The sequence below is a fragment of the Chiloscyllium plagiosum genome, unplaced genomic scaffold (genome assembly GCF_037043375.1).
Source record: "Chiloscyllium plagiosum isolate Xiang-an unplaced genomic scaffold, Cpla_swu_hap1 HiC_scaffold_12, whole genome shotgun sequence".
Classification (NCBI taxonomy): Eukaryota; Metazoa; Chordata; class Chondrichthyes; order Orectolobiformes; family Hemiscylliidae; genus Chiloscyllium; species Chiloscyllium plagiosum.
Window position 1 is genome coordinate 88,434,707 of NW_028270150.1, and position 144,179 is coordinate 88,578,885.

Sequence of the window (144,179 nt, forward strand, 5' to 3'; positions counted from 1 at the left end):
TGACCACAGGGTGGTGGGGTTGTTGGGTGCGTGTGTCCCAGAGATGTTCTCTGAACCATTCCGTGAGCTGGCGTCCTGTCTCCCCAATGTAGAAGAGACCGCATTGAAAGCAATGGAGATGAGGTGTTTTGAGGTGCAGGAAATCTCTGCTGGGCGTGAAAGGATCCATTGGGCCCTAGCTATGCCTGTCTCTTTGTCAGGTGCGTGGAACAGTCCATCTTCCACAGCTGCACCGGCACCATCCCCCACCTTTTCCTCTGGTACATCGATGATTGAATCAGCACCACCTTGTGCTCCAATGAGGAAGCTGAACAGTTCATCAACTTCACTAACACCTTCCACCCTGACCCCAAGTTCACCTGACCATCTTGAATACCTCCTTCCCCTTCCTCGACCTCTCCATCTCCTTTTCCGGCGACCGCCTCAACGTGTACATCTATTTCAAACCCACTGACTCCCACAGCTACACCTCTTTCCAACCTGCCTCCTGTAAAAAGGCCACCCCTTATTCCCAATTCCTCCGCCTCTGTCGCATCTGCTCCCAGGATGACCAATTCCTCCACACAACACATCAGATGACCTCCTTTCAAGGAATGCAACTTCCCCTTCCACGTGGTCGACAATTCCCTCTGGTGCATCTCCTGCACTTCCTGCACCTCCGCCCTGGAACCCCACCTCTCCCAAAGCAACAAGGACAGAACCCAACCCTGGTCCTCGCCTTCCACCCCACCAACCTCCGGATACATCACGTCATCCTCTGCCATTTCTGCCACCTACAAACACATCCCACCATTAGAAATATATTTCCCTGCCCACCCTTTTTAGCATTCCACAGAGACCATTCCCTCTGCGACACCCTCATTAGGTCCATGACCCCCATCAATCACCCTCCACTCCCAGCACCTTCCCTTGCAAGAGGTATAAAACCTGTGCCCACACCTCCCCCCACACCTTCCCCCACACCTCCCCCCACACCTCCCCCCACACCTCCCCCCACACCTCCCCCCATACCTCCCCCCACACCTCCCCCCACACCTCCCCCCACACCTCCCCCCATACCTCCCCCTACACCTCCCCCCACACCTCCCCCCACACCTCCCCCCTTCACTTCTATCCAAGGCCCCAAAGGTTCCTTCCACATCTGGCAGAGATTTTCCTGCACTTCCAAACAGTTCATCCACTGCATCCGTTGCTCTCAATATGGTCTCCTCTACATTGGGGAGACAAGACGCCAACTCGCGGAACGTTTCAGGGAACATCACTGTGACACACGTAGCAAACAACCCCACTGCCCTGTGGCTGGCCACTTCAATTCCCCCTTCCACTCTGCCAAGGACATTCAAGTCATGGGCCTCCTTCACCACCAAATCCTAGCCACCTGACTCCTGGAGGAAGAACGCCTTGTCTTCCACCTTGGGACCCTCCAACCACATGGGATCAATGTCAATTTTACCAGTTTCCTCATCTCTGCTCCCCCCACCTCATCCCAGATCCGACCCTTCAATTTGCAACACCCTCTTGAACTGTCCTACCTATCCATCTTCCTTCCCATCTGCCCTCCTCTCTGACCTATCACCATCACCTCCTACCTCTATCAACCTATCACATTCCTAGCTACCTTGACCCCAGACCCAGCCCCCTCCCATTTATCTCTCAACCCCATGCCCCCCACCCACCCACTTTCTTTGATGAAGACTTATGCCCGAAACATCAACTCTCCTGCTCCTCGGATACTGCTTGACCGGCTGTGCTTTTCCAGCGCTACACTTTTTGACTCACGCAGTGTTGCAGGTCACTATCAGTGCAGCCTATATTGGCATTCTTCATTGACGTCAATGCCAAGAGCTGCAGGGCCTGCACACGGTGGCTTTCAGGACAAGGTTGAAGGCAAAATAGACAATGTACTGAAAGCAGCAACTGATGATGATGTCAGCAGCACAGAGTGCTATTGACTCTGTGGTATTGATCCTAATGTTTCCAGGTACCGTTGCCTTCAGGATGCTGAGGGGATGAATCTGTGCTTGTCCCCTGTAAGAGAGAAGGCTAAATGGTAGTGACACTGTCTGCCAAAGCTGAATCATTGGAGATATGAAGAGGCTTGTGTGTGGTTGGCATGATTAGAAGAGGAACTCTGGAATTAAGATAGTATAGGTGATAGGTGTGGGAGTGTGTGTGTGTGCACACGTGTGTGTGTGTGCGCATGAGCGTATGTGTACCTGAGTGTTTGTGTACATGAGTGTGAGTACACAAGTGTGTGCGTGCGCGAGTGTGTGCATGTGCAACTGTGGTGTGTGTGTGTGGTGTGCTAGCTATCAGATGTGATGCACAGATATGTTCACCTTGACCACCTCGAAGAGGTTAAAATGAATTTTGTGGGTTGTTGCCAGGCTCCTGGTCACACTCTACCCATTATTAACAAGCAGGACAGCATGGTATTTTGATTTTGGCTTTTGCAAGAGACTACTTTTAGAGTGAATAACTTGCATAAAACCTGCAGCCCTGCCTCAGGCCATTCAACCAATTGCTCTATGCCAGTGTTTGTACTCCACATTAACTTGCCAACTCTGAAATATGTTTTCCCACTGGCTGACGCATCTATTCCTACCTTCATCATGCATGTATCAAACCTCCCCTTAATTGCTTTGGTGCTGTTTACTTTGTCCATTTCACGTTGCAGCACGTTCCACTTTCTTATCACTCTGAGTGAAGCAATTCCTCTTAAATTCAGTATTTGTCCAGTTAGGGGGTCTCCACTTTTTGTGCCCTTGTGAGTGGACTTCTCATGAATGGAAACAATTTCTCCACATCCATCGGATTAAACCCTTCCACACTCTACTCAATCAGGCCTGTTTGTTTTCCAGGGAAAACATGTCGCGGCCTAGTCAGTACTTTAACAAATACATTGACTTGGATCCCATTTACCCTGCCCTGAGAAAAAGAACAGGAAATGACATCAGCACAGGAAATGGCATCACCATAGGAAATGACATCACCAACCCAAGGAAACCTAAACATATAAATAGAAAGCGGGCTATACCACCAGTACTTCATCTGGAGGCTCACTGAAGATGTTACCTAGTATGGTGATGAAACATCTGAAAATGAACCTTCCAGCTCAGCGAGCTAACTTACATCCACCACTTCCTGACTGTTGCAATCTCGGAATCCTGGTAGAAGCTATGCAGATGTTGCCTGCATTTTCTCCAGTTCTTCACCATCCCCAGTAAATTCCTTTCACAATTGTCTGAGCTTCACTCCAAAAGGGTAGCGGCTGAGAGAGCCACAAGTGATGTCCATGCTTGCATACTGTCAGTCATCCAAACCCTGAGTTCAAAAGCCATGCCCAAACCTACTGTACCATCATGGCAATATTTGCAGAGATCAATTTTTAAAATCGTTGTCAGAAAGTGTTGATACTTCCTCAACAGCAAAGAGAGTTTGTTTAAAATTAAAACTATCAACTCATGAGAAGTTTGTAAATTGTATTAAGATGTGGGGTGGGGATATTCAATGCTAACTTTAATGTGCAGAGTTCTCCAGGCATTGGTTCCAGCCACTTGCAGTTTGAAACTTGATTTAGCTTGACAAAAGTTATTTTCAACAATATGTCTAACTTCCCAGGAGGCTATTTGAAGAACTACCATCCATTCCAAAATGATCAACTCTTGGCACCGTGACAGGTGATTGACAAATTGAGTTTAGCATGGCAAACAGTAAGGTTATGGTCTGTGCTGAAAATAGCTGATACTGATGGATGGATCATTCTCATTATTTAAAGTGCAACAGGAAGCTAAAATGTGGATGTATTTGATAAGTAAATGTTGAGCGTGTCATTGTACGCCATGTCAGCATCTGCCAACGTCAGCATGATGTTAGGGAACATATAAAGATCCATAAATATAAGGAGATGACACCAACACTCTATAAGACTTTGGTAAAATCATGTTGGAGGCATAGTGTCAATGTTTTATTACCGTAATTATTACAAACAGGGCTGAGTCATCTTGTATGTGCTCATAAAACAGTTTTTGGCAGCAGCTATTCATGAATAAATCTAGTCTCAGCACAGCTGTAAGTTGTGAATTTTCCTTATTCTCAGTATATAGAACAATTTCCCTCATTGTTCAACTAAGTCAAAGAACCAGCTTAGCTGCTAAATACTTTGATTTTTGATCGATAGTTTTAATTATTCTGCACAGGAGGTTGCTTGACTAAAATGGCTTGGACTCTCAATCTTAGCTGAGCCATTGTGTTTGATGAGTTGGACCATTGTGGGATGAAGACCCCCCTCCACCCCCCACCCCCACACAGCCCGCCTTGATTGACTTGAAGTCACCATCACGGCAGCAGTACTGTGAGAATGCTGCACTCTAAGGGATGCTGTCTTATGAGGAGACCTCAAATTGAGCCCCTATCTACCATCTCAGGCAGACATAAAGGATCCATGACTGTGTTAGATGAAGAGCAAAGGAACTTCCCCTGGAATATTGGCCACTTGTTTACCCCTCAACTAACATTGCAATGCCACAGTGATTAGCCATTGTCATATGGGAACCAATTGCTTGCCAGGTATCCTACTCCCCATCTTCAAAGGGATTTAATTGGCTGGAAAATGCTTCAAGGCATCCAATGTTCAGGAAATGTGCCGTATGAATGGAAGGGCACAAGTGATTGAAATAAAGGATCCTTCTCAGAAACTGATTGGTGCCTCTGGGCAGCAGATAAAATCTCTCAGCGCTGCTGCAGTGGCTAGCAGCTCAGCATAGTTCTTATCAGTAGTTGCCCATCCTGAGGCAATCAAGGCCACTTGTAAATTGAGATTCACCCCATGCCTCTGCCCCTACCTCCTTTAGGGTATGTTTAGCTGTGTTGCCACAAGGTAGAAATGGCAATTGTGAAGCAAGGTACTACAAGATGTGGCCATTTATCCAGACACACATTTTACCACCATTTCATTCCTGATGAAGGGCTTACACCCGAAACGTCGACTCCCCTGGTCCTCGGATGCTGCCTGACCGGCTGTGCTTTTCCAGCGCCACACTCTTCAACTTTGATCTCTAGCATCTGCGGGCCCCTATCTGTCCTTGAGAAAGCCAGGCAATGTTATGTCAAAAAGATTAATTGAGTTATTCAGCTTTTAGCACTATCTAATCTACCTACAATTTTGTGATCGTACTCCAGATGATTGTGTGCCCATGTGACTAGGCACAACAAGGTTACTTCAGCCATCTCGACAGGATACCTGTCATGATTTAAAAAAAAACAAAAGTGGCAAACATTCTACACAGAGGGTAGTTCACATGTGGAGTGAACTTCCTGGGGAAGTGATGGATGTGGGCACAATTACAACGTTTAAAAGACGTTTAGGTAAGTACATGAATAGGAAAGGTTTGAGGGGATATGGGCCAAGCGCAGGCAAGTGGGACTGGTTTAGTTTGGGATCATGTTGGGCATGGACTGGTTGGACCCAAGGGTCTGTTTCCTGCTGCATGACTCTGTGGCTCTATGGTTCTGTGAACGAGGGAGGAGTTTGGATCCTCACTTCCCTATATGCAGAACAACCTCGGTTATCCGAACATCAATTATCCGAATTTCAGATTATTCTAACTAGATCTCAACGTAAAAACGTCACATCAAAGAGGTGTTACCGAGACTGGTGCGATGATAGTGTCTTTTGTTTACAATGATTAAAAGTATATTGTGATTACCTGTCCTGAAGAACGTGTGAAAATGCTGTCAAAAACAAGGAAACACAAGCACCTCAAGCAACAGCGACTGGGTATTTTTAATGTAAGTGTTAGTTACACTGCCCTTTGCAAAAGTAATGGGTCGTTTATGAAAAAAAAGGCAGAGAAAGTAAATGCATGAGAGAGGCAGTGCTTCTGTCTTTCTATCACGACACTGAGTTCAGATGAAACTGACAAATGCTCTTGTGATTTTAGAAGCTGTTTGGAACCTTGCTGAATGCTGTGATTTCCATATTTTTGTGATGGTGAGGATTTAGTCCTTCTCAGTTTAACCGGACTTGTGCAATTTGCTCCTCGCAACCTGGAATATTGCTCTAGTATTACTTCCTGCTCTTAAGATAATTCTGAACAAAACATTTAAAACGCAAAGAATAGTTCGTTTAAATAGCAGACTCATCAAAATGATAGATTTAAACAACCTCTCTGGTAGAGCACAGTGTTTGATCCTCTAATCTCTTCCAGAAATATGTAGTGTTTAAGGAATATTTGAGGATTTGGCCTTCACCTCAATGAATTTTATTTACACACGAATGATTTTATTGGTAAAGTATCATGAATGTTTAAGCAATATCCAGTGTTTGTACACATTTTATCGATTGAATGAATAAAAACGCTGCAAACATGTTTTTTTACATTTTATGTTCAGCATGGCTTCCTTTGTTTATGATCAGATCAGTTATCAGAACAATCAGTTTTCCAAAAAATCAGTTAACCGAACAGTCAGTTATCCAAACAAAATATTCACTGCCTATCTTGTACGGATAATCATGGTTGTTCTGTATTTTACTATCCAGTGCCCTTGAAAGGACTGACCCATTTCAAATTGTCACCAACACAGTTCAGCTTTCATGAACTCTTCTCCAGTCTTTCCCTCCACATTAGAAAGTAGCATTGAGCTATACAGCCATAAAAAGCTTTGACAGTAGCATTTGCTGTAAAGGTCCAAGATCATGTGATATATTACAAACTGAATGTGGCATCATTCTGTTAGATTGACTTGTGAGGTTTTATCATGTGAAAACTCTTGAACAATTGCTTTTCTCTATAGATTCATATTTGCAAGTGTTTTATTACACCACTTGCAATCCTATTCATGTTAAGCTGGTTTTGCACTTATTAACACATTGCTGAGTGTGGAGCACTTAAATATTACAGGATTTCCTTTCTTCTATGCCTATCTGTGATATATTTTTACTATGCCACCCATATGATTTTCCTCGATGGACAAATGTTTTAATAACATCAGAAAGCAAAATTCATAGAATAGATTTGCCCTTGTTCCCTAAACATAATGACTTCAGTGAGCTAAGAGGCCGTTTTTTGTCCTAAGTTTAATTATCTTCTAAATGAGCGCGAATAATTTAGTCCTTTATAAGCCACTCTATATTACAATACCTTTTTTCCCATAAAACTGCAGGATGAGTTGATTTGTGATGTGTCATATTACATGAGAGTAGTTATAGAATTCTGACCATGTGGAAACTGGCCCTTCGGCCCAACAAGTCCACACTGACCCATTCCCCTACATTTACCCCTAACTGATGACCTGACCTACACACACCAAACACTATGGGGTAATTTAGCATGGCCAATTCACCTAACCTGCACATCTTTGGAATGTGGGAGGAAACCCACACAGGCACAGGGAAAGGGAGAACATGTAAACTGCCTGAGGCTGGAATCAAACCCAGGTCTCTGGTACTATGAGATAGCAGTGCTAACCATTGTGCCACTCCAACGTAATGAGTCACTACTGATGAGTAGTGCAAATGAGTAGATTTGTTTTATTGTTCAAAATATATCAACTGACTTAATGGGCTGAGGAGTGGCCGATGGAGTTTAATTTGGGTAGATACAAGGTATTGCATTTTGATAAAACAAACCAGGGCAGGACTTATACAATTAATGGTGGTGTTGTAGAACAAGAGACCTAGGGATCCAGATACATAATTCCTTGAAGGTTATCATTACATGTAGACAGGATGGTTAAGAAAACATTGAGCACGCTTGCCTTCATTGCTCACACCTTTGTTATAGCAGTTTGAGATTTTACAGTACATTGGTGATATCTCTTCTGGAGCACTGTGTGCAGTTCTAGTCGCCCAGTTATAGGAAGGATATTATCAAACTGGAGAGGGTTCAGAAAAGATTTACCAGGATGTTGAAAAGCCTCAGTTCCCTTTACAAATCCAGCACTGCCTTCATAAGCCCACCCTTTCTGACCTCGTTGAGGACACTTCACAACTTGCGTGCTTTCCACCTCCATTTCATTCCAACATTGCTGGTACAGCCATAGTGGTCAACTATACTAAACAAGTCACCTCTGGCTCCACTTCTAAAAACCCCTTCAGAACTTATCGCTTCAAGCTCATAAGAAATTGGGGCAGGAGTAGATCATTCGACTGATCAACATCTGATAACATCATAGCTAATCTGATTATGGCCTTAACTCCACTTTCTTGCCTATCCCCCCGATAGCCCTTCAGTCCCATGTCCATCAAAACATGTCTAACTTAGCCTTGAGTTTATTCAATGATTCAGCCTCCACTGCTCCATGGGGAAGAGAATTCCACGGCCCAGTGGCCCTCTGACAGAAGAAATTCCTGCTCCTCAGCCAGAGGATGGTGAATGTGTGGAACACATTGCCACAGACAGCTGTGGAGGCCAAGTCATTGAGTGTCAATAAGACAGAGGAGGATAGGTTCTTGATCAGTAAGAGGATCAAAGGCCATGGGGAAGAGACAGGAGAGTGGGGTTGAGAAATATATCGGCCATGACCGAATGGTGGAACAGATTCAATGGGCTGAATTCTGCTCCCATATCTTATGGTCTTATTGTAGTGTTATGGCCTTGTCCCTGTCTTAAATGGAAGACCTCTTATTTTTGAAACACTGCTGCCTCGTTCTATGAGGAAAGCAACAACCTTTCAGCATTTACCCCGTCAAGAGCTTTCAGAATCTTACACTTTAATAAAATCATTTCTTGTTCTTCTAAAAAAAGACCTGACCATGCATGGGGTCTCCAATAACCTTGCTTCAAATTCTGACCTGTTGTTCAATTAAACTTGTTTGTTTCGCATCTGGGGATGCTGGGGTCACAAATGTTGGTTTGTTGTTAAGGAGTGTGTCTTGCTGTTGTCCTGATCCCCTCAGAATAACTCAGTGACAGCGTGTCCCAGTCAGTGTGTAATAGGGTAATAGGGTTGGTAATGGTGCTGTGGAAGTATCACTGGACTAGTAATCCTTCATCCCTCATTAATGATCTGGGGACATGGCAAAGAATATCATTTGAATTCAATTTTTAAAAAGTTTGGAAGGAAAAATGAGCCTGTAACCCCCGTCATAAAGATCCATCTGGTTCATGAATGTCCTTTCGGAGAGGAACTCTGCCATCCCTAGCTGATCTGGACTACATGTCAGTCAAGACTCTCATCAGTATGATTGACCCATAACTGCCCTCTGGGCAATTAATGGTCAGCAATGCTCACATCCCACAAACAAACAAAGTATAAACTATTAATCAATCGCATGCTGAATAATGCACCTTGTTGAATCTTTAAATTATTGTTTGATGCACGTGCTCCTGAACAAGGGCCTAAGGTTCCAATGGGTCGACTAAGAATGAATCAAACAGTGTGGTGCTGGAAAAGCACAGCCAGTCAGGCAGCATTCGTGCAGCAGGAGAGTCAACATTTCGGGCACAAGCCCTTCATCAGGAATGTGGCTTAGGCCTGAAACGTCAATCCTCCTGCTCCTCGGATGTTGCCTGACCGACTGTGCTTTTCCAGCACCACACTCTTCAACACTGATCTCCAGCATCTGCAGCCCTCACTCTCTGCTAGTTGATTATAACCTTACTGCGAAAGCTCTTCCAAAGATGCCTCCCTTGAAGAAGTTCTCCTCCTCCCTCTACAAGGTTCTCAGTGAGTCTCTCTCTCTCTCTCTCACTGCACCTCCCCAGGTCACCTCCTCGGGCCTGAAGCTCTTCAGCCACGTCCTGAAGTAGACTCGCTATCACAGCCACATCTCCTTCCTCAGCGCCTGCTGAGTCTCATTCCTGATGAAGGGCTTATGCCCAAAACAGCGATTCTCCTGCTCCTCGGATGCTACCTGACCTGCTGTGTTTTTCCAGCACCACACTCTCGACTCTGATCTCCAGCATCTGCAGTCCTCACTTTCTCCTGACCAATAATAAGTGTGCTGCTGTACAAATTAAAGTATTACATGGCCTTAAAAAGAAACCAAAAGCCAGTCAGTGGCTGGACTGCAGTTACAACATCAGCGGTGAAAGAAGGAAAGGACAAGTTCATCACTCAAAAGGCAAAGCTTCATTCAGAAGTGGGTAAGGAGCGCTGCAAAGGCAGCCATCTTTAGAAAATATGCAAAGGCCTTCCCCAAAGAGGCTCAGTAGGAAGCAAGAGAAACCTCCAGGAAATAAAGTTAGATATCCCTAAAGGAACATGGAATAGCTTTATGCAAACTGACATGAAGGAAGGGGAAGGAAATGGAAAAGAGAGGTCACATCTCCCACAATGATCATTGCCATTACCAACACTAGGCTTCATGAGGTACAGCTACAGAGAAAGTGAAAGAGCCAGAAAAGAAATTTACCCCTGGATTGCAGAATTGGGAAGGCCTCAGGATTTATTCAAGCAGAAAATGAGCAAATTAAAAGAAACTGAGTGAGAAGGTCTAGCAGGACAAGAAAGCACAGGAAACAGTGAAGATTTAAAATGACCAGAATTCAGATTTATAAAGGTTGTAAGTTTGATCGCTGAGTTTTTTTCTCAGACATTTCGTCACCGTGCTGGGTAACATCATCAGTGAGCCTCTGTTCAAGAGCCGGTGTACTGTCCTGCTTTCTACTTATGTGCCTTGGTCTGTCGAGGTGGGTGTTATCACTTCTAGTGTGGCTAGAGTCTCTGGGCGCGTTGTGTTTTCTTGTTTGTGTCAGTGAGATCACCAATATCAGGATTCTTGGCAGAAGCAGTTATGCAGAGGTTGGATCGAGCAGTCCTCCCCACAATCCAGCCCAAGCTTTGGGTCAGGAATGGGGACGACACCTTTGTCATCACGAAACGCAACAAATTAGAAAACACCCGCAAACACATAAACAACATCCTTACCGGTATAAAGTTCACCAAAGAGGAAGAGAACAATAACAGACGTCACAGTAGAACAAACAGCCAATGGAGAGCTACAGACCAGTGTCTACAGAAAAACCGTACACACAGAGCAGATACTCAATTACAGGAGCAATCATCCCGACACCCACAAACGGAGCTACATCAGGACATTATTTAAATGAGCCAACAACACACTACAGTACCAGAGACTACGAGATGCCAAAGAAAAGCATCCATACAACATATTCAAGAACAATGGGTACCTGATAAGCACAGTCTGCCAATTCTTACACACCAAACCTAAACAGGAAGACACAACACGCCCAGCGACTCTAGCCACACTGCCATACATCAAAGACATCTCAGAGATGACGACCAGACTACTCCGGCCCCTAGCCATCATGGTAGCGCACAAACCTAACAACACACTGAAACAACTCTTGATGAATCTAAAGGACCCCGTACCAACAACTAATAGAACAAACCTCATAAGCAAAATACTTTGCAAGGACTGCAACAAACATTACATTGGACAGCCTGGCAGAAAACTAGCTACTAGGTTCATAAGCACCAACTAGCCACCAAAAGGCGTGACCAACTATCACAGACAAAGAAGGACACCAATTCGACTGGGACAATGCATCTATCCTGGGACAGGCTAAACAAAGACATGCAGGGAATCCTAGAGGTCTGGCATGCAAACCAGAACTCCATCAATAAATACATCGATTTGAACCCCATTTACCAACCTCTGAGAAAAAGTACTGGAAATGATATCACCCACCTTAACAGACCAAGCCACATAAGTAGAAAGTGGGACAGAACACTAGCACCTCACCGGAGGCTCACTGATGGCATTAAAACGTCTGAGAACAAATCATCCAGGTCAGTGAGCAAACTTACAATCTCAACCACAACCTGAGGTACAAATCTTCACAGAAAATCGCAAACAGATTTATAAAGGCCACAGCCAAAGAACTTTATTTAAAAGTGTAAGTAGCAGGAAGTGCTTGGTATTTTAGACTATAAGGGGTGGAAAAATATCTACTTTATCCTGGAACTATGAGGCAAAACTGCATCGTGACTGCAGAAGGCAGGGAAATCTGGGAAAAGCTGGAAATGCAGTAGGCAGAGCAAGGAGATACAGGATTACAAACATGCAGATTGTAAAAACCTGGAGAGCAGTAAATTGCTACAGAACTGCCAGTATTACTATTTAACGCTTTGTTGAAGAAGTATTATTGAAATACAAAGTTGGCAAGACTGGCGAATAAAGAAACTATTGCAATATTGCTGTAGTATGGAGCCCAGTAAACCTGACAGGCGTTCAGTATAAACGCATTGGTGAACATCAGCTGATTTACAGTAATATTAAAATTAAATTAAAGACACAACCCACTCACACTAGTTTCTATACACACAGACAAAGAAGGACACCACTTTGACTGGGACAAGACACACATCCTAGGACAGGCGAAACAAAGACACACATGAGAATTCTTAGAGGCATGGCATTCTAACCAGAACTCCATCAATAAACACTTCGATTTAGGCCCTATCTACCTTCCCTTGAAAAAAAACCCGGAAATGACATCACCTACTTTAAGAAACCAAGACCTATAAACAGAGAGGTGGGGCATACCACCAGCGCTTCACTGGAGACTCTCACTGATGATGTCATCCAGTCATGGTGACGAAACATCTGAAAACAAACCTTCCAGCTCAGCAAGCTAACTTATATTCATAACATTTAAATTATTCTGACTTGAAATACCTTTAAAGTAGTAAGATTAATTAGCACTGTAAGAATAAATAGAAAATGATACAATACTTCCTAGCAGATTCAAGGTCAGAGATGGACAACACAGACTATGAGATTGAACTTCATGGATGTGACAATTCATAGGATGCAGCATTGCTTCAAAATGTAAATGGAATGACTGTCAAGTGTATAGATGTGCTGAGGTGTGCATAAATTAACTAATAATCGATACCCCTCACTGTTGAGCCAGTCTGCATATTTGGACCTTACCTTCATTAAGACATCAGAAGGAACCCTCTTATTCTTAAAAGAACAGCTGGTCCAGAAACAAACTCTGGTCATCCAACCAGTAGATGATGTCATTGGGTTTCCTGGACTCACAAAGAAGAAAGGTTCTGTTGAGTTTAACAGACAATGGCATAACGGAAGAGGTTTCTTACGGCCAGGAAGAAACAATGGCCAGCAAGGCAAAAAAAAAGCTCAACCAATTTGACAAAAACCAAAGAGAGACCAAGCCTGTGCTACCATTCACCAGAGTTACGTTGAAGGACAGTCAGATCAAAATCCAGCAAATTGGTTGAGAACTCGTACTTTGGGCACTGGTAGCATTTTATAATCAGGGCAGTTTACAAATGTTTCCCTTTGGAAGATGTATTAGAAAGAATGCACCAGGGGCACTTAAGTATTACCCGGTGTATAGTCAGGGTTCTGTCTGGTGACTAGAGATTGCAGATCTCCTGTTTATTTGTGAAATCTGTGATAATACTGAATTGGCAGTAGCTAAAACATTGCTGTTGTGCCATCTGTAATCAATCAATTATCTGGAAAGTTCTCCTCAGAGAAGAGAAGATTAAGCAGAGATTTAATAGAGGTGAGCCAAATTATGAAGGACCATGATGGAATAAATAATACTCCTTATAGCTAATGTCACAGGTCCAATGTTTTAGAGGTACAGCTTTTTAGTTTTAGAAATTGAATTTTAAATGTAAGTTACAGAAAACTCCTGGTAAACACATAAAGGTTGCTAAACTCTACAGACTTAAGACAATTAAAATTCAAAAGCTAATTTCTGTTTACTGGATAGAGCGCTACCAAAAAAAGTGGAAGTTATAACTGGAGGCATGATATTTTCTGTTATTTCAGTAAAAGCAGTAAGTTGTCATGTGGGGCTTCCAGAACTGGGGAAAATTGTGGAATTAGGGGGATTATGTATTTGCATTTCTATCTGGGAAGAGGCCACATCTGTTACTTGCTGTGGAGATGGATGGAACACAGTGAGATTCTTTCTATTGGAATTTATTTTTGTGAATTCATTGAGGCAAGACTGGTAATGTTTAGAAAAGCAGCAAAGAGATGGTCAGTTTTGAATCTCGCCCAGCTTGTAACTCCTTGGAAGTCGAGAGATAGAGCCAGACCTCCATCTGAAGTCGAATAAATGCTTGACCCATCATCCATCTTGCAGCCTGTGATTTGGAGCTGGTCTTCAGTATAAGGCAAAGTTGGACAGGGGCAAAAGCAGGTGGAAGCTCCTGTAATACTTAGTGAAAGGCCGAAAGATAATTGACCTGCAGTTGGACTTTTGCTATTAATTAACTTGGTTGCCCTTTGAAACCAAAGGGTGTTTTTGATGTCTTGAGCCATTGCCCAGGAGTCCCAGGGAAGCGGTGGCTGAAGCTGTGGAATCTAAGGTTAGGAGAAATTGGGGGCTTCTTAGCTGAAAGCCAATTGAAATCCCCCCATGAAATCCTGTACCGTGGCAGATAGATAGAACACTGAAGAGGAATTGGGATGAATTTCACCCATCCTAGGAAGAGTGAACCAACCTTAAAGATCTTGTCAGATAAGGGAACTCTCAAGAGGAATTGAAAAATAGAACTGAGTTTATGGCGTGTCTTTCTAAGTTAACTGTGTTTAGAGTCATAGTGCCATACAGCATGGAAATAGACCCTTCACTCAAACTCATCCATGCTGACCAAGCGTCCCAAACTGAAGCAGTCCCACATGCTTGTGTTAGGCCCATATTACTCCAAACATTTCCTCCAAATCTCTTTTCAATGTTGTAACTGTACTTGCACCTCCCATTTCCTCTGGCAGTTCAATCCACATTCGCACCACTCTCTGTGTGAAAACACTGCCCCTCAGCTCCCTTTTCAATCTTTCTCCTCTCATCTTAAAGACATGTCCCCAAGTTTGGAACGCTCCCACCCTAGGGAAAAGACCTTTGCTGGATGTATAATAAAAAGTATTTTTGCTAACGAAAATATGAAATCTTGTGGTATAAACCTGATGGTTAATTACGAGATATTCAGATTTGTTCTTTAAACCACTTAAAGCACCCTAACAGCATGTAAAATTAGAGTGGAACTGTTTCCAGGCAGTAGAAGCATTGTTGTGGTTCTGTTCGCCGAGCTGGAAGTTTTTGTTGCAAACGTTTCGTCCCCTGGCTAGGCGACATCATCAGTGCTTGGGAGCCTCCTGTGAAGCGCTTCTTTGATGTTTCCTCCGGTGTTTATAGTGGTCTGTCCCTGCCGCTTCCGGTTGTCAGTTTCAGCTGTCCGCTGTAGTGGTTGGTATATTGGGTCCAGGTCGATACACCAGAACTGCAAAAAGAAGAAGAGGAACACCTATACAAGGTATTTGCCAAAAACGGATACCCGCGCAAGTTCATCAACAGATGCCTAAGAGAAAGACCACGGAACCAGGACATACCACAACCAAAAGGACTAGCCACACTACCATACATCAGGAGCATCTCGGAACTGACAGCCAGACTACTGCGACCCCTAGGACTCATAACGGCACACAAACCAACAGCCACGCTCAGACAACAACTCACCAGAACGAAGGACCCGATACCCAACATGAGCAAAACTAATGTAGTGTACAAAATACCATGCAAGGACTGCACAATACACTATATAGGACAAACAGGAAGACAGCTAACGATCCGCATCCATGAACATCAACTAGCCATGAAACGACACGACCAGCTATCCTTAGTAGCCACACACACAGACAACAAGCAACATGAATTCGACTGGGACAACACTACTATCATAGGGCAAGCCAGACAGAGAACAGCCAGGGAATTCCTAGAGGCATGGCATTCATCCACAAACTCCATCAACAAACACATCGACCTGGACCCAATATACCAACCACTACAGCGGACAGCTGAAACTGACAACCGGAAGCGGCAGGGACAGACCACTATAAACACCGGAGGAAACATCAAAGAAGCGCTTCGCAGGAGGCTCCCAAGCACTGATGATGTCGCCCAGCCAGGGGACGAAACGTTTGCAACAAAAACTTCCAGCTCGGCGAACAGAACCACAACAACGAGCACCCGAGCTACAAATCTTCTCACAAACTTTGAGTAGAAGCATTGATAGCCATAGATCAATGATTGAAAGAAATTGGTAGGAGAATTGAGAGTAGATGGGAAAAAAAACATATCCGGGCGGTGAATTCTTGTGATCTAGAATGCACCATCTGCAAGGAAGGGGGAAGCCACGTCAGTAATAATTTTCAAAAATTATTGATAAATAATTGAAATGCGAACATTGTCAGAGCGGGGTGGGGGGAACGTGGCACCAATTGGAAAGTGCTTTCAAAGAATCAGCAGATGTGATGGGCTAAATGGTGTTCTGTGCTGATTCATTTTATGATCAAATGCATTATGCAAACGCTCGCTGAATTCATTAATGTTCCAGCCAGACAGACTGAAGTGGGAAGGACACAAAACAATTGTCTGTTTCAAAGCTGGGACAGCATTGCAGTGATATTGTGGATTATTTGTGTTTTACATTTGGTGCTGCTTTTAAAGTCTGAAATGTTTCGGAATGTGGCTGTACAGCTTTGGTGGTTTGGAAGTTAGCGTGCTGCAGCACAGTGGCTCAGTGGTTAGCGCTGCTGCATCACCAAGGACCCAGGATCGGTCCCAGTCTCGGGCGACTGTCTCTGTGGGGTGTGCACATTCTCCCTGTGTCTGTGTGCATTTCCTCTGGGTGGTCCAGTTTCCTCCCACAATCCAAAGTTGTGTAGGTTAGTTGAATTGGCCCATAGTGTTCAGGGATGTGTAGGTAAGGGGCATTAGTCAGGAGTAAATGTAGGGGAGTAGGTCTGGGTGGGTTACTCTTCGGAGGGTTGGTGTAGACTTGTTGGGCCGAAGGGCCTGTTTCCACACTGTAGGGAATCTATAAAAAATAAATTACTCTGAAATGGGGGTGAAATAATCATGCACTGTGATTCCTGTTACAGTTACTAGGCCTTGTTGAAATTTTAACACCAAATCCTTTTATTTGCTATGACAGCTGACAGTGCTATCGACCAACTTTGTGTATCTCATAAAATCTGGCACATTGCTTCAGAATCTCGTTCGCTATTATTTAAGTTACTTGACAGTGCCCTTGTAGCCATTGGGAGGAGGCCAGCCAGGTGTACCCCCCAGAATATGAGTTCCCTGATTCGGGCTGTTAATCTGGGTCCAATCAGGGAGGAAAAGTGAGGGCTGCAGATGCTGGAGATCAGAGCTGAAAATGTGTTGCTGGAAAAGCGCAGCAGGTCAGGCAGCATCCAGGGAACAGGAGAATCGACGTTTCGGGCTCCTTAAGTTTGTGTAAGACCTTAGCTCGACTGAGAACCTATATTGGGTAGCTTTTACAAATTAAGAGTATAACTTTGGTTCTGGTCTCTTATAAGAAGCAGCTGGTTCAGTTACCACTGATTGTAGTAAAAGGTTCAGGCCCAAGCATGGTTGAGAAAGACTCACCTAGATTGGCTCATCATATTTCGATAAGGAAATGGCTGCCTGAGGGAAGTCCTAATTAAATACCCAGAAGATTCTCAGGAAGGTCTAGAGACTATCAGAGGAGCCAAGGCCACCTTGCATCTTGACCAGGAGACAATTCCACGATTCTGCAAGGCCCGCCCAGTGCCGTTTACCTTGCGGGTAAAAGCAGAGGCAGAAATCAGGAGGGCGCAAGGCGAAGCCATCACCAAACCAGTCCAGTTTGCAGAAGGGGCAGTATCAGTCGTATTGGTTGTGAAGCCCAATGGGTCGTTATACCTTTGTGGGGATTTTAAACAAACTGTAAGCCGTTTTCTGCAGCTGGGTAAGTACTCAATCTTTCACATAGAGGATTTATACACAAAGCTGGTGGTGGTGGTGGTGGTGGTGGTGGTGGGGGTGGTGGGGTGGGGGGGGGCGGGGGGAAGCGGGGATGGGGATGGGTGTGTCCTTCATGAAGTTAGAAGCAATTCACACCTCCCTGCAATTGTGGTTAGATGAGGATGCCCAGAAGTATGCCACAATTAATACCCATAAAGCTTTGTACCAATATATGAGACTGCCATTTGGAGTATCGTCAGCCTATGCCATTATTTAGCGGATGATGGAGAACGTTTTACAAGGTTTACCCCAGGTCACCATTTATCTGGATGGCGCGCTAGTGACAGGGAAGACCTATAAAGAGCACTTAGAGAACTTGGACATACTCCTTAGGGATTTCTCCAAGATGCATTTACACCTTAGAAGGGAAAAATGTGTGTTCCAGGCACCCCAAGTGAACGGCGACAAGACCCATTGGAAGATAAAGTGAGAGCGGTCAAAGGTGACTCAGCTCCCATGTCAGTACCAGAGTTGAGTCTTTCCTTGGATTGGTGAATTATTATGGAAAGTTCAGATGTAACCTGGCCTCCATTCAGCACCCTTACATCTACTATTGAAAAGGGGTCAGCTTTGAGCGATGTCTCGTAGCCATGACGTCGCTTTTACAAAAATGAAGAAGAAGAAGCTATCATTGTCTAAGGTGTTGTCACGAAATAATCCCAAGCGAGATCTGGTGCTGCCATGCGATGCCTCCCTGTACAGTCTCAGGGCAGTGTTGGCACACTGATTGCCCAGTGGAGAAGGATGCCCGATATCTTGTGCTTCCTGAACTTTGGCTGATGCAGAGCGCACATACACGCACATACACGCAGATGGAGAAGGAAGGTTTGGCAGTCATCTCTGGCGTGAGAAAGTTCCACCATTACCTTTACAGATGTAGATTTGTAATAACAGACCACAAACCCCTGATGGTGGGCTCTAATACTGAATCCGTATAATTACAAGTCGGAACACCTTCCAGGAGGCCAAGTAGCAAATGCGGATGCATTGAGTTGCCACCTGCTGGCAGATACACCATGTAGTACTGCCACCAGAAGAATCTGGAATGGTTTTAAACTTTTTGGATACACGTCTCCAGTCACAGCTGACAATATCAGACATTGGACACAGAAAGATCCAGTCCTGGCAAAACTGAAACAGCTGGTGGTGATGGGGGAAACCAAGGGGCAGTCACAACCAGAATTGAAACTGTTTTGGGCCCAGAGAGACCAAATCATTGTAGAGGGTGACATTCTGTTGTAGGGAGCAAGAGTGATTTAGGTCGTTGCCTGATATTGGCTGAACCCGACTAGGGGCATCCAGGGGTATCCAACATGAAGGTGTTGGCGCAACGTTATGTCCGGTGGCCAGGATTGGATGCAGACAGAGCCATGTTGGTCGGGCAGTGCCAATAAGGACAAAGATTACCACCAGCGGCTGCCTCACGTTCGTGGGAGTGGCAGGGTAAACCGTGGACTCGGTTACACATCGACAATACAGGTCCTTTGATGGGCTCAATGTCCATCTTGGACACCGACTCAAAGTGGCTGGACATGCATTGAGTTCATTTGTCAAATGCAGGGATGATGAGAGAAAGCTGCACACATCTTTTACAATACATGGACTCCGGGAAGTGTGGTCACAGTTAATGGGCCATCGTTTACCAGCAGGGAATTTGAGTAATTCGCTGAAGTCAAATAGGATTTGACATTTAAGGACAGCTCCATACCATCCACCATCCAATGGTCTGGTGGAAAAAGCTGTCCAAACTTTGAAGGCAGGCCTAAAGAAACAGCCACAGCTTCACCAGAAACCAAACTGTCCCGGTTCCTATTCAATTGTAGGACCAGCCCTCATGCAGCTACAGGGACAGCTCCAGCAGAGTTGCTGACGGGAAGAAATCTCTACACCAGGTTAAATCTGATCTTCCCGGACTTGGGTGGGAAGGGTGAAACAGCATCTGGAATGCCAATGCTGGACACAGGACTCCTTTAAGGGAGAGAGGCAGTCCACTTCAGGGGATAAGGTTTGGTGTCGAAACGACAGGAATGGCCCTGCGCGGGTAAGAGGCATGGTCGCTGTGAGGTCAGGTCCCATGATGTGCAAAGTGTTGGTAAGTGAGGTGATCCTGACCAAGCACATGGACCACCAATGGGGCAGGAGCAGGACATACCCAGCCCCTCAGAACAGCCGTGGGGTCTACCCTTCCGTCTAACGTCGAAGAAACCTCGGAATCTGGGACGGACACGGTGGATGTTGCAGCCGTGCTGCCATTACTATAAGGAGAAGAGGATGAATGTCTTCCCAGATGCTCCGGGTACAAGAGGTGGGCTATAATCCGGTACACGCCGCCTGTATCGGAGGCTGAGTTGGAGGAACTGGACACGATGCAAAAATGCACCAGGAAAGGTGACAAGAGAAAGGACGGGTCCACATCCTTGGACTTAGAAGGAGAGGGATGTAGTGATTGTAACGAGGTGAGCCAAGTGATCCTCACAGAGTATGAGTTCCCTGATTGGGGCTGTGAACCTGGTCCAGTCAGCGAGCCCTGACTGGAGGTTCAGAGGTTCTGAGTAACTGACAGGTTTTCTGCATGGAAATTTGCAGCTTAAGTTCCGGACAGGTGAGGGCACAGCCCCCAGCAGTCTGGCAATTAAAATCTGGGAGGAGCAATATGCTGGAATTGCAGGGACACAGGCATCCTGAAAGCTGCTGGGAATCATTGCAGAGATCAGGAAAGGCAAGGTCACAATGGGATGTGAAAACAAGGGTGGAGGGATTTTGAACTGGGAGCATTGCCAGTCGTTGGAGCTGATGCATGAGGTTTGGATAAGCACAAGTTTACAAAGGTGGAATATGGAAGACCAGACCTGGATGAGTTGGAATGGCCAAGTCTGAAGACAGCAAAGGCATCAATTTGGAGTTAGTGGCAGCTGAACTGAAGCAGGCTTAGATTTGGGCGATGCTGCTGAGGTGAAAAGGTCGGGTCTTGATGATGGAGCAGATAGGTGGTCTGAAACACATCATGATTTAGACAACGCTGAGGTTGCTAATAGTTTGGATCCAGCATCGGACAATTGCCAGGAAGATGGATAGAAATAGTGGACAGGTATTCATGGCAGGGAAACAGGCACCAGCTTTAATTGTTCAATGTTCAGTTGAAGGGAATCGCTGCTCACCCAATACTGGGCAACGAATCTAACAGTATGGAGACAGTGGTGAATGCTGGGGATTGTCTCAGATTGAAGTAATTCAAATCTGTGTGGTAATAACACTAATAAAGCTCAATTTTAATGCTGGGCACATTCTAAATGTATTAAAATCATATCCTAAGGAAGGCTTTTTATTCCCATTTTCTCTGTAATGTTATATCTCACAGCACATGTGGGATATACCTTTAAGAGGCATGCTCATGACATTGTTGGTGTTGACCTCTCAGGAGAGCTGTTGTGGTGCAGCGGTAATGCTTTGGGTTAGAAGGTCTGTGTTTGATTCCCACTTGCCCTGGATATGTGTGATGTGGTTGTTTAAAGCTGTTTGTAATGCTCTCAGTTTCTGTCTTACTCTGTGCTCTTTTAATGTGAAGCATGCTACAATACATCAGTGTTGCATAGCCTGAAACCCATATACACAAACGCCTGTGAGTGCGGTGTATGTGTGTGAATGTCAGGAACTGTACAAGATTTCATTGAAAGCTTCAGTGACCTCTGGGCTGAATCTTATTTTTTTTGGCTAAGTTTGAGTTGAGTCGATTTTTTTGAAGACACAAGGATTACCAAGCTTTCTCACTGTAGCCTTCCAAATGTACTGCATTAGCTGCCTGCCCCAGCTCTAAGGTGTCGATTCCAGCCCCATCGTCCCACGCAGCATACCCAGAACAAATCAGCCCACAGCAGATGTTTGCCGGAAGACTGGAATCTCTTGTATCTGCTCTGCCTTTAGATGCTGGATCTGCACATTGAAGGCCAGAATCGTAACATGTCAGCGAAGGGGAGCCATGATTCCCCAGCAGGGACCTGCTCCAAGATCTGGTGCCAAGAAGACAACTCCTCTTCCCAAAGGAGAGGCAGAGGAAGCAACGTCACTGGCCCTGGGCAGCCTGGTTACCATCTAGGTCTGTGCCATCTTTATGGACGTGAGGAATGGCCAACAGTGCCTTCAAAAGTTGAATGGCCTTCTCTGTTGCGCCAATGTGAATGTCACATTTTGCTACTTCACACTCTGTCTTTTGCTACTGCACCCACTCTCACCATGCCACTTCCAGTATTACCTGTAACGTCTTCTCTCACCCACTCCAAACCCCTACACCACAAACACTGCATGCCATCTGCGCTGTCTAATCACTGACCCGGGACATGAGTCCGTCCTTCTGCCAACTGCACTAACAGCAGTGCCACCCACTTGCAGCTCATTCGGGGCAGGGAGAGCCCATAGGGGTGCCTGACGTTATCTCAACAGGCCCTGTTCAGATGGGCTTCTCTTCAATCTCATGCAAATTGCAATCCTCATTATCTCACTCTGTTCTGCAACTAATGCAGAAAATCACCTATAATGTCTGCAAAAAGGGGTCAGTGAACTCTTTCTCTATACCTCTTCCCAACTGGCAGTCTTTCAGAGAGCTAAATATCTGAATAATTAGCTTAATTAATATATGAATAGTGGCCATTATGAAAAGATTTCCTTTTGGAGAGCCTAGCTATCTCTGAAACTCTCTTTGCGAAAGCTCCTCTTCAACATTGCATTGTACATCTCATCTGTCTCGCTGTAATGAAATGGATTTCTAAAAGGGTGAGTCTGACTCCTCCCCGAGAAGTGGACTTTCATAAATGTAACTCACTGCACACTGTGACCCAATGTGCTGGAGGTGGATTGCGCAGTTTGTAAATTAAATTCTTTGGTAAAATACTGTGCAATCGTGCAGGCTTTGCTGTCTGAAAAGCCTCTTGCAAATATAGGTTTGCTCCAGGAATAGCAGAGAGTAGCTAACATAAACTCTAATCATCATTAAATCCATAATTTTAATTACTGTACAGAAGCCAAAATAATATGCTTTAAATTATCATCACTAACTTGCACTTATATTGTGCAGCTAAGAGTAAATAAAAACCACAAAGTGCTTATCTTTGATTCGATCTACTGCGTAATCCGGCAATCTATGAATATTGTAAACTCAGTTTTGGTCTCCGTGCCTGAGAAACGGTGCTTAGGCTACGGAGGTTGTGTAATGATGGTTTACCAGAGCGATTCCTGAGAGGGCAGGACTAATGTATGAGGAGAGGTCTGTTAGAAATTTTGAAAAATGAGGGGGATTGAATAGAAACCTATAAAATTCGCATAGGACTGGACAGGATAAATACAGGAAGGATGTTCCTCAGGACTGGGAAATCTCAAACCAAGGGTCATAGTGTAAGGATACTGGGCAGACTATTTAGGACTTAGATGAGGAGCAGTTTATTTTCCCAGACAGTGGCGAGCCTATAGAACTTCCTGCCACAGAAAGTAGTTGAGGCCAAAGCATTGAACGCTTTCATGAAGAAATTAGATTTAGCTCAGAGGACTAAACGGATCAAAGGGCACAGGGAGAAAGCAGGGACAGAGGATTGAGTTGGTTGCTCAGCCACGATCATATTGAATAGGTGCGAAGGGCCGAATGGCTTACTGCTGTTCCTGTTTTACATGTTTCCAGCCAGGAAACATGACCATCTGATACCACCTACATTAAAGTTCCATTGCTCATTCTACGCTTGGTTCCACACAGCAATAGAGGTTGGGCTTGTTATGAGGTTTTCAATTAGTCACTCCAAGCAGTTCAACGGTTAAGCAATTCAATTCAATTAATTGGGGGGAAAGAGAGAGAGCGGAGTCCATACTCCCTTTAGTATGAGGGTGCTGGCTCTGCAGCTGAGAAGGTGTTTGAAGGCCAATGGTTCTCTGTCATTGAGACTCAGGAAGAAGTCCCAGGGAATCTTTATAGTTTGTTGCAGTTAGGACTCAGTAGACATTACAGGAGTCAGTAGATGCAGCTAAACATTGGAATTGGAAGTCTTCAGACGTTCTGAGAGCTGGAGGGCTCATAATAAGCCTGTAAATAACTAACAGCTCAGTGTAGCAGTGAGTGAGTTTAAAGAAGCCCACAAGATGTATTTGCTTAGTGCAGCTGAGAAATCTTGGAGCTCGGGGAAATCCAGGGTCAGTATTACTGTGCTGAAATTAACTGTCCACCAACAAGCTGGAGTTGTGTTTGTAGGTGCTGGAATGCAATTTTAAGAAACAAGGGGAGAGTATTGCCAGGAAAGGGGGATGAGGTAACAGATGTCAGTATGGCTGTCTGTTGCAGAGTGACTTTTGAGGGGATTCTGAAGCTGGCTAGAAGAATTGTTATCTCTCGTAATGTCTTCATAAGATTCGATGACTCACACTATTATTAATGTCTGGCAACTGGGTCGGCCTTGTCGGTGAGCTTGCTGAAAAACCTGTGAGTGCGCATTTGCCATTTTTGTGCTCTGCTGCAGGACGGATCATAGTTTGTCTGATGCCCATATGTACCTCAGTTAGTTTTGGATGTTATAATATAAATTGCATACATTTGGTGGGCGGCACAGTGGCACAGTGGTTAGCACTGCTGCCTCACAGCGCCAGAGACCCGGGTTCAATTCCCGCCTCAGGCGACTGACTGTGTGGATTTTGCACGTTCTCCCCGTGTCTGCGTGGGTTACCTCCGGGTGCTCCGGTTTCCTCCCACAGTCACAAAGATGTGCAGGGTCAGGTGAATTGGCCATGCTAAATTGCCCGTAGTGTTTGGTAAGGGGTAAATGTAGGGGTATGGGTGGGTTACGCTTCGGCGGGTCGGTGTGGACTTGTTGGGCCGAAGGGCCTGTTTCCACACTGTAATCTAATCTAAATCTAAATCTAATCTAATCTAATCTTTGGTAGATTGTTTTACTATTCAAATTATGTAAAGTTTTGTTCTGTTTGTTCCAAGTTGTAGAATCTTTATTCCTTTAATAGGTACCTGGACCTCACCTTTTGTCTACTTAAAGAAACATTTCCTGATCTCTCGCCAGATCGTAATTGAATTTGGTAGTCTGGCCCACAACAACAGAAGAGAATTAAAAAGGACAGCAAACCAAAGAAAGGGATAGTAAAAAAAAATAGAGTTTTACAAAAAAGGACAAGGTTTAAGGGTGATTTTCAATGAGAAGAAAACATTAAGAAAGATTTGCATTTCTTTCATGACTACAGGTCTTCGCAAAGTGCTTTACAACCAACCTTTGTACAATAGTCAGACTTGTAATGTGCTAAATGTCCATACAAAGGTCCCACATGGCTGAATATTTAGTGACCAGATAATTTCTTTTAGTTTTGTGATGTTGAGTGAGCGAGGGAGATCACTTAATGGTAAGTCCTGGGGAATGTTGCTGAACAAAGAGACCTCAGAGTGCAGGTTCATAGCTCCTTGAAAGTGGAGTCGCAGGTAGATAGGATAGTGAAGAAGGCGTTTGGTATGCTTTCCTTTATTGGTCATTAAATATAGGAGTTGGGAGGTCATGTTGCGGCTGTACAGGACATTGGTTAGGCCGCTTTTGGAATATTGCGTGCAATCCTGGTCTTCCTATCGGAAGGATGTTGTGAAACTTAAAAGGTTTTAGAAAAGATTTACAAGGATGTTGCCAGGGTTGGAACTATAGGGAGAGGCTGAACAGGCTGGGGCTGTTTTCCCTGGAGCATCGGAGGCTGAAGGGTGACCTTATAGAGGTTTATAAAATCATGAGGGGCATGGATAGAATAAATAGACAAGGTCTTTTCCCTGGGGTGGGAGAGTTCAAACCTAGAGAGCATAGGTTTAGGGTGGGAGGGTAAAGATTTAAAAGGGGCAACTTTTTCACAGGTGGAGCATGTATGGAATGAGCTGCCAGAGGAAGTGGCTGGGGCTGGTACAATTGCAACACTTGAAAGGCATCTGATTGGATATATAAATAGGAAGGGTTTGGAGGGATATGGGCCAAGTGCTGTCTAATGGGACTAGATTAACTTATGATATCTGATCGGCATGGATGAGTTGGATCAAAGGATCTGTTTCCTCTCTTTGGCTCTAAATATAAGCCACCGGGGAGAATTTCCCTGCTCGTTGAAGTATTGCCATGGGATCTCTCATGCCCATTCAAAAAGGCGAATGGAGCGTCAGTTTGATATCTCATCCAAAAGACCAAGTTTCCAACAATGTATCATTCTGTCAGTGTTGTACCTAGAGTATCAGCTTGTTACTTATTCTCAACTTCTGGAGTGGGATTTCAACAGAAAGTCTTCTGACTTGGAAGTGAGTGTTCTACCAACTGAGCCACAGATGATGGTACAGAAAGAGGGATATACATCCCAAAATACAGGGGTTAAAGAGCTGAAGGCAGGTGGTGATGGGCCTGGCCAATGCTTCCCACATCTTGGGAAAGCATAATGATACACAATCGCCACAGAGGCTGGTCAAGGACTTAGACCTCTACAGGTTCCCCTTGATGGAGGGACAGAAGGATGTCAGAAGAGAGTTTGGAGGAGGTTGCAGAGATAGTGAGAGCTGAGGCCATGCACAAGAACAAGTTTCCAACGTAGGTCAATGAGCACAGGAAGAATGGAAATTGAGACGTGGTGTGGGGTAGAAGGGAAACAAGGGCAGAAATTATTTCCAGCACTTGTTTTATTTCAGGTTTCCAGTAACCCCAGTGTTTTGATTTTGTGTTAGTGGTTACATGGCTGCGACTTATCTTTCAGCAGTGCTCACCTTGAAGACCACCTCCAGCAATGAGAGCGGGGACCCGGGGGCTGCCGGGAAGGTAAATTAATCCTTTAATAACTTATCTCATGAATAGGTGGAGCACATGCTGAGCAGGAGCAGACACAGGAGTGCTGTGCCAGTGAGGTAATATATTTGGGCAGTTGCTTAACCCGAAACATTACTTAGGTCTCCCAACCATCCACCTCCTCGAACCAAAAAAACGTTTCTGTGCACTGATTCAGTAGGGTTACTAGTTTTTTAAAAAAATAGTCTCTTGGGAATTCAGAACAGTGGGAATGGATGTTAGGATAGTTGCATGTTCCTCCTGTAGGGTGTGGGAGGTAAGTTGAAACTTTATTGCTGGAACAGCACAGCAGGTCAGGCAGCATCCAGGGAACAGGAGATTCGACGTTTCGGGCACAGGCCCTTCTTCAGGTGGGAGGTAAGGGTCACCATCAGTGTCCCTGCTGACTTCATCTGCGGGAAGTGCACCCAAATCCAGCTCCTTGGAAACCGTGTTAGGGAACCGCAGCTGGAGCTGGATGAACTTTGGATCATTCGTGAGGCGGAGGGGGTAATTAAGAGGAGTTACAGGGAGGTAGTCACAGGGACGAACAGGAAAAAGGTAGATGAGTTACCGTCAGGGGACGGAAAGGGAACAGGCAGACAGTGCAGGGATCCCTGTGGCTGTTCCCATCAATAATGAGTTTGCAGTTTTGGATACTGTAATGGGTGACGACTTACCAGGGGTAAGCCATAGGATACAGGTCTCTGTGGCTCAGAAGGGAAGGGGGGAGAATAGAAAAGCGCTAGAGGTAGAAGACTGAATAGTTAGAGGAACGGACAGGAGATTCCAAGTGCCTGGTTCAGGGATGTCTCTGATCAAGTCTACAAGATTCTGAAGGGGGAGGGTGAGCAGAAGTTGTGGTGATTATAAGCATCAATGACATAGCGAGGAAAAGGGATAAGGATCGATATAGTGATTTCAGGGAGTTAGATTGGAAGCTAAAAAACAGGACGAGCAGAGTAGTAATCTCAGGATTACTACCGATGCCACTTGCCAGTGAGGCGAGGAACAGGGAGCAAGTGCAGCTCAACACGTAACTACATAGCTGGTTGTTGTGGTTCTGTTTGCCGAGCTGGAAGTTTTTGTTGCAAACTACATGTTAGTGTACAAAATCCCAAGCAAGGACTGCACAAAACACTATATAGGACAAACAGGAAGACAGCTAACGATCCGCATCCATGAACATCAACTAGCCACGAAACGACACGACCAGCTATCCTTAGTAACCACACACGCAGACAACAAGCAACATGAATTCGACTGGGACAACACTACTATCATAGGGCAAGCCAGACAGAGAACAGCCAGGGAATTCCTAGAGGCATGGCATTCATCCACAAGCTCCATCAACAAACACATCGACCTGGACCCAATATACCAACCACTACAGCGGACAGCTGAAACTGACAACCGGAAGCGGCAGGGACAGACCACTATAAACACCGGAGGAAACATCAAAGAAGCGCTTCGCAGGAGGATCCCAAGCACTGATGATGTCGCCTAGCCAGGGGACGAAACGTTTGCAACAAAAACTTCCAGCTCGGCGAACAGAACCACAACAACGAGCACCCGAGCTACAAATCTTCTCACAAACTTTGTACATAGCTGGTGCAAGAGGGAGGGCTTCAGATACATGGATCATTGGAGTACCTTCTGGGGAACTGTACATGAAGGATGGGTTGCACTTAAACTGGAGGGGCACCAATGTCTTGGGTGGGGGATTTGAGCACTTCAGGAGGGTTCAAACTAGTTCGGTAGGGGAATGGGAATTAGAGGGCAGGGTAGCTCTCGAATAGGCAGAAATAGAATGCAGACAGCCTGTCAGGAAGGATACACAGTTGATAGGGCAAAGGGATGGGTTAAAATGTGTCTGTTTCAACGCAAGGAGTGTCAGGAATAAGAGTGATAAGCTTGGAGCATGGATCAGTACTTGGAACTACGATGGTGTGGCCATAACGGAGACAATGATTTCACAGGGTTTAGATCTTTTAAAAAGAACAGGGGTAGGGGGTAAGAGAGGTCGGGGAGTAGCATTATTAATCAGAGAGTACATCACAGCTGCAGAAAAGAAGTTTGTTGAGGAGGGTTTGTCTACTGAGTCAGTATTGGGGGGGAGGTCACTAACAGGAAAGGAGCCATCACTTTATTGGGTGTTTTCTATTGACCCCCCAATTGCAGCAGAGAGATGGAAGAACAGATTGAACAGCAGATCTTGGACTGGTGCAGATGTAACAGAATTGTTGTTATGGGTGACTTCAACTTCCCCAATATTGATTGGAACCTCCTTAGTGCAGATGGTCTGGATGGAACCAATTTTGTTAGGTGTATCCAGGAAGGATTCCTGACACAATATATAATAGGCCGACTAGGAAGGAGGCCATATTGGCTTTGTTACCAGGCAACGAGCCAGGCCAGGTGTCAGATCTCTTGGCAGGAGTGTATTTCGGTGACAGTGACCACAACTGCCTCACCGTTACCATAGCCATGGAGAGGGATAGGAACAGAGCGTATGGGAAGGTATTTAACTGGGGGAGGGGAAATTATACTGCTGTTAGCCAGGAGCTGGAGAGTATAAACTGGGAACAATTTTCTACGGGAAATGCACAACAGATATGTGGAGGCTGTTTAAGGAGTACTTGTTGCGAGTGTTGGATAACTTTGTCCCACTGAGACAGGCAAGGAATGGTAAGGTGAAGGAGCCTTGGATGACTAGAGCAGAGGAGCTTCTCATCAAAAGGAAGAAAGAAGCTGACCTATGGTTGAGGAAGCAAGGATCCGGCACAGCTTTAAAGGATTACAGGGTAGCTAGGAAAGAACTCAATAATGGACCGAGGAGAGCTAGGAGGGGGCATGAAAAACCCTCCGACTCCTGACTGAACACATTTCCACATTGAGCAACTTCAATGTTAACCCCGTTCACTTTCTCCAAATAAAATATGTTGCTAAGGGAACCGGTAGAGGTTTTGGTTCTGCATTCCCTGTCTTTTTGTGGTATATATGGAATATTTCTTGTTCCAGTCCTCCTGAAGTCCCCTTCTACTGGCACACTGATAACTGTATCAGTGCTGTCTCCTGTTCTCCTTGAATTGGAACACTTCATTAACTCTGATTCCATTTTAAGATCCATCTTTCCATCTTTCCCTCCTCAACATGTCTCTCTAAACATCCAGGGATAAGCGATTGAGTTATATTCACTCTAAATTTAAACAACTCCCACAGCTACCTGTACTGCACTTCCTTACTTCCTGTTTTCAGCTAAGGCTATATTCTGCCCAGGTTCCCTGTTTCTAATGCTTCTGATGATATTACCTTCAATGCCTTCCAATACATTCCTCATTCTTCAACAAAGATCTGAGGACCACACCATCGAAAGGGCCCTTCACTACCCTCGTTCCATTGACACATTTTAATTGTCATGCTTCCCCCACCCCTCTCAGAACCATGATGGGGTTTCCCTTGTCTTTGCATTCCACTCCTCTATGTTATTGGATTGTCCTCCACCATTTCAGATCCCACTATCATGTAGTCACTACTAAACACACCTTCCCCTAACTTCTCCTCTCTCAGCATTTCAAAAAGATCTTTCCCTCCATGACACCCTGGTCCAATCCCACCCAATATCCCTCTCCTTTTCATGGCACCATTCGACATCAGTGTATGCAATACAACACCTGGTCTTTTACCTTCCCCTTTGTCACCTTACAAGATCCCCAATACTTCTTCCTGGTTGAAGCAACAATTTACATGGACTCCCTTTCATCTGATTGACCTGATTTGCTGGTCTTGATATGGTCTTCCCTACAGTACAGGGGGAAAACAGGTTGGGTGATTCTTTGCAGAACACCTCCATTTAGTCCACAAGTGTGACCCCAGTTATTGTTTGCCTGCAATTTTAACCTTCCTGTCCACTCCCTCTCTGACCTGTCTGTAGTTGACTTGCTGCATTTTTACAATGAAATTTCCACCCTTCTGTTGAACATTCCCAGACCAAACATTGAGTTCAATGGTTTTGATTATAACTGTACCTCCAGTGTTTGTTGGTTTTACTTTCAAACAGCAGCATTGGCATGCGATGCCGCATTTTCCAATGTACACCACATAGAGCTGCATTTCTTGTTCATCTCCATTCCCCATTCACCATATGTCACTTTGCACCATTCTCTTCTTTTTGTCATTTGATCTGTCCTTTCTTCCTCTCTCTGTCAACGAACATCCGTTTTGTTATAAATAAAAACCGAAAGAACCGCAGATGCTGTAAATCAGGAACAAGAACAGAAGTTGCTGGAAAAGCTCAGCAGGTCTGGGAACATCTGTGAAGTTAACTGGTGGAGGTCCATCAGTTCTGAGGAAGGGTCACCCAACCTGAACCGTTAACTTTGATTTCTCTTCACAGATGCTGCCAGATCTGCCGAGCTTTTCCAGCAACTTCTGTTGTTGGTCCTTTTTGTTCTATCCTCTTGTCCCACCCCTCTATCATTTCTCAGTCTCTGTTCACTTAAAATCTCTCAAACCTCAAGTTTGTGTGTTCCAATTCCGGTGAAAGGTCATTGACCCTAAACATTACCTCTCTGTTGGCTGCTGAGTATTTCCAGTATTTTTATGAGGCCATACCCTGTGTGTTATAGCAATCCTTAGCTCGTTTTGTAAGTCCCATCATTTCAAATGCACAGGAACACAAGCACAAATTATTGGTCAAGAAAAGCAGTGTGATCTACATCTAACTGACCACTGGAAATGACAAATGCTGGAGATGACAGCAGGTCAGGCAGCATCCTCGGAGAGAGAGCAAGCTAATGTTTCGAGTCTAGATGACTCTTCATCAGAGCTGGCGTGAAGGGTGGGGAGGACTGCGTTTATGCTATAGTTCGGGGGGGTGGGGTGACGGTGGTGGGGGTAGTGGGTACAGGGCGCTGATGGAGAAAAGATGTTAATCGTTTACATGAAGTGATCGGAATGTGGGAATGGTAGAACAGTGATTGTTGCCTGACTTGAAAGGAGAGTAAGTGGGATGGGGAGAGAAGGCCATGATAACATGATAACTATCTGTACAGATTCCAGCATCTGCAGTAATTTGTTCCTACTCTAACTGTGAGCAGCTTTATTGCCCCAGTTTCTGAGGATTACAGTATCATTGTGCAACAGTAAAGGTCACTGAACCGATCAAATGCAATGTGTCCTCATTTATAACACTTCAGAAGTGCTTTAGTAACTACAGAGTGCTTTGGGTGGTTGGAGGTTGTTAAAAATGGTTAATAAGAACAAGTTCCTCTTTGTTTGCTGCTTGTATGCCTGTAAAATTATTATTGACTAAAGTCTCATAATATGGAAAAGATTGAAATAAATGAGGTTGTACAGAGGTAGTGCCTCCCACCCGCCCTCCTCCTCTAACCTAATAATAAGACCCGTTGTGGTAAGTAGGTAAGTGCTGCATTTTGCTTGTTCTATTTTTTAGACCTAGTTTTTTTTTAAAAGGTTACTTTTAGAGGGATGGCAGTGAAGGCAATGCAATGTTCCTCTTGCAATATGTTTGAGGTGAGGGATGCCATGGTCGTCCCTGCTGATTACACTTGCAGGAAGTGCACCCAACTCCAGCTCCTCCAAGACCATGTTAGGGAACTGGAGCTGGAGTTGGATGAACTTAGGATCATTCGGGAGGCAGAGGGGGTCATAGATCGGAGCTTTAGGGAAGTAGTAACTCCAAAGATTGCAGACAGATGGGTGACAGTGAGGGGGACTGGGAGGAAGCAGCCAGTGCAGGGACCCCCTGCAGCCATTCCCCTCAAGAACAAGTATACCGTTTTGGATACTTGTGGGGGGGGGGGCGACTTACCAGGGGTAAGCAATGGGGTTCAGGCCTCTGGCACGGAGTCTGTCCCCGTTGCTCAGAAGGGAAGGGTGGAGAAGAGCAGAGCAATAGTTATTGGGGACTCGATAGTTTGGGGCAAAAATAGGCGGTTTTGTGGGGGCGAGAGAGACTCAGGTTTGGTATGTTGCCTCCCAGGCGCAAGGGTACGTGACGTCCCTGATCATGTTTTCCGGGTCCTTAAGGGGGAGGGGGAGCAGCCCGAAGTCGTGGTCCACATTGGCACCAACGACATAGGTAGGAAGAGGGCTGAGGATGTTAGGCAGGCTTTCAGGGAGCTAGGTTGGAGGCTCAGAGTTAGAACAAACAGAGTTGTTGTCTCTGGTTTGTTACCCATGCCACATGATAGAGAGTCGAGGAATAGGGAGAGAGAACAGTTAAATGCGTGGCTACAGGGATGGTGCAGGAGGGAGGGATTCCAGTATCTGGATAACTGGGGTTCTTTCTGGGGAAGGTGGGACCTCTATAAACAGGATGGTCTACACTTGAACCTGAGGGGTACCAGTATCCTTGGGGGGAGGTTTGCTAGTGCTCTTGGGGGGGGGGTTTAAATTAACTCTGCAGGGGCATGGGAAGCTAGATGTAGCTTTAGGGTGCAGAACCTGGAGTGTGGGGAGGTTAGGAACATGGCATCAATCTCATAGGAGGGTGCCTGTAAACAGGAAAGTGGCTTGAAGTGTGTATACTTCAATGCAAGAAGTATACGAAATAAGGTAGGTGAACTTGCAGCGTGGGTTGGTACCTGGGATTTCAATGTTGTGGCTATTACGGAGACATGGGTAGAACAGGGACAGGATTGGCTGTTGCAGGTTCCAGGGTTTAAATGTTTTAGTAGGGTCAGAGGTGGGGGTAAAAGAGGGGGAGGTGTGGCATTGCTTGTCAAAATAGTATTACAGCGGTGGAAAGGACGATGGATGAAGACTCGCCATCTGAGGTAGTTTGGACTGAGGTTAGGAATAGGAAAGGTGAGGTCACCCTGTTAGGAGTTTTTTACAGGCCTCCTAATAGTCCTAGAAACGTAGAAGAAAGGATAGGGAAGGTGATTCAAGAGAAGAGTGAAAGTAATAGGGTGGTTGTTATGGGGGACTTTAACTTTCCAGATATTGACTGGGAAAGCTATAGCTCGAGTTCTTTAGATGGGTCAGTGTTTGTTCAATGTGTGCAGGAGAGTTTCCTGACACAATATGTAGACAGGCCAACAAGAGGTGAGGCCATACTGGATTTGGTTCTGGGTAACGAACCAGGCCAGGTGTTAGAATTAGAGGTAGGTGAGCACTTTGGGGATAGTGACCACAATTCGGTGACTTTTACTCTAGTGATGGAGAGGGATAAGTGTGCACTGCAGGGCAAGAGTTATAGCTGGGGGCAGGGAAATTATGATGCGGTGAGGCACGACTTAGGATTCGTGGCTTGGAAAAGTAGGCTTCAAGGGAAGGGCGCAATTGATATGTGGAGCTTGTTCAAGGAGCAACTATTGAGTGTCCTTGATAAGTATGTACCTGTCAGGCAGGGAGGAAAGGGTCGTGTGAGGGAGCCGTGGTTTAATAAGGAATTGGAATCACTTGTTAAAGGGAAGAGGGCGGCCTGTGTAAAGATGAGGCGTGATGGTTCAATTGGGGCGATTGAGAGTTATAAGGTAGCCAGGAAGGATCTGAAGAGAGAGCTAAGAGCAGCAAGGAGGGGACATGAAAAGTCCTTAGTTGGTAGGATTAGGGAAAACCCAAAGGCTTTCTATAGGTATGTCAGGAATAAAAGAATGACTAGGGTAGGAATAGGTCCAGTCAAGGATAGTAGTGGGAAGTTGCGTGTGGAGGCTGAAGAGATTGGGGAGACACTGAATGAATACTTTTCGTCAGTATTCACTCAGGAACAGGACATTGTTGCCGATGTGAATACTGAGTCACAATTAATTAGAATGGATGGCTTTGAGGTATGTAGGGAAGACGTGTTGGAAATTCTGGAAAGGGTGAAAATAGATAAGTCCCCTGGGACTGATGGCATTTATCCTAGGATTCTCTGGGAAGCAAAGGAGGAGATTTCAGAGCCTTTGGCCTTGATTTTTATGTCCTCGTTGTCTACAGGAATAGTGCCAGAAGACTGAGGCGAGCAAATGTGGTTCCCTTGTTCAAGAAGGGGAGTAGGGATAACCCTAGTAACTATAGGCCGGTGAGTCTCACTTCTGTTGTGGACAAAGTCTTAGAGAGAATTGTAAGGGATAGGATTTATGAACATCTGGATAGGAATAATGTGATCAAGGATAGTCAGCATGGTTTTGTGAAGGGCAGGTCATGCCTGACAAACCTTATTGAATTCTTTGAGAAGGTGACTAAGGAGGTAGACGAGGGTAAAGCGGTAGATGTGGTGTATATGGATTTTAGTAAGGCGTTTGATAAGGTTCCCCATGGTAGGCTACTGCAAAAAATACAGAGATATGGCATTGAGGGTGAGTTGGAGGTTTGGATTAGGAATTGGCTGGCTGGAAGAAGACAGAGGGTAGTAGTTGATGGTAAAGGTTCATCTCAGAGTGCCGTTACTAGCGGTGTTCCGCAAGGATCTGTTTTGGGACCATTGCTGTTTGTCATTTTTATAAATGACCTGGAGGAGGGGTTAGAAGGTTGGGTGAGCAAGTTTGCGGTTGATACGAAAGTTGGTGGAGTTGTTGACAGTGAGGAAGGATGTGTCAGGTTACAGCGGGATATAGATAAGCTGCAGAGCTGGGCAGAAAGGTGGCAAATGGAGTTCAATGTAGGTAAGTGTGAGGTGATTCACTTTGGTAAGAGTAACAAAAAGATGGGGCACTGGGCTAATGGTCGGATACTTGGTAGTGTGGATGTGCAGAGGGATCTTGGTGTCCATGTACACAGATCTCTGAAAGTTGCCACCCAGGTAAATAGTGCGGTGAAGAAGGCATATGGTGTACTGGCTTTTATTGGTAGAGGAATTGAGTTCCGGAGTCCTGAGGTCATGTTGCAGTTGTATAAGACTCTGGTGCGGCCGCATTTGGAGTATTGTGTGCAGTTTTGGTCGCCATACTATAGGAAGGATGTGGAGGCACTGGAACGGGTGCAGAGGAGGTTTACCAGGATGTTGCCTGGTATGGTAGGAAGATTGTATGAGGAAAGGCTGAGGCACTTGGGGCTGTTTTCATTGGAGAAAAGAAGGTTTAGGGGTGACTTGATAGAGGTGTACAAGATGATTAGGGGTTTAGATAGGGTTGACCATGAGAACCTTTTTCCATGTATGGAGTCAGCTATTACGATATTATGAGGGGGCATAGCTTTAAATTAAGGGGTGGTAGGTACTGGACAGATGTTAGGGGTAGATTCTTTACTCAGCGAGTTGTGAGTTCATGGAATGCCCTGCCAGTAGCAGTGGTGGACTCTCCCTCTTTATGGGCATTTAAACGGGCATTGGATAGGCACATGGAGGATAGTGGGCTAGTGTAGGTTAGGTGGGCTTGGATCGGCGCAACATCGAGGGCCAAAGGGCATGTACTGCGCTGTATTTTTCTATGTTCTATGTAAGTATTGTACACAAAGCCAGCCAGTTTGTTAGTGATCAAGATGGAGAGATAGAACAGGTTCCATGTCATGCATATAAAACCCACTGTTAAAAACATAATGTCTTAAGTACTTGGAACATGGTCTATCTCTGTAAAGCTGTAACTATTGTCATAAAAGAACACTGGAGATCTCTCACTTTTTCATGGAGATGTCAATAGCTTTGTTGTTTTCTGGACTTATATAAAAGATTGAATAGTTTACATTAAGTTCCATTGCTTTTCTGTGGAAAATTTTCAATCTTTTGTAATAACAGCTCTTGTACAACCCAAGGTTCAAGCCATGGATAAGGTCATGACAAGGCCTTTGAGCTGAGCTTAAGAGCTAGATCTCTGATCTCTGTCATGCTGACCCCGGAGTGGGGTCAGCTTTTGAGACCGTCAAGAGAAGGGTGGAAATGGATTGGGGGGATGGCAGGTCTGGGAGATCTTGGTGGCCTTGTAGTGAGAGATAAAGAGGAGCAAGACGTCATGTAGGGAAGGTTACAAGAGTGATGTAGAAAGGTGGGGAAGTGTCCAGGTACCTAGAGGTATCTGATCAGGAGGGATTGCCTTGGTAAAAACATTACATCTAACTGGTAAGTGAAAAAGCACTCACCTCCTGGATCTGGCAGTGGCCTGGTTTAGCTGCTAGGTTTCGCTAGACGTCTAAAGTCAACTTTATAATCTTAAAATAATGAAGAGGTTCACATAGAAACATCAAAAATAGGTGCAGGAGTAGGCCATTCAGCCCTTCGAGCCTGCACCACCATTCAGCACAATGCTGGCCGATCATGCAATCTCAGTATGCCTCTCCCATTTTCTCTCCATACCCTTTGATCCCTTTAGCCGCACAAGCCACATCCAGTTCCCTCCCTCTTGAATATACCTAATGGCCTGGCCCCCAAGCTTCCTGTGGGAGAGAATTCCACAGATCTACACTCCCATTATAAGTATAAAGTGCCAACCCAGCTCCTGGAATCGGTTTAGTTACCCAGCCTCTGTTCGGTCTTAGTTAGCACCAACCGTAAATGGACTCAAGGCAGCTTTGGATGGGATTCAGAATTTCAATGCTTTAGTTTCCTACCCGACCCAAACCTTTCTGTTACCCGAAGTTAAATCTCGCACCTGTATTAGGCTCCATGTGTGGCTACTTAGCCTGAAAAGCACACACCAGTTTAATATTTCATTTCTCCCAATAGGCTTGCTCACTGCACCCGGTAAGAGCTGTATAGGAACAGAAGTACACCATGCAGATCTTAAACCTGTTCCAGTTTCCATCAGTCTATGACCGAACTGCACCTTAACTCACTCACGCAGTTCATACATATGCCTTAGTACCCTTTTTTACTGAAAGAGCTATTGACCTCAGTCTTGCAAAAAAAACATTCAAATGATCCCCAGCACCACAGGGCTTTGGACAAGATCATCACAGCACTAGCTTTTGTAAAGAAAACTGTTCCTGGTTTACCTCCGGAATGGTTTAGCTGTTATTTTCAAATTGTAACCCCCTTTGATTTCTCCATCAAGGGAAATAGTTTCCCAATATCTACTCTATTAATGCCCTTTCGCCATTTTAAACACCAATTAGTTCACCACCAACTTTCTAAACTCAGGAGAATACAAATCAAATTCATGTTACCCATCCTTTGATTCCTGGTGTCGTTCTGGTGAATCCGCAACGTCGTCTCTGTGTGGCCAGGACTGTATAACCTTCCTTACTTACAATGTCCAATAGACAATATCTTTCTGCAGGTTACTGAGGAACGCTTCTCTACAACTGCAGCTTCATTCCTACCTTTTGTATTCTGGCCACCCTTGAGATAAAGACCAACACATATCAGTTCTGAGGAAGGGTCACTGGACCCGAAATGTTAACTTTGATTTCTCTCTACAGATGCTGCCAGACCTGCTGAGCTTTTCCAACAATTTCCGATTCTGCCAACAAATATCAGACCTTTCCTTTTCACTGATGTCCCAGCATGTACTTGGGCACCCCATGTTTCTTTGCTCTTCCACACTATCTTGTTTCTCTTCATTTACTTAGAAACTACTCCAGTTTGTGCTAGGAGAAAGTGAGGACTGCAGATGCTGGAGACCAGAGTTGAAAAATGTGGTGCTGGAAAAACACAGCAGGACACGCAGCAGCTGAGGAGCAGGAGAATCGAAACGTTGATTCTCCTGCTCCTCAGCTGCTGCGTGGCCTGCTGTGTTTTTCCAGCACCACATTTTTCTACTCCAGTTTGTGCGTCTCAGATCCATTTGCTATGGTTTTACCCACTCATTGAATCTACATTTCTTTGCAACCACAATACGTATTGCGACTGCTAACATGTCATCATCTGGAAACTTACAGAGTAAGGCTCTCTAAACTATAATCCATGTCAGTAATGTATCTGGTGAAAAGCTGTAGCTACAGTATTGATGGCTGTGGACCAGCACCTTTATCTCTGCTCACTGTCTTCTACCTGTCAGCCAATTACCAAAATGTCTCAGTCAATAGCTATGTAGCTGGAAGAGCACAACAAGTCAGATAGCATCAGAGGAGCAGGAAAGTCAACATTTCAGGTCAAACCCTTCCTCAGGCATGGTAGGGGGTTGTTGTGATTGGTCAGTGGAAAGGGGATAGGTGAATAGTAAGATGGACAGGTCAGGTCAGGGAGATGAGGAAGAGGGGTGGGGCTAGATGTGGGATAAGGCTGGGGGAGGAGAGAGTTTAAAGTTGGTGAAGTCAATGTTGAGGCCATTGGGCTGTGATCTTCCCAGGCGAAATATAAGGTGATGTTCCTCCAGTTTCCATTTGGCCTCACTGTGACAGTGGAGGGGGAAAGGATGGAGCTGTCACCAGGGGAGTGGGAGGGGGAATTAAAATGGATGGCAACTGAAAGATCGGGTTGGTTGATGGGTGCAGAGCTATGGACACCAAAATGTCTCTGGTTTGATCTACATTTAATTTGGTCTCTACTGGATGAATTTTAACATAATATGATAAAAACAGTGCAATTTTCACACCTATTTATTTTCATAGCCTCAGCTTAGTCGAATGGAATGTGTGCCTGTAATTTGTGGGGGGTCGTGGACCCAGTCCTAGACAGCTGCATTTACAATCAATGTTCCCAGCTGCAGAAACGTGAATTCTGAGTTTCAGAGCTCGAGAAAGGGCTGGAGAACCAGTGATGTATCTGCGAGGCTGAGGGTTAACGTGGAGAGCACATTTACAGAGGTGTTCATGTTGCAGCATAAGGGGTTGGAGGAACAGAGGGAATGGGTGACCACCAGGAGACACAGGCAGGTGGTGCATAAATCCCCTTCGGTCCTACTTACAACTCAGTTTTCCATTTTGGAAGTCAATGAGGACATTGATTCCCCATAGGAGTGAACTCACAGCCAAACTGCTGACACTGTGGGTACAGGAGGACTTGGAGGAGTGGTACTCACCATCTTGGAATGCACCATCTCTCCTTTTTTTTAAGGTTAGGCAAGCTGAGCCTTTGTTTAGTTCTAGTGGCCCCTTCTGTGGAGAAGGCTGGTGGGCTACCTCCAGCTCTCTGACTCTCCCTGGTACTCTGTGTTCCCTGCTTCAGGCAGGGAGGGAAAGACAAGGTGTATGAATGAGATAACTGGCACATGCTGAGTGCATTAATGATCAGCATTCATTGAGGGCTACTGTGTAGGACAGGTATGAGATTACACTAAGCTGAGGTTGACAGCAAGGGCTGGGAGGGTCAAATGAAGATGTGTGAGGAGGTGCCTAGAGACTGTCACTCTCACCTCACCTCTGGAATTCAGCTTGTTTGTCCATGTTTGAACCAAGGTTGTAATGAGGTCAGGAGCTGAGTGGTCCTGGCGGAACCCCACTGGGCGTCACTGAGCAGGTTATTGCTGAGCAGGTGCTGCTTGATAGCACTGTTGATGGAACTGTCCATCAGTTTAGTGACGATCAAGAGTAGATGGATGGGGCAGTAACTGACCACTTAATTGTAATGGACAACTTCCAATGGGAGAATCCAAAACTAGAGGGAATAGGTTCAGGGTGAAAGGGGAAAGATTTAAAAGGGACCTACAGGGCAACCTTTTCATGCAGAGGGTGGTGTGTGTATGGAATGAGCTGTTAGAGGAAGTGGTGGAGGCTGGTACAACTGCAACATTTAAAAGGCATCTGGTTCAGTATGTAAATAGGGAAGGTTAGAGGGATATGGACCAAGTGCTGGCAAATGGGACTAGATTAGGTTAGGATAATGGTCGGCACGGATGAGTTGGACCGAAGGGTCTATTTCCATGTCCTACGACTCCTGACTCCCCAGAGCCTGTCCACCATCTACAAGGCACAAGTCAGGAGTGTGATGGAATACTCCCCACTTGCCTGGATGGGTACAGCTCCAACAATACTCAATAAGCTTGACACCATCCAGGACAAAATAGCCCATTGGATTGGCACCACACCCACAAACTTCCACTCCCTCCACCATCAATGCTCAGTAGCAGCAATGCAATTCACCAAGGGTCCTTCGGATAACCCATCTCGAAGGACAAGGGTAGCAGGTACATGGGTTCACCATCATTTGCTGCTCCCCTCTGGACTTTCAAACATAAGGTCATTCCTTCACTATCACTGGATTAAAGTCCTGGAACGTTCCCCTAATAGCACCGTCAGTGTACCTACACCACATGGACTGCAGTAGTTCAAGAAGTCAGCTCACTATCTCCATCTTGAGGGTAACACGTTGACTGAATGAAAGAATAACCAAAGCAAGTTGCTGGACTACACCTGGGAATGCAGTATCATGAGGGTTGGGGTAAAACACATGTGCATACATATTCGAAAGCACTGTTGTATTTACCTTAACTGCCTGATTCAGTTTTAATATTTCCCACGTGTTATCTGAGAATGTGGCACTTGTACTGCTCACCTCCTCTGCGATGTTCCGAGTTCTGCTTTGTTCCCTATGGCTGGTTTCTTCCTCCTTGTGTTAATGAACTGAATCTGCCTGCAGGCTCTCACAGCTCACAGCATCCCCTGTGAAATGAGCTGCTGTCTGGTAATGTTGTGAAGCCTTTGCTCTGGTTTCTATCAAAGTTTAGACACTTGCACGATGCTTCAAGCTTCATCCTGCTGAAATCCCTTTGAACTGTTGAGCTGAAATACTCTGACGCAGGTCAGGAATCACTTCAGATTGAAAGCCATCGACCACCTGTCTGCTCCTTTCACTAACCTGTCTTCAGCCTTTTGATGTTGTACAGCATCCTCCTTCTAATTTGCATTGCTTCCAAGTTCTTGCATATGATCCACAAAGATGAAACTGTATTCTTTGCAAATATTCCCCCACATACCATGGAAGTTCATGTAACTGCTTGAGGTCTTCTTCTCACAGTCAATATGAACAATGCTAGTTTGTTGTATAACCACACTGCTTTTACCACATACTTCTGTGTTATCCACATTGTACACTCTCCCAGCCTACCCTACATCACGGCCATCAGGAGGTCTGAATGTAACTCCCATGTGAATCCATCCAAAGCTGTTGTTTAGTTCTCCCCAAACTGTTCTCATTGACTGATCAGCTTGATGGAGATAATTTCTGTGTGTTTTTACTGATGTTGCTCCCCTATTCCTTGTGTCTCTATCCTTTACCCTATCCTCCAGTTCAGGAGTTTGAACAATAGCCTTGGATTATTTCAGCTCCCGTTCCTGCCCAATTTGTGGCAAGGTCTCTGTGATGTCTGCTACAACATGCCATTTAAGCTGAGTTGCCCTTTTCACCTGTTTTGCTTTATCTCTTACGCTGGTGGCTCTCAATAATTACTCAAATGAGGTGACCGTTAAATTTGGAGCCACTATGTTGCTGCTAAATATGCTCAACTAAGTTGGCAATCTCCCCACTAAAATCTTCCAGCTGCCTCACAAAGATGATCTTTCATGCTATTGAACAATTCCTTGCTTTTCTATTAAGCAGCTCATTCAACCGTTAATTTTCTGTTGACTATCAGAGCCCCTAACCCCTCTCTATTTTTCTGAACTCCACTTAAATATTGGCTCTCTTACACGTTGAGTTCTGATAAAGGTTTTTACCCAAAACATTGGCCTGCTCTTTATACAATCCAGATTGTCCTCCTACTGCACATCTGACATTAAAAAAAACACCGCCCTGATTGCCAGCATTTTAAGATTTTTTTTCCCTTTTATTGAAATCTTTAATTGAATTTCAGAAAATTACAATTCAGGATGTTGAGCAACTGAATAGGAAACAATGCACAAACTCATTAACAGAGTCTGAATAGCTATTAATTGCAGTGTGCAGAATAAAAAAGTTGTCCATGGGATTTAGACCTATTGAAACAATGTCTTAACGTTATGCTTAAATTCTCCCAATTCAGTTTATAAAGAGCTATTTAACAATTCATACGTACATTTGAGGAAAGTGCACCTCATTGTCCTGCGACAGGAGCACTGCTTCCACAGTGTGATTGTCGTGCAGTCTTTGGATGTCACTGATAACGGCAATAGGCTTTAATGAAATGCACGGTACAGTTGAGACCTAATCAATATTTCACTGGTTTCCTAAGAAGTCTTTAGCTGAGAACACGGTTTTGCATAGTGCCATCTTATAATTCACTGTAGGGCAAATGCTTTTAATCATCCTTTCAGCAGCTGAGATTAAACAAGCAAGATAATGCTAAATGGAAATGTATACTTTATGCTTCATTCAGGCAACAGACTAGATGAGGGTACAAAGTGTTTTCTGAACAAGTTCAGTTGCTTTGACAATTGCATGGAACTTTATTCCCATTGGTGAAAGTTGGCAGTGCTGAGGAGTTGTTTATATTTTCTGCCTTCAGCTGTGTTGCTTGCTGAGCTGGCGATGTTTTGATTTCAAAGTTCTCACTCATCCCTCATCCTTCTCTGAGTTTGTAAATTCCTACAGCCCTTCAGGATCAGTGTGCTGCGTTGTGATATGAGGTACATGTACCTTTAAGGGCATGTACTGTCAGCTATTACAGAAATAGCTCTTATGCTTCTGGAAAAGGGTCACTGGGCGCGAAACACTGATTCTGCTTTCTCTCCTCAGACACTGTCAGATCTGTTGAGTTTCTCCAGCTATTTCTGTTTTTGTTTCAGATTTTCCGCATTCACAGGTCTTCGGTTTTTGTTTAGTGGCAATCATTACCTGCTGCCATTATCCTGTGACTTGTGCTCAGCCTACAGTAGTGGTGATGGAGGTCAGATGTGTACATAATCCCACAGGACATATTGCGTGTATATAGAAACCTAACAAACTGTGCATGCTGGAAATCAGAGACAAAAATAGAAATTGTTGGAAAAGCTCAACAGGTCTGCCAGCATCTGTGGTGAGAAATCAGAGTTAACATTTTGGGTTAAGTGACCCTGTCTCAGAACTTGTTGTTGTTGCATGTATATAGTCTTAGCTGCAAACAATACACATTATTGTTTTACCAATTCTGCTCATGTGATTGGGATGTTTGTGACAAATTGAAGGAAGTGATGTGCTCTTCCAATTCTGGCTTCTTGTCATAGAGTCGTAGAGAATGTATGACATGGAAACAGACCCTTCGGTCCAACCCATCCATGTCAACCAGATATCCCAACCCAATCTAGTCTCACCTGCCAGCACTTGGCCCATATCCCTCTAAACCCTTCCTATTCATATACCCACCCAGATGCCTCTTAAATGTTGCAATTTTACCAGCCTCCACCACATCCTTTGGCAGCTCATTCCATACACGTACCACCCGCTGTGGTGAAAAGGTTGCCCCTTAGGTCCCTTGTAAATCTTGCCCCTCTCACCGTAAACCTATGCCCTCTAGTTCTGGACTCACTGACCCCAGGGAAAAGACCTTGTCTATTTATCCTATCCATGCCCCTCATGATTTTATAAACCTCTCTAAAGCCACCCCTCAGCCTCCGACACTCCAGGGAAAACAGCCCCAGCCTGTTCAGCCTCTCCCTACAGCTCAGATCCTCCAACCCTGGCAACATCCATGTAAATCTTTTCTGAACCCTTTTAAGCTTCACAACATTCTTCCTATTGCTGGGAGACCAGAATTGCACACAATATTCCAAAAGTGGTCTAACCAATGTCGTGTACAGCGACAACATGACCTCCCAACTCCTGTACTCGATGCTCTGACCAATAAAGGAAAGCATACCAAACGTCGTCTTCACTATCCTGTCTTGTGCTCCACAATTTCCTCTGTTCCCATCATTGAAGTATTTGTCAAATAATTACGCTCATAAAACTGAAGACAGTAACATGTTTGGTGATTAATTTCATGCATTATTTACAACACTTTAATTTTAAACACTGAATATAGCCATTCAGAAAAAAACATGAATTAACCATTCATCCAACGTTCATTTGCGTAGCTATTAATACTGTCCTTGTTGGGTAGCATTCGGAGTATTGTGCGCAGTTATGATCACCACGCTACCAGAAGGATATGGAAGCTTTGGAGAGAATGCAGTGAAGGTTCACCAGGGTGTTGCCTGGTCTTGAAGACACTGGCTGTAAGGAAAGTTTAAAAAGGCTAGGATTGTTTTAACTGGAAAGATAGTGGCTGCGAGGAGACCTGATAGAGGCCTGAAAAATTATCAGAGGCAGAGATAGGGTGGATAGTCAGAGGCTTTTCCCCAGGGTTGAAGTTTCAGTTACAAAGGGGCACAGTTCAAAGTGAGAGGGGGAAAGTTTAAGGGGGATGTGCAAGGGAATGTGAATGGTAGGAGCCTGGAACACACTGTCTGAGGAGGTGGTGGGAGGAGGCACATTGGTGACATTTAAGAGGCATCTGGATGGTTATACGAATATGGAGGGAATAGAGGAATACAGACCGAATAAGGGCAGAAGGTCTGCTTTATAGTTTTGTTAGGGCATGGTGATCGGCACAGGTGGGGCCGAAGGGCCTGTTCTTCTGCTGTACTTCTCTTTTGTTCTTTGCTATAAAGATGTCTTACAACCGCCCAGTTTCATAAGCCTGTTATAATGAAAGCAATGATGTGGGCATGCTGGCGTTGGACTGGGGTGGACAAAGTCAGGGGTCACACAGCACCAGGTTAGAGTCCAACAGGTTTCTTCCAAATCACAAGATTGCGGAGCCTGTCCTTCCGTTAGGTAAGGTGGACTTCAGGTCACCTGTTGAACGAGCAGCGCTCCGAAAGCTTGTGATTTTGAATAAAGCTGTTGGACTCTAACTTGGCGTTGTGTGACCTTCTGACTTTATGAAATCAAAATACCGTGGATGCTGGAAATGTGAAACAGACACAGAGAATGCTGGAGAAACTCAGCAGATCGGGCAACATCTATGGAGAGAGAAGCAGAGTCAATATTTCAAGTTCGGTTCAACTCTTCTGGCTGAGTTTCTCCCACAATTTCTGTCTTCATTTGGTAAAACTATTACCTGCCAGAAATTCGAGGTCCATTGCCAACATAATGAGATTTGCAATTAAGCTTGACTCTGTGTTTACTGAAAGCAAACTTTGATGTGGACTCTCATCACAACAGATTGCCTGTTATTTTATAACAACCTCCTGCCCTGTCACTGCTCCCTGCTAGGAAAACCTATTCAGGTTAATGGGCTATTTTGTTTCTCCTGTTTTCTTGTGTGAAGGACACGATTTGCGATGTGTCTGTATCCAGTCTTGGTATGTCATACAGCAGCAAGCTTTGTTCTGGCTCCTCATTAGAAAGATTGCAGCGTTCTTTCGAGTGTGGTACACAACAGACCCAGCAGGATGTGTCAGTGTGTGTGTGTCTGTGTCTGTGTGTGTGTGTGTGTCTGTGTTTTGCTTGTGTGTGTGTGTGTGTTTGTATGTCTGTGTGTGTTTGTGTGTGTGTGTTTTGTGTGTTTGTGTGTGTGTGTTTTGTGTGTGTGTTTGTGTGTTTTGTTTGTCTGTGTGTGTTTGAGCGTGTGTGTGTGTTTCTGTGTGTGTGTGTTTGTGTCTGTGTGTGTGTATTTGTGTGTCTGTGTGTGTGCATGTGTGTATCCCTGTGTGTGTGTGGCCTTCTCTGTGTGTGTGTGTGTGTGTGTGTGTATGTGAGGGGAGGGTGTCCCTGTGTGTGTGTCTGAATGTGTGACTGTATGTGTGTGTGTGTGTGTGTGTCTCTCTCTGTGTGTTTGTGGGGTCTGTGTGTGTGTGAGTGTGCCCCTGTGTGCGTGTGTTTTGTGTCTGTGTGTGGGGTGGTTGTCCCTGTGTGCATGTGTGTGTGTTTGTGTGTGTCTGTCTATTGGTATGTATGTGTGTGTGTGGGGGGGGGGGGGAGGGGGCGGGTCAACATGTGATCCAGCGACCTTGCACCTCTGTAAAACAATCTGACTTCTGACAACAAGGGCTACACTCAATCTGCTGACTGCTGTGGTGCAATTGGCTGCAGCAGAATGCTGAGGGCCAAGCACTCTGAGATGCTGGGTGCATTGTTGGGGCCTGTCAGACTCGCAAAGAGCTCAGCTGCACACTAGTACAGGGTATCGCTCGCGCTTGGGCAGGACTTGGAGCACAGCCTTTCCACCCTGGAACACGATGGCTGATTCCATGACAGGACTGGTATGCCCAGCCATGATGCAGGGTTATTTGGTTGTGGTCCCCCCTCCCATTGCAGGCACAGGCGAAAGCCGCACAGTGTCTCATTGGCTCCAACTGATTTGGTACAGCCCAAAGCTGAGCCCTCAGTGTTCCTGTCTGCAATCTCTCCCATTGAATGTTAGCAGCTTTTCACCAGTTTCATCAGCGGCATGGTGGCTCAGTGGTTTAGCACTGCTGCCTCACAGTGCCAGGGATCTGGGTTCGATTCCAGCCTCGGGAAACTGTCTGTGTGGAGTTTGCACATTCTCCCCATGTCTGTGTGGGTTTCCTCTGGGTGCTCTGGTTTCCTCCCACATTCCAAAGATGTGAAGGTCAGGTGTTTGGTCATGTTAAGTTGCCCATAGTGTTCATGCCCATAGGTTAAGTGCATTAGTTAGGGGAATGGGTCTGTGTGGGTTACTCTTTGGAGGGTTGGTGTCGACTTGTTGGGCCGAATGGCCTGTTACCACTCCGTAGGGGTTCTATGAAATGAGGACAGGAAAGGCACAGCAAGTGTTATTGTGGTTCTTACTGCAACATCTTAGTCAAGGGACATCCGGATGGAGATAGCAGATTGATGGGAAGGACGGGGGTGAATAGTAGAGCCATGCTGTCCCACGTGTGTCCAATCAGCTGGGATGGCTGAGGGATGTTGGGGGCCACTTGGATGCTCTGACATGCCTGAGCCAGCGTAACAATACTATGGCTTTAAGAGGTCTACTTTGTCCTGATTTATTTTAAAAGAAAGGTTTGAAGATAGCGATACTGAGGTACCTCTGAAAAACTCTTAAAGTAAGCAGCTTGTGAGGTCTTGGGGTTTCTTTTTAAAGTTGCAACAATAGAAGCAGCCTGAATAGGGTGTTGTCAGGCTCCCACAAAACCTGGACTTTTAGTTTTAGCTTTAAACAATGGCTGCTGGAGTCTTGAAGATGTGCAAACTCGTTTTCCCCCTCTCTCAGTTACAGCTAAAAGCTGGGGGTTCCCTTCCTGAGCTGCTGGAGTTGCATGTGTGACCATCAGTTTTCTGAATTTGCCATTTGCGAAGGATGGGCTTATGGAACGTTACTGCATTGGAACAGTTAATTAGTAATAGTTACTGTATCTATTATTCTGTTAAAAATTTCGATAGAATTATAGCTAATTCTTTCTTTTGCTGTGTTTTAACGAGAGTGTACGAATAAATTGTGCTTTGCTTAACATCAAGTAGTTTGATCAATCGAACTGCATCTGGAATGCAACACCTTACATTTACCTTTAAAATAAGAAGATGTTTGGGTCGAGGCCACCTTCTTCATATATTTTGGAACAGCACAATACAGGAACGGGCCTTTCGGCCTACAGTTTTGAGGGGGTTCAGTCTGGTCCTCAACAGCCAGTTCCCTTCACAGTGTGGGCCACAGCACGGATCGCACTGCAGGTGAGCAGAAGCACGGCTCATATCATTTGTTGAGCTCAGGGTTTTCATGGCATTGCCCCGATGATCCCAAACTCATAGCCAGCTCATTTCAGACCTTAATACTTCTCTGGGCATAATATCTCATCAGCTTTATTTGCTTATTTAAATATGCCTGCAGATACGGTAAATAACCCTGATCAGAAAACTCATTTGCCTTGAAAGGAAATATCAAGCTTGTCTAGAGCACAACAAATTCTCTCTCTATGTTTCTGTCTTGCCTTTATTTGAAATAATTATCATGGAAGCATATGGAATCATAGGCTCCTCAGGCTCCAAACTCTGCTGCTTTCTCTCCGTACCTCACCGCTGTTCTGTTTCTCTTTCCCCTTTTACGATTCTCCTTAAATCCAGATTCAGTGACAAAACCTTTTCTTTTGCTTGGTGATAATATTTGTCCTTAATGCTCCTGTAAAGCAGTTTGAGTCATTTTCCTACGCTAAAGTCACTTTATAAATGGAAAGTGTTGGTAATGTTCCCCCAAGCTTATTGATATTGTTAATGTGATAGTAATAACTCTGCTTGTAATTTATTAAATTTGAACCATCTAATATATAATAGTAAAAGTGATCTCTGGAAAATGGCAATAGAAATGCCGATGTAATACTAATTTTAACCAGACAAAAGGAGAACCTAACTCTCCCAAATGAACAATGGCTCAAAGATTGCTGTCATTAAGTGCAAAAGGCAGCTTCCAATAAGGACAGCTAAGTAATTAAACCTGGAAGTTAAGATGTTACTGTCAGAGATGTGTCCCTCTGCTGTTAGCTTCATGAAAGCAATATTTTATTGTTTGACCCCCCTTCAAATCCATCAAGTAATGCAGCATCCCTATATTTAGACTGTACTTATGAAATACACTCACCACATTGTTAACTCAAGTAATTTTAGGTGTTGAATACCTTTTTATAATGTAATATTAAATTCTGCCTGGTAACATTTCTGCCACTGAAAACTAACTTACAATTGTGAAAGTTTATTTATTTGGATTTTAATTCTGAAAGATTTTTTTTAAAATTTAAGATTCATGTTTTAAACACTTCCCCACTACTTTACTGTTCTCTTAATTGTCTTTCTTGCCCTTGCCCTTGCCCCTGAACCTGCCATTGCCCCTGCCCCTGCCCCTGCCCCTGCTCTTGCCCCTGCCCCTTGCCCCTGCCCCTGCTCTTGCCCCTGCCCCTTGCCCCTGCCTCTGCCTCTGCCCCTGCCCTTGCCCCTGCCCCTGCCCTTGCCCTTGCCCCTGCCTCTGCCCCTGCCCCTTCCCTTGCGCCTGCCTCTGCCCCTGCCCCTTCCCTTGCGCCTGCCCCTGACCCTGCCCCTGCACTTGCCCCGGCCGTGCCCTTGCCCCTGCCCTTGCCCTTGCCCCTGTCCCTGCCTCTGCCTCTGCCCCTGCCTCTGCCCTTGCCCCTGCCCCTGCCCCTTGCCCCTGCCCCTTGCCCCTGACCCTGCCCCTTGCCCTTGCCCCTGCCCCTGACCTTGCCCTTGCCCCTGCCCCTTCTCCTGCCCTTGCCCCTGCCCCTGACCCTGCCCATTGCCCCTGCCCCTTGCCCCTGCCACTGCCCTTACCCCTGCCCCTGCCCTTGCCCCTTGCCCCGCCTCTGCCCCTTGCCCTTGCCCCTGCCGCTGCACTTGCCCCTGCCCCTTGCTCCTGACCCTTGCCCCTGCCCTTGCCCTGCCCCTTGCCTCTGCCCCTGCCCCTGCCCTTGCCCCTGCCCCTGCCACTTCTCCTGCCCTTGCCCTTGCCCCTGCCCCTGACCCTGCCCCTTGCCCCTGCCCTTGCCCCCGCCTCTGCCCCTGCCCTTCCCTGCCCCTTTTCCTGCCCTTTTCCTGCCTTTGCCCCTGCCCCTGCCTCTGCCCGTGCCCCTGCCCGTGCCCTTCCCCTGCCCCTGCCCTTGCCTCTGCCCCTTGCCCCTGCCCCTGCCCCTGCCCTTGCCCCTGCCCCTGCCCGTGCCCTTGCCCCGCCCCTGCATGTGCCCTTGCCCCTGCCTCTGCACCTGCCCTTCCCCTGCCCCTTTTCTTGCCCTTTTCCTGCCTTTGCCCCTGCCCCTGCCTCTGCCCTTGCCCCTACCCCTGCCCTTGCCCATGCCTCTGCCCCTTGCCCCTTGCCCCTGCCCCTGCCCTTGCACCTGCCCCTGCCCTTACCCTTGCCCCGCCTCTGTCCCTGCCGTTGCCCCTGCCCCTGCCCCTGCCTCTGCCCTTACCCTTGCCCCGCCTCTGTCTCTGCCGTTGCCCCTGCCCCTGCCCTTGCCCCTGCCTCTGCCCTTGCCCTTGCCCCTGCCTCTGCCCCTGCCCCTTCCCTTGCGCCTGCCCCTGCCCTTGCCCTTGCCCGTGCCCTGCCCCTGCCCCTTCCCCTGCCCCTGCCCTTGCCCCTGCCCCTGCCCTTGCCTCTGCCCCTGCCCCTTCCCTTGCGCCTGCCCCTGCCCCTGCCCTTGCCCCTGCCCTTGCCCTTGCCCCTGCCCCTGCCCCTTCCCCTTCCCTTGCCCCTGTCCTTCCCCTGCCCCAGCCCCTGCCCCTTCCCCTGCCCTTGCCCTTGCCCTTGCCCCTGCCCCTGCCCTTGCCCCTGCCCTTGCCCTTGCCCCACCCCTGCCCTTGCCCTACACCTGCCCTTGCCCTTGCCCCTGCCCCTTGCCCCTGCCCTTGCCTCTGCACCTGCCCTTGCGCCTGCCCCTGACCCTGCCCTTGCCCCTGCCCTTGCCCTTGCCCCTGTCCCTGCCTCTGCCTCTGCCCCTGCCTCTGCCCTTGCCGCTGCCCCTGCACTTGCCCCTGCCCCTTGCCCCTTGCCCCTGCCCTTGCCCCTGCCCGTTGCCCTTGCCCCTGCCCCTGCCCTTGCCCCTACCCCTTCTCCTGCCCTTGCCTCTGCCCCTGACCCTGCCCCTTGCCCCTGGCCCTTGCCCCTGCCCCTGCCCTTGCCCCTTGCCCCGCCTCTGCCCCTGCCCCTTGCCCTTGCCCCTGCCGCTGCACTTGCCGCTGACCCTTGCCCCTGAACCTTGCCCCTGCCCTTGCCCCTGCCCCTTGCCTCTGCCCGTGCCCTTGCCCCTGCCCCTGCCCCTTCTCCTGCCTTTGCCCTTGCCCCTGCCCCTTGCCCCGCCTCTGCCCTTACCCCTGCCCCATGCCCTTGCCCCTGCCCTTGCCCTTGCCCCACCTCTGCCCCTGCCCTTGCCCTTGCGCCTGCCCCTGCCCCTGCCCTTACCCTGCCCCTGCCCCCGCCTCTGCCCCTGCCCTTCCCCTGCCCCTTTTCCTGCCCTTTTCCTGCCTTTGCCCATGCCCCTGCCTCTGCCCTTGCCCCGCCCCTGCCCTTGCCCTGCCCCTGCCCCTGCCCTTGTCTCTGCCCCTTGCCCCTGCCCCTGTCCCTGCCCTTGCCCCTGCCCCTGCCCGTGCCCTTGCCCCACCCCTGCCTGTGCCCTTGCCCCTGCCTCTGCCCCTGCCCTTCCCCTGCCCCTTTTCCTGCCCTTTTCCTGCCTTTGCCCCTGCCCCTGCCTCTGCCCTTGCCCCTACCCCTGCCCTTGCCCATGCCTCTGCCCCTTGCCCCTGCCCCTGCCCTTGCCCCTGCCCCTGCCCCTGCCCTTACCCTTGCCCCGCCTCTGTCCCTGCCGTTGCCCCTGCCCCTCCCCTTGCCCCTGCCCCTGCCTCTGCCCTTGCCCCTGCCCTTGCCCTTGCCCCTGCCTCTGCCCCTGCCTCTTCCCTTGCGCCTGCCCCTGCCCCTGCCCTTGCCCTTGCCCTGCCCCTTCCCCTGCCCCTGCCCTTGCCCCTGCCCCTTGCCCCTGCCCTTGCCCTTGCCCCTGCCCTTGCCCCTGCCTCTGCCCCTGCCCCTTCCCTTGCGCCTGCCCCTGACCCTGCCCCTGCCCTTGCCCCTGCCCTTGCCCCTGTCCGTGCCTCTGCCTCTGCCCCTGCCTCTGCCCTTGCCCCTGCCCCTGCCTCTTGCCCCTGCCCCTGCCTCTGCCCTTGCCCCTGCCCCTTCCCTTGCCCCTGCCCTTGCCCTTGCCCCTGCCCTTGCCCTTGCCCCTGTCCCTGACTCTGCCTCTGCCCTTGCCCCTGCCCCTGTCCCTGCCTCTGCCTCTGCCCCTGCCTCTGCCCTTGCCCCTGCCCCTGTCCCTGCCGTTGCCCCTGCCCTTGCCCCTGCCCCTGCCTCTGCCCTTGCCCCTGCCCTTGCCCCTGCCTCTGCCCCTGCCCCTTCCCTTGCGCCTGCCACTGCCCCTGCCCTTGCCCTTGCCCTGCCCCTGCCCCTGCCCCTTCCCCTGCCCCAGCCCTTGTCCCTGCCCCTGCCCTTGCCCCTGCCCCTGCCCTTGCCTCTGCCCCTGCCCCTTCCCTTGCACCTGCCCCTGCCCTTGCCCTTGCCCCTGCCCTTGCCCCTGTCCTTCCCCTGCCCCTGCCCCTTCCCCTGCCCTTGCCCCTGCCCTTGCCCCTGCCCCTGCCCCTTGCCTTTGCCCCTGCCCCTGCCCTTGCCTCTGCCCCTGCCCCTGCCCTTGCCCTTGTCCTTGCTCCTGCCCCTGCCCCTGCCCTTGCCCCTGCCCCTTGCCCCTGCCCCTGCCCCTGCCCCTTGCCCCTGCCCCTGCCCTTGCCCCTGCCCCTGCCTCTTGCCCCTGCCCTTGCCCCTTGCCCTTGCCCCTGCCCCACCCCTTGCCCTTGCCCTTGCCCCTGCCTCTGCCCCCCCTTTCTGTAAATGATTTAACAGGGTATTTATGATTCAGGTTTGCCCCTTGGAGTGATTGGAACCAGGTGGACCTCCTCATTAATTACAAGTTGTTATCCTGGGTCAATCAGGAAGGCTTTGGCTGACCAATATAACCAGAGATAGGCACTTTGTGTCTTCCACTGTGTCTCACACCTGCACACACACACCATGGGTGCTGGGGATAAAATAAGCACTACCGCACTTAGGTGGTAGTGTGGGGGTTAAAAAAGAAAAAAAAAAGAAAAAGAAAAAACGGAAAGAAAAGAAAAAAAAAATATAACCAGAGATAGGCACTTTGTGTCTTCCACTGTGTCTCACACCTGCACACACACACCATGGGTGCTGGGGATAAAATAAGCACTACCGCACTTAGGTGGTAGTGTGGGGGTTAAAAGAGAAAAAAAAAATAAGCAGGAGTGTTAAAGAAAAGAAAAAAAGGAGTGTACCATGGGTTCTGGGGATAAAATAAGCACTACCGCACTTAGGTGGTAGTGTGGGTGTTAAAAAGAAAAAAGGGGAGTGTAGCAGAAAAAAAAAGAAAAAAAAATATAAACAGGAGTGGCAATTAAATAAAGATTCGTGCACTTTGTGTCTTTCACTGTGTCTCACCCCTGCACACACACACCATGGGTGCTGGGGATAAAATAAAAAAAGAAAAATAAGAAAAAAAAAAAATATAACCAGAGATAGGCACTTTGTGTCTTCCACTGTGTCTCACACCTGCACACACACACCATGGGTGCTGGGGATAAAATAAGCACTTCCGCACTTAGGTGGTAGTGTGGGGGTTAATAAAGGAAAAAAAATATATAACCAGAGATAGGCACTTTGTGTCTTTCACTGTGTCTCACACCTGCACACACACACCATGGGTGCTGGGGATAAAATAAGCACTACCGCACTTAGGTGGTAGTGTGGGGGTTAATAAAGGAAAAAAAATATATAACCAGAGATAGGCACTTTGTGTCTTTCACTGTGTCTCACACCTGCACACACACACCATGGGTGCTGGGGATAAAATAAGCACTAGCGCAGTTAGACAGTCGTGAGAGGGTAAGGAAAGAAAAAGAAAAAAAAGAGAAAACAGAAAGACAAAAAACTCCCAAGAGATTGAGAATCTCCCCAGTTGAGGATTGACTCCAAGCTGGCTGACCACACAGCTAAGTGTGTACTGTTGGTTTCAGTTTGTTGGGGAGAAACCTGATTCCTGAACTGTCTGATCTACACTGCCAGTTTGTTCACTAGTACTCCTGTTTTAGTGAGGACTGGTTTCTAAACTGTCTGATCTACACAGTCAGTGTGTTTCAGGTGTAGTTCAGTTCTCATTAGGGAACTGTTGTTTCACTGGCTGGTTACAGCCTGTGTCTTACTCTTTTCTCTTTCACTTTGAGAAAAGGATTATGTTGATTTTGTGGTAGGGCTTAGTCCTTGCATTCTGATTTTCTTTGTTTTTTGCATGAATTTTCACTTTTTTGGTGTTTAGACTGAGCCCTGTGAGAAAATGCTCCTTTCCAGATGAACTGTTCCTATACAGGTAGGCCTGGCCCTTTGTGAGTGACTAGGCCTCAAAGACTGAACACCAGTGTATGCTGGCAGGTGAGCATTTGCTGCATTCTGGAGTGGACTCTGCCTGTTTGGAGTGGACCCTGCCTGTTGGAATGGACCCTGCCTGTTGGTGTGGACCCTGCCTGTTGGAGTGGACCATCCCCTGTGAGTTAACAGTACCTTTTACAATGGACTGTGTTCCTGTGAGTGGGCCTGTGGATAGACCAGGCCTCTATGGAGACGTGTGTGTTGTGGGGTGTGTATTTGCTGCCTTCAGGAGTGGACTCTGCATAGTGGAGTGAACTCTACCTTTGTTTGAGGACTCTATCTCAGACAATGCATTCTGCATACTGGAGTGGACTCTGTTCCTGGGAACGCACTCTGCATTCTGAAGAGAACTGTTTATGGCAGTGGACTCTGCGTACTAGATGGGACCCTGTTTGTTGTTAATTGACTCTGTCTTGTTGCTTGTTGGGGTTATCAGCTGCACTGTCTTGTGTCCCTGGGTCTGGCAGGCCTCTTTGTGAGCTGGGAGGCTCATAGGTCATCCTGAAAGCTGTCACCCCGAGAGCCGGAGGGTGGGTAGGTCATCCTGTGAACCTGAAAGTGGGTAGGCTGTCCCGAAAGCCGGGCAGTGGGTAGGCCGTTCTGAGCGCTGTCGTCCCGAGAAGGGATAATTGGGACGGGCTGTCCTCGAGGTGGGCAGAAGGTGTGTCAGAGCGGTCAAGTGCCAGAAGATGTGTAGGGGCAGGCTGAGATCCGGAACTCTTGTGGGCTGCCCTGCATGCCATCGTCCCAGGGAAGGGGATGGGCTGTCCTAGAGGTGGCCAGCAGTTGCGAAAGGGAGTTAGGGAAGCTGGAAGGTGGGTAGGCCGTCATGACCGCTGTCATCCGGGTTGGGGGGAGGGGGGGAGTGTGGGGGTGTTTGGGGAAACAGGACGGGCTGTCCTTGAGGTGGGCGGAAGGTATGTCAGGGCAGACCGAGAGCCGGGTAGGGCATGTGGTGGGCTGCCTTAGAGTGGCTGGAAGGTGGGGGGGCCGGGTGTCTTGCTGGGTTTCCAGGGGTATCTATGTTATATGCGCTGTTTTATTTTTCGGTTTATCAGACTGTCTATATGTGAATCTGTTCATTGTTTCCATCTTGATAATGTAAGGTGGGATTTGAGGTTTGTCCCTGTTTCGGTGTGAACTGGTTGTATGGTGGGGTTTGGGGTCTGGCCTCGCTGGCCCTTTCCCCTGTGTCTTGTATGCAGCTGTTCATGTTACCTGTTTGTTTTGTTATTTAGACTAGTTAATAAAATTTTAAAAAAAAAGGGTATTCAGGACATCCTACTTGTAACTGAAAACAAAAATAACCAGGAGACTTGAATTTCCTCAACAGAGGACTGACTCAAGGTGGCAGGCCACAGCCAGTGTACAAAACCCAGGTGTCTCAGAGATTCTGTTCACTGTGTGAGCTGGCTTTGAGGGAGCTGGATCAGTGTCAGGGACTCTCCATGTGTAAATCAAGGGGGAATTGATAACAGAATATCAGCCTCTGCGGAGCTCTTTCACAAATTAGGCAGAAACATCACAGAAATAAATCTATATTAGGAGTATTAGCTGGAATTAGGATAGATAATCATTCGTGTAATTCATTGAAGTTACTTTCAAATACTGAAAAAAACCCCAGAAGATTTGAATTTCCTCAGTTGAGGATTGACTGGCTGGCCACACCAGTGTACAATATATATATATATATAATCAGGAGAATCCAAAATGCGGACATGGTACTTAAAAAATATATATGACCAGGAGATTAGAATCACCTCACTCAGGCAACTGACCCTGAGCTGGAAGCCAGGGCTCTGTGCATGAGTAAATGGAGATGACTTGGTGGTGGGATACCAGCCTCAGTGCAGTTATCTCACACCTCTTCATTTCGAACTAGTGTTGCTCATTCACTGTCCTTTGATTAAGGCGATACATTGTTCTTGACCCGCTCACTCAGATCCCAGATACCAGATGGTGGGCTGTATCCATCCGCTACTTCCAGTGCTAATCAGGGACATTTAAGAATCAAGGGCTGTTTCTCATCATGCCCTTTACAAAGGTAGAGATTACATCTTCTCACTTGCTATGAACAATGTCCCAGGATATGCACCAATGTGGGTTAACCTTCAGTGTTAAACTCTGAGGACAATGCACATGCTCTGCGTTCATACATTGGAAATAATTCATGGAGCCTTTCCTTTGAACAATATCTTTTAAATGATTTTAGTCAGCTTTTATATTGAGAACGAGTTTCCTTTTTAGTGACAATCGAATTTGGGAACATCCGTTCTTAAGATTAAATTCTATTAATTCATCAGTGTACGCAGTATTTAATTAAATCCTTGTCAGAAAGATTGTATTTGATTGTAAGTTAATTGTGTTGTGCATTTTAATTTTTTTAATGTATCATGGTTCATACCCTTTCAATGAAATGGCAGATGTGGAAGCACTCCGTCTAACTGACGAGTTTCTAATCGCTTTCCGGCTCCATATTTTAACCAGCTGCATATTATGGCAAAATGGGTAGAAATGGCAAAACAATTAAATAATGAGTGAGGGATGAAAAAGGTGTAAAATGGTCAGGTTTTTAAAAACATTGTAACATTAAAAGTAAGTTTCTAATGGATATAAATCACATGAATCATGATAGACTCTTGAAATAGTACAAAGAAGAAAGAAAATTTACAGCCCAGGAACAGGCCCTTCGGCCCTCCAAGCCTGAGCCGTTCCAAATCTACTGTCTAAACCTGTCGGACAATTCCTAAACATCTGTATCCCTCTGTTCCCCACCTAATCATGCATCCGTCCAAACGCATCTTGAATGAATCTACCGTGCCTGCCTCTACCACCTCTGCTGGCAACGCGTTCCAAATGCCCACCACCCTCTGTGTGTAGTACTCGCCGCGTGTATCCCCCTTAAACTTTCCACCTCTCACCTTGAAAGCATGACTTCTCGTTATTGAATCTTCACCTAACACTTACTTTGAAATAAATGGGAAAATAACTAGTATAAGGTGAAAAAAGGGGAGGAACAAAGTGGAATTATATAGGTGAACTTTCTTAATCAGCGAGTCTGCTCCCGATACAGAACGAGGTAGCGTTAAACTCTGTTCAGGGAATGAAATGGGTTGCATTTCCGATTCTTCACAAAACTCAGATTTCTTGTGGTTCAGAAGATGAATATTTGGACTATCCAGCTCGAAGCTGAATTGCTTTGTCCCAAGGTCAACTTTGAAACGTCAATTGTAGAGATCCAAGTGAACGTCAAATCCATTTCTCTACTCTACCAGCTTCCATCTAAGCAAACCCAGATTGTTGTTCCATTTTCCTTATCAATGTGGACTGTGTACTGCCCTCCCCCCTCTCCCAATCTTATGATATATATTTTTAAAAATTCTCTCATGGGACAGGAGTGTCATCCGTGCCAACGCTGTCACTTTAATAATGTTATTTTATCCTTGGGTTTTGCGTAAGAGAGGTCATAAAAGCAGTGGTGCTGAAATGTCTTGGAAAGAGCCAAGTTTAATAACAGCAAGGGAATGGCCGGTTCACCCAGTTCAGGTTTTTTCTAGTTTGGTTTAGTTGTAGCCAAGAGCGTTTTAGGGAACATCTCTGGGACACCCGCACCATTCAACCAGACCGCCCTGTGGCCCAACATTTCAACTCCCCCTTCCACTCTGCTGAGGACATGGAGGTCCTGGGCCTCCTTCACCACCACTCCCTCACCACCCGACGCCTGGAGGAAGAACGCCTCATTTTCCACCTCGGAACACTTCAACCCCAGGGCATTAATGTGGACTTCAACAGTTTCTTCATTTCCCCTTCCCCCACCTCACCCCAGTCTCAAACTTCCAGCTTAGCACTGTCCCCATGACTTGTCCTACCTGCCTATTTCCTTTTCCACCTATCCACTCCACCATCCTCCCTGACCTATCACCTTCATCCCCTCCCCCACTCACCTATTGTACTCTATGCTACTTTCTCCCCACACCCACCCTCCTCTCATTTATCTCTCCACTCTGCCTGTATTCCTGATGAAGGGCTTTTGCCCGAAACATCGATTTTACTGCTCCTTGGATGCTGCCTGAACTGCTGTGCTTTTCCAGCACCACTAATCCAGAATCTGGTTTCCAGCATCTGCAGTCATTGCTTTCACGTAGCCAAGACCCTGCCAGTAGCAGGCATAGCAACTGCTGCAGACAACCGGTTCAATGCTTCAGCAGATGATTCTTGACTGACTTTTCTCTCTGAAATCTCTCTTGCCTATAAGAATTTGCCTTTGAATTTACCTTTTGCTAAGGGGTGTGTTTATGGGATGTTGCGGGGATTGGAATAGCTCTTTAGTTAAGTTGCGGTATCGAGTCCACTGAGTTTTTAAATAGTTAAGTTATTCTAAATTCTGCTTTCTTTTGTTCGTGTTTCAAACGTAGTGTGTAAATAAATTCTGTTTTGCTGTGGTGGTGAACTGCCTTCTCTAACTGTTGCAGTCCACATGCTGTAGGTAAACCCACAATGCTGTCAGGGAGGGAATTCCAGGATCTTGACTCAGCAGCAGTTCGGATATTTCTGAGTCTGGATGGTGAGTGGCTTGGGTCTGAACTTTCAGATGGTGATATTCCCATATATCCGCTGCCCCTGTCCTTCTAGAGGAAAGTGGTTGTGGGTTTGGAAGGTATTGCCTAAGGATCTTTGGTGAATTCCTGCAGTGCACCTTGTAGCTGGTACACACTGCTGCAACTGAGTGTCAGTGATGCTTGTGGGTGTGGTGCCAGTCAACTGGGACGCTTTGTCCTGGACGGTGTCAAGCTTCTCGAGTGTTGTTAGAATTGCACCCATCCAGGCAAGTGGGGAGTATTACGTGATGCTCCTGACTTGTGCCTTGTAAATGATGGACAGACCTTGAGGAGTCAGGGCACAGTGGCTCAGTGGTTAGCACTGCTGCCTGACAGTGCCAGGGACCTGGGTTTGATCCCAGCCTCAGGCAATTGTCCGTGTGCAGTTTGCACATTCTCCCTGTATTTGCATGGGTTTCCTCTGGGTGCTCCGGTTTCCTCCCACATTCCAAAGATGTGTAGGTTAGGTGGATTAGCTGTGGGAAATGCAGGGTAACAGGGATAGGATGGGTGTTGGTGGGATGCACTTTGGAGGATCAGTGTAGACTTGATGGGCTGAATGGTCTACTTCCACACTGTAGGGTTTCTATGATTAGATGGATTACTCAGTGGAGTATTCCTAGCCTCTGACTTGCCCTTGTAGCCAGCATAATTAATTGGCCAGTCCAGTTGAGCTTCAGCTCAATGGTAAATCCCAGGAATAAAAACAAATTGCTGGAAAAGCTCAGCAGGTCTGGCAGCATCTGTGGAGAGAAATCCAAGTTAACATTTGGATTGAGTGACCCTTCCTCAGAACCCTTGGGATGTTGATAGTAGGGGATTCAGTGATCGTAATACCATTGCATGTCAAGGGGCAGTGGAGATAGGCATTGCCTGGTTTTCCTGTGACACAACTGCTACTTGGCACTTTACAGCCCAAGCCTGGATGTTGTCCAAGTCATTTCGCATTTGAATGTGGACTGCTTCACTATCTGAGGAGTTAGAAATGGCGCTGCTGAAATGTGTAATCATAGACAACAATCCCTACTTCTGACCTCATTGATGAAGCAGCTGAAGGTGGTTGGGCCTAGGACATTACCCTGAGGAACTCCTGCAGAGGTGAATGGCCACTAATAGCCACAACCATCTGCCTACGTGCCAGATATGACTCCAACCAGCAAAGAGTTTGCCCCATTATTCCCATTCGATTCTGATGTTGCTCCTTGATGTCCCGATTGGTCAAATTGGTCTTGATTTTGAGGGCTGTCACTCTCATCTTACCCCTAGAATTGAGCTCTTTTATCCATGTTTGAACCAAGGCTATACTGAGGTCAGTAGCTGAGTGGCCCTGGCAGAACCCAAACTGGGCGCCATTGAGCAGGTTATTGCTGAGCTGGTGCTGCTTGGTAGCACAGTTGATGACACCTTCCATTGCTTTACTGTTGATCAATAGTAGACTAATGGGCTGATAATTGGTCAGGTTAGATTTGTTCTCCCTTTTGTGTGTAGGACATACTTGGGCAGGTTACCACATTGTCGGGTAATGCCAGTGTATTGTATTGGCACAGCTTGGCTCAGAGAGCAGCAAGTTCTGGAACACAAGGCTTCAGTACTATTGTTAGGATGTTGTCAGGGCCCATAGCCTTTACAGTATCCAGTGCCTCTAACTGTTTCTTGATGTCATGTGGAATGAATTGAATTGGGTGAAGTTGGTATCTGTGATGCTGGGGAGCACTGGAGAAGGCTGAGATGGATCACCCACTTCTGGCTAAAGATTGCTGCAAATGCTTCAGCCTCATCATTCACACCAACGTGCTGGGCTCTTCTGTCATTGAGGATGAGATTATTTGTGGAGCAGCCTCCTCCAGTGAGCTGTTTAATTGTCTATCACCATTCACGATTGGATGTGACAGGACTGCAGAGCTTAGATCAGATCTGTGGTTGTGAGATCGCTTACCCCTGTCTATCACTTGCTGCTTATGCTGTTTGGTGTGCAGGTAGTCCTCATGCCTGGTGCTGCTCCTGGCATGCCCTCCTGCACTCTCCATTGAACCAGGGTTGATCCTTTGGCTTGATGGTCATGGGTGAGTGGGGGGATATGCCAGGCCATGAGGTTACAGATTGTGCTAGAGTACAATTCTGCTGCTGATGGCCCACAGTGCCAAGTGAATGCCTAGTCTTGAGTTGCTAGATATGTTCAAACTCTCTCCCATTTCTCACAATGATAGTGCCACACAACACGATTCTCAATGTGAAGGCCAGTCTTTGTCTCCATAAAGACTGTGCGGTGGTCACTCATACTGATACTGTCATGGACAGATTCTTCTGCAGCTGCCAGATTGGCGAAGGTGAGATTGAGTATATTTTGCCCTCTTGTTGGTTCCTTCATGACCCAGTATGGCAGCTATGTCCTTTAGGACCTGACCAGCTCGATCAGTTCTACTGCTGCCCAGCCACCTCTTAATGATGGACATTGAAATCTGTCACACTCAGTCAGAAGTGTATTCTCTTTTCGGATAAAATCTCTTATTGAAAAAACAGAAGAGGTTCCTGCTCGATAATCCATGCTTACGAGTTATTTGATCAAATGACATTAACGTTTCATCTTCAAACAGCTCACTCAAACAAGAGACTCGCATATCCGCCCAGGACTTAAACCCGGGATCCATTGCCCCTGGCTGGAAACCTGGCAAATCAACTATGGGAGTATGGGAAGATGTTTTACACATATTACCCACCATCTGTATCATTGCCCTGCATGCTTTGACAGTGTTAATAACTATTGGGTTGTTGCAACATTCTGCAAATATTCCTCATTTTTGTCCAGAAACAACAGGTTAAGAAGTGGACACTTTGCCTGGGAGGCCTCAATGTCCAACCATATCAACACTGAGTCCTCACAGGCCCAATCACTCACAAAGATAGAAGGGAGCTCCATTGATACCCTCTGACATCCGGGAGATCCATTCCTCCCAACCCCTGGGCCATTTGCGATTTTGTGAGCTTGAGAAGGGGTCGCTTATGGCACCAAATCAAAGAACCAAACCAACCACTTAATTTCCGAAACGTTTATCTAGGAAAAAGCAAGGGAAGCATCCACAGAGAGTATAATAAACGAGGAAGAACATTCATTTTATTAAAAGGAACTCAACCAAGCCATGATGTTGGGAGGGCCCCCCATCTTTGAAGGTCTTGTTTAATCTCGTCAAACAAAGAACCCAAAATTAGCCTTGAATAGCCGATCAAAACTAGGGGTAACAGAGAGGCCCAAATAAAGAAAATCTCCCTGTGCCCACTTAAAGGGGAGCCCACCTTCAATGTCTGGTGTTCCCCCAAGATCCCCCCCATAGGCACAGCCTCCAGTTTTGAAAAACTGATCTTGTAACCTGAGAAAAAGCCAAATGAATTAATCCATTGTATCAAATAGGGCACCAAGATTGCTGGATTCGAAAGGAAAATGAGAACATCATCCACATATAATGTGATCTTGTGCACCTTCGACCCTACCTTTGGGGCAGCTATAGTAGGTTCCCCACGAGTAGCCTCTGCCAGCGGCTTAATCACCAATATGAAGAGCAAAGGTGAAAGGAGACAGTCTTGCTGACCTCCCCTACCAATGTTAAAATGATCAGACCTTGTATCATTAGTAAGAACTGCCACCATAGGATCACTGTAAAGGACCCTTACCTATCGAGTAAACACTTCACCCAGGCCAAACCACTCCATGGTATAAAAAAAGATATAGCCATTCCACCCGGTCAAATGCTGTCTCCGCGTCCAAAGAAACCACTGACCCTTGAACTGATGGTTGCTGGCACACTTCGATCATGTTAAACAGTCTCCTAACGTTATTAGAAGATCTCCAAACCTTTATAAAGCCTGCCTGATCCTCCTTAACAATAGAGGGCAACACCCTCTCTAACCTCAATGCCAGAGTCTTTGATAAAATTTTAAAATCGGAGTTGAAAAGCAAGATGGGTCTGTAAGAAGCACAGTCTTCCGGGGCCGTCCCTTTCTTGAGGATAAGAGAGATACTAGCCTCTCACAAGCATGGGGTAGGCAACTCCAACTATATGAAGCGTCATATATGTCTAGCATCGGTCCTGACATCATGTTTACAAATTCTTTATAAAACTCACTGGGCGAGCCATCAGGGCCGGGCACCTTTCCACTTTGAAGCTGCCTCACCGTTTCCCGTATCTCTTGGGCTGTTAATGGAGCACTAAGGAGAGATGCACCAGCAAGATCCAAATTCCAAAAAAAGAAGGCTCCATCTTATCCCACCTGTCCTCACAGCATTCAGACTGGTAAAGTTCAGAGTAAAACCCCCCGAAATGCCTCATTGATCTTTTTAGCATCGTAAGAGTCCCATTCCCCTCCCTAATAGAAACAATAGACTGGGAGACATTCTTCTTCCTGCCCAAATATGCCAAGTATTTACCCGGCCTGTCACCATGCTCAAACAGCCTCTGCTTCACCAAGGGAAGTTCCTTCCTTGCTGTATGTGGTAGCGTGGAACTTAAGGTGGATCAGAGAGCTGTGATCTGCTGCAGCTTGGTCACTGGTGGTCTGCAGTAATATGCCGTCTCAGCTGCCTTCAGTTGTGCCTCAAGCAGACGCTGCTGCTCTCCCTTCCGTTGCTTCTGGCTGGCAGAGTATGAGATAATTATCCCTCTAACGTAGGTCTTGGTAGCCTCCCAAAGAATGGACAGATTACGAGCTGTTACCTGAGTTAGCGGCCAAAAAAGCTTCAAATTCCCTGGAGAAGTATTCTACAAACCTGTTGTCCTTGAGGATGAAGGGATCTATTCGCCAGTACAGTGAGCCCATTGTATCACCCTTAATCTTAACTATTAAATACACTACGGCATGATCAGAGATGACAATATTCCCAATCAAACAGGATGCCAGCAAATCTAAAAAAGCCCTGGGAATAGGGAAATAATCACTCCTTGTGTGGCATTTTTGAGGATTGGAAAAGAATGTAAAATCTCTGCCTGTAGGGTGTAAATGTGTCTAAACGTCTACTAACCCCAGTTCCACACATATATCACCCAGGTGCTTAGAGTGTGAAGAAAGCTTTGGAGGGGCCTTTGGGCATTCTATCCAGCACAGGATCCATAAGGCAATTAAAGCCCCCGCCCACCCCATAATAATATGTCACGACACCAAGGCCATCAGCTCAGATAGTGCATCAGTCAGAAATTTAAGGAGTTGGGCTGGAGGACAGTAGATATTCAAAATACCATATTCCTCACCATGTATAAGAGCCTTAAGAATAACAAACTGACCATACTCACCTTTAACACAATCTATTAAATTAAATGGGAAACCCTTCTGGGTGAGTATGGCCACTCCCTTGCTCCCAGTACTAAAAGACAAGAAAAACACCCAATCGAACCCATCCTGCAGAACTTCAAGTGCTCCTTGTCATTAAGATGAGTCTCCTGTAGTCTCTAGAGCAACATCCACCCTCTCCTTTCTAAGTCTCGATAACAACATTTTTCTTTTAACTGGTGAATGCATCCCTCTGATACTCCAGGTGCACCATTTAAGAACCCTGCTAACCATGATCCTTTGCAATCACCTTTGACCTGCCGAGAGGAAGAATTTACCTTGCAACACGCTGAGCATACTCAAGAGGACATTCATAGAGCCTATTTACAAAAAAACCAAAACAAAAATAAACTAACTACAAAACACAAAAGGCACTTAATAGGGAACTCTAAACCCCGCCCACAGAGGGAGCTTACATTTCCCACATGCACCTTCAAACCCCCTTCCAGTTCGAGTTGCACCCCGAACCCAAGCAATGGAAGAAACCAAAGGACATTGTAAACATGAAGGTATAACAAAACCGGTGAGCACTCTGCCCACCACCTACAATATATCAATACCACTCCAGCTCAAAGAGAAAAAAATCCCACCAACAGCTTCTTTGGGAAAAGAGTGAAAGTACAAGAAATAAAAGCAAGACAAAAAAAAATAGACATTACTGTCCTTGTCCAAAAATGCATCTACATTATTTTAAAGTGTCCAAGAAGTTTTTGGCCTGCTCCAAGGAATCAAACGACCGCACATTCTCCTCGTAAGTAATACAAAGCACCGCTGGGTATCTCATCAGATATTGAACACTGAGGAAGTTTAACCGTCTCTTAACCTCATCAAATGATTTCCTCATGGATCACTGCTGCAGAAATATCCTGGAAAAAACATTATCTTAGTTCCCTGTTAGGTCAGGCCTGCAGATCTCTCACCAACCTTCTAGAAGTTTCCATGACTCTCTGCTTGTCCCTGTAGCATTGAAATCGCATCAGAACCGGGCGGGGTGGCTGACCCTGACAGGATCTGCGCACTGCAACCCAGGGAGCTCTGTCAACCTTCATCTGGTTCACCTCAGCATCCCAGCCAAGAGGTTGTGGTAACCAGTCTTCAAAAAAACTGGCTGGCTGCCCACCTTCGACTCCCTCCGGCAGGCCGATGACCCGGATATCCTTTCTCCTGCCTCTATTTTCCAAGTCGTTGACTTGCTCAGTCAGGGCCCGAACCTGTTTCTCAAGGGCGTGGATCTGCCCCGCCGTGGACTTGACCTCGGTCTCCGATGCCACGGTCCACCACTCAACCTCTTCAACTCGCTTCCTGAGCCCTTCCAACTCCTTCTCACGCTTTTGCAACATGGCTGAGATGGGCTCCAGTTGATTACACGTCTCTTCCCTCGTCTCCTGGATCAGCTGTCGGATCGCCCCGAGTTCCTCCATGACGTTCCGCTGTGCAGGGCTTTCTTTCACCGCTGCCGAGGGAGCTGCAGCCACTTTCGCAGTTACAGTCTTGGGGCCTGCCCGCTGTTTTCGAGTGGCCTGAGTGTTGAGAGTTGGCCGTTTGCTTCCCCTTAGTCATTCTCGCATGCTTGAAAAAGGATTTAAACAGTTGTTTTACTATTTGACAATAATTTTTTCTGAAAAAAGCTAAGGTGGGGGGGGGGGGATGAAAGAACATTATTACCATGGGTTGGGGTGCAGAGCTCAGCAGGGCTGATCTATTCAAATTGGTGCCATCTTGAATCCCCCCCTAATTTATTTATATTGAATACAACCTCACCATATCAGGATTTGAACCCAGCACATTAGCTGAGTTCCAGGATTAATAGTCTAGCAATAATGCCACTTGGCCATCTGTCCAGAGCATCTGCTGGGGTCTGATGAATGAATTAAGTGATGTCCTTTGGTGATGGTTTCCCGTTTTCTTATAAACAGTGGCACCTTGTTCCAAATTGCACTGTTCTGGGCCCGGCCAGGGTCACTGGTGGTGGATGAGGCGACATGGAACAATTGTAGAGTTACTGAGAGGCGTGATTTTATCTCTGTACCCTCCTTCCTTCTCTGTGTTAGTAAACCGCCTTATTCTGCCAGCACTGCTGGAGTTCAGTTTCTAAAAGGACAGGAAAAGCTCGCATTTATACCAAGTCCAGTGCCATCCCAGGGCACCATATGGCATTTCACAGTTTAGGAAGTACCTTTTGAAGTGTGACCATTATTGCAATGCAGGAACCGTAGAAGCCAATTCATGTCCAGCAAGTTCCCACTAACAACCATGTGATAGTAACCAGCCATTCAGTTTAGGTGATGTGGACTGAGAAAGAAAGGATGTTCAAGATTCCAGGGCAGGGGAGGGGAAGCTCCTCATCCCTTCAAATTGTGCATCTTAGGTAAGGTCATCGGACAAAGGAAAGGAAAGTCTTGTGGATTTTTGGACATTGTGCACTTTGATGATGCCTGTGCTATACATTTTGAAAGGATTGTACGAAATGAGACTCTAAGCAACAGTGTTCCTGGGGATTTACCAACGAAGAAGGTCCTGTCTACAGTTAAGAAGCCAAATGTCTTCTGACATATTGTTATCAGCATATTCTCTGGGTAGCAGCAGCCTATAAACACTACCACCCTCGAGCTCCTCTCCAAGCTCCACGCACCATCCTGACTTGGGAATATATCACCGTTCCTTAAGTGGGTCTGAATCCTGATACTCCCTTCATAACAGCACCATGACTGTGCTTGCACTTTGTGGACTGCCACACCTGGAGAAGGTAACTCACTACCACCTTCTCAAAGGCCACTAAGGATGGACAAAAACAGTGCTGTCTTGCTAGTGACGCCCATATCCCATGAAGGAACAAATATAAGAAGTACTGTCTAAGGTGACATCAGAACGTTGAACAGCGTTGGGAAGCCGGGAGTCTCTGTGGCAATGGCCATTGAACAGTTCCTCCAACCAAACGTGTTTGAATTAGCAGCTAGGATGCTGTATAGCATGTTGCCTGAGATTTCGAGCTCACCCATGGGGTTTGCATTAGCTCAGTCAGTTTGTAATGGAAGCAATAACCATTGTGGGGGAGAGGCATTCAGGCAATGGACCCAGCTGCAGAAGTCACTCTCTTTTTCTGGAGAAACGGATGGGGCAGTGAATCATGCAGGAAGGAAACATGAAGCAAACATGAATCACACAGGAAGCAAAGCTGGCGCTGAGTTTGAACAGAGCCCATTTTAACTGTTACAAGGATCTTACCCCAGTGTGGGAATCACAAACTGATGGAGTATTCAAAAAAGGGTGCATGAGGTCAGTATAACTTTCACGATTACCAGTCTTTTAGGTGCACCACCTTCTAAACTTAAAAATGAATGGCTGCAGCAGTCACAGAGGGTTTTAAAAAATCATCTACTCGACTGATTTGTTTAACAGACATAAGTTAGTAAAAAGGTAACATCTGCTTTCACCAGATCTCATCGCTGATATTTCATCAAGGGCTAATGTCATGGCATTTTGAATGCTCGGTTGAATTTCAAACATTAAATGAACTCAGCCAGGGTTTATGAGCTCACAGTTAGATTGACAGTTTAAAGCATCCATTAAAGAACCATCTGTTTTGACATTGGGTCTGAAATAACAGTGTTTTTGTTTTTTTATAAGTGTTTATTGACTAGAGGATTAAAACCTTTGAATAGATTCAACAAATAGTAGGTTTTTCATTATCAAGCATGTCAACACGAAAGCGGCATTCGATTGTTAGAGTTTCTAAAATAAAATCTGTATTAAGCGCACTTGTGATGCAGTGGTAGTGACCTGACCTCTGAGCCAGGAGTCCTGGATTCAAGCTCCGCCTGCTCCAGAGATGCGTCATTACAGGCTCAGACAGATTAATTAAAAACATCTTAATCTCTGCATGGATCCTGAGGATTGCCATGGTAGGTACCAGGTGAGTGTCTGATAAGGACAGCATGACGTGCCATGGGGGGGACATGTGATGGCATGAGTTGGCATGAAGCATTTTGGGGGCCGTGGGAAGATGCAAGATGAGTTGTCAGGGAAGGAATGATGGGTCATGATGGTGGCTTGGCTTAAGCAGTGAGAAGGATGATGGATAGAGAACCTAACTTGTAAAACCACTGGGGAAAATTCGGATTCCTCACTCACTCTGCTCCGGGACAGTGAGCCCAACTGTATCCCATAGCCAGCCCGGCTCGCAGTGAAAATCTCCCATTTCCAGAATTTGTTTTGGCAAGGTGGGTCTGGTGCATTGGGAAATTTCCTGCCTTGGGCTGTCAGTTTTAGTAGGCAGACCATCTTAAACTTCGGTTGATGAGGGATATGTGGTGGGTAATCCTGTTATTGGATAATGAGGATGGGGATGGTGGTGAAAAGGAGGGGACGAACAGTAAATGATGCAGTCCCTTTGCTTCCAGTAAGCTGTTTTCTGTTCAGGGGTTTGTAATTTTCCTGCAGGTCATAGAGATGTACAGCATGGAAACAGACCCTTTGGTCCAACCCGTCCATGCCGACCAGATATCCCAACCCAATCTAGTCCCACCTGCCTATATCCCTCCAAACCCTTCCTACTCATATACCCATCCAAATGCCTTTTAAATGTTATAATTGTACCAGCCTCCACCACATCCGCTGGCACGTAACACCTTCTGCCTGAAAAAGTTGCCCCTTAGGTCTCTTTTATATCTTTCCCCTCTCACCCTTATCCTCTGCCCTCTAGTTCTGGACTCCCCCACCCCTGGGAAAAAACTTTATCTATTTATCCTATCCATGCCCCTCATGATTTTATAAACCTCTATCAGGTCACCCCTCAGCCTCTGACGCTACCTGGAAAAATAGCCCCAGCCTGTTCAGCCTCTCCCTATAGCTCAAATCCTCCAACCCTGGCAACATCCTTGTAAATCCTTTCTGGACCCTTTCAGGTTTCACAACATCTTTCCGATAGGAAGGAGACCAGAATTGCATGCAATATTCCAACAGTGGCCTAACCAATGTCCTGTACAGCTTCAACATGACCTCCCAACTCCTGTACTCAATACTCTGACCAATAAAGGAAAGCATACCAAATGCCTTCTTCACTATCCTATCTACCTGCGACTGGACTTACGAGGAGCTATGATACATCAGAAGGTACATCTTTACTTTTACTGTAAATGTCACAATATCACCTGTTAAAGACTCTTTTGAATGCATGTTTACCAACATCACACATGACAGGGGCGTTGGAGAAAGTGAGGACTGCAGTCAAAAAGTGTGGCGCTGGAAAAGCACAGCCAGTCAGGCAGCATCTGAGCAATGGGAGAATTGATGTTTCGGGTATGAGCTCTTTATCACTGCTGATCACCTCAGCTACTCCTCGGATGCTGCCGGACCGGCTGAGCTTTTCCAGTGTGACAGAGGCATTGCATCAGTTTGTGTCGAGTGGACACAGTGCTAAATGCCCACAGCAGTGAGAGCTTCAGAACAGACTCAGCCTCCACAGTCAGAGTGGACTCATCAAGCCCGTCAATCTCTTCACTGAGACCATCAATCTCACAACTACTCTGCTTATATGGCTTCATTATTTCTGCTGAATGAAACCAAGTTTAAATCGGCCATTTGATTGTGTAGGTTGTATGCTGAATAGTGAGCGCTCAAAGACAGGACCCGGGAAAGGGGAGGCCTGTGCTTTTCGGAGTGCAGTTTGCCATTTATTTGACACGCATTGACGTTAACTCAAAGTGGAGCAAGGCAGATCAATCTCCATTTCTTTTGACAGTGAGATACGGCTGCAGGTTTTGAAAAGCTGTGATTGATCGTTCAAACTGAGAGCTATCTCGATGAACAGTCATTCTGTACTCTCCATCTAAGGAAGGACTACACTTGTTCATGGGATGTTAGATTAAATGCGATGCCTTCCAATGTCAATGGCCAACAAGATGGACTGGCTTCAGAATGTTTCTGGTGATTGGAGGGTTCACTGCTCCTGTGGGGAATGTGCAGAACCTTTATTGAGAACTATTTATTTCCTTTCAAATCAGAACGACGTGGAAGGTTTTTGGAAGCAATGACCCACCGCTAACATTGTCCTGAACCTTCCCGGAGAGTAATCATTGTAAGATTCTTAAAAGAGAAGCAGTCTTTCACCTTGATGCTTCTGCAGAAGCAAGAATCAAGGCAGCTGAGACAAAGCAAGCCCCTTTTTACAATGTTAAGTAACACATTCTGGTAAGATTTGATTCGCAAATGCACTGGAAAACTACGGGACTTAAGAGCAGTGTTTCAGTGCGGCAGAGGTTGAGTTCAAATGAGGTAAGTGGGTAAGCTGGAGGATTGGTCAAGTGGAAGGTGGTAGGGGTAGAGTCAGGATGGTAGATGGGTAGAATGGTAGATGGAGAAGGTGGCAGTTGGGTAGGGCACTAGGGTCAGGTCGGAATTGGAGGAGGTGACTGGAGTCCGGGAAGGGCTGGCACATCAGCGGACGGTCAAAGGTTGAGGGTAGAGTCAGAGTGTCAGGGAGGGTCGAAGTGTGGATGGGGAAGAATGGGTTGGAGGATCAGGGAACATTAGTTACTCAGGAATGAGAGCATGTTTCAATCTGTCTAACATTTCCAGCTAAACTGATAATTACCATGGATCTGTCCTGACATGCAGGGACTCGGAGAGCAGGGAAATTGCCCATTGAAAGTTTAAACTTTCAGTCAGTCAGTCTTTCACCACCCGTGGATTCCATAGCACATTACCCAGGGTACCTCTAGTTTCTGACTATCTATAGATTGGAGTGTCTGCTTTAAATTCTCATCTGTATGTTACTGATACTTCGTATGGCATTAGTTGAAAGTTCGCGTGCGATAGAGTGCTTAAGAAATGTTAAAGTGCCTAAATTAAGTTTTGGGTGGAGAAAAGATTGGAGGAGAGACATGAGACGGGTCTTCATGAACATTGCAAGGTATGGCTGAGGTTGAAGGAAGCAAATTGCTCAGTGACACCCAGTTTTGGTTCTGCCAGGACCACTCAGCTCCTGACCTCATTACAGCCTTGGTTCAAACGTGGACAAAAGAGCTGAATTCCAGAGGGGAGGGGAGAGTGACAGCCCTTAACATCAAGGCTGTATTCGACCGAGTGTGGCATCAAGGACTCCTAACAAAACTAGGATCAGTCGGTATCAGGGGGCAAACTCTCCTTTGGTTGAAGTTATACTTGACACGTAGGAAGATGGCTGTGGTTATTGGAGGTCAGTCATCACAGCTCCAGGATGTCTCTGCAGCGGTTCCTCAGGATAGTCCCTTAGGCCCAACCATCTAGCCCCTTCATCAGTGACCTTCCCTCGATCATAAGATCAGAAGGGGGGATGTTCGCTTATGATTGCATAATGTTCAGCACCTTTCACAACTCCTCAAATACTGAAGCAGTCCGTGCTCAAATGCAACAAGAGCTGGATAATATCCAGGTTTGGACTGACAAGTGGCAAGTAACATTTGTATACCACAAATGCCAGACAAAGACCACCACCAATAAGAGACAAACTAGCTACCATCCTTTGACATTCAATGGTGTTACCATCACTGAATCCCCCACTACCAGCATGCTTGGAGGTACCATTGCTGAGAAGCTCAACTGAACCCACCGCATAAATGCATTGGCTACAAAAGCAGAGTCTACGAATACTGCGGTGAGTAACTCAACTCCTGAGTCCTCAAAGAATGTCCATCATCTACAAGGTACAAGTCAGGAGTTTGATGGAATACTCCCCCCTCGCCTGGATGGGTGCAGCTCCAACAACACTCGTGAAGCTTGACACCATCCAGGACAAAGGTGCCCACTTGATTGGCACCATGTCCACAAAGATCCCCTTCCTGCACCATTGAATCTCAGCAGCTGCTGTGTGTACTATCCACAAGATGGACTGCAGAAATTCACCAAATGCATGGCCACTTCCATTGAAAAGGACAAGGGCAGCATATATATGTTGCAACTTGCAAGTTCTCCTCCAAGCCACTCACCATCCTGACTGGGAAATATATCGCCGTCACTGAGTCAAAAACTTGGAATTCCCTCCCTGATGGCATTGTGGATCCCCCACTGCCTTCTAAAGGGGCAACTAGGGATGGGCAATAAATGCTGGGCAGCCAGCGACACCCATATCATCACTTGAGCAACAAGCTTTGTACGATATGATAGAGGGAAAATTTCCTAAGTATCAAAAAAGGATTAAAACTACCATTAAACATTTGAATTCCACAGAGAATAGTCAACATATGTGTAATGAGTGTCAAGGACTCTCCACGTGTCATAACATCCTTTGGCACTATCCACAACTCTACTGACCTCAGTGCCACCTGCAAGTTTACTAACCCATCCTTCTATGCCCTCACCCAGGTTGTTTATAAAAATGACAAACAGCAGTGGCCCCAAAACAGATCCTTGCAGTACACCACTAGTAACTGCACTCCAGGATGAACATTTCCCATCAACCACCACTCTCTGTCTTCTTTCAGCTCGCCATTTCTGATCCAAACCAGTAAACCCCCCTCAATCCCATGCCTCCGTATCTTGTGCAATAACCTACCATGTGGGACATTATCAAATGCCTTACTGAAATCCATATACACCACATCAACTGCTTTATCCTCATCCACCTGTTTGGTCACCTTCTCAAAGAACTCAATAAGGTTTATGAGGCATGACCTACCTTCACAAAATTGTGTTGACTATCCCTAATCAAATTATTCCTTTCTAGATGATTATGAGTCCAATCTCTTAGAAGCCATTCAAACACTTTACCCACAACTGAAGTAAGGCTCATTGATTTATAATTACCAGGGTTGTCTCTCCTCTCCTTCTTGAACAAGGGAACATTTGCTATCCTCCAGCCTTCTGGCACTATTCCTGTAGACAATGACAACAGAAAGATCAAAGCCAAAGGCTCTGTAATCTTCTCTGTAGCTTCACAGAGAATCTGAGGATAAATCCCATCCGACCCAGGGGACTTATCTATTTTCACACTTTCCAGAATTGCTAACACCTCAATCCTATCTAGTCTAGTAGCTCTTATTAGTGCTCTCTTTAGATCTTTCCTGGCTAACCTGTTACCCCCAAGCGCCCTAACTGAGCCTTCACATCTCATCCTAACATAAGCCTTCTTCTTCCTCTTGACAATAGCTTCAACCTCTTTGGTAAACCATGGCTCCCACATCCGACCACTTCCTCCCTGCCTGACAGGTACGTACTTATCAAGGACACACAGTAGCTGTTCCCTGAATGTGCTCCGCATTTCAATTATGCCCAGACCCTGGAGTTTCTTTCCCCATCCTATGCATCCTAAGTCTTGTCTAATCGCATCATGATTGCCTTTCCCCCAGCAATAACTCTTGCCCTGCAGTATATCTCTTTCCATTGCTAAAGTAAACATCACTGAATTGCAGTCACTATCGCCAAAGTGCTCACCTACCTCCATATCTAACACTTGGCCAGGTTCATTACCCAATACCAAATCCAATGTGGCCTCGCCCCTTGTTGGCCTGCCTACTGTGTCAGAAAACACTCCCGCACACATTGGACAGAAACTAACCCATCTAAAGCACTCAAACTATAGTGTTTCCAGTCAATATTAGGAAAGTTAAAGCCCCCAGAACAACTACCCTGTTACTTTCACTCCTATCCAGATTCATCTTTGCAATCCTTTCCTCGTTATCTCTGGAACTTTTTGGAGGCCTATAGAAAGCTCCCAACAGCGTGACCTCACCTTTCCTGTTTCCAACCTTAGCCCATACGACCTCAGTAGACGAGTCCTCATCAAATGTCCTTTCTGCCACCGTAATACTGTCCTTGACTAACAATGCCACACCTCCCCCTCTTTTACCACCTTCCCTGTTCTTACTGAAACATCTAAACCCTGGAATCTGCAAAACCGTACCTGTCCCTGCTCTATCCATATCGTGGACCTTGGCACATGGGAGGCAACACACCAACCATGAGTCTCTCTCATCCCATAGACCCTCCTGTCTATCCCCCTAACTATGGAGTACCCGATAACTAATGCTCTGCTCCTCTTGCGCCTTCTCTTCTGAGCAAAAGGGACAGACCCTGTGCCAGAGACCTGTGCCCCATGCCTTACCCCTGGTAAGTCATCCCCTCTGACAGTATCCAGAATGGTATACTTGTTACTGAGGGGAACAGCCATAAGGGATCCCTGCACTGCCTGCCAGTTCCCTATCCATTCCTTGACGGTAACCCATTTACCTTCCTCTTGTACCTGAGTGTGACTTCTTCCCTGTAATTCCTCTCAATTACCCCCTCACCCTCCCGAATGATCTGAAGTCCACCCAGCTCCAGTTCCAGTTCCCTAACGTGATCTCCGAGGAGCTGGAGTTGATGGGAAATCTCTGCTCATGATGTTCGCAGGGACATTAGTGGTGGCCCTTACCCACCACATTCTGCAGGCGGAACATTCAACTGTCCTAAACCTCCATTCCCACTGTTCTAATTTTCCTAAGAGAGTATTGAAAAAAAAAACTAGTAACTTTACCGAATCGGCGCACAGAATTGTTTTTTTGGTTTAGCGGAGGAGGTTGGGTGGGAGGCACTATCTAAGTAGAGCTTTGGGTAAAGCAACGACCCAAATACAAAACCTCAGTTACTCAGCAGTCTCATGTCTGCTCTTGCTCAGTGTGCACTCCGCCTATACACAAGATAAACTTTTTATACGATTTCCGCTGCCCCCGGTCCTCGCTCTCACCACTCCTGCTGCAAGTAAAATGGAAGCCGCTGACTCATGAGGTGATCATTTTATACTATTCATCTGATCCAAAGATGGGCAGATTAGGTGAATTGGCCATGCTACATTGCACAAAGTGTTCAGGGATGTGTAGATAGTATGCATTAGTTAGGGATAAATGTAGGGTAACAGGTTCGGGGAATGGATCTGGGTGGATTACTCTTCGGAGGGTCGGTGTGGACTTGTTGGGCCGAAAGGCCTGTTTCCACACTGTAGTGATTCTATGATTCTATGATTTTTCCCTTTGCTTTCCTCTCCCTACTCACTCCCAACTCTGCTCTCTCTCTTATCCACCCTCTCTCTCTTTCTGTCCACCCCTCTACTTCTTTCTCCGTCTCACGCCTTCTGATCCCCACTTTGCCCATCTCACCCTCTCTGTTCCCTTCGCTATCCCTCCTGTCTCTCCCTGTTTGCCCCTTCTCATTCTCCCTCTCTCTTTCTCTCTGCTTTCCCTGTCTCTCTCACTCTCTTTCTCCTCCCCTCTTCTCTCCCCTCCTGTGCTTCTTCTGCAACCCTGCCTCTTCATCCCCCTTTCTCATTGTCTTTCTGCTTCTGATTACTGAATATTTATTGCATTGTATCTGTGAAGTTGACACAGGCTCCTCAATTGCCATGGTGTGCTTAATTCGCTATCACTGGGGAGTTTCAGAAAAGCCAGGACACCCATAGACCTGACATTAAAGCCAGAAACCTGTCTCAGCATTGCTTGAATTAAATGAATAAAAAATGTTAGTGAGCAGCCCTTCTGTGGAGGCGATTGTGGAGGTCTACCCCGAGGAAAGTTGAGAGTTTGAATCCAGGAGAAAGTGAGGCCTGCAGATGCTGGAGTCCAGAGTTGAAAAATGTGGTGCTGGAAAAACACAGCAGGCCGAGCAGTATCCGAGGAGCAGGAGAATCGACATTTCAGGCATAAGCCCTTCTTCCGTTCAATACCCAGGATTTAATCTTCCCCTGCCCTCAAACCCACATGCGAAAGTGTCCTCGAGGGACTCTGTGCAAAGTGGACCTTGTCTGACTCTTTCTGGCATGTCTCAGGTCAACAAATGAACGTTGAAAATTTACGACTTTAAATCATGGAGCAACAGAGAGAGACAGTTGGTGGAAGTTTTGACACTGTGGTCATTGGCCTACCAGTTAACAAGAAAGTGGGCAGCATGGTGGCACAGTGATTAGCACTGTTGCCTCACAGCGCTAGAGATCCGGGTTCAATTCCCGCCCTCAGGCGACTGACTGTGTGGAGTTTGCACGTTCTCCCTGTGTCTGCGTGGGTTTCCTCCGGGTGCTCCGGTTTCCTCCCACAGTCCAAAGATGTGCAGGTCAGGTGAATTGGCCATGCTAAATTGCCCGCAGTGTTAGGTAAGAGGTAAATGTAGGGGTATGGGTGGGTTGCGCTTTGGCGGGTCGGTGTGGACTTGTTGGGCCGAAGGGCCTGTTTCCACACTGTAATGTAATCTAATCTAAAAGTCTTTCAGTTCTTAAGGACCAGGGGAAGGAAACACCCTGGGAGTGAAGTGATCAACTGAGATCTGTCACTGTGGTGTGGGCTTTGCCTCTAGCGGACCATTTGTACCTGATGTGTCAACACTTATGGTAGCTCCCGTAACATAACACTGTAACATAGGTAATGAGACGTTGAAAGACTCATCTGATGTATATTACAGCTTGTGATATGTATGTAGATGACCATCACAGACACTTCAGCGCCTGGAATAATATTAAGCAATTCATTTACAAACAGTTAACATCTCATCCTTCAAGTGACCTAAGTAAAGTTGGAGTCTGAGACCTTTATAGTCTCAGGTCACATGTTATGGTATAGTAATAATATCATGAGCACGTGTCTTAAAGTTAGAAAGCATACCAACTGTTAGACATAACACAACAACCACTTCCAGCAAAGGCCCTTAGAAATGCCACAGTGGCTCAGTGGTTAGCACTACTGCCTCGCAGTACCAGCGATCCTCACCGCGGGTAATTATCTGGATGGAGTTTGCACACCCTGTGTGTGTGTGTGTTCGTTCCAGGTGCTCTGTTTCCTCCCGCAGTCCAAAGCTGTGCAGGTTTAGGTGGATTGGCCATGCTAAATTGCCCTTAGTGTCCAGGGATGTACAGGCTAGGAGGGCTGGCCATGGGAAATGCAGGGTTAGGGGATACAATGAAGGTCTGGAAGGAATGCTGTTTGGAAGGTCAGTGTGGACTTAATGGGCTGAAGGGCCTGCTTCCACACTGCAGGGATTCTATGAGTCCAAGTCCTAACCTAGCATCAGTTAAGGGCAATACATCTGTGACCCCTCGTCCGTTTCTGAAACAATAACTATATGTTTCTTTCTGCAGAGTTGCTGAGTCTCCAGCGTATTCTGTTGTCATTTCAGCTTTCCTGCATCCATGCTATTTTGCTTTTGTGTCCCGACCTAGTTTGTCTCCCTCCCGCTGCTCGCCTCAAGCATTTGCAGCTTCTTCTTGCTTCCCCCTTTGGGTATCTCCACAAGGAGAGGTTTGTGTCTCTCATAGCTCGATGACAATTTCCACTTGGCAATCCTCATGGTACCTGTTCAGTCTCAGAAAATATTTCCCAAGCTCTGAGTTTATTGAATTCAAATTTTTAAAAAAAAGCACAAAAGAAAATCCATCAGTGATTCATGTGGGAGAGTTTTCTGGGGCTTTGCAAATGAGATCAAGAGTGTTTGAAATCCTGCCACTGTATGAAAGCTGTTCGACAATCTTAACTTAACCTTCCAAGTCACATCCAGGCATGAATGTGGAAGGAGTTGTTCTGAATGTGATTTTGTGCACAAAAGCAAATTTTAGTTTACATTATTGTTCAACACTTCTCCAGGAGGGTGCTTTGAATGTCCATGTGGGTTCATGTCAGGTCGAGGCATTAAAATTTTAAAAATCTCACTTGAACCTGCTCATTTCTCTTTTTAGTGGAAATGGAACAGGAAGCGAGCAACTAATCTACTGCGAGGAGATAGGCTGCTCATGGAAATGCTTTAATGTGCTTACATACCTCAGATTATTCTGTGACCTGCCTTTAGCACAGGCTGGAGAGGTCTGTATGGAAACCCAGCAGCTCATGGGAGGTGAGAGTTGCTTCATGGAGCAAGTCAATGATTTCCCAACACTGCTTGTGGGCCAAGCTGGAGACTTCTTCTCCTCCACAATCAAACTGACCCCATCCTCCAGCACGATCAGGCTCTCCTTACCTGATTTAAATCCTGTTATCACCGTTACCACCCCTCCCCAGACACCCACCTTTGCCCTCATCTCGCCCTGATGTACCACCCTCTCACAAGGTGCGAGGTGAGCGGTTTCCTGCAATCCTGCCCCCACTCAAAATCCGTTTTCCATTTATTAGGGAGCTCCTCGAGCTGAATCTGACGAAGCCAAGTGTCAGAGAAAGCAACGTGTCTTATTGACAAACATATAGCAGTATCCGCTGGACTTGAAATAATGTCAAGCAGAGGGAAGCCGGAGAACGATTTTGGGATCATTTCTAACCTTTCAGCTTTCTGGGAGGGTTGAGAGATTCAAATAGAGCAAGGGGAGTTATCCATTCTGTTCCCACCCAAATGCTCGAAACTAAGAGGCATCCTTTTTTCAGTATGCGGAGCAGGCTTGGAGATGCTAGTTCTCCCTGTAATGGGCTGGCGCAGGCTGTTCTGGATTTACCACCGGACGGAAGCTGCTGAGAGCAGTTGCCAGGGCTGGAGGAGACCCGGGGAGTTAAGCTTTTAACAAGGTTCCTGGTGACACAAGGAGAGCAGGATTGCAATTCCAAGCCCCAGAAATAAAGCTCCGGCTCTGACTTGCTCCACATGGCCCTGAGCTCTGAGGACACTGACCCTGTGATGCGGGGACACGTCGCACTGACCCAGCTGTCTGTCACTGGCAGAGGGACTCATGCCCACAAGGCTGCCCTCTGCCCAGGAGATTAGGTGACTGTCAAAGTGATGTTGTGAATCTCTGCTTGATGCCGCTGTTGTGCTGTCACTGTGAGTGACAATGATTTGTAAAGTTGAAAGAGCCTGGTGCAGGCTTCCCATCTGCTCAGGGTTTGCCTGAATGAATCCATAATTAGACAGGCCGGTTTGCAAAGATGAAGCAGCCTGGTAACTGGGCTTCCTATACTCACATGCACATGGTTTATCATGAACAAACACTGGCTGCTTTAAGCATTTTGGGTTAGAAAAATAGGCTGGATAGGCTAGGACTTTTCTCCACTGGAGCCTCGGAGGTTGAGGGGAGACCTTGTAGAGGCTTATAAAATCATGAGGGGAATGGATAAGGTGAATGACAAAAGTCTTTTCCCTGGGGTGGGGGAGTTCAAAACCAGGGGGCATATTTTCAAGGTGAGAGGAGAACAATTTGAAAAAGGACATGAGGGGCAACTTTTTTACAGAGAGTGGTTCGTATGTGGAATGAACTGCCAGAGGATGTGGTGGATGTGGGTTCAGTTACAACATTTAGAAGACATTTGGATAAGTTAATGAAAAGGAAAGGTTTGGAGAGATATGGGCCATACACAGACTGGTAGGACTAGTTTAGTTTGGGATTATGGTCGGCATGGATTGGTCGGACTAAAGGGTCTGTTTCCATGCTGTGTGACTCTGTCTCTGTAAGCACTCTCTCCACTTGACCTACCACCTTTACTGGCTTATCCATATATGCACCAGGTCCCTCTGCATGTGCACGCCCTTCAGAGAATAATTGCCCCTTGTTTAAAGGCGTCTCTCCATGTTCTACCAAAATGTACCATCTCACACTCCTCCATAATGAATTTCAACTGCCTCCTATCCAACCACTCCATCAACTTGTTCCCATCCTTTTGTAGTTCTACATTGTCCTCCTCATAATTTACAGCGCTTCCAAATTTTGGACCACCCATAACGCTTGAAATGGTCTTTTATGCCCTGCAAGATCCACATCCTTAATATATCAGGAAAAGCAAGGATCTCAGTACCACTCTGGAGAACTTCACCTCACACAATCTACAAACATATCCATTAACCATTACTTTCTGCTTCTTCACACTCAGCCAGTCTTTAATCCACATTGCTGCTACTTGTTTTATTCAAAGTTTGTGAGAAGATTTGTAGCTCGGGTGCTCGTTGTTGTGGTTCTGTTTGCCGAGCTGGGAATTTGTATTGCACATGTTTTGTCCCCTGTCTAGGTGACATCCTCAGTGCTTGGGAGCCTCCTGTGAAGCGCTTCTGTGTTGTTTCCTCTGGCATTTATAGTGGTTTGTCTCTGCCGCTTCCACGCAGATGACAAGCAACATGAGTTCGACTGGGACAACACTACTATTATAGGACAAGCCAAACAGAGAACAGCCAGGGAATTCCTAGAGGCATGGCACTCATCCACAGATTCTATCAACAAACACATTGACCTGGACCCAATATACCGGCCACTACAGCGGACAGCTGGAACTGACAACCGGAAGCGGCAGGGACAGGCCACTATAAATGCCGGAGGAAACAACACAGAAGCGCTTCACAGGAGGCTGCCAAGCACTGAGGATGTCACCTAGACAGGGGACGAAACGTCCGCAACACAAATTCCCAGCTCGGCGAACAGAACCCCAACAACTTGTTTTATTCATTCATAGGATGTGAGGATCACTGACTAGCCTGGCATTTATTGCCAATTCCTAATTGTCCTCTGGCAAGAGTCAACCACATTGCTGTGGATTTGGAGTCACATGTAAAGCAGACCAGATACGGACAGCAGATTTCCTTCCTTAAGTAACATTAGTGTACCAGATGGGCTTTTACAACAGTTAGGCTGGCTTTTCATTCCAGATTTTATTGAAATCAAATTTCACCATCTGATCTGGTAGGATTTGAACCCATGTCTGCAGTACATTGGCCTGGGGTTTCAGGGTTACTAGCCCAGTGACATGATCCACAGGCCACTGCTTCCCCTTTTATTCCATTAACTGTAATGTTTCTCACATGGATGTTATGTGGCATTTTATCAAACACCTTTGGGTTGGCCACGTACGCCACATCAACAGCATTATCCTCATGAACACTCTCCTGTCTCTTCAAAGAACTCCATCAACCTAAAAGGAAAAACCAGGAAAACCCGTGAATGCAACGTATTGGTCTGATGTGTTTTATATGTTTTAAAAATGAAGCTTCAGTTGGCTCCGTTCATTCATTTCCACGTATCACCAGTGCTTTTTTTTAAAATGGTCTTTCCCCCTCGGAAGTGCTTGCTGGCTGTCCCCGATTCACCCATGGCATTATTCATTCTGTCCAAACTTGTTGTTTCTGGACGTTTCCTCACTATTGGAGTTTAAACTGACTGGTCTCTAATTATTGGGCTTACCTTTGTGTGAACTTCTATGAATATGATTGGGTGGAGATGGGTGGTGAGTAAATATGGTACCTGTGATTGGAAGCCTAATATCTGTACAAGCAAATTACAACTTCTGTCCTTGCAATAAAGTTTGAGATGCACACCATTTTCTTGAAGTATGCATCTCTTGTGCATGCATGAATAGACACTTAAACAAAGAAACCGGAGTCTCATCTGATCTAGAAGGAAACAAAGGGTTAAATTCACTCTTTCACCACATGGAAAGTTGTGCAAAGAGCTAAGAGTGAGAAGTTGGATTAGCCATGCTAAAAACAATCTATGTCTCAACAGGGCCATATGTGGGGTTCCTTGTATCAGAGTCACCCATTCCTGGGCTCATTATTACACTATATGGCTTGCATTCAGCACAGCTAACCCATTTTCTTCCTCTTAGCTCTTATTATTGGCTCAGTGGTTAGTACTGCTGTCTAACAGCGCCAGGGACCTGCGTTCCATTCCCTCTTCGGGTAACTGTCTGTGTGGAGTTTGCACATTTTTCCCGCATCTGTGAGGGTTTGCTCCGATTTCCTCCCACAATCCAAAGATGTGCAGGTCAGGTGAATTGGCCATACTAAATTGCCCATAGTGTTAGGTGCATTAGTTAGGGGAATGGGTCTGAGTGGGTGACATTTCGGAGGGTTAGTGTGGACTTGTTGGGCCGAAGGGCCTGTTTCCACAGTGTAGGAATCTAATTATAATTATTATTATCACTTAGAACATAGAACATAGAACAATACAGCACAGAACAGGCCCTTCGGCCCACGATGTTGTGCCTAACAGCGCCAGGGACCACCATTCTCTGGGTAAAGAACCCACCCGACATCTCCCCTATACCTTCCACCCTTCACCTTAAATTTATGTCCCCTTGTAACATTCTGTTGTACCTGGGGAAAAAGTTTCTGACTGTCTACTCTATCTATTCCTCTGATCATCTTATAAACCTCTATCAAGTCACCCCTCATCCTTTGCCGTTCCAACGAGAAAAGGCCTAGCACTCTCAACCTATCCTCGTATGACCTATTCTCCATTCCAGGCAACATCCTGGTAAATCTTCTCTGCACCCTCTCCAAAGCTTCCACATCTTTCCTAAAGTGAGATGACCAGAACTGCACACAGTACTCCAAATATGGCCTAACCAAAGTCCTGTACAGTTGCAACATCACTTCACGACTCTTGAATTCAATCTCTCTGCTAATGAACGCTAATACACCATATTCAGCATTTTATTTCTGTCCTGGCCTGTTATCCACAATTCCCTTCTCCATTCACATATCTCTTTCCCTGGACTCTGTCTCCACCATTCCCTTCCCCCATGTTGGCTTCAGCATAAATACCATGTTTTTCCTATGCACTTACAGTTCTGATAAAGAGTCATCTCACTCGAAATATTAATTCTGCTCTCTCTCCACACATGCTGCCAGACCTGCCGAGTTTCTCCAGCAATTTCAGTTTTTATTTCAGATCTCCAGTTAGAGTCATACAGTCATAGAGATGTACAGCACATAAACAGACCCTTCAGTCCAACCCGTCCATGCCGACCAGATATCCCAACCCAATCCAGTCCCACCTGCCAGCACCGGCCTATATCCCTCCAAACCCTTCCTTTTCATATACCCATCCAAATGCCTTTTAAATGTTGCAATTGTACTAGCCTGCATCATAGAACACACCAGATGGCCTCCTTCTTTAGAGACCGCAATTTCCCTTCCCACGTGGTTAAAGATGCCCTCCAACGCATCTCATCCACATCCCGCACCTCCGCCCTCAGACCCAACCCCTCCAACCGCAACAAGGACAGAACGCCCCTGGTGCTCACCTTCCACCCTACCAACCTTCGCATAAACCAAATCATCCGCCGACATTTCCGCCACCTCCAAACAGACCCCACCACCAGGGATATATTTCCCTCCCCACCCCTCTCCGCCTTCCGCAAAGACCGTTCCCTCCGTGACTACCTGGTCAGGTCCACGCCCCCCTACGACCCACCCTCCCATCCTGGCACTTTCCCCTGCCACCGCAGGAACTGTAAAACCTGCGCCCACACCTCCTCCCTCACCTCCATCCAAGGCCCCAAAGGAGCTTTCCACATCCATCAAAGTTTTACCTGCACATCCACTAATATCATCTATTGTATCCGTTGCTCCCGATGCGGTCTCCTCTACATTGGGGAGACTGGACGCCTCCTAGCAGAGCGCTTTAGGGAACATCTCCGAGACACCCGCACCAATCAACCACATCGCCCAGTGGCTCAACATTTCAACTCCCCCTCCCACTCTGCCGAGGATATGGAGGTGCTGGGCCTCCTCCACCGCCGCTCCCTCACCACCAGACGCCTGGAGGAAGAACGCCTCATCTTCCGCCTCGGAACACTTCAACCCCAGGGCATCAATGTGGATTTTAACAGTTTCCTCATTTCCCCTTCCCCCACCTCATCCTAGCTTCTAACCTCCAGAAACTCGATCCCCTGACCTGTCCGGACTTGTCCGACCTGCCCAGCTCCTTTTCCACCTATCCACTCCACCCTCTCCTCCCTGACCTATCACCTTCATCTCCTTCCCCACTGACCTATTGTACTCCATGCCACTCTCTCCCACCCCCACCCTCCTCTAGCTTATCTCTCCACGCTTCAGGCTCTCTGCCTTTATTCCTGATGAAGGGCTTTTGCCCGAAACGTCGATTTTGCCTGTCCTCGGATGCTGCCTGAATTGCTGTGCTCTTCCAGCACCACTGATCCAGAATGCATCACTTCCACTGGCAGCTCATTCCATACGCGTACCACCCTCTGCGTGAAAAAGTTGCCCCTCAGGTCCCTTTTATATCTTTCCCCTCTCACCCTAAATCTATGCCCTCTAGTTCTGGACTCCCCCAACCCAGGGAATACCCTATCCATGCCCCTCATGACTTTATTAACCTCTATAAAGTCACCCCTCAGCCTCTGACACTCCAGGGAAAACAGCCCCAGCCTGTTCAACCTCTCCATATAGCTCAAATCCTCCAACACTGGCAACATCCTTGTAAATCTTTTCTGAACCCTTTCAGGTTTCACAACATCTTTCCGATAGGAAGGACACCAGAATTCCATGCAATATTCCAAAAGTGGCCTTCTTTGATTTATTTTCAAGTGTTTTAATTTTTCCCTTACTCCACCTTTTGACTTATTATCTTTCAGTGCTGTCTGTCTCTCCCAGTATTTTGTGCACTTTGGTATTATTCTCACCTCATCCCAACATAAAAATCCCAGTAGCACAAGCAAAATACCCCGTGAAGAACTCAGTCCCAGCAGGCTTGTACAGGTGCCCCGTTCTTCGGTGGCTTTTCCAAGGGATTTGAAGCCATTTCCCCAGCACCAACTTCCAACCATGTACTCATCTTGCTGTAGGCCCATAAGCAGGGCTATAACTGTAGTAGTCACATCAATGCAGACTTTCTTGCCTCCTCTAGCTTTTACTGGTGGAGGGATTGAGGTTCAGTACAAAACTCTGACGCGGCCGCACTTGGAGTATTGCACACAGTTCTTGTTGCCGCATTACGGTAAGGATGTGGAAGCATTGGAAAGGGTTCAGAGGAGATTTACAAGGATGTTGCCTGGTAGAGAGGGAGGGTCTTATGAGGAAAGGCTGAGGACGTAAGGCTGTTTTCATTAGAGAGAAAAAGGTTTGGAAGTGACTTAATAGAGACACACAAGATAATCAGAGGGTTAGATAGTGTGGACAGTGAGAGCCTGTTTCCTCGGATGGTGATGGCGAGCATGAGGGGGCATAGCTTTAAATTGAGGGGTGATAGATATAGGACAGATGTTAGAGATAGTTTCTTTACTCAGAGAATAGTAGGGGTGTGGAACGCACTGCCTGCAACAGCAGTTGACTCACCAACTTTAAGGGCATTTACATGATTATTGGATAACTATATAGATGATAATGGAATAGTGTAGATTAGATGAGCTTCAGATTGCAACATCGAGGGCCGAAGGGCCTGTACTGCGCTGTAATAGTCTCTGTTCTATGGTCTTTGTTCTCTTCTTCCCCAAGAAGCCTGGCCTCCAAAGACAAACAAAAATGTATTAATGTGTTTATGCAGCCTCCTTAAGGTAGTTGATAGAATAGGTAGCCTTCTTCAAGCAGATTGGTCACTTGCCATCACCCCAATGATCTGAGTCCTACAATGGATTGGTCATCCCCTCTCCCAACACGTGTCCTGCAATGTGGATTGGTCACCCACAGCTAGATGATTGACTGAAGTGTCTGTGCCAATCACTCCATTCAAGCCAAGGTGAGGGACAACTAACAAAAGCTGGTCTTGACAGTGATGCTTACGTTCCGTGAAAGAAAAATTTTAAAAATCTGGCGACCTTCACTTTGAGTTTCTTCAATGACCCAGTTTCCACTACTCTCTGGGGAAGAGAATTCCAAAGACTAACGACCCTCTGAGAGAAGAAAATCATTCTCACAGAGTCATTGAAATGTACAGCACAGAAACCGACGCTCTGGTCCAACTTGTCCATGCCGACCAGATATCCTCAATTTGCCAGCATCTGGCCCATATCCCTCTAAACCCTTCCTACTCATATACCCATTCAGATGCTTTTTAAATGTTGTATTTGTACCAGCCTCCACCACTTCCTCTAGCAGCCCATTCCATATACATATCACCCTCTGTGGGAAAATGTTGCCCCCAGGTCTCTTTTAATTTTTTCCCTTCGCACCCTAAACCAATGCCCTCTATTTCTGGATTCCCCCACCGTAGAGAAAAGACCTTGCCTGTTTACTCTATCCATGCCCCTCATGGTTTTATAAACCTCTAGTAGGTCACCTCTCGGCCTCTGATGCTCCAGGGAAAATATTCCCAGCCTATTCAGCCTCTCCCTATAGCTCAAATCCTCCAACTCTAGCTACATGCTTGTAAATCTTTTCTGAACCTTTTAAGTTTCACAACATCTTTCCAATAGGAAGGAGACCAGAATTGCAAGAATATTCCAACAATGGCCTAACCAATGTCCTGTACAACTGGAACATGACCTCCCAACCCCTGTACTCATTACTCTGACTAATAAAGGAAAGCATACCAAACGCCGCCTTCACTATTCTATCTACCTGTGACTTCACTTTCAAGGAGCTATGAGCCTGCACTCCAAGGGGTCTTTGTTCAGCAACACTCCCCAGTTCCTTACCATTTAGTGTATAAGTCCTGCTCTGATTTGCCTGCAGCTACCTTTGTCTTAAATGGGAGACGTTTTATTTTCGTCCCATAAGAGAAAACATCCCCTTAGCATCTACTCTGTCAAATCCTTTCAGAGTCTTTTATGTTTCAACATGATCATCTCCCCTTCTTCTGGAAAGCAATATATATATAAGGTCAATCAGTTCAATCTTTCTTCACTTGATTGCAGTCAAGTAACTTTCTCTGAATTGTTTCCAATGTACATGTGCCCTTCCTTAAGTAAGGAAGCCAAAACTGTTCACAATACTCAGGATGTGTTCTCTCCACTGACCAACTGTAACAATGCTTCCTTACTTGTATAACTCCATCGGCCTTACAATAAATAAAGACCAACCTTGTATTTGCCTGGTGACCCTTCCTCACGAAGTTCTGAGGAAAGGTCATCAGACCCGAAACATTAACTCTGATTTCTCTGCACAGCTGCTGCCAGACCTGCTGAGCTTTTTCAGTAACTGTAGTTTTTGTTTCTGATTTACAGCATCTGCAGTTCTTTCGGTTTTTGCCTTCTTAATTACTTGCTTCCCTGCGTGCTAACTTTTCATGTTTCTTGTATAAGCACACCCAGATCCCTTTGCGTACAGATGCCACATTTTCTTTCCATTTCTATAAAATTCTAGTTTCTGCTCCTCTAGCCAAAGTGGACAACCTCATATTTTCCAACAGACTCCACCTACCAAATTCTTGGTATTTATCATTTCTCAGGCTCTTTATTTCCTCCTTCCAGCCTGCATTCTTGGTCATCATTTGTGAATTTGCCTAAAATAAAGTCTATTCTTTCATGCAATAGCATAGATGCAAAATAATTCACTGATCCCTGTAGTACCTCACTAGCTAGTTTGCTGACCTGAAATAAAATCAATTTATTCTCTCTGTTTCTCTTTTCCAAATGCCACCTGGCCAGTTTAGAGCTTTCCGGCACATTTTGTTTTTACAATAATGACAAAATATGCATTTTCAAAGTGACATAACTTAGTTTCAAGGTGTGCCAGAAAACAAATAACTTTTCATCAGGGGCATAAAGCAAACGGCAGAATGTGATGTAATAATTGCATGTTTTACTGCAAGCATGGATGCAGAATCTTAAATAGCACAGATAAATCAATTGGAGGATAATGGTTAGTCTACTGTAGCTGAATGCAACCATAAATTAGCTTGTGAACAATTAGATTAAGGAAACAGTCAGCCCCTTTTTCACTGGTGTATGAGATCCAAAGAAAACAATGAAATAGTACAAGTTATTGCATTGCCTTGTAAGCATTTTCCAAATTCAAGCTGTGTTCAGAATCTCTTTGTTCACAATATATTCCTTTAGAATCTATCTTTTCTCCCAATGTTACTGGGTCCCACAGTTGTTTTTTTGCTGCAAACATGCCATGTTCTGTTAGTTCCCATTTGAAAAGTATGTGAAGTAAAAGCAGAAGACGCCGTGATAGGGTCTGATAATTGTAAAACAGGCCTCTCCCTGGTTTTGCAGTGACTGAAAGATCTGCAGAATCTTTCCAGCTATTTCAGCCCTGACTGCCAGGTCTTTTCATCATAGAACATAGAACATAGAAGAATACAGCGCAGTACAGGCCCTTTGGCCCTCAATGTTGCGCCGATCCAAGCCCACCTAACCTATACTAACCCACTATCCTCCATATACCTATCCAATGCCCGCTTAAATGCCCATAAAGAGGGAGAGTCCACCACTGCTACTGGCAGGGCATTCCATGAACTTACGACTCGCTGAGTGAAGAACCTACCCCTAACTTCAGTCCTATATCTACCCCCCTTAATTTAAAGCTATGCCCCCTTGTAATACCCGACTCCATACGCGGGAAAAGGTTCACACTGTCAACCCTATCTAACCCCCTAATCATCTTGTACACCTCAATCAAGTCACCCCTAAACCTTCTTTTCTCGAATGAGAACAGCCCCAAGTGTCTCAGTCTTTCCTCATACGATCTTCCTTCCATACCAGGCAACATCCTGGTAAACCTCCTTAAACTTCAGTGAATTGTGCGAATGAAAGAAGTATTCCATTTCAGGGGAAGCAATGTCTTCCCATTCCCTGGGTTTTGGACTTTGTTCACCCTTTGATGTTTTGGGCAGCAAGTGGAAACAGAGTTTTATGTGTTAGCCTTGTAGATCCTTCCTTCTTAGCTAAAACCTCTCTGAGATTCTTCTTATTCTCTTTTCTAGCATAATGTAGGAACTCATTCTTCATAATTTAGAGTCTCTCATTCCTGATACTCTTTATATTCATCTTTAATGTAGCATTTAGAATCAGAGAGTCACAGAGGATGTATTGGAGGGAAACAGACCCTTCGGTCCAACTTGTCCATGCCAACCCAATCCAACCCAATACAATCCCACCTGCCAGCACCCGGCCCATATCCCTCCAAACCCTTCCTATTCATATACCCATCCAAATGCCTCTTAAATGTTGCAATTGTACCAGCCTCCACTACATCCTTTGGCAGCTCATTCCATACCCGTACCACCCTCTGTATGAAAACATTGCCCCTTAGGTCTCTTTTATCTCTTTCCTCTCTCACCCTAAACCTATGCCCTCTAGTTCTGGACTCCCCCACTCCAGGGAAAAGACTTTGTCTATTTATCCTATCCATGCCCCTCATGATTTTATAAGCCTCTATAAGGTCACCCCTCAGCCTCCGACACTCCAGGGAAAACAGCCCCAGTGTGTTCAGCCTCTCCCTATATCTCAAATCCTCCAACCCTGGCAACATCCTTGCAAATCTTTTCTGAGCCCTTTTAAGTTTCACAACATCCTTCTGATATGAACAAGACCAGAATAGCACGTAATATTCCAACAGTGGCCTAATCAATGTCCTGTACAGCCGCAACATGACCTCCCAACTCCTGTACTCAATGCTCTGACCAATAAAGGAATGCATACCAAACGCCTTCTTCACTATCCTATCTACCTGCGACTCGACTTCCAAGGAGCTATGAACCTGCACTCTAAGGTCTATTTGTTCAGCAACACTCCCTAGGACCTTACCATTAAGTCTATTAGTCCTACTAAGATTTGCTTTCTCAAAATGCAGCACCTCGCATTTATTTCAATTAAACCCATCTGCCACTCCTCAGCCCATTGGTTCATCTGATCAAGATCCTGATCTTAATCTAAGATCAACCTAACATGCACGCCCCTCAATTTACTGCCATCCAGGTGCTTGTCCAGCAGTCGCTTAAATGTCCCTAATGTATCTGACTCTACCACCACCGCTGGCAGTGCATTCCACACACTCACCACTCTCTGTGTAAAGAACCTACCTCTGATATCTCCCCTATACCTTCCTCCAATCACCTTAAAATTATGACCCTCATGACAGCCATTTCTGCCCTGGGGAAAATTCTCTGGCTATCTACTCTATCTCTGCCTCTCATTATCTTGTACACCTCGATCAAGTCACCTCTCTTCCTTCTTCTCTCCAGTATGAAAAGCCCTAGCTCACTCAACCTCTCTTCATAAGACAAGCCCTGCAGCATCCTAGTAAATCTGCTCTGCACCCTCTCTAAAGCATTGACATCCTTCCTATAATGAGGTGACCAGAACTGGACACAATATTCCAAATGTGGTTCATCCAGGGTTTTATAGAGCCGCAGGAAAACCTCACAGCTCTTAAACTCAATACCCCAGTTAATGAAAGCCAAAACACCATACACCTTCTTAACAACCTTATCAACCTGGGTGGCAACTTTGAGGGATCTATGTACGTGGACGCCAAGATCCTGTCCTTAACCCTGTATTCAGCATTCAAATTTGACTTTCCAAAATGAATCACTTTGAATTTATCCAGGTTGAACTCCATCTGCCACTTCTCAGCCCAGCTCTGCATCCTGTCCATGTCATGTTGTAACCTGCAACAGCCCTCGACACTATCTACAACACCACTGACCTTAGTGTCATCGGCAAACATAAGAACCCACCCTTCCACGTCTTCATCCAAGTCATTTATAAAAACTACAAAGAGCAGTGGCTCAAGAACAGATCCCTGCGGGGCACCACTGGTCACCGACCTCCAGGCAGAATACCTTCCATCCACTATCACTCACTGTCTTCTTTCGGCCAGCCAATTCTGTATCTATATAGCCAAATTTTCCATGTCCCATACCTCCTGACTTTCTGAATGTAAGTTTAGCTTAACCTATGGCAAGATGTGTAACCAGTGACTTTATTAGCAGCTGAAAGACCAAAAGCGTCAGTGTAAAATATGAAAACACATCTAGTACAGTCACTAGTGTATGGTGTTGCACTTTATGAATGTGAGAATTGGGTTCTGAAGAAAGAGTCTAGATAATACCTTGCATTACTGGAAGCAGCCGCTCAAAACAGGATGACAGAAAGATAAAGGAGTAGGTTAGGTCAAGGGTAAAAGTTTGGGAACTTAAAGTTGCTATGTAGAGTTAGACAGACCAAGATAGCTGAGTACAAGCTTTGGAAATGAAGTCCCAACAACCTTGATTTGGCAAAATGGAGGGTAAAAACAGAGGAGGAAGAAGGAGAAAAGTAGATGTATAGCACTGGGAGTCTCAAAGAGAGCCAGAGCAGAAGCAAGGTGATGGTTATTGGCCGACTGTGATGACAGTGTTATCAAACAAACAAATTAAGAGGTCTTTCTATTTAACTATCTAGCAGGCCAGATGTTTTCTAATACTACACTCCTCATACTCTGCTGAAATGCCAAATACTTAACAAGGCAAAAGCAAACCAATAATGCCACTTAAAATGTACCTTGAGAAAATAATTGCCTGTTTGACCAAGGGCTGCAGGCTTATGGGAAAATTGGCTGAGCCTTTTGTTGCCCGATCTTGCTGGACCACATCGAGTGGTTCTGGATTTTGCTTTTTTTTCCTGTTGGAACTCCTCGCTGTTCCGGGATCATCCTGGAAAATACAGAGAACCCCCGCGTGCTCTTTTGTGCTATAAATTGGCCCTTGCTCCACACTCCCCTCGAAAGCTAGTGTGAGGAGCTCATGGGCTCCTTTACTGCTGAGCTCTGTCCCGCTGCCTCTCCCAGTTCCCTCCCCATTTCTAGCCCAGCCAGGCACTCTTCCTTTCCAGGCAGAATATAAATGCAAGTTGCTGCATTTGCACCTGCAACTTGTGTTCGGATACAGGTTAAAAAATCAAACTTACAATATAGCAGTCACGTTCAAAGGGACGACGCTGGATAGATGCTTTTCATGTCTGACATGAGATTATCCAATTCTTGGCAAAAAAATGCCCCATTTAGTTTCTGCCTGGGTAATTGGCACTAGCAGAATCCAGGCAGATATTGAGTAATCAAAGTTTTCAGGTGGGAAGAACCTATCCTATCGTGGCTGGGAGCTGTTGGTAAGTTACCAATGTGTGGCACGAATGGGTAACAGAATGGAGGAGGGATGGACCTGAACAGGTGCCAAAGAAAAGATGAGAGAATGTGTTGGGTTCTGAGCAACAGTCACGTGAATAGGGGGGTAATTTTCTTTTATTCACTTGTGGGATGTGGGTGTCACTGGCTGGGCCCAACATTTATTGCCCGTCCTTAGTTGTCCCTTGACAAGGTGGGGATGAACTGCCTTCTTGAGCCACTGCAGTGCACGTGCTGTAGGTAGACCCACAATGCCTTTAGGGAGGGAATTCCAGGATTCTGACCCAGCGGCAGTGAAGGAACGGTGATATATTTCCAAGTCGGGATGGTGAGTGGTTTGGAGGGGAACTTGCAGGGGGTGGTGTTCCCATGTATCTGCTGCCAGTGTCCTTCTAGATGGAAGTGGTCGTGGGTTCGGAAGGTGCTGTCTGAGAATCTTTGGTGAATTTCTGCAATACATGTTGTAGATAGAACACACTGTTGCTACTGAACATCAGTGGTGAAGGGAGTGGCTTGAGGATGTCAATCAAGCAGGCTGCTTTGTCCTGGAGGGTGTTGAGCTTCTTGAGTGCTGTTGGGCCCGTACCCATGCAGGGAAGTGGGGAGTATTCCATCACTCTCCTGAATTATGCCTTGTAGATGGTGGACAGGCTTTGGGGAGTCAGGAGGTGGGTTACTCACTGCAGTATTCCCAGCCTCTGAACTGTTCTTGTAGCCACTGTTTATGTAGTCATCCCAGTCGAGTTTCTGATCAATGGTAACCCCCAGGATGTTGTGGAGGAGTCAATGATGGCAATGCCTTTGAACATGAAGGGATGGTGGTTAGATTGTCTTATTGATCATGGTCATTGCCTGGCAGTTGTGTGGGCAAATCTTATGTGTCACTTTTCGGGCAAGCCTGGATATTGTCCAGATCTTGTTGCATTCGAACATGGACTGCTTCACTGTCTGAGGGGGGTCATGACTGGCACTGAACATTGTGTAATCATCGGCGAACATCCCCACTTCTGACCCTATGATGGAGGGAAGGTCATTGAGGAAGCAGTTGAAGACGACACTGTAGAGATATTCTGGAGCTGAGATGACTGACCTCCAATAATGACAAGCATCATCCTTTGTGCCAGGTATAATTCCAATCAGCAATGAGTTTTCCTGAATTTCCGTTGATTCTAGTTTGGTAGGGATCCTTGATTCCCACTCAGTCGAATGCAGCCTTGATGTTGAGGGCTGTCACTCCGACCTCAGCTCTGGAATTCAGCTCTTTTGTCCATGTTAGGATCAAGGCTGTAAGGAGATCAGGAGTTGAGTAGTCCTGGCAGAAGCCTAAATGGCATCACTGGGTAGGTTACTGCTGAGCCGATGCTGTGTGATAGCACTTTGATGACACCTTCCATCACTTTACTGACAATCGAGAGTGTACTGATGGGGTGGTAATTGGTCAGGTTGGATTTATCCTTCTTTTAATATACAGGACATATCTATGCAATTTTCCATATTGTCAGGTAGTGTTGTAACTGTACTGGAAGAGCTTGGCTCAGAGAGTGGTAAGTTCTGAAGCACAAGTCTTCCATATTATTGCTGGAATGTTGTCAGGGTCCATTGCCTTTGCGTTATCCTGTGTCTCCTACCATTTTTTGATATCACGTGGAGTGAATCGAATTGGTTGGAGACTGGTATCTGTAATCCTGGGAACCACTGGGGAAGACTGAGATAGAGCATCCACTCGGCACTTTGGCTGAAGGCTGCTGTTAATGTTTCAGCCTCATGTTTTGCACTGATGAGCTGGGCTCTTCTGTCATTGGAGGTGGGGTTATTTGTGGAGACTCCTCCTCCAGTGAGTTCATTAATTGTCCATGAACATTCACAACTGGGTGTGGTAGGACTGCAGAGCTTAGATCTGATTCGTTGGTTGTGGGATCACTTAGCTCTGTCTGTCACTTGCTGCTTAGCTGATTGGCGTGCAAGTAGTCCTGTTTGGTCGCTTCATCAAGTTGACACCTCGTTTTCAGGTATGCCTGGTGCTGCTTTTGGCACACCGTCCTGCACTCTCTATTGAACCAGGCTTGATCCCCTGGCTTGATGGTCATGGTTATGGGGGATATGCCGGGTTACACATTGGGTTGGAATACAATTCCAGTGCCAGATGGATGCCCAGTCTTGAGGTGCTCGATCAGTTTGAAGTCTGTCCCATTTAACATGGCGGTAATGCCACACAACACAATGGAGGTTATTCTCAATGTGAAGTTGGACTTTGTCTCCATCAGGACTGTGCAGCGGTCACTCCTACTGATACTGTCATGGATAGGTGCATCAGCAACTGGCAGATTGGTAAGGATGAGGTCAAGTATGTTTTGCCCACTTGCTGGTTCCCTGACGACTTGCTGCAGAGCCAGTCTAGCAGTTATGTCCCTTCGGACCAGACCAGCTCGATCAGTCGTGCTGCTGCTAAGCCACTCTTGGTGGAGGACATTGAAATCTCCCACTGTGAGTACACTTTGCACATGGATTAGAAAATAAAACTCTTAGCTTTAAATAGGGGTCATGAGGAAACACTATGACAACAACACAAATTTCTAAATCTCAAGCTTTTAACCTCTGGCAGCTCATTGGTGCATTTTCCATTCTCTCTTTTTGACACACTCCTCTCCCCAATTGCCAGGTACATAATGGGGGATATTTTTCCTTTATCCTTTCTTGGGATGTGGGTGTCAGCAGCAAGTTGCACTTGAACCTTGTGGGCGACTTCCAAGGACAGTTGGGAAGCAGCTGCATCACTATGGGTCAGGAGTCACTTGTAGATCAGACGAGGTCAGTGCATTTGCTTCCGAAAGAACATTAGTGAATGGAATGGATTTTTACGAGCCCCAGAACATGATCCTGGGTCTCTAGATTACCAGCTCCCATGTCTTATGGTCTTATATCACATCAGAACCTGTCACCTTGTAGGAGATTGCCAAAGCAAGATGCTGTACAAATCATTTGAAAATGTGACCTATGCGGTGTGAGACCAATTTAATATAATTCAGCATCTTGCTTATTTCTGTATACTTCCTCAATAAATACATGTTCTCCCAACCAAGTACTGCTTTTCAGCCTCCCCTATGGGTCACAAGGAAGATTTAAGTTTTTTTTTATTATGAGGATATACCTATCCCCAATTAAAACGTAGTGAACTGTTTTCACCACAAACAGTAAAGAATCAGTTGCAAGCTTTCCTGGAGTTTGAAGAGATGCAGTTTATGTGAAAATTAACAAAGCTGCGATGTCAGATTTTCAGGCAGCCAGGTATAAAATTAAAGGGCGATAGTGTCTAGTATAAAAAATGTTAAATGGATATGCAGTTTAAAGCTCTTACGGTGTCCTTGAAGATAAGGTTTTAACCTGAGACCATGGCCCCGGGTTCAATTCCAGCCTTGGGTGCCTGTCTGTGTGGAGTTTGCACATTCTCCCCGTGTCTGTGTGGGTTTCCTCTGAGTGCTCCAGTTTCCTCCCACAATCCAAAGATGTGTGGGTGAGGTGAACTGACCGTGTTAAATTACCCACAGTGCTCAGGGATGTGTAGGTTAGGTGCATCTTATAGGGGTCTGAGTAATGTGGTTTATGAGAAGATATTTGACAGAATTGGTTAGCGAGTACACAGAGGTCCATCCCAACACTGTGCTCATCCTGCTCCACCTTTTACATTTGGCAGAAGTAGTGCAATAAGATTCTTGCTGGGCAGAGCTGAGTGGTCAATCGATGGTGATTGTTGCTTGTTAATGGCCTTGTTCTCAGCCCAGCTTGCTTCATTCATGTTCCACCCTCCCCTCGTCACAAACTTGTCAGACCTTGGAGAAAACTCAGCAAAGAAACCAGAGCGAGCAGCTGGTGCATCCAGCTTACTCAAAACAACCACCATGTTGGAAACTGGGCACCAACGTCTCAGGGCAGATTCCGTGGGCACTGATCCTTGTTAACCATTGGTGAATCCAACATGTGCCAGCCTCTCTGACCCTCTCATGGCACATCTCCAGAATGTTAACTGGGTCCTTCTGCACTTTGAGTTGCACCGACTAATACCATTATAATATTAAAGCAGGCACATTTTACATTCATGGACACACACACTATGTTCATGAACTGGGCAAGGCTGCATCTCTGGGCTCGTCGCTATGTCTCACAGCTGTCACTCGCTCTACGCCTACGGGTGGCATGGTGGCTCAGTGGTTAGCACTGCTGCCACACAGCGCCAGGGATCTGGGTTTGATTCCAGCCTCGGGCAACTGTCTGCGTGGGTTTCCTCCGGGTGCTCCAGTTTCCTCCCGCAGTCCAAAGATGTACAGGTCAGGTGAATTGGCCATGCTAAATTACCCAGGAATGTGTAGGTTAGGTACACTAGTCAGGGGTAAATGTAGAGTAGTAGGGGAATGGGCTTGGGTGGGATACTCTTCGGAGGGTCAGTGTGGACTTGTGGGGCTGAAGGGCCTGTTTTCACACTGTAGGGATTCTATGATATAATTCTATTCTACCTGGGTGATCACAGCATGCATGCCTTGCCATTTTGCACTTTGCCCCCTCAGCCGTAGATACCCGGCTTATGTTAGTGCTGTCTGGCCTTGCCGTTTAGTGCAGAGCCCTAGTGGGAAGTTTGTTATAGCTGTCAGCTGGGCGTTCACTCAGGAGTTCCTCCAATACTAATGCAGGCCCTGCACGGAGACTGTCCGCACAAGAGGTGAGGAGTCGAATACAAGACTCCTGATTTGACACTAGCTGCCCTCCTGGAATGGGAGCGAGGTGGGTATGAAGGGAGGTGAGAGTAAGTGGCTCAGCAATTGAGGGTGTGGGTAGGAGATGTTTTGAACAAGTGAGTTAGCAGCGCACAGGGCATGTAGGGTTAGCTGTATCAGGAGCTGGGGTGGGTGTGAGGGCATGGGGAAGATATTGCAAGCAGTAGTAAGAGCGATAAGAGCATGGACTTTAGGTTGAAGATGAGCACAGTTACAGAGGTAATGTGTGTGTGTGTGTGTGTGTGTGTGATATTGAGGAGAAGATGGTGGTTCGTGCCTTGGTGACGTGGTGAAGGACTTTGGCCTTTTTCCTATAGAGCTGGGACATTCCTTCAGAGTGCTTAACCCAGGCGGATAACCCCAGACCACACTGGCATGGCCTGGCCTCCACTGCCACCCCACTCAGCAGGACCCCCAGGACCCTGCCCGCAAACACCCGATATCCCCTGTCCCCCATGTCCAGCAAACGATAGGAACTGTGAAGCACTCCAGACGGATAGTGCTTTAAAGATGGTGCAGACACAACGGCTGTAGGTGGATTCTGGCATATCCACTGAGGGCCAAGTTGTTCCAGGACCCAGCATGTGGAAGGATAGGGTGGGAATCAGCCACGGGAAACACTGTAGAGATGGGATAGGCAATTCATGAGGTGAGTTTGAAAAAGTAGGGTGAGAAAACTCACCAGGCCTCTCAGTGACAAACCCTTCCAAAAAAAACTCTGCACAAATTGGATTGAGCACAAAAACATAAGATTGAGCCCAGGATGTTTGTTTGGTGTCTTGCCCTATCAACAAGTAATGGATTTGCAGCTCGCAATTTTATTCTTAAATTAATTTTGCAACTGGACACTTTTGTTCTTTTTGTGAGACACGGGGAGAGAGTCCTCGGGCTTTTTTCAGCGCTGTATCATCAGTTGCATCTCTCCTCACCATCAAAAGCAAGACAAACCTATTTGTGTATCTCATTTCTGCGGAAGTTTGGTTTTCATGCTTGTTAATTTTAGGCAATTTCCCATTTCCAACACATGAAAATTATCAGAAAACAGTATCCCAACAGAGGAGACTAAAACCTTTTCAAATCTCCCCAGGAGGTCTTGATTTGGATAAAATATTAATTTCAGCTTGGCTAGCACTTGTTTATTCCTGATTGAAACTTGGTCACTTGTGTGATCGGGCAATGCCTGTGGCCATTTTAAATCAGTGGTTTAGACACCATTTCAGTTCATGAATGTCCCAGTATTAAGTCAAACAGTGGAACTTCAAAACAAATATGCCATTGTGTGTTTCAGTGTGACAATATAAGCAGTAGCTTGAGCCTGCAATGGGGTAACCCAGCGGTATATCCATCTTCTCAGGCTCTAAGAAGACCTTCCCCGAATTATGGGCTCTGTGGTTAGCACTGCTGCCTCACAGCACCGGGGTCCCAGGTTCGATTCCAGCCTCGGGCAACTGTCTGTGTGGAGTTTGCACGTTCTCCCAGTGTCTGCGTGGGTTTCCTGCGGGTGCTCCGGTTTCCTCCCACAGTCCAAAGATGTGCAGGTCAGGTGAATTGGGCATGCTCAATTGTCCATAGCATTAGGTGCATTAGTCAGAGGGAAATGGGTCTGGGTGGGTTTCTCTTCAGAGGGTCGGTGTGGACTTGTTGGGCCGAAGGGCCTGTTTGTACACTGTAGGGAATCTAATCTAATCGGGTTCTGGATCAGTGGTGCTGGAAGAGCACAGCAATTCAGGCAGCATCCGAGGACAGGCAAAATCGACGTTTCGGGCAAAAGCCCTTCATCAGGAATAAAGGCAGAGAGCCTGAAGCGTGGAGAGATAAGCTAGGGGAGGGTGGGGGTGGGGAGAGAGTGGCATAGAGTACAATAGGTCAGTGGGGAAGGAGATGAAGGTGATAGGTCAGGGAGGAGAGGGTGGAGTGGATAGGTGGAAAAGGAGCTGGGCAGATCGGACAAGTCCGGACAGGTCAGGGGATCGAGTTGCTGGAGGTTAGAAGCTAGGATGAGGTGGGGGAAGGGGAAATAAGGAAACTGTTGAAGTCCACATTGATGCCCTGGGGTTGAAGTGTTCCGAGGCGGAAGATGAGGCGTTCTTCCTCCAGGCGTCTGGTGGTGAGGGAGCGGCGGTGGAGGAGGCCCAGCACCTCCATATCCTCGGCAGAGTGGGAGGGGGAGTTGAAATGTTGAGCCACTGGGCTCTAAAGAAGGAGGCCCAGGAGGAGCGGTTCCACCATAGAACACACCAGATGGCCTCCTTCTTTAGAGACCGCAATTTCCCTTCCCACGTGGTTAAAGATGCCCTCCAACGCATCTCATCCACATCCCGCGCCTCCGCCCTCAGACCCAACCCCTCCAACCGCAACAAGGACAGAACGCCCCTGGTGCTCACCTTCCACCCTACCAACCTTCGCATAAACCAAATCATCCGCCGACATTTCTGCCACCTCCAAACAGACCCCACCACCAGGGATATATTTCCCTCCCCACCCCTTCCGCCTTCCGCAAAGACCGTTCCCTCCGTGACTACCTGGTCAGGTCCATGCCCCCCTACAACCCACCCTCCCATCCTGGCACTTTCCCCTGCCACCGCAGGAACTGTAAAACCTGCGCCCACACCTCCTCCCACTCCTCTATCCAAGGCCCCAAAGGAGCTTTCCACATCCATCAAAGTTTTACCTGCACATCCACTAAAATCATCTATTGTATCCGTTGCTCCCGATGCGGTCTCCTCTACATTGGGGAGACTGGGCGCCTCCTAGCAGAGCGCTTTAGGGAACATCTCCGAGACACCCGCACCAATCAACCAAATCGCCCAGTGGCTCAACATTTCAACTCCCCCTCCCACTCTGCCGAGGATATGGAGGTGCTGGGCCTCCTCCACCGCTGCTCCCTCACCACCAGACGCCTGGAGGAAGAACGCTTCATCTTCTGCCTCGGAACACTTCAACCCCAGGGCATCAATGTGGACTTCAACAGTTTCCTTATTTCCCCTTCCCCCACCTCATCCTAGCTTCTAACCTCCAGCAACTCGATCCCCTGACCTGTCTGGACTTGTCCGACCTGCCCAGCTCCTTTTCCACCTATCCACTCCACCCTCTCCTCCCTGACCTATCACCTTCATCTCCTTCCCCACTGACCACTCTCTCCCCACCCCCACCCTCCTCTAGCTTATCTCTCCACGCTTCAGGCTCTCTGCCTTTATTCCTGATGAAGGGCTTTTGCCCGAAACGTCGATTTTGCCTGTCCTCGGATGCTGCCTGAATTGCTGTGCTCTTCCAGCACCACTGATCCAGAATCTGGTTTCCAGCATCTGCAGTCATTGTTTTTACCTCGTTAATCTAATCGGGTGCTGATCCCACCATGGTCCATCTGCTTCAATGGGATGGGAGTTGGGAATCTCAGCACAACATGAACAGAATCATTGTCAAACCATGAAATAAATAAAAGGAAAGGAGATGCTAACTCTTCACTTGGCAAGTTGGAACATCAGGAGCGTGTGCGCAGCCTTCCATCCAGTCAATAGCATGCAAGGGACTTGATGGACACAGTTTCCTTACACGTGACTGGACTCACTGAGAGCAGATTGCCCACAGAACAAATGTTACACATTCATTCAAAAGCTAGTGTAGGCTTCGCTGTGAGGAACTTGCTAGTATCGATGATAAAACCCTTTAAAAACTGATTCAGAGTGTGTTCACTTTCTCCATCTCTTGACTCAAGCAGTTCCTGTTAACCTCTGAGTACCTGGGCTCTCGAGCTGTGCCCCACCACAGAGGCAGTTCTATCAGGACCTTGACACTGCACACAAGAGGAACCCTAAGTCAGGAGTTTCAATGTGAGTGGGTGCCATGACCTCCTTCCTGGGGCATCATGGACTGGGCAAAATAACTGAGAACCGACAGAGGCGATGTGAGCTTTCTTGCTAGTATGAGCAATTTCAAATTTAAATCAAAATTTAAAAGGGGTCCAAAGTGAGGGTATTGACATCAGTTTGACCTGATCATGACTGGACAGGACTCTGTGCACAGTATCCTAAATACACACAGCTATCCCCAGCATGGACTGTGAAACAGATTACAGCCTGGTGTGTATCAGGCCCAGATGCAACTCTTGAAGGTTTTTGTATTCAAAGTAGAAAAACTATCCTTGCATCAAGATCAGCCTTATAGCCAACCCAGATAAAACCCAGCAGTTCAGTGATTTGATTGACCAGGAGCATTTATTGGGCATTCTGAACTGCCCTGGAGAAGGTGCTAGTGAGCTGCCTTCTTGAACCACTCCGCTCCTTGGAGTGTAGGGATACCCACAATCCTGTTTGGAAGGTGGTTCCAGGATTTGGATCCAGCAACAGTGAAGAAACAGGACGATATAGTTCCAGGTCAGGATGTTGAGCGACTCGAAGGGAACTGTGCGAGTGGTGATCTGCTGCTCTTGTCCTTCTAATTCCATGGTCTGGAAAACATTGTCCGTGATCGACTGGTCAATTACAGAGTCTCTGGCAGTCAACCTCACCGCATTCCCTCACCACGCACATGTCAGTTATCACAACACTGTACAAGTCCCTCTTCCAGAAGCTGAGAGGCTAGAGGTAAGAACATACTCTTCAGTGGCTACGCTAGCTTGTGGTATTGTGTTTTAGTTTGGTCCAGACAGACTCTCATTGCAGGGTCAAGTAAGTTTTGTGGTGGCTCTGTAAACAAATCAATAAGAATTGGTATGTAAAGCCAGTAACAGAAACATAGGAGACTATTCAACCCACTGTCATTAATCTAATCTAATCTAATCTAATCACTCCATGTAGACTCTCTGCAAGGGTAACGCAGCAAGTCCGGCTCCTCTGTACACGGTCTGTTGACCTGCAATTGCTTTTCTTCAGCTGCTTATCTAATAGGCTCATGCAGGACAAAGAGGAATTGTTGCTGTATTCCACGCACAATATCCAAGCAATGCAAGCTGACCAGGGCTGCCCAGAAACCAATCATGACCACTGAACTCCATATTTGGAGCAGCCAGCAGTCCTGAGGTTGTTCCAGAGGTGCAGATCTGGAGGCCTACTGACAGTGTCAACAATGACAGAAAGATGACACAAACTACAAGATGAAGCAGTAATGGTCAATGAATAAGCTGGACCATCTGAAAAGAAACAGGTACAAGTTCCATGCAAAATGGGAAGATTAATTTCTGTTTGTATTTCTAAAAGGTAGGATCATTTGCCCTAGATGTCGCCAAAGTACAGTCGGTTCTGCTATAACACCTGGATATTCAACACAAATTAGCTTTAATATTGAATTGAATTTGTAGAACAAAAACTTTTCTTACCTGTATTGGCTGTAACGTGATTCTCACCTTGTTAGTTTAAATGGCGCGGCTATTGTGCAATTTACTTATAACACGAGATCACACGAGAATGGAACTTATATCAGAACCAACTGTACATCAATAAATATAAGGGGAATTTGGAGCAACGCTACACAATGATGTACAGTAAATTCAAATATAGTCTTCCCTTGAAAAGCGTGCTTCAAAGAAAGTTGATGAGCTGAAAGCCATTTCGAAACCTTAACAGTAATTTTTTTTTCTAAACTAGCAGCTAAAGGTAAAGCCAGCTCTGAAGCACCATTTCACGTTGGCCATCTTCTGGCAACACACAGGCAACAATTCACAGATGGTGAAGTGATCTCACGGGTAGCCTCCCTACTGCCTGTCTGCCTTGTGGTCAGTTAGCATGGGTCTTTCACCACTTTCCAGCAGGCAGGGCTGACCTCCAACGTCTCTACCCCTCGATCCTGTCATCCTGATGTCAACACAGCAACTTCACTGGGCAATTAAGGAACAAATAAATGCATTTAAGATGCAGCATTACATCAATCACTTAATCAAATTTAGTTTGGAAAATATCCAATCTTTGATGTCAACTTAGCGCAAACATTTGTGAAATTTTGGTAACTTTTGAAACAACTGAGAATTAAATTGGACAGATGTTTCAATATTGAATATAAATTTGCCAGCTTTCGACAAATGGCCTAAATGAATCCTGCACAATAACCAGGTTAGGCTTAATGAATGAATCACTTGTGATCAACATCTCACTGACTGCCAAATGCTGATTTTAATCCTCAGGGTGTTCTTCTCCGTAATATAGGCCTGTCATCGTTCACCTCTCTCCAGTTTGTTGGATTCCTGTCTGGTTCTTCCAAACTTGGCATGGTTTTATTTTTAACCGATTGATAAGACCATAAGACCATAAGACATAGGAGTGGAAGTAAGGCAATTCGGCCCATCGAGTCCACTCCGCCATTTAATCATGGCTGATGGGCATTTCAACTCCACTTACCCGCATTCTCCCCGTAGCCCTTAATTCCTTGTGACATCAAGAATTTATCAATCTCTGCCTTGAAGACATTTAGCGTCCCGGCCTCCACTGCACTCTGCGGAAATGAATTCCACAGGCCCACCACTCTCTGGCTGAAGAAATGTCTCCGCATTTCTGTTCTGAATTTACCCCCTCTAATTCTAAGGCTGTGTCCATGGGTCCTAGTCTCCTCGCCTAATGGAAACAATTTCCTAGCGTCCACCCTTTCCAAGCCATGTATTATCTTGGAAGTTTCTATTAGATCTCCCCTTAACTTTCTAAACTCCAATGAATACAATCCCAGGATCCTCAGCCGTTCCTCGTATGTTAGACCTGCCATTCCACGGATCATCTGTGTGAATCTCCGCTGGACACGCTCCAGTGCTAGTATGTCCTTCCTGAGGTGTGGTGACCAAAACTGGACACAGTACTCCAAATGGGGCCTAACCAGAGCTTTATAAAGGCTCAGTAGCACATCGCTGCTTTTAAATTCCAACCCTCTTGAGATAAATGACAACATTGCATTCGCTTTCTTAATCACAGATTCAACCTGCATGTTTACCTTTAGAGAATCCTCGATTAGCACTCCCAGATCCCTCTGTACTTTAGTTTTACGAATTTTCTCACCGTTTAGAAAGTAGTCCATGCTTGTATTTTTTTTCCAAAGTGCAAGACCTCGCATTTGCTCACATTGAATTCCATCAGCCATTTCCTGGACCACTCTTCCAAACTGTCTAGATCCTTCTGCAGCCTCCCCACTTCCTCAGTACTACCTGCCTGTCCACCTAACTTTGCATCATCGGCAAACTTCGCTAGAATGCCCCCAGTCCCTTCATCCAGATCATTAATATATAATGTGAACAGCTGCGGCCCCAACACTGAACCCTGTGGGACACCGCTTGTCACCGGCTGCCATTCCGAAAAAGAACCTTTTATCCTAACTCTATGCCTTCTGTCAGACAGCCAATCCTCAATCCATACCAGTAGTTCACCTCGAACACATGGGCCCTCACCTTACTCATCAGCCTCCCGTGTGGTACCTTATCAAAGGCCTTTTGGAAATACAACGATGTGGACTGTTTATTATTACTGAGCCAATTCAGCTGAGAACATTGGAGATCAGCTGGTCTTTTCTTGACAGCATCTTGTTATCTTTCTTAAAGTCAAGGTCTGACTCTCTCCGTCATTTTTCTCTCTCTATCTCTGGCTCACATATGGCAGTTAATATTTCTGATTCTCTGACAAATAGTGACTTTCACAGTTCACTAAACCATCAGAGTCTACAAACTGCTTAACCCACTCTTTGATGTTAAAGCTGAATCATCCGTATATAAAGCCTTGTTTTACAGCACACCTTGCCCTTCTCCCCCTCCATGTCCCCCGCATCCCCCATCTCCTAGGAGTGGAATGGCCAGGTGCTCATGATGGTGGAAGGCAGATTGAGCTGGAATTCTAATGTGTTTCTACCTTCCCTCTTTTTTTTCTTTCTCCTTTTCATCTCTTTTTTTTGCTTCTTCTTTTCTTCATCTTCCTGACATTGTGGGGAGACTGGCATTGGCAGAGACCAGGGAGGCGACTCCTGGTTTCGTAGGCCCAATGTGTAGAATTGGCAGCGAGACATCGGCTGCAGTGCTGAAGGAGTGGGGACTCCAGACAGTGGTAGGCCCAGAGCATGGACCTTGCAAAGGCCCTGGAGCCATATTTGGGACCCCAGCCAACGAAGGTGAACTTTATTTAAGTACTTTCTTTTCACATTTTGTACCTTGAAATACCTTATTGTGGCGACAGAACGCTGTATTTCCCAAGATCTATGTGACAATAAATAAATCATTCATTCGTTAATTGATCCGAATTTGGGCAGGAGCAGACAGATTGACCTGATTGAGTGAAGACTCAGATAAGTGGCAAATCTGAAGTTGGTATCATTGCTATTTTAACAGTCGTTGAGAGTGTGGTGTTGGAAAAGCACAGCAGGCCAGGCAGCATCCGAGGAGTAGGAGAATCGACATTTCAATGTAAGCCCTTCATCAGGAATCATCAGGCCTGTCTTAACATTAGGCCTGTCTAAGGGCCACAGAGACTTGAACCCACGTGGATATCGGCCACAATCAAATGGTTGAAACTTTATTGCTGGAACAGCACAGCAGGTCAGGCAGCATCCAGGGAACAGGAGATTCGACGTTTCGGGCACAGGCCCTTCTTCAGGAATGAGCAGAGAGTGTTCAGCAGGAGAAGATAAAAGGTAGGGAGGAGGGACTTGGAGGAGGGGCATTGGAAATGTGATAGGTGGAAAGAGGTCAAGGTGAGGGTGATAGGTCGGAGTAGGATGGAGGCGGAGAGGTCAAGAAGAAGACTGCAGGTCAGGAAGGCGGTGCCGGGCTGGAGGGATCCGGCTGAGACAAGGTGGGGGGAGGGGGGATGAAGAAACTGGTGAAGTCCAAGTTCATCCCCTGCGGTTGGAGGGTTCCCAGTCGGAAGATAAGTCGGAAGACTTCCGACTGGGAACCCTCCAACCGCAGGGGATGAACTTGGACTTCACCAGTTTCTTCATCCCCCCTCCCCCCACCTTGTCTCAGCCGGATCCCTCCAGCCCGGCACCGCCTTCCTGACCTGCAGTCTTCTTCTTGACCTCTCCGCCTCCATCCTACTCTGACCTATCACCCTCACCTTGACCTCTTTCCACCTATCACATTTCCAACGCCTCTCCTCCAAGTCCCTCCTCCCTACCTTTTATCTTCTCCTGCTGAACACTCTCTGCTCATTCCTGAAGAAGGGCCTGTGCCCGAAACGTCGAATCTCCTGTTCCCTGGATGCTGCCTGACCTGCTGTGCTGTTCCAGCAATAAAGTTTCAACTTTGATCTCCAGCATCTGCAGACCTCACTTTCTCCACAATCAAATGGTACCCATTTCATTTTTCTATGATTTCTTTTGAGCCAGAGAAAGTATGATTGCTTGTCCTAAATCCGCTTGCTGCCCGAAAATTACCCCTCCTGCCCTTTCCCAGTTGCCTTTGCTAGTCTTGAGTTACCTCCCCACACACCATCTTGTGGGTTTTCAGGAACTGTCTGGCCCCCAAGAATTTTGATACCTACAAGGTAATGGTTCTGAAAAGATTAATGCATTAAGCTGTGTTAAGCTGCACCAAACGTGAGAGCATAAGAACTTGGGTGGGGAAAAGGCAGAACATCCTAGGACTCACATGTCTCCCGATCAACGTGGTAGTAGCGGTGAGGATTACAATTCAATTGAGCTGCATCCCGCAGAATGGCAGAGCAGTCAAATAGGCCGAATCGCCTACTTCTACTCCATGTTGTTTTAAAAGGAACCAAAGACACTGACTTAAAATGACCACAATCAACGCTCCCTCTCATTTTTCTTTCTTCTGTGCAGATCTCTGTGCGTGGCAATGGCATCCAAAACTGGTTGGGATTGGCTTTGGCATGCCGATTGGTGTGTACACTGCTTGAATGCGTTTTGTGAAACCAGTATGGATTAAATGAAATACGGTCTGAATGGAAATGAATATTTTACTGAAAAGCAATGGAATCGGTTGAACCCAGGCAGTGTGGAAAGGCCTCCCCCTCCTGTGGGACTATTGAGCCTTCATGTGTGGGAGATTAGATTCTCTACAGTTTGGAAACAGGCTTTTTGGTCCAACAAGTCCACACCAACCCTCCAAACAGTAACCCACCCAGACCCATTTCCCTCTGACTAATGCACCGAATACTGGGAAATCTAGTATGTCCAATTCACCTGGCCTGTACATCTTTGGATTGTGGGAGGAAACCAGAGCACCCGGGGGAAACCCACGCAGACACAGGGAGAACGTGCAAACTCCACACAGACAGTCATCCAAGGCTGGAATCGAACCTGGGTCCCTGCCGCTGTGAGGCAGCAGTGCTAACCACTGAGCTGTGCCTATGATCACCTATACTTATTAAGACATATCTTCTGTAGGCACAGGCTTCCATGAACAAGTTACTCATTTAAGGAAGGACTTATACACTTAATGGTAAGGTCCTGGGGAGTGTTACTGAACAAAGAGACCTTGGAGTGCAGGTTCATAGCTCCTTGAAAGTGGAGTCGCAGGTAGATAGGATAGTGAAGAAGGTGTTTGGTATGCTTTCCTTTATTGGTCAGAGTATTGAGTACAGGAGTTGGGAGGTCATGTTGTGGCTGTACAGGACATTGGTTAGGCCACTATTGGAATATTGCGTGCAATTCTGGTCTCCTTCCTATCGGAAAGATGTTGTGAAACTTGAAAAGGTTCAGAAAAGATTTGCAAGATGTTGCCAGGGTTGGAGGATTTGAGCTACAGGGAGAGGCTGAACAGGCTGGGTCTGTTTTCCCTGAAGCGTCAGAGGCTGAGGAGTGACTTTTGGAGGTTTATAAAATCATGAGGGGCATGGATGGGATAAATAGACAAGGTCTTTTCCCTGGGGTGGGGGAGTCCATAGCTAGAGGGCATAGTTTTAGGGTGTGAGGGGAAAGATATAAAAGAGACCTGAGGTGCAACGTTTTCATGCAGAGTGTGGTATGTATATGGAATGAGCTGCCAGAGAAAGTGGTGGAGGCTGGTACGATTGCAACATTTAAAAGGCATCTGGATGGGTATATGAATAAGAAGGGTTTGGAGGGATATGGGCTGGGTGCTGGCAGGTGGGACTAGATTGGGTGGGGATATCTGGTCGGCATGGACGGGTTGGACTGAAGGGTCTGTTTCCATGCAGTACATCTCTATGACTCTCTGACTCTATGAGTGCACAGTTGACAGAGCAGAGCATGGAGGATGGATTAAATTGATAATAAGCTGGAGAAGGGTCTCTCTGTCTTTTGAGAAGAGAAGTCCCTGAAAAGAGAAGTGAGAACAACCTAAAGGATAACTGCAATATTCACTACTACTGATGGTCCAACTAACTGTTGTGGTAGATTAGTTGATGGAATACTCTCAGGAGCCTCGAGGTACAGGTCAGCACATTGCATTTTCACAGAACCCTCTGTTGCTGCATCAGCATCTGAGCATGTTTCCATGGTTTAACTAGTGGTTCTTTTAACCTGACTACTTTCTTGAAAAGAATAAATGACAATGAATTTTAAATGATTTATGAAATTAACTAAGATTCTCTACATCATTCTATTCCCAGCTAGAAATCCATGTGGATTTACAGGTTAACTCATGTCATACCAAATTGCTCCCTAAAACAAAACCAACTTAACCATCATAGTCTCAGGTTAAAACCTTATGCCTTAAGTACTCTCAAAGAACTCTATACAGTATGTTATTTTATCTTCCTGTTGTAATGGATGCCATTCTCCTTTCGGCTGGTATCTTGTATGTTTATGTGTGTGAGAGAGGGATAAAGTGACTGCCTGTTTAATGTCGCATCTTTCCGATTTTTCTCTGGGCTAGCAGATAATGAATGCACTCAAGGAAACCTTGTGACTGGCCGACTTTCTGCTCCAGTAAAAATTAGTCAACTACATCTTTCACTTGGAGAGAGGTGTGAACTTGTGCCAAAAAGAATTTAAACCTTTGTCGTGACTAGTTGAGTAGGTTGGAAAGAGGGGGGTTGGCTGATTGTCTTTTCATCTAGTTGTAACATATCTTTGGCTAAGCTTTCTGAAGACCACTTCAACTTGGTCTGTTTTCATGACTCATGCTTCAGTGAAATGTTTTCTACATCAGAGACATTTTTCAAACATCGATCATAGCGTGAAAGTTGCAACTCATAAATCTTTTCCATATCAACTGGTCGGTAAGTTGCCCCAACTTTCCTTGAGATGTCTTTTCACTTTGTGGCTGAAATTTCTATTTGAAGTTGCAACTGTTTAATGATTAATCCTTCCACAGCTACTGGGCTATGACCTACAGCACAATCACTGTGACAGTGTCTTTGCAACATCTCCCAGCCCCTCCCCATCCTAAACCCCTACAACCCTCTGAGAGCACTGTGTAGCTCAAACTCGGGTATTCCATGCATTCACAACTTCATCCATCCTCCCACAATTAATGGAGGTGCTTTCAATCATCTCGGCCTTCAGATCTAGAGTTTCCTCTCTAAATCTATCCTTTGGATGCCCGTTGTAACATCTCCATATCTCGCGCAGAGTCTCTTTTTGATTACACTCTCATGATACACTTTGAGTTTCTTCACTATGTTACAAACAAGACGAGAGGAGTGCACTGGTCCCACTACTCCATAGGTCACAACAACAAAAAATTAAAAATATTCTCCCCAAGTCCCGATATGACCAACTAGATCTGGTATGCTTTTTTCTGTATTGGACTTAGAATGAAAAGGTGCACCAACCAAGTTTCCATTATTAATACAAGGTTATCAATTTATTGTAGAAATGAATCCAATCAATAAGGATGCAGAATTGAATAACTTCCAGAATTTAAAATATAGAAATATAAATGTTTACACTTCTCATTAAATAAAACACACACAGCGACACACACAATTCAAATTAAGGGGGGAATGAAACGATTTCTAGCTGCAGAGATTCACAGTAAACAGAAAAACATTTACTGGGCAACAGTGGTTATTCTTTAAGGATAAAAAGGCCCAGTAGTTTGTTAATCTGGTGTTCTTACACATGCATTCAAGTGACTAATCGCGATGGTAGTTTCCAGGATCCTGTCAGGCATAGAACACTGAGAAGTTCTTTCAGACACTCTTCCAGAAGAACAATCAGGAGGCCTGGGCTGAGCTGCTTCTTCCAAAGTAGACGAACCTCAACTGAAGATCCAAACCCCAACTCGAAGAATGTTAACACCATTCGAACAGAACACCCAGCGGTTAGAGCAGTCAGCTGATTCTCTGAAATGAATCCAAGCCACCAAGACCTGCAGTTATCTGGAACCACCTGGTTACCAAGAGATGCCTGTTTTTGAAGAAAAGGTCCCAGTGAAATTCAAAGTCAAGTCTTAAAAATGATTAAATGTGGTGTATCTCGATAAAAAATAACTGAAAGTTGATTTTTTTCATTTCTAATTTTATTACACCTTTTACAGATAGGGAAATGTCTTCAACCTTTTCTAAATAGGAGGAAAATAGTCAACACTGAGGAACAGTAAAATGAATAGGGGACCCAAATCATAGAATCCCGACAGTGTGGAAGCAGGCCGTTTGAGCCCACACTGTCCCTCCAAACAGCATCCCCCTCCACCACCACCACACCCCCCCAACCCCCATCTTATGACCATATGGTTCCCTGTTTAGAAAGTTAAAATCCTCTACCATAACCATCCTATTATTCTTACAGATAGCTGAGATTTCCTTACAAATTTATTTCTCAATTTCTCTCTGACTATTAGGAGGGTCTGTAATACAATCCCAATAAGGTGATCATCCCTTTTTCATTTCTCAGTTCCACCCAAATAACTTCCCTGGATGTATTCCCAGGAATATCCTCCCTCAGTATAGCTGTAATGCTATCCCTTATCAAAAATGCCACTCCCCCTCCTCTCTTGCCTCCCTTTCTCCTCTTCCTGTAGCATTTGTATCCTGGAACATTAAGCTGACAGTCCTGTCCATCCCTGAGCCATGTTTCTATAATTGTTATGATATCCCACACCCATGTTCCTAATCATGCCCTGAGTTCATCTGCCTTCCCTATTAGGCCCCTTGGATTGAAATAAATGCAGTTTAATTATTAGTCCTACCTTGTCCCTGCCAGCCCTGACTGGTTGACTCACTTCTGTTCTCAACTGAACCAGTCTCAGATTGATCTCTTTCCTCACTATCTCCCTGGGTCCCACCCCCCTACCCCCAACCCCCCCCCCCGCCACCTTACTTGTTTAAATCCTCCCAAGCAGTCCTAGCAGATTTCACTGCCAGTATATTAGTCCCCTTCCAATTTAGGTGCAATCCGTCCTTCTTGTACAGGTCACTTCTACCCCAAAGGAGCTTCCAATGATCCAAAAATGTGAATCTGCTCTATCCTCCTATTCCTGCCCTCACTAGCTCGCAGCACTGGGAGTAATCCAGATATTACTACTCTCGAGGACCTCCATTTTAAATTCCTGCCTAACTCTTTGTAATCTCCCTTCAGAATCTCAACCTTTTCCCTTCCTATGTCATTAGTTCCAATGTGGACAATGACCTCTTGCTGGCCCCTTCCCCCCGTGAGAACATTCTGCACCCTCTCTGAAATATCCTTGATCCCGGCACCAGGGAAGCAACACACCATTCTGCTTTTTCTCTGCTGGCCACAGAAACGTCTGTCTGTACCTCGGACTAGAGAATCGTCTAACACAATCAATCTCTCGGAACTTGACGTACTCCTCATTGCATTAGAGCCAGTCTCAATACCAGAAACTTGGCTGTTTGTGCTACGTTCCCCTGAGAATCCATCACCCCCTACATTTTCCAAAACAGCATACCTGTTTGAAATGGGGATAGCCACAGAAGACTCCTGCACTACCTGCCTACCTCTCTTACCCTTCCTGGAGTTAACCCATCTGTGTGACTGTATCTGAGACTTTCCCCCCTTCCTATAACTGCCATCCATCACATCCCCTTGCTCTTGTAAATTCCTCATTGCCTCTAATTGTCTCTCCAACAGATCCATTTGATCTGATAGGATTCATGAACAACAGCATGTATTGCAGATATAATCCTCAGTAACCCGTAAACTCTCCCTCAACTCCCACATCTGACAAAAAAAGCATATCACTCTACTAAGGGCCATTATTGCTTCTTCCAATCTACAAACCCAGAAAATAGCACTGTCTTATTCCTCTACAAAACACTGCTCCAGGTTAAATTAATACTTATGGCTTATATTTTAAGTTTATTCAAGAGACATACCTCAATAAAACATATAAACAAGAAAGAACCCACTCTACTCACTACTGCAGACTTACTGTAATTAGATTGTTAGATGCTGTGCAGCCAGATAAGACTTGAAAATGGGGATTTGGATAAGCACACAGACATCCTACAGGAAGTGAACTGGACATCAACCACGTTAATGTGCTTCATGACCACCAGTAACATGATGAGAGGACGACGCAGGCCTGATACCACCCACTGTCATTTTCCAACTGCAGACTCCAGCCAAAGCCATCTATACTTCTCAATGCCATGGAAAGACAGCCCCTCCCACCCCAGTTATAATCTCTTCCAATCTCTTCCTTCAGGCAGAAGATACATAAGCTGAAACACACAGACAACAGATTCAAGAACCTCCCTGCTGTCAGCAGACCTCTGAACGACCTCTGACATTTCAAATCTAATGCTGACCTTGCTTTTTGTGCACCTTCTTTGCAACCGTAACTTAGCATTCCTCGCCCTGTTCAAACACCCTCTGATCTTTGGTATGATCTTCCTGTACTACATGCAAAACAAAACCTTTCACTGTACTTTGGAACATGTGACAATAATAAATCAAATCAAATCAAAGCCCTGTTTCAACCCCAAGTGGCTGAAAGCAACTTAGACAGAATGAAGGCAGTTTTTTGTTAGCACTTTATGAAGGACTTATAACCTGTTTACAAATTTGTGCTCAATTATGTCTATCGATGTTGGTTTCTGTATGCTTTAGAGTTTTCAGATTCTTAGCTACAGTTTGTATAATTTAATAGCAGTGGTTTGGCTGTTGCTGAAGTTCTTAGTCCACTTAAAATCTTGCGCTGAAATAAATTGCGTCCAAGCTTGGATGGCCTGTTAGGAACTTCATCCTGGATTTGAGTCATACTGGGAGAATAAGAGAGATGCTTCTGAGCAGGACAATCTGCGAGAAGAGGGAGGAGGAGGGAGGGGGTGGTGGTGGTGGTGGAGTGGGGGAAATGATTTCAGCAGGAAGCCAAATTCACCCGGAATCTCTGGTGAGCAATTTCTTCACTTGACTTAACGTGGACGTCCTGAGAATGCGGTTTTGCAAGAGAGTACTTTTCTATTCAAAAGCTAAATACTGCAAGTGCGAGCAACTGGAAACAAAAGCAACACACGAAATGAAAATTAAGAACAGAGAAACCAAAAGGAACAAAAGCAGAAACCAACACTAACTCACCAATATCTTCTCCTATGTTTCTTTAGATCATGATTCCACTACAGAACATTAGGTCATTATGTCCACAACTGTCACTGGCCTCAACATTTCTAGAAATCTTCCCTCCACAGGCCATAGCTTGCTGGCAGAGTTTGGGATTCCTATGTGTGAGACCATCCCTTTACAGATCAGGACATGGCTGAACTCTGCCAGCTGCTACAGCGACAGCTACAACCACAAAGCAGCTCCAAGAGGCAGCAGCTATCGAGGTGGCGGTGACCATGAATTTTAGGTTTTTGGGGCTGCTGCTGGAGATGTCAGCAGCATCTCACAGTATGCAGCTCAGAACTACAAAAGAGGGCCCTGAGGGTGTCGATGCAGAGAGACCATTTCATCTCAGTCCCTCTCTTCAGAGACAACTGGATGGAGTGTGCAAATGGGTCAGCTCAGGTTGTGGGTATATCCGTGGTGTCGACGGCCTAATTAATGCCCCATGCGAATTCTCCAGCTGTTCGATGCGCCATTGGTGGAAGACTGCAGACAGTACGCTGTGTAAGTAAGTGGCTGATAGCTTTCATACTGCAACAGTCCTTTGTGCCTTCTGTATCTGACCCATCTTGACCACATTCCTGACAAAGGGCTTACGTCAGAAATGTCGACTCTCCTGCTCCTTGGATGCTGACTGACCAGCTGTACTTTTCCAGCGCCACACTTTTCGACCCTGACTCTCCAGCATCTGCAGCCCTCCCATTCCGACAGTGCAAACGCTGGTGGCTGTTATCTGCTTATGGCATGGCCCATGACTCCTATCCAGCGGGACTCTCAGACCTCCCCTACCTGCAGAGCTGTGGAGGTGTCCTGCAGCACTATCGAACGGTGTTGGGGAATGGCTCACAATCTGGACGTTGCGAGCAAATGGATCTTCCGAGTCCCATCCAGGCAAGAGGAGAAGGGAACGTTCAGTGCAAAGCAGAGGGTGTGCAAACACAACCACCTCACACACGGTTGTTTTCTGTCCAGACTCCAGGTGATCAAAGAGTTTGTCAAGTACAAGGCGGTAAAAAAGATGACCGTGACTCTTTATTCACAAACAGATTCCTCTTCGCTGTTACTGACCGTCCCAGCATCCACCTTCTGAGAACCCAGAAAGAAAATCACCAGAAGGTGTGTGGCTCAATCCAACTTTAAAATTTTGTGACACACACAAAAAAAATTGGAATTCATAATTCTTGTGAAAACCTTAATCCCTATCATTAAGGTATTGTCTAGCGTCATGCTCCAGTGAAGTATCTGCCCAATGGCTGTTGACAATTTTCAATGGAGTGGAGAGGTTCAAAATTAACCAGTCCTGGGCCTGGGTTTCAGACAGTCTGGGCATTAGCAGGGACACTGGCAGAGTTGGCAGCAAGAATGTTGCTCCTTCAGCGAGAGGACTACTGTGATGCCTTTGAAGTCTCTATAAGCATTGGCATTCAGAGCCATGGCAGTGCCACTCCGGCACAATCACTGCATGGTGCACAGTCATTCTCATGGAGACAGCAACCCAATCCTTGTTCAAAAGGCCGGCGATCCGAGCTCAATGCTGGGTTCCTTCCTGCTCCCTGGCCTTGCACCAGCGTTCCCAAACACCAGTGTGTACACCCACCAGGAGATAGTGAGGACTGCAGATACCGGAGAAGTCAGAGTCGATAAAGTGTGTGGCTCTGGAAAGCGCGCAGCAGGTCAGGCAGCATCTGAGGAGCAGGAGAGTCAACGTTCCAGGCTTAACCCTTCATCGGTACTTGGGAGTTCCTTCCCTGATTTATTTCTCAGCCCCCCCTGCCCAAACCACCGACTCTTGCTCCTCAGATGCTGCCTGACCTGCAGTGCTTTTTCCAGCACTACACTTTATCGACTCGGTACACCCACCAGCCTTCTTAGAGTCATAGAGTCATCCAGCATGGGAACAGGCCCTGTCTACAATAAAACAAACAACGAGGGTGCTGGAAATCTGAAGCAAAAACTGTAATACCTGGGGAAACTCAGCAGATCTGGCAGCATCTGTGGAGAGAAATCAGAGATAACATTTTGAGTCCAGTGACCCTTCTTCAGGACAGATAGTAACTAGGAAATGGCAGGATTTATGCTGATGCTGTTGGGGTGGGTGGGGGCTGGTGGTGGGGGGAGGTGGAGTTTGAAGAAGATGAGTGAGCAGATTGGTGGAAGTGGAACCCAGAGAGAGAAGAAAACAGCTAGATGGACAAAGGGATGGCTGAGAGTAAGCCAGGGAAGGAGAAAAGCTGATAATGAAGTCAATGAGTCAGCACAAATAGTCTGTACAGAAAACAGCTTATGATCCCACAGATCCAGGGGCATGGAGGGTGGGTAAAGGAGATAGAAAAGCTGTTCAGGCATCTCATTTCCTGGCTGGTTATCTCCGCGGCCTTCAGGAATCAATATAGAGTTTAATAATTTTAGAAGCTGAGCACCTCCTTTCATGTTCTTTACCCATCCCACACCCCAGGTCCTGTCATCATATGGGCTGCTTTCATTTTCTCCTACTCACAGTACCCATTATCAGCTTTTCTTTCCCTCTGGAATACTTTCATCCATCCCTTTGTCCGCTTAACTGGCATTCTATTACTCTGAGTTCCAAAAGACATCACCTTCAGGAGAGCAGTATCTGGATAATCCTTTCCTTCTTATCCAAGCTCCTGAACACTTGTGTTTGGTGTCTCAGGTGTAAACAGGCTCCTGTATCATAGCCTCTTAAAATACGTGCAGCATCAATCTCTGGTAAAACTCAAGTGATGGTGTCTCTTCATTCTCACTGGTCTTCTTCCTCTCCCGAATGAGCAAGTCCTCATTCTCTCTTCTCTGAATTGTAAAAGGGACGAGGGCTGGATTGATTTACAGGGAGGGATGAGGAGAAAGAAATGTGGGCGTTTGAAACATCTGTAGGTTGAGAATCAGGAGAAATTGGGAGTGGGAAGGGAGTAAGAGGGGAAGATATTCAATTATCCTCTCCAATGACCCTTCCCATGATAGTCAGCACCATCTCCTTCATGAGGGTAACTAGTCCGCCTCCTGCTCAGTGCTGCTACCTTCTCTTGCAAGACCAAAAGTATGTGTGTTAGTTATTACGTCTCAGTGATGTGGTCCTCTTCGTTAGATATGGGCGGCACGGTGACTCAGTTGTTAGCACTGCTGCCTCACAGCGCCAGGGACCCAGGTTCGATTCCAGCCTCGGGCGACTGTCTATGTGGAGTTTGCACATTCTCCCTGTGTCTGCGTGGGTTTCCTCCCACAGTCCAAAGATGTAAAGGTCAGGTGAATTGACCATGTTAAATTGCCCATCGTGTTAAGTGCATTAGTCAAAGGGAAACAGTCTGGGTGGGTTACTCTTCGGAGGGTCAGTGTGGACTGGTTGGGCCAAAGGGCCTGTTTCAACACTGTAGGGAATCTAATCTAATCTCATGATCCTTCTCCTGCTCTCCTCATCTTTTGTACACTATCAGAGAGCTTTATTGCTAATCTCGCTTGCATGTTGTTCAATCTTACACAAACTAAGCTCACAAAAGGTGCCCATCTGGTAGGTATAATGCACCTCCTCTTTAAAAGGCCCAAGGTGCCTTTAAATGGCAGCAGCAGGACTGTGGTCCCCGATTTCTGCACGTCGCAAATGATTTGCGGGAGGAGCGCTGATTGCCGGCAATAATCACTGAAAGCACCGATGTAATGTGCAGCCTTCCCTGCGTTCAGCAGGCCCCCGTGGATCGTGTACTGTAATCACCGCATCCATTTCAGGGGGAGCAGGCATGGGATTGTGTGACTTAATCCAATCTAACTCCGTGTTGTTCAAGAGAGTTTGCTATGAGAATTAAACAAGTGTTGTTACCCAGTTTAATTCTACCAAACAGTACCTGTGAAAGCGATGATTGTTCATTTATGCTGATTGCAGCATTTTAATTTGAGTAATTTTATGTCGATTTTATGATCTCAATTTGCATAAGCCAGCTGTTATGAGTGAGTGCTTGCAGATGCTCTACCAAAACAGCTAGCGATAGGGAAATGTGCCCCTGTGTGACCTGTTTACAGTTCCCACTCCCCCCTCCCTCCACGTTGCTTCCCTCCATTTTATTCAATGTTTTGAAATCCATCAATCACAGGTTGACTAAGCACTTATATCTTTCCGCAGCACTCTCAACCCATGGTTAACGCCTGTAGCTGTGTTTTTTTTAGAATACTTTCAGCCAGCATGTTGTCCCAAGGCCTTTTTGAAAGTTGAAACAAGATATTCCATTATTTAATTTGTCTATTGAGTCTTCAAAACCTGTAAGGTCTCTTAGCAACCAGGATCATTCATTCTACACTGGCTAATACTCAGCAAGTTATTGTCAAATAGATACAATTCTAGCTTTTGAATGAATTACATTATTTTATCTGTTACAGAAGTTATACTAATGAGTCTATTTGACTGGATCAAAATTACTGTGTTTTTTAAACACGCAGATGATACTTGGTTTCTTTAATTCAGTCCTGTGGATTGACACTGATGCACAATGATTCCTCGATTGTGATAGATTGAGCCCTCAGAAATCTCTTTTTCTTTTCCAACATTTTAGACAGAGAGCAATAGCTTGTGTGTCTTAAAGTATGTTTCACGAACTCAAGCCAATTCATGAATGTTTTAATTTCGACGTGCAATCAAAATTTCAAGACAGGTAACGAGGCAGCCGTTCTGCAGAGAGCAAAGTCCCACAGTCAGGATTATGATAACGAGCAGATTGTGCTTTAAGGGAAATCCATGCGATGTGGGTATTGATGGCAAGATTCTATCTGGATGTATCACTACCTGGTATGGAAACTGTACCATTCAAGATCGGAGATGGTTACAGAGAGTGGTGAACGCGGTCCGGACAATCACAAAGGCCAACCTCCCATCTGTAGAATCCATCTACCAGACCCCGCTGTCAAGGAAAGGCCGCCAGCATTCTCAAAGATCCATCCCACCCTGGCAATGTTTTTCGACAACCTCTACCACTGGGGAGAAGGTACAGAAGCCTGAACACACACACCAACCAGTTTCAAAACAGTTTCTACCCTACTGTTGTTAGAGTACTGGGTGGACTCACACACTTTTAACATTCACCTGTATCTGTGTTTTTGTTTTTTGCTGCTGTTTACCTATTATTTACTTATCTATGCTACTTAACTCTGTGATCTGCCTGTATTGCTCGCAAAATAAAGCTTTTCACTGTGCCTTGGTACACGTGACAATAAATTCAATTCAATTCAATTCAATTTAATTCAAGGTTTTCTGGTGCCTGTTTCTAACTGCACTTGAGAAGATGCTGGTGACCCTGTCTTCATGAACTGCAGTCGATGTGGGTTGGTACATCTACAGTGCTGTTTGGTTCAAGAATGATGAGAAATGATGAAAGTGCCTTCAAGTTACGATGGGGTATGACAGCGAGGGGAACATATAGGTGTTGGTATCCATTTGAGTCTGCTGTCCTTGTCCTTCTGAGGAGTTTGCTGGTTTGGAAGTTGCTGTCAGAGGATCCTTGGCGAGTTGCTGCTGTCCATCGGTGGTAAAGGAAGTGAATGTTTTTGAGTTGTGGATGGAGTGTCAATCGAGCTGCTCGCTTTGTCTTGGATGGTGACTAGCTGCTTCAGCAAGTAGACCATCGTACCTCTGACCACCGCATTGTAGATGGGCTCTGAGGAGACACTCTGAGGAGTTACTCACCACTGAATTTCCAGCCTCTGGCCTCCTCGTGCAGTCACAGCACAGTCCATAATTTTGACCACTTTTGTTTCTTGGTAGATATTGTTCAGGACCTTAGGGGGAATTAAATGCTATTTAGCCTTGAGGATTGGATAGGTTCAATCCCCTTTGAGTGAAGAAGTACTTTTGCCTCATCCAGCTCTTAATAGATATTTCTAATCAATCTGTTCAGTGAGGGTATAACATACTCCGGACCAGGTGGGACTCAAACCCATGCCTCCTGGCCCTCTACCACAAGGACCCAATCCAGCCAGCTCTTATACACTGAGCTTAACTTCACCGGATGTTGTTAATATCCTTTAGAAGGAGTGATTTCAATAATTTTAACACCAACAATGTATGAATGCTTGGAGAGGCAGGAGGATCAGAGTTATCAGAATAGATGGGAATGTGGATTCCAATACACAAACAGGGGTCAGCCATGATCTTAATGAATGGCGAAGCAGGCTCGAATGATCTGCTTCTGCTCTTGCTGTGTATGTTCCAACGTTTGTATGTATCTTGCAGATGAGGGCCAGGCATTATGAAGATCACACTTGAGAGTGTGTTACTGGAAAAGCACAGCAGGTTAGGCAGCATCTGAGGAGCAGGAAAATCGACATTTTGGGATGGGGTCATAGAGTCATAGAGATGTACTGCACGGAAACAGACCCTTCAGTCCAACCCGTCTATGCCGACCAGATGTCCCAACCCAATCTAGTCCCACCTGCCAGCACCCGGCCAAACCCTTCCTATTCATAGACCCATCGAAATGCCTCTTAAATGTTGAGTCCTTCATCAGGAATGAGGCTGGGAGTATCAGGAGGGAGAGATATAAATGGGAGGGTGTGGGGCTGGGCGGAAGGTAGCTGAGAGTGCAATGGTGGATGGAGGTGGGGGTGAAGGTGATAGGTCAGAGAGGAGGGTGGAGCGGATTGATGGGAAGGAAGATTGACAGGTGGGACAGGTCATGAGGACAATGCTGAGGTTGGAACTGGGGTGAGGTGGAGGGAGGGGAAATGAGGAAACTGGTGAAGTCCACATTGATGTCTTGGGGTTGAAGATTCCCGAGGCAGAAGATAAGGCATTCTTCCTCCAGGCATTGGGTGGTGAGGGAGTGGCAATGGAGGAGGCCCAGGATCTGCACATCCATGGCAGAGTGGGAGGGGGAGTTGAAATGTTCAGCCACGGGGTGGTGGGGTCGATTGGTGTGGGTGTCCCAGAGATGCTCTCTAAAGTGCTCTGCGAGAAGGCGTCCCGTCTCCCCGATGTAAAGGCAACCGCATCAGGAGCAATGGATACAATAAATGACTTTCGTGGAAGTGCAGGTGAAACTTTGATGGATGTGGAAGGCTCCTTTGGGAGGTAAGGGGGGGTGGGATGGATTATGAAGATCATAGTTGAGTTACTCGCTGCAGAATTCCTAACCTCTGACCGAGCCTTGCAGTCACAGCATTTAAATAGAGTCAAAGAGTCGTAGAGATAGACAGCACGAAAACAGACCCTTCAGTCCAACTCATCCATGCCGACCAGATATCCTAAATTAATCTAGTCCCATTTGGCAGCATTGGCTCATACCTCTCTAATAGCTAGCCCAATTCAATTTCAGGTCACTGGTTACTCCCAGGAGACTGACAGTAGCGGATTCGGTGATGGTGACGGTGAGATTCTCTCTTGACATTGTCTGGCACTTGTGTTGGACAAATGTTACTTGCTACTTATCAACCCCAACCTAGATATTCCAGATCTTGTCGATGACTTTATTGGGATTCTACTATAGAACCCATCCCCCAGCAGCCAGTGGGAAATTGAGAAACACATTTGTAAGGACATCGCAGTCATCTGTAAGAATAATAGGGTGGTTATGGTTGGGGATTTTAATTTTCTAAACATAAACAGGGACTGCCATAATGTCGAGAGTGTGGTGCTGGAAAAGCACAACAGGTCAGGCAGCATCTGAAGAACAAGGGAATCAACGTTTTGAGCATATGCTCTTCATCAGGAAGTGTTAAGGGTTTAGATGGAGAGGGATTTGTCAAGTGCACACATGAAAATTTCCTGATTCAGAAACTAGCGAAGGGGCAAAACCCGACCCGTTCTTGGGAAATAAGGCAGGGCAGGTGACTGAGGTGTCGATGGGGGAGCACTTCGGGGCCAGTGACCATTATTCTACTGGTTTTAAAATAGTGATGGAAAAGGATAGACCAGATCCAAAAGTTAAAGTTCTAAATTGGAGGAAGGCCAATTTTGATGGTATTAGGCAAAAACTTTCAAAAGTTGATTGAGGACAGATTTTTGCAGGTAAAGGGACAGTTGGAAAATGGGAAGCCTTCAGAAATGAGATAACGAGAGTCCCGAGATGGTATATCCCTGTTAGGGTGAAAGGCAAGGCTGGAAGGTGTACAGAATGCTGGATGACTAAAGAAATTGAGGTTTTAGTCAAGAAAATGAAGGAAGTATATGTCAGGTATAGACAGGATAGATCGAGTGAATCCTTAGAAGAGTATAAAGGCAGTAGGAGTATACTTAAGAGGGAAATCAGGAGGGCAAAAAGGGGGACACGGGATAGCTTTGGCAAATAGAATTAAGGAGAATCCAAAGGGCTTTTACAAATACATTATGGACAAAAGGGTAACTAGGGAGAGAATAGGGCCCCTCAAAGATCAGCAAGGCAGCCTTTGTGTGGAGCCATAGGAGATGGGGGAGATACTAAACAAGTATTTTGCATCAGTGTTTACTGTGGAGAAGGAAGATATAGAATGTGGGGAAATAGATGGTGACATCTTGAAAAATGCCCATATTACAGAGGGGGAGGTGCTGGATGTCTTGAAACACATAAAGCTGGATAAATCTCCAGGACTTGATCAGCTGTACCCGAGAACTCTGTGGAAGCTAGGGAAGTGATTGCTGGGCCCATTGCTGAGCTATTTGTATCATCGATAGTCACAGGTGAGGTGCTGGAAGATTGGAGGTTGGCAAACATGGTGCCACCATTTAAGAAAGGTGGTAAGGAGAAGCTAGGGAACTATAGACCAGTGAGCCTGATGTTAGGTGGGCAATTTGTTGGAGGGAATCCTGAGGGACAGGATCTACATGTATTTGGAAAGGCAAGGACTAATTAGGGATAGTCAACATGGCTTTGTGTGTGGGAAATCATGTCTCACAAACTTGATTGAGTTTTTTGAAGAAGTAACAAAGAGGATTAATGAGGGCAGAGTAGTGGATGTGATCTATATGGACTTCAGTAAGTCATTCAACAAGATTCCTCATGGGAGACTGGTTAGCAAGGTTAGATCACATAGAATGCTGGGAGAACTAACCGTTTGGATACAGCACTGGCTTGAAGGGTGGTGGTGGAGGAGAGTTACCTTTCAGATTGGAGGCCTGTGACCAGTGGTGTGCCACTAGGATCGGTGCTGGGTCCACTACTTTTCGTCATTCATATAAATGATTTGGATGTGAACGTAGGAGGTGTGGTTAATAAGTTTACATATGACACCGAAATTGGAGGTGTACTGGACAGTGAAGAAAGTTACCTCAGAGTACAGTGGGATCATGATCAGATGGGCCAATGGGCCGAGGAATGGCAAATGGAGTTGAAGTTAGACAAATGTGAGATTTTGCATTTTGGAAAGGCAAATCAGACTTAATGGAAAGGTCCTGGGGAGTGTTGCTGAATAAAGAGACCTTGGAGTGCAGGTTCATAGCTCCTTGAAAATGGAGTCGCAGATGGATAGGATAGTGAAGAAGGCATTTGGTATGCTTTCCTTTATTGGTCAGAGTATTGAGTACAGGAGTTGGGAGGTCATGTTGTGGCTGTATAGGGACATTAGTTAGGCCACTTTTGGAATATTGCATGCAATTCTGGTCTCCTTCCTAACGGAAAGATGTTGTGAAACTTGAAAGAGATCAGAAAAGATTTACAAGGATGTTGCCAGGGTGGAGAATTTGAGCTATAGGGAGAGGCTGAATAGCCTGGGGCTGCTTTCCCTGGAGCGTCGGAGGCTGGGGGATGATCTTATAGAGGTTTATAAAATCATGAGGGGCATGGATAGGATAACTAGGCAAGGTCTTTTCTCTGGGGTGGGGGGAGTCCAGTGTTAGAGGGCATAGGTTTAAGGTGAGAGGGGAAAGGTACAAAAGGGACCTAAGTGGCAACGTTTTCACGCAGAGGGTGGTACATTTATGGAATGAGCTGCCAGAGGGAGTGGTGGAGGCTAGTACAATTGCAATATTTAAAAGGCATTTGGATGGGTACATGAATAGGAAGGGTTTTGAGGGCTATGTGCCAAGTGCTGGTAAATGGGACTAGATTTATTTAGGATATCTGGTTGGCATGGACGAGTTGGACTGAAGAGTATTTCCATGCTGTATATTTCTATGAGTTGAGAATGGTGCTGAACATTGTGCAATCATTAGTTAACATCTCCATCCCTGACCTTATGATGGAGGGAAAGTCATTCATGAAACATAAAACCATAAGACATAGGAGCAGAAATTAGGCCTTTCTGCCTACTGAGTCTGCTAGGCCATTCAATTGTGGCTGATAAGTTTCTCAACCCCATTCTCCCACTTTCACCCCGTAACTTTTGATCTCCTTGATTATCAAGAACCTACCTATCTCAGTCTTAAAGATTCCTGAAGAAGGGCTTATGCCCGAAACGTCGATTCTCCTGTTCCTCAGATGCTGCCTGACTTGCTGCGCTATTCCAGCAACAGATTTTCAGTCTTAAATATACTCAATGACCTGGCCTCCACAGCCTTCTGAGGCAATGAATTCCATAGGTTCACCCACTGTCTGGTTGAAATAAAGCTAAAGGTGTTTGAGCCTAGGACACTACCCTGAGGGACTCTTGCAGAGATGTCCTGGAACTAAGATGACTGATCTCCAACAACCATCACCATCTTCCTATGTGTCAGGTATGACTCCAACCAGTGGAGAGTTTGTCTCCTGTTACCCATTGATTCCAGTTTTGCCAGGGCTCCTTGATGGCTGCAACTGAGCAAATGTGGCCTTGATGTCAAGGGTCGCAGTTACTCATATTCCCACCAGGTGGATCATAAGACAGTAAGAAATAGGAACAGGAAGAGGTGATTTGGCACCTTGAGCCTGCTCCACTAGTCAATTGGATTGTCGCTGATCTGACATTCCTGACATCCTCTTTCCTGCGTTTTACACCGAACCCTTAATTCTCCTACTGATCAAGAATCTATCTCAGCCTTAAATATACTCCAGGCCGCTACCCCCACAGGTCTCTGTGGCAAGGAGCTCCAAAGACTCTCAGACCTCTGGGAGAAGAAATTCCTCCTCATCTCAATCTTAAATTGGTGCCCCTTTATTATGATCATGCGGTCACGTTTTAGAAGTGACCTGTACAATGAAAGAGGAGTGTTCAGCTCTTTAGCTGGGCTGAGCAATTTTAGTTCAGACTTGAGGAGTTCAACAGGGAACGGTGTGAAAACTCTCTCTCTTTTCTGCTCTTCAACATCAACCTGTAAGCACGTGTTCCATTTATACTGGGTTTTAAATGGAGTTTGTTTATTGGGACTGTTGTGTATATTCGGAACAGCATAATTAAGTCTAGTTGGATAGGCTGAGTTCTGTAGGGGTTCTTTATTCTGTTCTTTATGTTTCATTATGTAACTTGGTGAATAAATTTTTGTCTGTTTTAAAATCTAGTAGTCAACCTAGCTAGCTTATTCTGGATAATTTTCAGTGTACACTTACTGAAATAAATAGCAAAGTTATGGTCTGGGGCTGCCTGCTTAAGAATGTTTTGTGTGGTCTGGCTTAGTCCATAACACATTTAACTGTCTAATTGTCTTTTAATTGTTGTAATTGTACCAGCCTCCACCACTTCCTCTGGCAGCTCATTCCATACACGCACCACCCGCTGTGTGAAAAAGTCGCCCCTTAGGTCCCTTTTAAATCTTTCCCCTCTCACCTTCAACCTACGCCTTCCAGTGTTGGACTCCCATACCCTGGGGAAAAGATTATTCACCTTATCCATGCCCCTCATGATTTTATAAACCTCTGTAAGATCTCCCCTCAGCCTCCTAAAAGCCAATGAAATAAGTCCCAGTCTGTCCAGCCTCTCTTTATAACTCAAACTCTGCAGTCTTGATGACATACTTGTAAACCTTTGTTATAGCCTTTCCAGTTTAATGGCATCCTTACAACAGCAGGGCGGCCATAATTGTATGCAGTACTCCAAATATGGCCCTACTAATGGTCTTGTGCAACCATTACATGTCATCCCAAACTTCTGTAACTCAATGCTCAGTTGCATATCAATCCAAAGAGATCTTGTGGCAGCATCTCTTTAGATCATAGACAAAAATAGAAATTGTTGGAAAAACTCAGCAGGTCAGGCAGCATCCGAGGAGCAGGAAAATCGATGTTTTGGGCAAAAGCCCTTCATCAGGAATGAGCTTCCCATCCACATTCCTGATGAAGGGCTCCTGCCTGAAACGTCAATTTTCCTGCTCCTCGGATGCTGCCTGACCTGCTGTGCTTTTCCAGCACCACTCTAATCTTAACTCTGATCTCCAGCATCTGAAGTCCTCACTTTCGCCCAGAGATCCCTTGTAGCCGTTCTCCTCAATAACAAGTCTACAGTTCTGGATACTTTTGGGGTGATGGGGGAGTGGGGGGGGGGGGGGGGCGGAAACGACTTACCAGGGGTAAGCACAGGTGCCTGGCACAGGTGTCTGGCACAGAGTCTGTCCCTGTTGTTCATAAGGGAAGGGGAAGAGGAGCAGATCATTAGTCATTGGGGACTCCATAGTTAGGGGACAGACAGGAGGTTCTGTGGGAATGAGAGAGACTCACGGTTGTTGTGTTGCCTCCCAGGGTTCATGATGTCTAGGGTCATGTTTTCAGGATCCTTGAGGGGGAGGGGGAGCAGCCCCAAGTCGTGGTCCACACATAGGCACCAACAGTAAGGGTAGGAAGAAAGATGGGGATTCAAGGCAGAAATTCAGGGAGCTAGGGTAGAAGCTTAGTGCTAGAACAAACAGAATCGGTATCTCTGGTTTGTTGCCCGTGCCACGTGCTAGTGAGGCGAGGAATAGGGAGACAGAGGAGTTGAACACGTGGCTACAGGGATGGTGCAGAAGGGAGGGTTTTGGATTCTTGGGTAATTGGGGCTCTTTCTGTGGGAGGTGGGACCTCTACAAACAGGATGGTCTTCACCTGAACCAGAAGGGTACCAATATCCTGGGGGGGAAATTTGCTAATGCTCTTCAGGTGAGTTTGAACTAATTTAGCAGGGGGATGGGAACCTAAATTGTAGTTTTGAGTATAGAGGAGGTTGAGAGTAGGGAGGTCCGAAATAAGGTTTCGGGCTCGCAAGTGGGCACCGGCAGGCAAGAGGTTGGTTTGAAGTGTGTCTACTTCAACACCAGGAGCATCCGGAATAAGGTGGGTGAACTTGCAGCATGAGTTGGTACCTGGGACTTCAATGTTGTGGCCATTTCAGAGACATGGGTAGAACAGGGACAGGAATGGTTATTGCAGGTTCCGGTGTTTAGATGCTTCAGTAAGAACAGAGAAGATTGTAAAAGAGGTGGGGTATGTGGCATTTGTAGTCAAGGACAGTATTACAGCTGCAGAAAGGATATTTGAGGACTCGTCAACTGAGGTAACTGAAATTAGAAACGGGAAAGGAGAGGTCACCCTGTTGGAAGCTTTCTTTCGGCCTCTGAATAGTTCCAGAGATGTAGAGGAAAGGACAGCAAAGGTAATTCTCAATAGGAGTGAGAGTGACAGGATAGTTGTTATGGGGTCTTCAACTTCCCAAATATTGAATACTGTAGTTCAAGTATTTTAGATGGGTCAGTTTTTGTCCAATGTGTGCAGAATGGTTTTCTGACACAGTATGTAGGCAGGCCATTGAGAGGTGAGGCCATATTGGATTTGGTGCTGGGTAATAAATGTGGCCAGGTGTTAGATTTGGAGGTGAACACTTTGGTGATAGTGACCACAATTCGGTTATGTTTACTTTAGCGATGGAAAGGGATAGGTATAACACCGGAGGGCAAGAGCTACAGATGAGGAAAAGGAAATTACGATGTGATTAGACAAGATTTAGAATGCATAGGATGGGGAAGGAGACTGCAGGGGATGGACACAATTGAAATGTTGAGTTTATTCAAGGAACAGCTACTGTGGGTCCTTGATAAGTATGTACCAGTCAGGCAGGGAGGAAGTGGTCGAGCAAGGGAGCCATGGTTTACTAAAGAAGTTGAATCTCTTGTCCAGAGAAAGAAGAAGGCTTATATTAGGATGAGATATGAAGATTGAGAGTTACAAGGTAGCCAGGAAAGACCTAAAGAGAGAACTAAGACAAGCGAGGAGGCAAAATGAGAAGCTGTTGGCGGACAGGATCAGGGAAAACCCTAAAGCTTTCTATACATATATGAGGGATAAATGAATGACTAGACTGAGACTAGGGTCAATCAAGGGCAGTCGTGGGAAGTTGTGTGTGGAGTCAGAGTAGATAGGGGAAGCGCTAAATGAATATTTTTCATCAGTATTCACATTGGAAAAAGACAATGCTGTCGAGGAGAATACTGAGAAACAGGCTACTAGACTAGATAGGATTGAGGTTCACAAGGAGGAGGTGTTAGCGATTCTGGAAAGTGTGAAAATAGATAAATATCCTGGGCCAGATGAGATTTAGCCTAAGCTTCTCTGGGGAGCCAGGGAGGAGATTGCAGAGCCAACATAAAGATTGATCTTTATGTTGTCATTGTCTACAGGAATAGTGCCAGAAGTCTGGAGGATAGCAAATGTTGTTCCCTTGTTCAAGAAGGGGAGTAGCGACAACCCTGATAATTATAGACCAGCGAGCTTTACTCCATACAAAATGCAGAGGCATGGGATTGAGGGTGATTTAGTGCTTTGGATCAGAAATTGGCGAGCTGAAAGAAGACAGAGGATGGTGGTTGATGGGAAATATTCATCCTGGAGTTCAGCTCCTAGTTGTGTACTGCAAGGATCTGTTTTAGGTCCATTGCTGTACGTCATTTGTATAAATGACCTAGATGAGGTCGTAGAAGGATGGGTTAGTAGATTTGCAAATAACACGGTAGCGTTGTGGACAATGCTGAAGGATGTTGTAGCTAACAGAGGGACATAGAGAAGCTGCAGAACTGGGCTGAGAGGTGGCAAATGGAGCTTAATGCAGAAAAGTGTGAGGTAATTCAATTTGGAAGGAGCAACAGGAATAAAGAGTACTGCGCTAATGGTTAGATTCTTGGCAATGTAGATGAGCAGAGAGGTCTTGGTCTCCATGTAACTAGATCCCTGAAAGTTGCCATCCAGGTTGATAGGGTTGTTAAGAAGGCAGACAGTGTGTTAGCTTTTATTGGTAGAGGGATTGAGGTTCAGAACCATGAGGTCATGTTGCAGCTATACAAAACTCTGTGCAGCTGCACTTAGAGTATTGCGTACAGTTCTGGTAACTGCATTATAGGAAGGATGTGGGAGCTTTGGAAAAAGGTTTGGCGATGGAGGAGGCCCGCACCTGTGTGTCCTTGGCAGAGTGGGAGGGGGAGTTAAAGTGTTCAGCCACAGGGCAGTGGGGTTGGTTAGTGCAGGTGTCCGGAGATGATCTCTGAAGCATTCTGCAAGTAGGCGTCCTGTATCCCCAGTGTGGGGGGAGACTGCATCAGGAGCAACGGATCCAGTAAATGACATGTGTGGAAGTGCAGATAAAACTCTGAGGGATGTGGAAGGATCCTTTGGGGCCTTGGATGGAGGTGAGGGGTGGGTGAAGGTGTGAGCACAGGTTTTGCTATTCCTGTGGTGGCGGGGGAGGGGGCGTGGATCTGACCATGGAGTCGCGGAGGGAATGGTCTCTCCGAAACCCTGATAGGGATGGGGGAGAAACATATACACAAAACGTTGATTCTCCTGCTCCTCAGATGCTGCCTGACCCGTTGTGCTTTTCCAGCGCCACACTGTTTGACTCTGATCGCCAGCATCTGCAGTCCTCACTTTCTCCTTCCTTAGAACATCTCTGAGGTAGGGTCACTCGAGTCGAAATGTTAACTCTGATTTCTCTCCACAGGATCTGCCAGTTTTTCCAGTAATTTATATTTTTGTCTCTGATTTACGGCATTTCCAGTTCTTTCAGCTTTCATTAGATGGTGATGGATTTGTAGCTCAACCACATTTACCCATCTTTACTCCAATTCCCTCTGGATACCCTCAGGCAAACAAAAATCTCTCAATCTCACCCTTTAAAACTTTGAATGATCCCACTGGCAATCAGGGGGATTGGCTTTGTGGGCACAGGACTCCAGATTTCTTGCACACACTGTATACAAATCCATTTGTTTAATTCATTTCGCATGGTCAGTTGCCAGTCATAAAGGTTGCAGTCACCTATTGTGGATTTCTTATCATCAAGGATATGATTTCTAACTTCCATATTTGGAATACTGTATTCAGCTCTGGTCTCCCTGCGATAGGAAAGCTGCTGTGAAACTTGAAAGGATTCAGAGAAATTTTACAAGGATGTTGCCAGGGTTGGAGGATCTGAGCTACAGGGAGAGGCTGAACAGGCTAGGGCTGTTTTCCCCTGGAGCGTCGGAGGCTGAGGGGTGACCTTGTAGAGGTTTATAAAATCATGAGGGGCATGGATAGGATAAATGGACAGAGTCTTTTTCCCAAGGTAGGGGAGTCCAGAACTAGAGGGCATAGGTTTAGGGTGAGGGGGGAAAGATTTAAAATGGACCTAAGGGGTAACTTTTTCACGCAGAGGGTGGTACGTGTATGGAATGAGCTGCCAGAGGAAGTGGTGGAGGCTGGTACAATTACAGCATTTAAAAGGTATCTGGGTGAGCACATGAATAGGAAGGGTTTAGAGAGATATGGGCCGGGTGCTGGCAGGTGGGACCAGATTAGGGTTACGATTTCTGGTTGGCATGGACGAGTTGGGCTGAAGGGTTTTTTCCTGTGCCCATAAAGCTCTATGACTCTAATTGCTTTGTCTTTTTCAAGATCTTGATTGAATCAGTTTTCTAAAGACAGGGAGATGCAAACTAACTTTAAACAAACTGCCCTCACTCCTCTAAGCCATGGTGAATCTTAGCTGAATCACTCGCAGGCTCAGAATGAATGGAACAAGAGGCCCTGTGGCTAGTATTTGGCATCTGTAACAGCGGAGGTAGTTCTTTCTGTAGAGGGCTTCCCTCTGGCATCCCTGCGTGACATTTATTTTTCTTCAATCTGAATGACCCGGCTTTTAGGTCAGTGAGTATCTTTTTACAGCGTTTGTCAATTAGCCACAAGTCTCTGGTTTTACACCCTTCAGCTCTGTCGTTCTGCCTGCAAACTCCCACTCTTTCCAATTCCCAGATTTACCATTCACTGCTTAATGTGAACGTTGCGAGGGCTACAGCAACAGCAGCCTGCATTTATTTGGCACCTCTGAGGGAGTAAAACATATCGAAGCCTTCCATGGGAAGGTTTCAAAGTAAGACTGAGCTACATATGGAGATATCAGGAAAGATGATCAGAAGTCCGTTCAAACAGGTAGGTTTTCAGGACCATCTTACAGAAGGCAGGAGGCAGCCGTAACGAGACAGACTCTACTTCCTTCAGTTCAGAAGGAAAAACATTTTTGACTAGCCCTTTGTATCCATCATCATCCACATTCCCCCATCCCACCCTTTTCCAAGTTTTCTTCCATGTCTATACTGAATAAAATCCCTTAAAACTTCCTCCACATTGCCCTCCGAAGAGATCTTGGTAGCCCTCCCTCCTTGATCAAACAGCGGCAACACTGATGCTTTGTTTTAGATATCACATCTGACTGTCTTGCATTGGCTGTACCTCTTCATTGTCTTACAGTCTGCATAAGGAATTTCAAGCAGCTACCTTAGCATCCACATTTCAAAGACATCCACATAAAGATTTGTAGAAGAAAATAACAAGCAGGTTTCAGAAATGCAAGAACAGTGGATAGAACACAACATTTTGAGTTTCTGCCTTGTTACAAGCTTGACTCATCTTTTTGTTAGCATCTTTCATCTTCTTAATGATACTTTTGACTATCTCTATCTTTTCGTAACTTCCGCACCAACTTGCTATCTTCTGTTAACATTGGTCCTAAATTGAAAAGCTGATCTATTTGTTCCAGTCTGACATCATCCATTTGAACTCCACTCAAGTTTCTTCGAAAGTATTACTTCTACCTTTCATTTGTCCTTTTGATGTTCCTATTCAATCAATATTTTGAGCTTCTAAGTTTTACTTTATCAATAATATTTTGGAGGGCCTCTTTTGAATCTGTAAGAAGCACCATGTTGTCAGTACTGTTATGTTCTTGCATCCAGCTTTTACTCTGAATATTTATACCGTGTACCGGTTGAATTATTTTGGTGATATTTGCTGACTGGTCAGACTCTTCACTTCCACTTGAAACACGTCCAATTGTCCCTCTTTCCGTCTGATGCTCGCTGTTTGGTCCCAGTGTGGACTCTGGATAAATCTCACATCTTTTCTGTCAATGTTGCATTTCAATAGCATGTTTAGCAGACTTACGTTGGTGATAAACATGATTAAGGATCTATCAATGAAGTATAGAAACAAATATATACTGTATAACCATTCTTGTTTGTATCCAAGTGTTTATTGAATACTGTTCGTAGGTTATATTTTTCCTCTCTTGTTCCTAGTCCAGATCTAATTGTATTCGCCCAATTTCTGCTTCAAACATATAAAATTCTAACAATGATGAATGGTCTGGATGCAGGGATGATATTTTCCCACCTCGGAGTCTGGAACATAGAATAGATTCAATGCAGAGCTGAAAATGTGTTGCTGGAAAAGCGCAGCAGGTCAGGCAGCATCCAAGGAACAGGAGAATCGACATTTCGGGCAAGGGCAGCATCTCCAGCATCTGCAGTCCTCACTTTCTCCTCGTAGATTCAATGCAGGCCCAACAAGTCCACACTGACCCTCCAAAGAGTATCCCACCCAGACCTCTACATTTTCCCCTGACTAGAGCACTAACCTACACATCCTTAAACACTACGGGCCAATCCACCTAACCTGTACATCTTTGGATTGTGGGAGGAAGCCCACGCAGACACGGGGAGAATATGCAAACTCCACACAGACAGGCACCTGAGGCTGGGATCAAATCCAGGTCTCTGGCACTGTGAGGCAGCAGTGCTAACCACTGAGCCACTGTGCCACTCCAAACACAGTGTCATCATCTCAGAATACAGGGTAGGCCATAGCAGGCTGAATTGGGGAGAAAGGTCTTCATTCAGAAGGTGGTGAGCCTCTAGAATTTTCTCCCATGTAAGGCTGTGGAGGCTATGTCACTGAAAAAAAGAAATAGATAGATTTCTAGAAGCTAAAGGTGTGAGTGGGAATGAGTGAGATCAGGTGGATGGCGTTGATGTAGAGGATCGGCCATGATCATTTTGAATGACAGAGTAGGGCTGATGTGGGTAGTGGGATTCTCCTGCTTCTAGATTCTAAGTTTCATTATTTCCTTTGAATATCGATTTCTAGATCACTTGAATGAAATGCCCATTAAAGCCCACGATTCAAATGATGGAGCCATACATCTTCAGGTCTCTAAAGGCATCTTAATAGGTAATGAATGTTTCAAGTCATTAGAAAAGTATCCTTTGGTATATTCACCAGTTTCTGTCATCACTTCTAATTTGTTTTCCTCCAAGAGCTTTATGATGTTCTGGTGTTATTGCACTTACGCCTGAAGCTTCTCCTGTACTCATTAATTTCAGAGTGTTCCTTACCTCCTGATTTGGATGGTAACACTATTCACTTATATATTGTCCATCATTTCACTACTGCATAGTTTTCAAATTATATTTCACCATCTGTCCTTTATGCAACATTATCTGTCGGCATTCCTTCTTTTGATCAAAGATTTTGACTTCTGAAGTATAACTCTTATGCCTTCCCAGCGCTGATATTTCATATACATCTCCTTGTAACAATTCTCTTTAGCCACCCTACAAACTCTCCTAAATGTTGCTTAAAATTGCATTTTCAATGGTCAACTATTGCCCTCCATGATCCTTCTTTACTGCATGATCTTCATAATTTGCCTTTCCCTCCATCCCCTATTGTTCACTTTCTCACATCTTATTTGTTCCTTTTGAATGCCTGCTGGCCTTGCGGTACAGCGGTAGTGTCCCTACCTCTGGGCCAGAGGCATCATGTTCAATTACCACCTCAGAACCTGATGGTCATGCAAGGTGTGAAGCAGCTTGATTGTCTACCTATTGATAAGCATGTGGCAAGCAGGGAGCGTTTTCTAGCAGCCTCGCCATCTGAAGAGACTCCATTTGCAGAGACCCACCATGAGCAGGCATTATCCTCATTCTGAGAAGTGACACAATTCTGCTACACAGCCAATTTCATCAGCTATCACCAGATCTGGCAGCAAGCATTCTGTCAAAACTCTCCTCTGTTCTTGTGTGGTCATCCCAGAGAGCTTCCATCCTTCACCAGTAACCATCACCGCGGGCCTTATCCCTCTACTCTGTCAAAACTGAATACATTTATGTAAATCTCATGAAGGCTGCAATCATTTGTTCAGCAGACCCTGCTCACCTCCCTCTTCCCATTTCCTGCTCATTCCTTCAAGCTTAGCCTACATTATCTCCCCACATACCGTCGGAGTTCGTGATACTCATCTGTTGTTCTCTTTGCCCTATTTCAGGGCTGCCAGATTGACAACGGGTCAATGGTCTTCAGCACAAATAGTCCTCATGCTTTGGAAATTCCTGGTGGTAATGTTGTCAGCTGCCTTCATGGCTGCACATGCTGAAGCTAGTTTTCCACACGCAAGCTTCAGAACCTGTCAGAACGATAAGAATTAAAGATACGTTATTTTTTTTCAGGAATGCTGTATGCTGCGAACTTAATAACCAGTGTGCAAAAAGTCCACAGCCCTTAATCACCAGCTACACTTCCCAGTTTGGGCAAAGCGTTTGCACTAAGGTCTTTAATTAATTTCTTGTGAGTTTCCAGTAATTACACTTACAATGCTTAGTGTCTATGATAACTATGTTGTGCTGACAGGGGTCCTTGCCAATTTGCAAGGGCAACTTGAACAGTGTTGATCCACTTAGCCCTGGAGTTAATGTTCTTCAAATTTCTGGGGATCTGCCAGACTGAAGGAAGAACCTGAGTCCCCCTACTCACCCTACTCCTCGGCTGAGACTCAAGTGGAGAAAGGCATGCATAAGATTTCAGTAGCAGTAGACTGAGAGTCAACTCAGAGATCGGTGATTCTATAGGGGTGGAATTTGGTGCTAGAGAGAGAGGATAATGGGATAGACCTTTGTACACATGACCAAATGATCGTCAGAAGCCACAGTGTGTGGGGAATGGTCACCTGCCTGTCAAATTGACCAATTGGGCATCAAAGCTGGGGCTTGCTGTTAAATAAAATGGTAGACTGATTCTCAGCAGGACGTCCTCCAGGACTGAAGGAGTTCACCTTTTCCAGTAAGCGAGAAAGACAACACATCCAGAACGTCTTTAAAGTAAAAGATCTCCTGGGTATTGGCTCCATAGACACAAGTCACAGCATGACCTCTGAACCTGGACTGGATCTCGGGTTTCCTGCTCTGACTCTAGGTAACTACACTGTTCCCAAATGCCTCCAGGCACTTTTCGAGCCACAGATTAATTTTGCACAGCAAGCAACTCTTCCAGTTAATGGAAAGAATCATGGATTGAATGGATCATTGGCTCTAGTAAAAGCTCTGGAGTGAGCAGAACGCGTACACACAGTGCTAAAAAATATCTATTGAATATCATGATCTATCGGTGTAATGTTATCATGGTTACTCATGTGAAAGAGGCGTGAATCCAAGTGCAGAAAATGGATGCGTGCTGCAGTAAACCTAACAATGTTACGCAAGCGCTTGCTTTCACTTATGTAACTTGATGTATCTGTCTGAAATGTAAGGTTCCTTTCCTTCCAGCAAATTAGCTGACCATTCAATTCACTGCAGTCACTGGGCCACTGGTACCTCATGCAGCCATAATGGGATGTTCTGCAGGCATCCTTAATTTTTTCGCAAACACAAGCTTGTTCCTTTTTGTGTTACACCATTTTTCATTACTTGTGAAAAAAGACTTGATTAATAAATGGACAGGTGAACATTTTAAAATAGATAGGCCAAGGATGAGCAGCCTTTCATAGCCAAAGGATCTGGGAAAATGCATTAGATCGTCGTAATTGTGAAGCCAAACGACGTTGGCTCTGATGGTTCAAATTGCTGCACAATTTCACTCTCATTATATGAGTAAAATCTTCCTTGAATCAATGGCCAGTATAACTGAACTTATTAAAAACCATCAAAAAAATTAATCAGTTACATTTGAGAATTTAGCTGGTGCCAGTTTGTTAATACAGCTAAACTGCAGTTTACCATACAAAAGAAATCTGTCATTGTTAAGCATGCCTGGTTTTCCAACTCTTAGTAATCTGATTTTAAAAATTACTGAAAGAAAGGACCTTAAATCTATAAGAACTATTTATTAGTTTCATTGACATATACTAATCAGTTTCTTTGCAAGTTAGTTACCTTTTAACATACAAGGATCCTTACTAGTGCCTGTAAGAACAAGATTAATACATTTATTCATTCAAGATTGTTTTACCATTCAATGAGATCATGCCTAAGGAAGGATATCATTACCATGAGGAAATGGAGTGGCAGTCCACCAGAGTGCTTCTGAGATAGAGGGACTATCCTATGACAGGAGATTGGACCTGCGTTCTCTACAGCTTAGGAGAATGAGAGGTGAGCTCAGAAACGTTCAACTCTTAAAAGGCATCGACAGGATAGACGCAGAAAAGTGCTCCCCTGAGCTGTGGAGTCTAAAACCGAAGGACACAGTCTCAAAATAAAAGAGAAACCGTTGCGGACTGAGATTGGGAGGAACTTCACTCAGAGTGGTGAAGCTTTGGAATCTCTAACCCAGAGGACTGTGAAATAATTAAGTCAATTCAAGACTGAGATTAATGGTGGGATTTGGGGATAGCATGGAAATGTGGTATTGAGGTGGATGATCAGCCATGATCTAGGATGGTGGTGCAGGCTTGAGGGGCTGAATGGCCTCCTCCTATTCCTGCTCCCATGCTCTTCTGATGTGCGTCCCAGCTCCTGACCCTGACCTTTGTCCCATATCCACTCGTTCCTTTGTCTAGCAAAATGTCAAATCAGAGTTTGGTAAAATTGACTCAGCATCAAGCAGCTCTTAGTGAACAGAAGTCCAAATTGCTATCTTGTACTTAATTTTTTCAATTTGCATTCAGTTCATCTGTTTTGTTTCAAATGCTGCATGCATCAGGTACAGAACCCTTAGTTTTGTCCTTTTATTATTCTTATAATTTCTAGCCTTACCTGTTGATTTATTCTTAGACATGTCCTATATATCCCTTCTTGGGGATTGCACATTTACCATTTAAATTTAATTCCTGGCCCCAACTTAGTTTTAGATTAGATTTTTAGATTAGATTACATTACAGTGTAGAAACAGGCCCTTCGGCCCAACAAGTCCACACCGACCCGCCGAAGCGTAACCCACCCATACCCCTACATTTACCCCTTACCTAACACTACGGGCAATTTAGCATGGCCAATTCACCTGACCTGCACATCTTTTGGACTGTGGGAGGAAACCGGAGCACCCGGAGGAAACCCACGCAGACACAGGGGGAGAACGTGCAAACTCCACACAGTCAGTCGCCTGAGGCGGGAATTGAACCCGGGTCTACAGGCGCTGTGAGGGGGCAGTGCTAACCACTGTGCCACCGTGCCGCCCACATTTTTAAATCTCAACGTCAGCAAGGTTCAATTGTAGAGCATTCCATTGGTTGCTGTTGTGTTGCCAAAGACTTACCAGACCATAGGGGCTGCTCTCTCATTTGAGAGAGAAGCAACTGGTGGGGATTTAACCTGAGGGCCACCAGATCTCAGGCGAGGGAAGAGGTTGAGAAGGAGAGTCCTTCGTGGTAACCTCAAACCTGTAATGGGAGTTGAACCGACGCTGTTGGCAGCACATTGCTCTGCAAACCAACGATCCAGCCAACTGAGCTAAACCGATTCCCCCTCCCACTGGCACAGATCCCACTTCCCCAGTACTGGTTTTCAGTGCTCCATAAACTGGAACCCACTTCGCCAACACCGGACGCTGAGCCACACATTCACTTGTCTCATCTTATTTGCTCTACGCTAATTTGTTGGTAGCTCAGAGAATAAACCAGAGGTTATTACCTGAGAGGTTCTGTTTTATTAATTTAGTGCCTAAATCTTCAAACTGCCTCCACAGAACCTGTGGTCATAGGGGCAGATAATGTAGTCGCCCAGATTCTAACTCTTTGCGATAGAGAACAACGTCAGACACTCTCACTACCTACCACCATTATGGGGGGGGGGGGGGGTTCACCTCTATTTGAATAGCTTTGTTGTGTGACCTCATCCTCCCAGTAGATCTAATTGTTGTTCAAACAAGTTGAAAATATCGCAATTTCTGGAGCCCCTTCCCTACATCACTTGCAGTCACACTGTCCTCTCTCTGACCACTGACTACCCTGAGAAGTCTGACTGCCTCCTGGTACAAAGCATCCAGGTAACTTTCCACTCACCCTGACATCTCAGCCTCCAGACCAATATCTCAGTGAGCTAAAGCTCCTCAAACGCTCACTGCTGGCATGTTTACCCTGAATCACACCAGCATCCAGGAGCTCCCATATGCTGCAATCATTTATCCTGTCGTCATTAATGTGTTTTGAGTAACTATTTAATTACTTTATCCAACAGTTTGTTTTCTGTTCTGCATATATTCTATTAACCTGACCACCGGTACATATGCTATTTTCAACCTTAGGAAAATAATGGCCCTGAGAAAGTTAACATATACTCACCCAACTACTTCCCCTGTGCTGGAGGAAGAATACATTCCTGGAGGGTGTGAAAAGGTAGAAAAGACAAACAGAGGAACACCATTCTTACCCACCTTCACCAAACTCCCAGCACTCCAATCAAAACTGGACTCTGACCTACGTTGCTCTGGGATACCTGGCTTTATATGTTTCTGAAACAAAATGTTAGCTGAACCCAATTAGGGGGATAAAGGGATTCAACTGCTTTCCTTAAATATTGAACTTTAACTATCCTGCTGATGGAGACTTTGTAATACCATGCTCAAGGTTGGGACATTTTGAACTGGAAACAGTAGATTTTAGTCAAATGTTAAATACAAATATATATTCTAATAAAAAGATTGACTCCCTTACTCACCAAGTGAATCCTAGTCCTCACTCCAACTGGCTGAAAATAGTTTCCCTCCATCTGTCCTGTACGTTCCTTAAAATATCTTGCAAAATTCAATCAAGGCACATATTAACCATCTAAATTCTAGCAACTTAACCTTAGTTTGTTCAATCTCTTCTAATTAATTTATTTTGCAGGTACTGTTGTGATTGTTGGAGTTTTATTGAGAAAGTATGTACTGGCACTGGAGGGGGTGGAGAGAAGGTTCACTAGATTGACTCTGGAGTTGAGAGGGTTGCCTTATGAGGAGAGATTGAGTAGACTGGGACTATACTCATTGGAATTTGGAAGAATGAGAGTGGATCTTATAGAGACACATAAGATTATGAAGGGAATAGATAAGGTAGACACAGGGAGGTTGTTTCCACTGGCAGGTGAGAATGGAACTAGGGAGCATAGCCTCAAAATAAGGGGGAGCTGATTTAGGAGTGAGTTAGGGAGGAATCTCTTCTCCCAAAGGATTGTGAATCTGTGGAATTCCCTGCCCAGTGAAGCAGTTGAGGCTACCTCATTGACTGTTTTTAAGGCAAGGTAGACAGAGGTTTGGACAGTCAGGAAATTAAGGGTTATGGTGAACAGGCTGAGTCCATGAGAAAGGTCAGCCCTGATCCTGTTGAATGGCGGACCAGGCTTGAGGGGCCAGATGGCCCACTCCTGCTCCTGGTTCTTATATTCTTATGTTAGTTCTATGGCATATGTACTCTGGTGCTTCCTGGGCTGTATTGCCCAGAGCAGTCCATTCCAGGTGTGGTCTACCCAGGGCTTTGTACAGCCAAAGCTTAACTTCTGATGATTGTGTTTTGTAGTTCCCTAGATACAGCCCATGACTATTCAGTATGTTTAACGATCTGAGTGAGTTTAATGATCTGTCCAGCCCCAAAACCACTTTGGACTTCCCTCTGTTTCTACTTTCTCATCCGATCTATGCCTTTTAGGTCCAATCTGGATGACCTCATGCACTAACAAGCCCGGCCATTTCTCATTGTTCTGCCATTTCATTTGATCTCTCACTGGGAGTATTGGTGCAGCTGTGGTGCTTGCTGCTAACATTGAGTCATGCTACACACCTACCTCCATATTACCATATAGTTAGAACTCTCGTTCTGAAGAGGGGGAGCCCTTTCCCAACGTCAGCCTCAGTGAATCACAGCCGCGCTGTACAGCCAGTGAAACGCTCCCACTTACTGCCCAGCAACACTACAAAAAACAATGATGATTCATTCAGAAGGCTTTGGAATAAAGGATGAAACCAGACTAATTTGACAAGATTCAGTTTTCAAAAATTTTGAAAGATGTGAGAATATTGATCGTTCTTCTCCTTGTTCTGACAAAGTCAGGTGAATCATTTCCTTCTCAACAATTATAGGTACAGTGAAAGTTTGGATAGTCGGATAAATCATGTTAAAACACCATAGATTTTGTCAGACATTTCAATGCTTTATGTTGACCTTTTAACGAGATCGATCAGATTTGTTTAAAAAGAGATTTGTCCTTAAATTCATGAAAAGGTCTGATCGGGGAAGGTGCAAGTTACTGGACAGCTCTGAAGTCCATTAACAGCAAACGCTACATGCAATGCCATAATTGGTAACTCAAAACTCCAGGCTGATTTTAATTTTATTTTTCCACCTGCATTGTTTATTTCTGCATTTCTGCATTGTCTGCAAATATTGGATACAGGGCGGCATGGTGGCTCACTGGTTAGCACTGCTGCCTCACAGCACCAGGGTACCAGGTTCGATTCTGGGCTTGGGTGACTGCCTGTGTGGAGTTTGCACATTCTCCCTGTGTCTGGAGGGGGTTTCCTCCCCCAGTCTAAAAATGTGCAGGTCAGGTGAATTGGCCATGCTCAATTGCCCGTAGTGTTGGGTGCATTAGTCAGGGAGGGGTGGGTTCCTCTTCGGAGGGTCGGTTTGGGCTGAAGGGCCTGTTTCCACGCTGTAGGGAATCTAATCTCAAACATGGCTTTCTGATCCCTAATCTAAGTTAATAAAAGATGCCAGAACCCATCCTTGCAGAAACCTCCTGCCAATTTGAATTCACCAAATGCCATCTGGCATTCTGTGTAAATATCATCTGTAGCATAACATTTTGAACAATTGTTAAAAAACAATTCAATCATCAATTCTCTAGTTCTCATTCTACACCCCACTGTCTCTCTCTGTCTCACCTTTCGTACCCAGCAGCATGAACCTGCATGAGGGACCATTTCCTGAGCGTTGCTAAATTGGAAAGGTCTCTTTGCGCCTGCTTTCTGAAGCCGTCTGGCCATCATCTCACAACTCCGTGAGAAGCGCTGTCACTTCTTGAGTCACAAGGTTTTGTTTTTAATTTCAAAAATATACTTTACTCATAGAAGATAAATCTTTGGTTGCATGGAAGATTAATGAACCTGCTCAGATCTATACTCTTTTTACTTACTGACGACAAATTAAGTCTTTGATGTCCACCATATTCTATATTTGCAGACAGTCTCTTGGCCTATAGCTAAGGCCCAATTACTGTATGGGCCCCACTTATTCATCAGCAGAGGGTCCTTACACAGTGGTGTTTCCCCACTGTGCCTTGGCAGCAGCTACTCCAAGCTTCAGTGCATCCCTCAGCACATAGTCCTGGACCTTGAGATGTGCCAGTCTGCAACACTCAGTCGGGGTTAACTGGAAGACCAGCAGCTTTCGGGTAGACCAAAGAGCATCTTTCACCGAGTTGATGATCCTCCAGGCACAGTTGATGTTCGTCTCAGTGTACGACCCAGGGAACAGGCTGCAGAGCACGAACCTTGACAAACACCACTGCATTCCTCTCCAGACTTCCTTCGCATACGTACATTCCAGAAGGAGGTGTGTGATAGTCTTATCCCCTGCACAGTCACTTCGAGGGCAGCGTGCAGTGGCGGGGAGAGTCCGGGCCTGAATAAAGGATCTCACTGGCAGACCCCTTCTCCCCACCAGCCAAGTCATGTGTTTGTTTGAAAGTTCTGGCGATGGGGCATTCTGCCAAATGACTTTGACAGTCTGCTCAGGGAACTATTCGACAGGACCCGCCCTCTCCTGTTCCCGAAGGCTCTCAAGGACACTACATGCTGACCACTTCCTGATGGACTTGTGGTCAAAGGTATTTTTCTTCACAAATGTCTCCATGAAGGACAGGTGATACGGAACGGTCCAAATATTTGTAGAATTCCGCAGCAGCAAGGCCAGGCCCATCCCTCGCAACACTGGGGACAACTACCTCAGGACGTAGTGACACTGGGTATTTGCGTACCAGGGATCCACACACACAGCTTGATGCAGCCACACACAAAGGTGGCCATCAGGGTGAGGGTGGTGATGGGTGAGTCACAAGGTTATGAGTTCAGGTCCCATTCTAGGCTTGGCTGCTGTTGTATTCTCGCAGGCGCTAGTTTTTGGATGAAATGTTAAACCGAGGCTCTTTCAATTGGGTGTAAAATACTCACTTTTTTTTAGATAGGGGATGGAGAACTGGTTAAGTCAAACAATGTCATTAAAACAGGTTGGGCTAAAGATTTGGTTATTTTTGGAGAGAGGAGTTGCGATTCACTTCCATTTTCTGTGAGACATGCAGATTTTATGTTGCACCCGTAGGAGCGTGGTTTGTGCGTGCAGCTGGCATGTTGCTGACTAGCTGAAAAATGAAAGGTGTCTGGAGATGGCCTCCAGCTCTAAAAGGCTGTCTGTCCCTCTTAAAGGGACACTGTACTGAATCGCAGATGGCTGCCGCTGCTACAGAAGGGACGTGGCTAGCAGGACATGGAGATGGCTCCGAGCTTTACTGGTTTAGTACTGCAGGCGCTAGATTAGATTAGATTAGATTCCCTACAGTGTGATAACAGGCCCTTCAGCCCAGCCAGTCCACACCAACCCTCTGAAGAGTAACCCACCCAGACCCATTACCCTCTGACTAATGCACCTAACACTATGGGCAATTTAGCCTGGCCAATTCACCTAACCTGCACATCTTTGGGACTGTGGGAGGAAACCAGAGCACACCCACGCAGACACAGGGAGAATGTGCAAACTCAATGCAGATAGTCACCCGAGGCTGGAATCAAACCTGGGACCCAGGTGTTGTGAGGCAGCAGTGCTAACCACTGAGCCACTGTGCCACCCCTGTGGAGGGACATACCAGGAGAGAGACCGTGTGCCCGTGTGGACCCAGGAGGACCTCAGGGCACATCCTGAGAGGTGAATATTTACAGTTGGCTAGGAGGGTCAGTTCTGGGATAACTTGTGACAAACTGGCACCAGTGCAATGGCTTTACATGGGAGTGGTGAAGGTCATGGACCCTCCTCTGCTCCAGCACCCCGCCCTCCCCTTGCCTCCCACAGTATGCCACGCCTCCTCAATGGACCACCCTCCGCCTGTCACCGGGGATCACCCTCTAACATTCAGGACTCACCTGCAAAATCCACCGGCTCCATCTTGCCGTCACACCAATCCCATGATGCCAACATCAAACCTATTGGTGGCTGCACACACCACGGGCCTCCTGCTGCTGAACTATGGAAGGCACAACGCAAGAGAGGTAGTGCCCTCCCTACCCATAACAGCAGGGAGTTACCTGGAGTAAGGGGAGGAAGGTAGGGGTGGGGAGTAGGTGTATCCTTCACTGACAATGAGAGAGGAGATGATTCTCCAGCTCCTGATGCTCGTTTCCTGTTAACTACCATGAGGGCCAAGCTGCTGATGGTATGACTATGCGCCCTCTTGCGTCCACTCCCACCTCCCCAGTTCCCTCAGCCTCCCTCCCCCTCTCTCCTTTCATACTATAGTTTCCACAACCCATTGCTGCGGCCAGGCCAGCACCAGCCCAGCCGTTGGGTAGAGGGTCACACCGGCGATGGGGCAGCCACCACCCCTTACCCTGGCACTAGCAGGCCCCAGTTCAGACAGTGGGCACCGAGCTGGCGAGCAACACGTGGTGAGTAGACTGGGCACACGTGGGTCATTCACACGTGAGCTCTCTGAGGAGTGAGCGGTGCCGAGGGGGTGTGGGCGAGGGGCTGAGTGTGGCAGCTCAAGACCACAATGAGTCTGTACCTCCGCCCCCCGCCCCCCCCCCCAGCCCTCCCTCTCACCGAGAGGCTTGGTACACCAATAGGCCCACCTTCCTTCACCTCCTGTGCCTTAGGTTACCCACTTGCTGTGCTCACACAGTCAAGGGCTGGAGAGAGTCCGTGCCTCACATGGTCACTTTGGAGCCAGCCTCTGATGCTCCATGGCACCCTGAAGATGATGGGCATGGCTGCTGGGCCTGGGCGGGATGTCATTCAGAGGGTCGCGCAGACTCAATGGGCTGAATGGCCTCTTTCTGCATGGATGATTCGATGAGGCTAACACGGTGGGGAGGGCTGGGCAGAGTCAGGTCCATGGTACCTTTCTCTGTTGCCATTCCTGTAATCTTAATAAAGCCCCATGCACCGTAAGGTGAAAGTGAGGCCCGCAGATGCTGGAGAGTAGAGTTGAGAGTGTGGCGCTGGAAAAGCACAGCAGGTCAGGCAGCATCTGAGGAGTCGGAGAATCGCCTTTCATGTGCTGTAATCCTGCTCATCCCTCCTGAGGGAGAAAACAGCCTTCTCCCTCCTCAGGAATATCTCCCAAATCCCCCCACCGTGGATAGCATGTTGGGAAATGCTCAAGATGTCACCATTACATTTGGCATACTTGCCTTCATTGCTGAGATCTTAGATTATAGGAGTTGGGGCGTTATGTTGAGGTTGTACAGGACATTGGTGAGGCCTCTTCTGGAATACTGTGTCAACTTCTGGTCACCTCATTATAGGAAGAATATTATTAAAGGTTCAGAAAAGATTTACCAGGATGTTACAGGAAATGGAGGGTTTGAGATCTAAAAATAGGCTGGAAAGGCTGGGACCTTTTTCACTGGTGTGTAGGAGGTCAAGGGATGACCTTATTGATGTTTATATAATCATGAGGAGCATAGATAAGGTGAATGACAAGGGTCTTTTCCCTAGGGTGGAGGAGTTCAACACGACTGGGCATGTTTTTAAGTTGAGAGGGGAAAGTTTTAAAAAGGAC